Source organism: Argiope bruennichi, chromosome 3 (genome assembly GCF_947563725.1).
Source record: "Argiope bruennichi chromosome 3, qqArgBrue1.1, whole genome shotgun sequence".
Taxonomy (NCBI): Eukaryota; Metazoa; Arthropoda; class Arachnida; order Araneae; family Araneidae; genus Argiope; species Argiope bruennichi.
The window spans coordinates 140487181-140631359 of NC_079153.1; the positions used below are offsets into that span (position 1 = coordinate 140487181).

General features: G+C 27.9%; 2 protein-coding genes across 7 annotated transcripts; one reads left to right on the forward strand and one right to left on the reverse strand.

Moving 5' to 3' along the window:
- Nucleotides 1-3962: 3962 nt before the first annotated feature.
- LOC129962683 (kinase D-interacting substrate of 220 kDa-like) lies at nt 3963-75163 on the reverse strand. Of its 6 annotated transcripts, none has more exons than XM_056076594.1 (26): nt 75146-75163; nt 74061-74205; nt 67110-67208; nt 66188-66286; nt 65356-65553; nt 64255-64353; nt 61356-61454; nt 56533-56730; nt 56333-56431; nt 53598-53696; nt 49265-49442; nt 47762-47926; nt 46146-46328; nt 42892-43048; nt 36004-36149; nt 30761-31116; nt 28512-28691; nt 26881-27087; nt 26401-26635; nt 19717-19882; nt 17941-18119; nt 14554-14843; nt 12138-12599; nt 8165-8200; nt 6256-6524; nt 3963-5537 (listed from the first exon to the last, which is right to left on the reverse strand). In XM_056076594.1, exons 2-26 carry the CDS (start codon nt 74178-74180, stop codon nt 4682-4684), a joined length of 5175 nt encoding a protein of 1724 aa, XP_055932569.1. In that variant the 5' UTR covers nt 74181-74205; nt 75146-75163; the 3' UTR covers nt 3963-4681. The 6 variants fall into 6 exon arrangements, with proteins under 6 accessions (XP_055932569.1, XP_055932570.1, XP_055932568.1 ...); XM_056076595.1 differs by lacking the exon at nt 75146-75163 and adding an exon at nt 75103-75120; XM_056076593.1 differs by lacking the exon at nt 75146-75163 and adding an exon at nt 74630-75080.
- A 352-nt stretch (nt 75164-75515) lies between these two features.
- Nucleotides 75516-101295, forward strand: LOC129963175 (DENN domain-containing protein 11-like). The gene is made up of 9 exons (XM_056077322.1): nt 75516-75962; nt 78220-78319; nt 82027-82185; nt 83807-83945; nt 87019-87157; nt 95555-95680; nt 96028-96178; nt 97128-97196; nt 99036-101295. The coding sequence occupies exons 1-9, from the start codon at nt 75677-75679 to the stop codon at nt 99232-99234; spliced, it is 1368 nt and encodes a 455-aa protein (XP_055933297.1). The 5' UTR covers nt 75516-75676; the 3' UTR covers nt 99235-101295.
- Nucleotides 101296-144179: the final 42884 nt, after the last annotated feature.

Consider the following 144179-nt stretch of genomic DNA (forward strand, 5'->3'; position numbering starts at 1 on the left):
GCAAATTATATGTGAAACACTCGTTTATAATGTTCAAAATTTGACTTTCAAACTGAAAAACTTTAAAATTATAATATTAAAACATGTTTGTCTTATTTTTTATTATTTCATAAACTTTAAAAACAAACCAATGATAAAACATTTTTTAAGTAAAATATAAAAATTAGAAAATATATTCAAATATTGATTATAATATTAAAACATGTTTGTCTTATTGTTTTTTATTATTTCATAAATTTTAAAAACAAACCAATGATAAAACATATTTTAAGTAAAATATAAAAATTAGAAAATATATTTAAATATTGATTCTGCTAGCTTTAACAATTACAAACGCTCGTATTAATTCCTTTATATTTAATTTTTCCGAAACTTCGCTCTCTGTGGATATAATTGACTTGTCCGATAATCTCTCCTGCGCCATGCTAGATCACATGTAGTTTTTTTATAATTTTAAGTTTTGAAAAACTTTGTTCTCCAGTAGCCAAATTCTTTACAATGTTTTAAAATTTCATTGTCACTCCAGTTTTTTAAATTAGGTATATAGTGGTAGGGTATTAGGTATATACAATTATTACCTTGAAGTAATTGTAATGTTATTTTAATTGACTGAATCTTTCAGTAATTGAAGAAATAGCAGTGTCTAATATTATAGTGTAAAATTTAAACTTAAATTTTTCTCTTGGATTGTTGATTGGTTCGTCGGTTTGTTCATCTTGAAACAGTTTCTTTATCTTGAAACAGTTTCTTTTTAAACCTGTTTCGACTTTGTGTAAAATCAGTATCCACCCCCAAATTATCAGCAACGATACTTGCATTGGCAATTGCATGTTCATACGCTTCATCTGATCTACGATTATTTAAGGGGATATAGAGTGCCCTCGAATTATTTTCAATAATTTTTTGTTGCAATTCTTTGTGCTTTCCTCTCATATTAGCACCATTATCGTAAGATTGGCCTCGTAAATCTGATAAATTTAGTTCTAACGATTTTAAATGTCCTCGTTCTTATAAACAAATCGAATTACAACAGTCAACTGTTCAGTATGACTGGCATCAAATGTAGTATCCAGAATTAGTGAGTAATATTTTGACGATTTAATCATATGTGATAAATGCTTTTTAATTTCTTCTGAAATAATGCTTATATTTCATTCTGAATTTCATCCCCTAAGTAATGAGCAATATTCTTCTTTTGAGATATCGAATTTTGTGGAGATGTTCAGCGATTATTGGATCAAATATTGCTATAATTTCAACTAACTTCAAAAAATTTCCATTATTACTATGATACAACTCTTTCGACGAACCTCTAAATGCAAAGCATTGCCGGGATAAAAATTGAATTAAATAAATAAACCGTTCAAAAACAGATTGCCAGTAAACTTTTTCTGCATCATAAAGTCTTTGTTGAGCTCATCCATGATACAAAATTGCAAGCGTATAATTAACAAATTTTATTTAAGTAACATTAAATTAAAAAACTATAAGTACTCTAAATTTTGGTGCCCCCCTGGCCCAGGCGCCCTTGTGCGGTGAACAATTTTGTCACCCTCACGCGGCGGCCCTGTTTATATGTTATGTAAAATATTAAGTTTGTAGATATATTTGCAAAATATTTTCTCCAACTTTCCTAAGAAACAACATCATTGTATCTTTTCCGAATTCTATGCTTTCGTGTCCGAATTATAGCAAATTTTTATTGAGCTCGCGCACTTATAAGAAATATATCATACGGATTCAAAATACATTATCGTTGTTTCAAGCCTTATTTAAAAATTATTTTAAGTAGAAAACTGCAATAAAACGGTTTTTGGTGAAAACATCGAATTTTTATTTATTTATTATTTCAGCATACTAAAAAAGTTTCTTTTACAAAACTTTTTGAATTTAATTTCAACATTCATTTTATATAGCTTCTGATATAAAATTATAAGCATGCATTTGTTCATTTAGTATGACATATCATTCTGGCGCAATCCGTGTTTCTATCTATATACTACAATCTAAAATGAAATATAATTATGTTTTGTTTTTCAAATTAGATGCCAGAGAAATCAGATTTCAAGAGTCTCAATAAAAAAAATAGACTCAAATATTGACAAAATTTTGATGGTCAGGAAAAGAAACTAAAAACATTTTTTTTTTTTACAAATATCTTTGTAAATTTTTAACAATGAAAAAAAGGGCAATGTAAAATTAATTATTATGAGTTATTTTAAAGCCAAATAAGAGAAATTGCGCTTGTCCTCCTATCGGATTTGGCTTGAACCCCCGTCGGCAAATTTCTGGCACCACCTCTGATAATGAGATCCTCGGTAAAATGATATTGCAACAATTGTTGAACCACACGTGCTATATAAGGAGGAACACCATATTGTTGGAATATTGTTGTAGTGAGATATTCATGCTGCTGTAATTCTGGAATGACAAAAGTTTACAAAATATCCCGATAACGTGCTGCAGTTACGGAACAGGTTGTTTGACCCTGCGGAGTGATTGCTTCAAAGAAAAATGGTCCAATTAAAAAGCACAGTGAAGCCGATCCTAACAGCAACATGCGGTGAATGCAAGGGTATTTGTTGAACCTGGCGCGGATTCGTAGTGGACCAGATACGGCAGTTTTGGGCTTTCACTATTCCGCACATGTGAAAGTGAACTTGATCGGATCATAGGATGCTCCATCTCCATCCGCGCCAAGAAATGTAAACCGAACGCTTCACACACGCCGTTATCGGCTGGTTTTAATTCTTGCAAGCGATGGATCATATATGGATAGGCTTCGGGAGCTATCCGCATGCACTTCCAAACCGTAGTGTATGGCAGCTCCAGTTGCCTCGATACGGCGCGAGCATAAGACGTCCCTGCTGTGTTCGTATTGACTTGTTCATCGACAGAAGTTGCGATGTCTTCAATCACCCGCGGTATCCATGTTTTACATCTACGGCCTGCTCTAACAGCAAAGCTGCCTGTTTGCTCGAAATGTTTGACCATTCACCGCAAAGTGTTATTTGACCCGTACACAAAGATTTATAACCTCGGTGTAAACGAACCGCTTTGGGAACGTTATTGCTGTTTTGGCAAAATAACTTTGGTAGCAACACACGCTACGACAAAGAGAGAACTATCGTCGTGGTCTAAGAATGTTCAGAACCTATATACCCACCTTATCTGTTATGAACGACCTTTTGCTCCCCTATTACGTACATTTTGTTCTCCAGTGCAACTCGCAATGTTGAATATTTGAATTTCCATTTAGCTAATGAAATCTGCATTAGTAATGCAATAATGGAGTTTATTCATACTTTACTTCATATTATGTTCTTTATTGTTGGTGTCGTGTTTCATATTCACTACTTTAAACCGATCGCATCGACACATTTCACCTTGCGATCTTTTTTTTTAACTAATTTTTTCATTGCACTAATCAATTTCCCATGACCTAAAATGTATATCCTCCAAATATGAAGGCATTACGTCGACCATTCGTCCCAAACAGGAACACTTTAATTTGAATCACCCTGTATATAAAAATTGATATCAATGAAATGATTTGTTAAATTTTAAGAATGTGTAAAAATTACTTTATTGATGTAATATTTTCAAAAGGTAGCATGAAAAATTGAGTCATTTTTAATTAATTAAAATTATAAAAAATCGCTTCGAGGCGTGCATTCCCATTTTCCAGAAACTATGTAAGTCACATTTAGATGTTTCAGGTTAAATGGCCTGGCCCATAGAGCGCCAATACACACTCAGTCTTTATTATTAGCAGAAAAATCCAGTGACTGACTCTTTAGGTTACAAAAATTATATTCTTTAAAAAGTTTATTATATATATTACGGTTTTGTGATTATAAATCCGTCAAGGAAAAGTATTAGTAGGTAATATTTAGATTAATTGTAAAATACAATATAAGAAAATGAATTTGAAATCTTTATTTGCCAGATACTATACATACATAAATATTTAATGCTACAATTTTTATACATAAGTCAAAATATACCTGAGTGAAGTCCACCTATACATATCTAAAAAAAAATATTTAAAAAAAACAACAACTAACAACTGAAAAATAAAAGCTATAAAATAATATATTACTAGAATATAAAATTGTTCTCCAATCCTATAAATGCATTTAAGAAAAACCTTCTAAAGCCTGAAACATATATTCTTAATAAAAAAAAAAAAAATCAGCTGTATAAGAATGCTGGAAATTAAATATAAGTTAAATAAGTACATAATTGATATACGAAATGACATTCTTCCTCTACGAAAATATCTCGCCATTTCAGTTACTTTGTTTATTTCTGCTTAAAATGAATCATGCTTGTCTTATTCCATTTCAATATGTAGCATAAAGACAATATTTTATCAAATATTACATCGCTCAATGTTGCAATTAAATCGCTACCTTCATTGTCCTGAGGTCATAAAAATATATATATTTTTGGGGGAAAATTAATACAAAAGATTGAACTAAACAAAAAATATTACCTACCAGATTGTAATCAAAGGAACTGATATTTTTATTACAAATATAAAAGGTACTATCAAATCATTCTTATGGATTCAATTGCAAAATAAATTCTGAGTTTAGACATAAGTAAAATACAATCTTTCAAAAAAAAAAAAAAAAAAAAAAAATGCAGACAAATGCAAAATTTCTGTTTCGACTTTTTACAAAACTGTTTCATTATGGACTTGACTTTCAAGTGCTAATTCTGGAGATGACGAATCAGAAACATCTTGACCATAAGCAGGCAAAACCGGCACATACTGATTCATGCTGCTAGGAGTAGCTATTTCCACCATGGATGATGAGGATGGCGGAGGCCTCGAATGATCGCAGAGGTTACTATCAATCGAGTACTGCCTTTCCAGAGACTTCTTCATTTTGCGATGGGAGCCAGCCTCAGATTTCCCTTGCTTAGGAATCGATTTCTCGGGAGTACTCTCTTTCTCTGACTTAGATGACTGCAAATTGTAATGGCTGGACCGAGTCAAGTGGAAAGGAGAAACGAGTGGCGTGTGTTCATCGTCAGAATAAAAGCCATCTGCATCTGAACTTGGTGTTGGTATCGTTTTTTGTGATGAAAGTTTTGGTTTCACCTTTTCTTCTGTTTCTGTTGAACTATCAGAGGATTCGGATTTCGATGTCGATTTTTTCCTGATGTGTTTCAACTTATTGGTGACATGATTCAAAGCATTATTTTTCTCTTGGTTCTTACGGCTTAGTTTGTCAGGGTTGGGGTTATTTTTTGATTTATTTGAAGTTTCACATTTAAGATTAAGAGCTGTAGACACATAATTAGAATCATAAATCAAAGAGGATGGGCGCTGTGCTGTATAGTTTGATTTTGCTCGATTAGATTCCCGCTTTCGTCGAGGACTTGAAGACACCACTGCTGAATCATATTCTTCGCTTTTGGTTCTGGAGATAGTAGGCAGTGTTTCCACGTTGGCTGAAAAGTTCTGCAATCTTCCCAGAGAGGCAGTTTCTACATCTGTCATGGAATCACTCAGAGATATAGCACTGTAAATCAGAAGAAAAAAAAAAAGGCAATTAAATGATTTATATCTTTTTGCATAATTTTTTGATACTTCAAAAGCAGTAGTAATATATGTTTTAATTAATCTTGTGAAAACTAATTTTAAATTCAGTATTTTTAAAAATCTAAGAATTTTCTTTCTAAAATTTTATGTCAATAAAAAGTTTATTTGCAAAAAGTATTTTTTAATTAAATTTGCTTTAGGTATCCAATTCCCTGATCTAACTCTGTTATAAATTTAGTAAGATAGGATAACAATGAAGCAGAGCTCTTTTTAAAATCTTTTATATGACTTAATCAGTAGAATATGGTAACAAGGTGCATAAAGAAGGCTTCAAAATTACCTTCACTTTCTTAATTTCTCAATAGTTTTCATATATTCGATGAATGCGATATTATGTAAAGGATGTCTCTATATTAAATCAAAGTATAAATTTATATCATTTAAATTGTTTTATTAAATTAAAAATTGTTTTATAGGCATAAAATAAAGGGAAAAAAATTATAATACTTTTTCAAAATTTAATAAGTTGATTTGCAATTTTAGATATAGTAATAAAGATAAATGTTATTCATAACTACAGTAGTACAGCATTAACTGACATCTATATAAAATATGCTATTCACTGAATATTCATTTCGATGATGTGAGGCAATTAATTTGATTTTATGGCAAATTCTTTAATAGGAAAATCTTCTTACCTAATTCGCAACATTGGTGAACCTTGCAGGCTTCTCATATACAAAACATCAACATCTGATGGAGTATTAGCAAGGACAGGCATCTGTTCAGCCTCAAGTTTTTCTGATGCAGCATCCTCTGTGTCAGACAAAATTGGACTCAAAGGATTCGCAATAGGAGGATTGGAAGGCTTTCTATTGATATGACTTTTTTCCTCCATTGTGTCCTCTAAAGCTTCTTCATTGAGCGTTTCTAAAGCCCCAACAATCATTGATTCTTCCATAGTTACCTAAAACATGAATGGGAGATATATAAGAATAATAAGTAACAATTTCAAAAATAATTTCTTGTAACATTCAACCAGCATGCATTAATTTTTTGAAGAGATTTTAAGCAAAAGATGAAAATGAATGAAAAACATTCTATAAAGTTTATAATTCTAAAAATTATTCAATTAAAAACACAAAAATCCCTGCCAAATGCAAAGTTTATTACAGTGCAGCTGTGCTGGAATCATGCACTGGGAGTGTTTGACTAAGGCTAAAAACAAAAACTCAGCTTAATAATTTGTAAAAGATTAAGTTCCACGTTATATTCTAGCTAATCAAAAAGCAGAGTTATATTGTTGAAGTGTTTTTTTTTCTTTCAGAAATTGGATATTTCTTTCAATTTGTTTATGTGATAGAATATATATATATAGAACAATAAATCTGCAGCCAAAGCATGGGTTTTGTAACTTGCAAATAAATTTTAAATGAATTCTTCTGATCATACAATTTAAAACATTTCTTTCTTTTACTTTATCAGATGCAAGTATGTTTGGTTTACTGAATTTTTTAACTGTTATTTATATTACATTTTGGTAATATATGGGAAAAATAAATTAAAAATCTTGTTTTGGTACAGATTAAACTTGTGCAAACCATAATGATTAAAAATATTATTTAATACTACATTTAATACATTTAATGTTGCTCGTAAAAATATGTAATGAATTATAGGAATACATATTAGGAAATGTAATCTGAAGTTTGATGAAATAACTAAAATAAATTACATATATAATTTTAAGATACTTTTCCATTAGTACAAGAGTCAAACACAATAACTTTAAAATGCATTTTTTAATTTACTATTACCATTTTAATTTAAATGTTATTTCATAGCAGTTTATCTTGAAACTGGCTGGTATCAGACTACTGTTATGGTAGCAGAAAAGTACTTAATTTTACAACATGCTTCACATCCAACAACATTTTTAGAGTATATATATATACTTCTTGAAAAAAACAAAATACATAAAGAATCTAAAGCCAAAGGGGAGAAATAAGAACAAAGCAAGACTGCAGTGCTATGAACATTTCTAAAAGCATTCATCCCTATAAGCCAAAAATACAAAGAGGAATTATGTAATTTTTCTTATTTTGAATATGCAAATTAATATTAGATTAGTATTATAAGTGAAGTTAATTTTAAAGGCGTTTATCTTAGTGCAGTACAAATAACATGACTGATGTACATGACATAGAATTTTGATTTGATAGCAGTTACCAACTTATTCATTTGAATTATACATTTTCTTTATATGTTTGTTATGTATACTAAGAAATAAGAAAATAATTAAGTGTAATAGAGGATACAAATATTGGAATTCTGTTTGATCAAACAGATAAACTTTCCAATTCCTCTGGTTATATCACAAATGATAACTTTTAAAATATATAATCTCATCTTATTATTATTCAAGTACAAAAAATTGAAAACTACTATCAAACATTCATATAAAATGCATCCATTCAAAGATTTTGATATGCAATAATATGCAAGTCAACTGATATTACATAATTCCAAAAATAAGCATAAATTACAGGCGGGGACAAATAGCTTCTAAAAAGAGCAACATAAAATTAAATGTACATAAAATCCCACCTCATTTAAAACAAGTTGCCAATATGGACAAACAGGCTTGCATAGGAAAGAATATTTGAAATAAATATTATTTTGTAAAAAACATGTTTATATGCATGAAAAAGTCTATCACAAATATTTAAAATAAGTTATTACAAAAATAACTGACATGAATGATAAAATACTGTTATGTAGATTTCTGTAAAATAAATAATTACAACTGATTAAATTAGAAAATTTTGATTATAAATAGTAATGAACAAATTATTTTAAATACACACCAATGAAAGTAGCATACCTTTTATTAACCATATAATTTTCATTTCAAAATTTCAACAACAATTATTCATTATTATGTTCCTTAAATTAAATAGGAACATACTAAAATTGATACAAAAATAATATATGTATTTACTAAGGCTTCAATTGTTCTTTTTAATGATATCTGATAGAATTATGGCAGATTCTTTGTATACACACATGAGGCTTATGGATTTAAGACCCAATTCTACAAAAAAATAAGCTGTATGAGGGAGTGTGCTTCATATAAAATGTTTTGAGATCAAGCATCCTCTTGCTAGTATTGCAAAGAAGCTCAGAGAGGAGTATCATTCTTCTCACTTGAATCATAATTGAAAGTTAAGTGGCTTCAAAATGGGATTCTACGCTAACTACATGAAACTAAATAATTTTGTTAATCATATGATTTATTCCTTTGGATGCATATTAATTATTTTAAGCTCATTTTTTTATACAAATTGCTCATAATTTCATTTACAGTTGTTAGTTTAGAGTTAATTTCAACATAAGTTACAAAAACAAGTATTTTCTTTTTCTAAAGGCAAAAAGACCTGTCAAAGTCACAAACAGAAGTTTATGATGTTAACATTGCACTTACTAAGATTGATTTAGTCCTATTTTATTCTAATAACATTCCATCAGAAGATTACTAAAGTTCCAGTTAAATTAAAACCATAATTAATCTTCATCATCATGTGATATTAGTGAAAAATTAGAAAGTTAATATTTCAATCATGAATAGGCATATGCTAAAATGAACACTGAAAGAAAAACAATGAAAGAAATTCATTCTGCAAATACATCAACTTCAAGTATTAATGAAAATAGCTGCTAATGAAAAATGGATAAATTAATATAACTGATAAATATCCTACAAGAAATGTAATGACCAAGCAAACCAAATCAAAAAATGAATTGCATCAGTCAGAGATATGCTATCAATTTGGTGAGATTATAAACTTGTTACTTATTTTAATTTGCTTGTAAACAAATAAATGATTAAATTCAAATGTGTACTATCAAAAATTAGTTTTGCACAATTTTCTTTTTATTTAATATAAGCTTTGTTAGTTTCCTGATTCTTGTAGAGTAGTAATTAATAATTAAAAGAAGTTTAAAAAATAACAAATATTTTAAGAATTAACCATGAACAATCTATAACCAATTTTGCCTAACTTATTTTGAGAAATTTACAAAACAGTTTATTTAAATAAATTAAGAATTACTAAAAATTTGCTCCATACTTTTTTTACCCTATTAATCATGTTTTTTCTATCACATTCTTTTAAAACAACACTGAGATTTTGCGAAAATTATAAGAAATGAGTTAATAAAGTTCAACTTTAAAATTCTTTATCTATAAATACAAATAAAACGGTCACGTACAATTTAAAAACATGTTTGATAATATTTTTGAAATTTATGCATTAGAAATAGTGGAACGATTTTATTGATACTCCGATATTGAGCAGAATATTACAATACTTTGATATTAAACATAGTATTAATATAATATATTTTGTGCATATTAAGCAGCTAATAAGTTTGACTTGTTAGTCAAAGAAAGACATCTTTCAGTTTTGCAATCACGATACTACAAAAAGATATAATTATTGAATAAGATACCCATAAACTAAAAATATAAGAATTCAAATTTTTATAGTTTTCAAACTTTTCAGATATACAGTAAATTAAACAGTTGTAAGTATATTTATTCCTATTTCTATCTTCATGAATGAAAATGTTCTTTTCTAACAGATAAAAAGAAATATATATATATATATACTCAAGGTCTTACTTAACACAAGCTTACACAAAGCATTTTATTTCGGTACATTGTAATTTAATACATATTTCTAAGAAAAATTTGTTTATTCAGGTTTAAATCAATGCATTGGAGATCCTGATTTATTATTTACTTCAGATTTCTTTTTGTCATAATCTAACTAATTAATTGCATGACAGGAAATGTCTTATATATCAATTTGTCTTCAAGCATACATAAAATTTTCATTATCTTTAAAATTTTCATTATGCATTTATTCGTGAGATGGGCATTTCATTCAATTTGAATGCTTTTTATTTTTCTTATCAATGGAAAAATTATTAGAAAAGTATTCAAATTTTTTTTATCTATGAGAATATTTCAGATGGCACAGCTGCTAGCAGTTATTAAAATGCATTAATAATTTAAAATGAATCCTAGTATATTTATTACATTTAGCTACCAAAAATTTGTATATAAAATACTTAAAAAAATATATATTATAATACAGGGTGTCCAGAAAGTATGGTTACATTTCCAAAAATTAATAACAAAATAAGAATCAAAGGTATTCATTTATAGTTTTTTATGTTCCATAAAGAAAATATCAAAGGAATTTTTTTTCTGCAATTTTTTATTGCAGAATTTTAGTATGTGCACCATTAATCATGCACAATGCATCGTCTATATAAGATTTCGAGCCATATTTTATCAAGCAGTGCAGGACCAACATTTTGAATGACCGATGCAATTCAACTTTTTAGTTTATTAGTGTCACAAATTGGAGATTGGGAAACAATATTTTTTACATATCCCCATAAGAAATCCAAAAGTATTATGTCTGCATGGGTAGTAAATTTCATCTTTCCATCTTTGCCCAGGGAACTTTTCATTAAAAATCTTTCACACTTCCTAATTCCAGTGTGATGGTGCTCCATCCTGCTTGAAAATGATATTGGGTTGCAAGTCCACGAGGAAATTCCTTGATTTCCTCTATTTGAGGGAATGTGGAAATTTCAGGCCTATCAAGGTAATTGTTAGAGCTGACAGTTACTTTGGCTAAGAAAAAAAGCCCTAATAATTCAATCAGGCAGTAAATCACTCTACATGTTTAATTCTCTTGCTTCCCTCCAGTGAAGCATGGGGTTTTTTTAACACTCATACTCAAATATTATATTGGTTAACAATGCCTGATATGTGAAACATTGCCCCATGTTAAAATATTACATGTTGCAGAGAATTTTCATCATCCTCAATTTTTTTTGTAACATTTCTTTTGTAAATATTGGGTGCTAAGACTTTACATTTCATTAAAAAGAAACTTTAATCTTTTATTTATTGAACATAAAAAATTTGTTTATTTTTTAATTCACTTTTGAAAGTGTAGTCATAATTTTTGGGCATCCTATAAATTATTATTATATGACACAAATTAGTAGGGCATAGAATTAAAACATATTTGTATAATGATAGAGATTTCAGCTCAGAACATTTGCTACCTATTTAAATATAAAGAATCTTTAAAGCTGAATATTTTCCAACCTCAGTATATTCCAACATCAGTATATAATTAAGTCTGAAAAATGTGTCTACTATTTAATATTTTTTAAAGACATTTTACAGTCTAGAAATTTTAAATTGATTTCTCAAAATAATAAATAATTTTACCTTGTAAACACTTATGAACCTTTTTCAGAATTTCATATTACTCTAGAAACAAGCATAAAAACTAAGAGATGAAAACAAAAGAAGACTACTATTTCCAACACAAGCATTAAATGCTATAATCAGAAGAAAAAGATTCATACAGGAAATTTTATAGACATTTAAATGTATATGAGCTTTAAATAACTGGTGAAGCTAAGTACAAAAATCATTTAGTCAAAATTATAGAGAAATTAAAATTGAATTCATTTAACAAGAACATACCTGTTTCTCCAATATGCTGCTTCGTGGTTTTGTGACAGTACCATCAGAATTATCTGAGCTCACTCTTGCAGATTTTGCTAAAGATTCTGTTGATTTTTTTTCTGGAGATTTATTTAATGGAATTTTAAGAGCCCCTGCTTGCTTCATTTTGAAGGAAGCATTTCTTGAAAGAGATTTATCCTCGGAAATAAAATTAACATTTGAATTCACATTTTCCAATTCATGTTCTCGAAGAGTCAAAATCAATATTCGAAAAAGTTCCCAATCTCCAAAAGACATATTTAATGTTTCTTTTAGTTCTTTTAAATCGCAAGTCAATAAAACTTGACCATTTATATTATTTTCTTCAATAGCAGTAATATAACCATCAAGCTTCTTTTTATTCAATTTCTCTTGGGATCTTAGAAGGTCTGCTATACCACTAACTGATAATGAACTGAGCTTTTCTTGGTCTGGCAACACCTAATATATGAAATAGGAAAATCAGTATCAAATTGTATAATGATGTATAATAAAACAGCCAACAATGATATTCTTAAAGGTTGCTTTTCAAATATATGAAAAAGTTTCCAAATTTCTTATTATATTCATGTAATTTTTGGGCAGTTTAATACTATTTTCAAATGTAAGGTATTTTCAAATGTTTACACAAAATGAATGGTAATAGAATATTTGAAACACATGGATAAATTTTCATAACTGATTTATTAATAAAAATGAACTTTTAGCTCAAAATCATTGCCATCACATATTGCCTAGTATTTCATTGAACACAAACAAATGGAGTAGAACTTTTCTTATACTTAAGGATAGGTAATGAAAAGAGAATCTTCATACTAATGTCATACAAAACAAAGGCAATAGCTGAGCCCAAATCAGCCATTTCCCACAGTAAAATCAATACTGCAACAACAATTACAAAAGGAGGGGGGGGGTTCCTTTTGCATATCATGAAAAATATAGTCTCTTTCATGAAGTATTAAAAATAGCCAAACTATTACTGTAAAAGATGGATAATTTGGAAGAGATTTTAATCATTAAAGGACCTGCATTAATTTATGGGTAGGGAGTAATCATCCTTTATGATGAAATTTACCGCATACAGCATAATTGATTCAATAGAAACCTAATCATCATAGATGGAAATGTTTCCTTTTTTCACTATGGAGCCCAATATGATGCTTTTAAGTTATTATTTATTTAGAATATTATTAAATTTTCTTTACGTAGTTATTTTTATATGAAATAGGATATTAAAATTGCAAATAATAATAATTTGATTCTCAATTACAAAAGTGTTTTTAAATAAAGAAATAGTAAAGGTTATAAAAAATTAGGGATACTTTCTTGATGCATCAGCTGTATTTTTGTCAGCTAGTAATTACATATCTATTTCTAAAATACAGATTTAGAGGATTATATATAAAAATAAAAATGGAAATTCATAAATAGTTTGAGGTCTATAGAACAAGCTACTGGAGAGAAATTCTTCAAATTTCACTCAAAAATACTATAAAGCAACAGGTTGGTAACAATTAATCAAGAAATTAAGTTTCCCTGCACAGAAAAGATTATCCCATCTTCAGTATTGCCATTTTTGAAGAATGAAAAGATTTTGTTGATAGAATAATTTAGTAACAAAATCTATGTTTTTTTGTATAAAACATACAAAATTTTGCAATGAATAAATAAAATACTAGTTCAACTACAAGCATTATATTGCTTAAAACACCTCAATTTCAATAACATTAGCATGCAGCAACTTGCTCTCGTTTTCTCTTTCACACACACCACTAATCAAAAATTAACAGAGCAGCTAAGTTATAGAAACCGTTGTAGTTTCATTTATTTTCCAGCAAATCACAATTTTCAATGTTTAATTAAATTTTGTACCATTCTTCAAAATTTTAATAAAAAATGAGGTATTAGCAACTTTTAGAAATCATTTGCTAAGTCTGCTATTTTTTAAAATTAAGTTATGATATTTGAAAATTTGACAGTAAGAGGCTTTTGCATTTTGTAATATTTCATAATAATTGAATTTTACATTAAAGATGTCATGCATATTATAAAAAATGCATTAATTATATATAAAATGTATTTTTAAATGCTAGCTCTCTTAAGTGCTAGAAACATTTTTAGTTTCTTATATATAATCACTACACTATAACTATAAAGTCATGAAAAGTTAATTAGATATGTGATAATTACTATTTTTGTTGTTATAAGTATGTCAAATTTTACTAATTAAACAAACAGTTTTAGTGAGTTTTTCAGGGCTTTTAATTTTTACTGGTATTTTTTTATAGAAACACAATAGAACTTCAGCTATAGCTAAATAACACAGAAAAAGATTTGCTCATATTTTTTACAAAGAGTTATAAGAGATAAGTAGAACATAATTCATAAAATTTACTGTCATAGATGATGATTGTGATGATGGATAGTAAGTATTATGGGGAGTCATCTGTCCAGAAGGAAAGTTCCACCAAATGGGAGCAGCAGTGGCAAAATTATTTGCAGGAGACATCTGATTATGATGAAAAATATCTTTTCCAGTTATCTGAGGATAATAAGTCAGGGGAACGGTCTGTTCTGGATTTGGTACTGCAACAGGCATTTTCATACTCAGACCTTCAAATTTAGATGGCGGGCTGGAAGGCTTTAAGTCACTCTTCAAAAATTCAGAAACTTGCTGATTTGCTTCTAAAATTCAAGTGAAAAAAGAAGGGAAAAAAAAAAAAAAAAAAAAACAGGTCAATTTTACATTTTTTCATACACATTAAAATTATGCAATTTTTATGATTTATTTGTTAGATATAGTATACTTAGGTTGCTGTCATGTTTTGAAGCCCTAAAAGAATTATTTTGGGACAAATCTTTTAATTTTCGAATACCCCTATTAAAAGAAAAACCATTAGGCCATTCTTCTCTAAATTCCAATAAAATAGCAGCAGAAAGATGTTTGTTTCACAACAGACTTAATATCTACCCTATCAACATCTTGAAGCTACAAACTTCATATATCAAAGCCGAGACTCCTATCAGGAGTCTTTTTCTTTAAAGAACTGTTGATCTGGTAAGTTTCAAAATTCAATGCAATCAATGCTCCTTTCATGCCCTTGAGATTTCTCAATACATATAGCAAAAGCAATTGTACCCTTCTGGATCTTAGAATTCCATTCCATGTTGGACTGTGGATATCATGTTCATGGGCACTTATTGCTTTTATTGTAGTTTTTGTCCTATTTTTGTAATAAATATGTATTTGTTGGTCAATCCATCAGCCCTAATCTTTCCATTGCAATTCTGACTCGTTTTTTTAGCCTAATAAAAATAATTTTTAACTATTATCAGTTATTCATAAAAGTAAATTCTGAAGTGAAAACATATTTAAAAAATTATATCTGATGTATAGTTATACACAAAACCGCTATGACTCCAATAAAAAATCTACAAATATGGCTACTTTACAACTTAAGGAATACTCAGAATTTCATATCAAAATGAGAAATATAAATTTGTGTCGAATCTTAGAACTAACAAATAAAAATCACTGTGGAATTAGAAGGTAACTTTCAAATTGTCATGTTTTAACAGTTATTACAGCAGGTTACTTGGTGGGCAATAATGATTTTTAAATTAAAAATGATATATGCATAATAGAGGGAAAAAAAAATGAATGCATTTGCCAAGATAACCATTTTTGCAACTGTGAATTATGTGTAATATTCATATTGTAAAACTATCATTCATAGGTGTTGACATTCTTTTAACCTTTTAAATAAATTAATATTCAATGGAATGGCTTCTAAATTCATAGTGTTCTGAAGTGCCTGTACAAAATCAGGAGTGACAGTATTTTTTAAACTAAAATTTAATATTATTACACAACCTCACTTCAAAGTATTCATTGCTTCTGATTAAGACAATTTCAGTAATGTGTAAAAAAAATGGGAGGAAAAGAATGCCAATCACAGAAAGTTAATGACTGTCTGCATAGTAAAAGTATTTATTAGTAGCCCATGAAAATAGACAGATAAGCAAATTTGTATATCTGCCATAAAAGGTTGCATGGCAGGTTCAGCACAAGTGCTTAAATGGAATTAAAATAAATATTATAGTCTATAGGAGCCTCAAATCTTCAAATCATATTACTGTAATTGAAATTCAGACTCTTGTTGCATATATCAGAGAACATTCAAAAATAAATTGATACTTACCAAACAACAAAGAGACCATATGAAATTTATGTAAATGTATATAATTATTGGCAATTTTTGAATGATATTTTTAAAATACACAATAATTAGTTACATCATGACTTTTATTTGAAAGTATGGATATACTGAATAATTCATATATACCTTGTATTATGCATTTATCGTATATGCCAAGTTTTAAAATGTACAATAAATAATATTTAAAAGGAGGTTTTATGAATAAGACACATAAATAAACAGGTTAAATACAACTTATAGCAAAATTATTTGTAAATCTGGAAGAAAGTGATGATCAAAACAAAATGAGGTTAATTATTATGAAATATAAAATAAAAACTGAAATTACATTTTAAACTCATTTTATTAAACATGCTCAATTATTACATATATAAATGGAAATTAAATATATTCATTTATGCCATGTAAAAATAAAATAGATGATTAAAATAATTTCTATTTATATTTATTACTTACTAAGAAATTAAAAATTAAATTTGTAGATTAAGATCGCCAATTTAAAATAAATAAAAAACTATTTTTTTTGCACAGAAATCTGTACAATACTTTTGAACCAGATGGAGTATTGCAAACATCTTAAAAAGTAAAGACTTTTTTTAAAAAAAATATATAAAATGTTATGTATTTATTAAGATAAACAAATGATTTGAACAACTGATTCATGTCTTCATTGATCATAAATTTGTTTATCATATCTATGCAAAATAGTCAACATGATTTTTATTCCCTTATTATTTCTTGATTTCCTATGCAAGTTTTTTTTTTATTTTTTTTAAATAAAATGCAAAATATACATGTCTTAATAACATGGAAGAAATAATGTCTGATAATTAAGATTTTTTTTAATGAAAAATAATAAATCAGAACTACTCCTAGTAAAATAAAAATAAAAAATGTAAGGGCGAAACAATGCAATGCTTTGCAATTTCAAATTTTTGGCCTAATTTGTTATAAGTACAAAAAATAGAATGAATAGTATGGCACTGAAATTTTACAATTTTTCTTAATGATGTTTAATTATATCATTTTCAGGAAATCCTTTTAGAATATGGCTAAACATTTCAATTTTTCTTTCTTTCGTTTTTTCTCCCCTTTCCTTTCCTAAGATCCCAACACCAATTTTTAAATATACAAAAAGGGAAAATTCACTTTGCCTGCATACATATTTAATTATCTGCTTCAGGATAGACTGACAAAGGAAGATCTGCTAATGTCATGTATGCAATAATCTTTTAAGTCTAAATAGAATAAAAATACAATGATATTGGGATTGAAATGACAAAAAGAAAGAGAGATTCAAATATGAATGACCTACACTTATAGATAATAAATAAATAAAAAAAATATACATAACACTTTTATAATTCAATATTTCAAATGCACATTAATAATTACTTAAAATGATATATAGTTTCTAAAAGGAATTATTTTCTCATCTGAAAGAATTCTAAAGTAGTGACTGAAATATGTAGCAAGTGTAAATACCATATCACTCAACAATATTAAAATACAAAGATTGAATTATAAAAATATTTGATGCGAAGAAAGTGTTAATAACTTACCTTGTATAACTTTTCTTATGTAAGGGTCCAAGTTAATTGTGAAGGGCAAGAATACCTTTAAATCATTAATTGTTAAAGAGCTTGAATGCATAGATAAGAAGACTTCGAATTTTCTTTCATCATGGTCTAGATCAAGAGTTGGTTCTTGCTCCCTCGATGATGGCATATAGGATTTAATTCTACACAATAAAATAAAAATGAAAATTTTCAAAGAATGATTCAGTTTTATAAATACTACAATCAGCATTCCATCTGCATTTAATATCCATTATATAGTTATTTTTTTATTTTAATAACAAATTGAAAATTGAACTAGGGCAGCTTTCACAGCAACTTTTGAGATGCATTGTTATTAAAGAAAATATATTTGAAGAATTTGGAAATTTTTTCCATTGAATTGATAATTTATGGAAAGCTTAGCAACTGATGCCGCAGTTATTGAAAATATATATATAAAAAATGCAAGTAGAATGCTGATTATAAATAAGTTTTTATGCTAAATAATAAAGAAATTTTTTTAAATTCAAAAAGATTACTTAGAAATTAAATAAAGGCTGTAAATTAGAACAAAGCATTTTAAAAAATAAAATAAAAAACGAGTTCATGTAACTATAGAGGTTGCTTAATTAATTATTAAATGTCAAAAAATTTTCAACAATTAAATGATTATTGGCTTAAGAACTTAAACCGAACCCATTTGACAATTATAATTCCAGTGAAGAATTCATTTTCAAAATTAACAATGATATTATTAGTGGGAAAAAAAGTGTTGTTTATAGTTGTTTTCATTCGAAGATACAACAAAACAAATTCCTTTCAGTCTCAAAAAGTAGAAACATTCAATCAATAGCTCATTATTCTATGCATTCCATCAAAAAGTTTTTGTCTTTAGCTAGCATATAATATCTATGCTAAGCATTTTTATTATTAATGAAATTTACTACCGCTTGTTTTTCATTCAGTTTAGTTTAAATTTTAAATAATTTATTAACTATTCAACACTAATTTATTCCTCTTCGTTGAATGGAATGTGTGGTAATTAGAAATTTGATTTTTTCAACCCAAGTTAGATTTCACATTGAATCTAATTTTATCAAATATTATTTGCATGATTCTTTTATACTATGGTGATATATCGGCCTATGGTTATTATCCAAAATTTTAACATTTGGCACTGGATTAGCAGTATCAGATACAATGTTTATATATGATACTTGAATAATGATTTGAATTTAGAACTTCGATAACACAATATATCAAGATATAAAACTGAAAGGAAGGAACCTTCAGTTTTGCTTTTAAAAAGATTAATTTGAATTCATAGAATTTAAAAGTGAAATAAAAAAAAAACTTTTTTAAAATATAAAATAAAATTAGTTTATTTTACGACATTTAATCCAGCAACATTAAAAGCATCATTAAAAAGCATGCTATGACTTAACTGAAACAAAATATCAATTAAAAATTTGATTTTCCTCTATTCTTTCTGAAAACTATTTTGAAATAGAAAAGCAATATTTTTAAAACAAGGTGGTTTTTTTTTTCAATCTGCGGGGGGGGGGGATGTAAATTTTTTTTGCTTATTTTTTAAGGATTAAACAAAAAAAAGCAAATACTTTTCCAGGACCAAGAGTATGACAAAATAAAAAGCAAGGAGTTTTCAAGGACTGTCAGAACTCAGTATTTTAATAATGGCATAGCTACTTTAAACAAAATCAAAATCTGTAATTTAAATACAAAAGCAAAAATGTACAAAATATTTTACTCCAAATTTACTTTTCAAAGACAGTTTTCAAAGGCAACATTTCATCAAATTCTTTTTCATGCATTTCATAATACATAATTATCCATGATGTACGGTAAGGCCATTGTTCTGTAATGTTCACCCATGAAGCTAAGTGATACCAATTGAAGTCAATGTTAAATGCTTTCAGCAGTCGACCTACAAATAGAAAATAAGAATATGTAAAATTGTAATAGAACTGCCTTGTAACATCCAAAATATATTTTTTAATACTTCATGAATAGGGATTGCAATATCGGACCAAAAGTTCAATACCGGTATTCGGTATTTTTTAGATCTTAATAACTAGATAACGGTTTTAATACCGGTAGTACAAATTTTAGAAAAAGAAAGAAAATACATGTGTTTCTTTGTTTTATTTGTCAGTTTTATAAAAGAGTGTAAATATCACGAAAAATAATTTATAAATTACAACAAAGACAAGAATCACACACAACAAAAAAGTAAAGGAACATCTTAGTTATTTATATCACAAAAAAGTGTAAATATCTTAAAAACATAATCTATCAATTGTACTGTCATTATGCCTGGAACGTAATTTTGTGCAAAATTTACCAGCTTTCGAAAACGCTCTTTTGCCATCTACGCTAGTTGGTTAGCAATGCGCGATATTATTTCCAAGTATTTATCTCTAAATCCCTTTTTTCAAATAAATCGATTTCTCGTCGGATGGTTTTCGATATAGCTGATTTCTGTATTGTATTTTGGTTTGTTGATTTTTTTTTTTAAATTTATTGCTAATTCTGATTTTTGTTCAGGAGACAATTCCTTTTCAGTATCGACATTAGTTTCATCAAAATCTTCGACAACTGTACCGAATCCTACTGATTGTGGATAGGTTTGTGAGTAAAATATTTTAAGAAAATTTACTACAAACTTAATCAGATTTGAATTGGTTAGTCTATTTTCTTCTTTTTCATTTTCATTTTTAAAATCATTATAATTATGTAAATATCGTAAGACATTTTCTATTTTCGTATGCCTTTCTTCTGCGCGATTTTTCAATGTAATATATAATTCTTCAGATAGTGATGTGTGATGTTCTTTCCATGACTGCAACATGAAATTTATTGTTGCAGTAGCTGTTAATAAATTAGAATCTCTCCGGCATAATGCATCAATAGTCAATTTTATTGGTAGTAAGAGCTGACACAGTTCTGGATATTAAGTCGAATTCACTATCTGAAAAATTAATTTGCAGGTTTAAGTCGATTATTGCTTTTTGGATTGGATTTCTCAATTTCAAAAATCGTTCCATCACTAGGAGTAAACTGTTCCAACATGTTTTAGAATATAATATTAACATATATTCTGTTTTATTTTCTGTTAGTATATATTTTTGCAATATGATATTTTTTGTAGGCGAAACTTTATAAATTATAAAAAGCAATTCTTGATGGGTTAATATTTCATCCTCATTAGCAATATCTTCTTCAAAAATTACATTATCATTATCTTCATTGTCAATATCACTCTCACTCTTACTCTATTCAATGTCGGAATCCAAAGTTTCTATATCCACAGTATTTGGATTCTTCTGTGCTTTATTATTATTTTTTATTTTGGTATAATACATCTATTACTCCTAATTGAATTCCATGAGCATTGCACAATTGCTGATTTGCACCAATCAACTTTCCAACTTTTTCCATAACTCCATCAGTCATTATGAATACGATATCTTCTTTCAGGGATAATCCATGTTTCGTTAATTTGGATTTAAGTAGTTCCACACATTTTTCGGCTGATATACTTCCGAGACATGTGTAAGTTCTATATTCCAATTTGAATATTTATATTTAAATAGCGTTTATTTATTACAGTTATCTATTCATCCAATATAAGACTAAATTTTTCACCATTCACTTTTAATTGTATTAGCCCATGTTTCAAAGAATTACGAACACTGTTACTGTAGTTTATAACATTTCTTCTTATAGTGAAGACATTTTAAAATTAGGCAATTAGACAGTGGAGACAATTTAAAAAATTTCTAGAAAATACCGAAAAAACGGTATTTAAACTTGTGAATACCGGTATTACAAAATTGTACAAATGGCTCAAAATACCGATATTTGGTATACCGGTATTGCAATCCCTAATCATGAATATAGTGAGCAACAAAATTTATATTACTATAAGATTTAAATTAAAGCCCACTGCTATTTTAGTGTCCACAAATTGGTGCATAATAATTAGAGGTACATTTGAATGAATGGATTATTTTGTAAATCTAAATGCTGCATACAATTTGAGAGCTAGTGTAGATGCGAAATGTAGAATCGAAATCAATATGTTACTTATCTTAGCACTGAAAAACAAAACGAAACAATGTAATTCTTAAGGCATCTTCACTTACCAAAATAATAAATAAATAAATAAATAAAAAAAAAAACATCTTTTTTAGAAATGGAAAATTGGAATTTAAAGATAGGCTTAGTTTAGATGATCTACAGCAATTGATATGGACATGATAATAAATGCAGTAAATTCAAATATAAATATTACACAGTTAGAATAATGAGCACAATAATTCAAATAAATCTCCAGGCTAACATTTATGTCAATCATTTTAAATAGATTCCAGATAAGATGAACGATCACTTTTTTGCTCCTGTCTGTTAGTAACCAGCTTATTAAAAGATACAAGAAAAATATCTCAAAATTTGGTAAAAAAAAAAAAAAAAAAAAGATTCTCTATGACTATTTATTACAATGTGCATACCAGACACTGTAATAAATAAATTTAATAAAAACGTTTTTAAAAATATTTAAATAATGCACTAAAAAGTATTTATTAAAAGTATCTTCATTTTAATAATTTTCTATTTTTTAGCCTTCAAATAAAAAATCATTATTAGATATATTAAAGAATATAGAAATTCATTTTGTCTCAAATTTACTACTGGGTAACATTATTCAGTTCGAATGAAAATTTAATTAAATCAATCAAATTGCTGATAATTAAATACTGGAAATTGAGAAAACCTAAGTATAAAAAACGGCAAAAATTTAATCTATTAGGGTGTGCTTGAAAATTTGAGTTATGAAAAAACTATTATAAGAACAAAACAATTTAAAACTTAAAAATAAAATTTACGCTCCCCATATATTGTTAAGAGTTAGTCTCCACTTAAAGAATATCATTTTGAACATTTGATAAATATTGAGGATGCAATCTACAAAATGCAATCAATCACTTTATTGTGAATAACATTGATTCATTATTCAAAGAAAGAGTTGAAAGAGAACTAATTCCATATTATTCAGAGACAATGCAGATGATATATTTGAGAATAATCAACATCATTATTCAAACTTTGAATGAATTAAAGATTGCTATTGAAAAAGTATTATTTAAACCTTTGCTTACTAGTATATAAAGAATTTGTCATGAATGGACAATGACAGGAAAGATCAGAACAAATTATGGCAGAATTAGAAATGCAAAAATTATAATAGTATTAAATAAAAAGATTACTACATGTATTTCATTAAAACCAAACAGAAACAAACTAGAAAAAAATATTTTAAGGGAAATATGCAAATCAGCTTATTGGGAAAAATAATTCCAACTAGATTCATCAGCAAACAGTCCTTGTACACATTCCAAAGGGCATATTTACAATAAGTATGGAATCATTTTTCTATAAACCGTCATATATATATGTGTACGCCACAACAAGTAAGACATTCAGTGGTATAATTAGATAGTAGGGGTTCTTGCAAATATGCAGGATGGGACCAATTTTTCTGTTCTGTGAGAGTAAAACTGTAGAAATATATCCATACTTATTTAGAGTGCAGTATAGTTTGGCAGGAATAGAAAAGAATTTTACAGATAATTAAATATATTGTTACAGAAAATTCAAAATCCAAATTTGAAGAAAATTAACAGGACTGCTACCAGATGGTGAAAGTCCCACAGACTCAATAAAAACGAATGGTGCTTTATTCTACATGAAGACACAAATACACAGACAACAAAATACACTCAAAGCATACCAACAATGGCACATATGATAAAGAGCAGCATATAAACAGCAAACAACCATAGCAGCTCAAAGCCTTCAGAGAGAATTATGAAGAGAGATTTTGCAAAACTATTCAATGCTCTTGATTATTTGCTGTTGTACCATTGTATATTCACTTGAGCTGAATCCAACTGCCTATTCATTTTTGTCTCAATGCTTGACTTACTACTGATGTGAGTATACGACTGATTACACAGCATATGAAACGTTGATTAACTCAAAACAGATTGGCTACAGCGATGTATCTGATCTTATTATAGTTTCTGGAGACAGCAAAGAAGATTCTAATAGATCATCATAATTCAAAATCTAATGGACTTATTGATAAGATTCTTGTAGATTATGAAATCTATTATTTTGTCACCAAGATTGAGAGATCTTTGATTCCGGCATTTGATGCAGCATTCATTAGAACTCTACGAAAAATGCCATCCTTACCAGCAGATTTATTGAAACTGGGAAGGAATATCAATATAAGATGATTTTTTTTAATAATTTCATATGTTTTCCTCTTTTGGCATGATAAAGATGTACATGTTTTTGCATACTTTTTAAGATTATTACCTTCTTAAAAAGAAAGCAGTACACAGCAAACGGATTTTGCAAAACTTCTCTAACCCATTCAGCAATTAGTTCATAGTTTTACCCGTCCAATCTGTATTAAATACGGATTTTGAATAGGTCTTTGAAAAATACTCTACTTTATTTTGAATATGTTCACAATTTCTAAAATAATAAACAAAGTTGCTTCTCATTAGCTGCAATTACGGAATCTCATAGAAAGAAAATCAACTGTCGATGAAATCGAAATTAGACTGATCTATACAGAAAAAAAAGGGGGAACGATTAAAAAGGGGCGAGCTTCCCTCGATTGCACAACTGTTTCATTTTTGGTGCACGGCTATGATCGTTTATTCTTGCAATGTTCAAATGAGGAAATCGATATTGTTTAAATAGGGAAAAAAGGATCTCAGGAACTTAAATTCCCCTGCATTTTGCCTGTTTTTTTTAGTTGATTTTTAAATTCCCTGAATTTTTCCTGTCCTCTGGGTGCCATGGCAACCCTGTCAATCAATGCCTTTCCTTGATCGATTCTTGCCTACAATTTATCTTGCCCGCCATTTTAACTCAACTAATAAAGTAATTGAATCGGTGTTTTAGTAATCTTGCTGGAATCTTGTCAATAGTAGACATTAAAAACTCTCACAGCTGCCATTAAAAATCCAAATCACCTGATGATTGGGTGTCTGGTGAGTCCAACAACAAAAAACAGCGCTTTATTCAACATAAAAATACGAATGCTGAAACATAGCCTATCCTACACAACACTAGCACAGTAAACACCACCACAGAAGCAGCAAATCGGAAATAAACAACTGTAACAGTACAAATCACTCAGAGAATTCAATTACTCTCTCTCATCTCAGCTAACGACTCATAGACTAATTTAATGTAGATTAACCAATTCAACAGAGAATTCCATGGTGCCTCAATACTGAACTGACTGCAGTTTCCTTTCTCAGTATTTTATAGCTTCCATGAGGATGCAAAATAGGTTCTAGAAAGATCACTAATACTTGCGTCCTACTGAACTAAACACTAACATTTCTGTAGATACTGTTATCTTCTACGTTTTCGCCAAGACTGGGGGAAGGGGGGGCTCACTGATCCAACATCTGTTCAGGATACATCATAGTTATCTGTAAAAATAACTTTCTTATACTGAACTGCGCTAGAAAGTAGCATTGGAAATTCGTTAAAAATATGTTTCTCAAAGTTACTAATTCTTTCTGTCTTTATACATACTATTTTTTTTACAAAAGGGCACAATTAAAAAAAAAACGAATAATATCAATAGTATTAACGAATAATTAATTAACAGATTATTTGAATTTTATATTTCAAAAAAGCAGGGAATAGCAATCAACATACATAATATCACAGAAAAGTTGACACATTTCTTAGAGTAATAATATCAAGCTTTAATTGCCCGGCTGTAAACAAATTTTTGAAAAATTTTAAAAATTCAGGGCTGATACAATGAAGCTTCATAACAATGTTCAAATTCAGATGATACAATTGAATATTATTTGGAATGTTTTATAAGAATTTGCTATCTTTTATTAATAATCTACATGCAAATCTCTTGGTCTGAGACAGTCTTCATTTTAAGTATAATTATCTTTTTAATTACATTCCTTTCAGAGTATGCTCAATTATTTTGTTATATTCAGAAAATATGGGAAGGAATAGAATTGCTTATATTCACACATATCAACAACTCCTGCTCCCTAACCTATTTTTTTTATTTCATAATTAATTTTATACCTTTAAAAATGTGATTACTTTGGGACTATTGGTTAACGTTGCCAGTAATAAAAGATTAAAATGTCATAGTAATATGCAAGAGATAACACTTGCGTTTGTTAGTTTTGTCACCCTATAGTTATTATATTCAATGATATTATCATCAAAGATTATTTAAAGACAGAACATTTTTTATACATTCTCATATACATATATTGAAGAAGTGCAAGAAGAGTGTTTGATGAAATTCCTAATAACTCTTTGCTTAGAAAATAAATTACTTTCATAAATACAAAATAAGTATGTCTTACTTACCAGTTATATATAAAATGTTCATCAATCTTCTCATGGATCTAGGATTGATATCACTGAAATAATCATCAGTAAGCAAAACTTTGTTCAAATCATGAGCGCCTGTCACTACTCTGTTCAGGTTGCTGATGCTACTTGCTAAGCTCTCACTAGCTTTTAATTTTTGGTTGCTTTTCCCTCTTTTACGAAAAGCATCGGGAATGGAAACACTTGAATTTGATGCTTTACGATTTGAGGACTAAAAAAGAATTTTTTTTACTCATTTAATTTTATTAAGTCTAATATTTATTTATTAATTTTATCATTATTTTATTTACTCGATACACAGGATAAGAACGTTAAACATTTTTTATTCTTCAAAGTTTCAGACACAATTTTTTGCACTTCTGCTGCCTTAGTTAATAAATATTCTTGAAATACCTATTATAAACATTGCTTAAATTAATACTTAATTAAATAAATACATGCTTAACTTAAACTTACAACAGCACCAGAACGATCACATTCCCTGTCTTCATTCCAATAACTTCCTGATTTTTTATTCCACAGCAAAGCTGCTTGTTGTGCAGCTTTCACTCGTCGTAAACCACTACTTTGTAGATAAAATGGCAGATGGACCACATTCCGTAAATATTCATAACCACTAATATTAGATTTTTGTAAAGTTTTATGCATATTAGATTCAATAGCCTGAAAAAATAACAATTTATTAACAAGCAAGAGGAAATTGAGAGTGATCACAACATTACAAAAAAAATTTCTGTGTGATTCTTTTTAATTCTTCATTTATTATTTAAAAAGATTATTCAATATAAGGAAATTTATAAAGTAGACAGTTTCATCATTGATCTAAAATCTTTTAAATGAATAAATCACAGCAAGATTAAGCTTAGCAGATAATATGGGACTCATAGTAAATAAACAAGGTGTGATTCTAGAGAAATTAAACTCACCATTATAGCTGATTACGAAATTACTACAATTTGTGAAATATTTAACCCCATTTCTATAATTGTTGATTTTAATCTTTTAAATTAGAGGGAGGAAGGAAATATATATTAACATTCTTAATTGGCATAATATTTGTTAGCATTCCTCTTTTCTTCAACTTAAAAAACATAATATTAGTCAAATTTGGGTACATCACAGAACAGTTTGGTAGAAATTTAAATCCAGTTATTTAGCTGTCAACTCGATGGTAAGCAGAATGGGCACAAAATAAATGCAAAAACACCGCACATTAATCAAGTATCACCATTAATCAATTATGAAATAGGATTGATTCCCATGTGAAGGTAATGTATGGATGATTTGCCATTCCTTGATAAACATGTCATTTTTTTAACATTCTATTCTATTAATATGATTGCAAATTACATCATTTAATTTTAGCATTACTGGGTCAAGTTAAGTAAAATTAATTTTTTTGTTAATAGTAATTTCTATTGGCTGTCCTATTACAAATCCTTATTGGTACTATCTGAATTCTCTTAATAAAGATGAGTGATTTTCATTTTATTATTACTGTGCTTCGACTTTTCCTGCCAGGCCTGTTTATAATATGATGAAATGAGCTGTAAAATTTATAGGCTTAATTTTTAAGTTATATCCAATGAGATGGCTGCTGCATGATTTGCCTCTAACTCATATTCACCATTAAATTAGTTTTCACTTATTATTTAATTAGATTACCCTCTTCTCTACTATAGTCAAAAAGTTTAAAGAAATGATCATCTAATAGATAAAATATCTGAATCACACATATAAACCATAGTAGTTTGCATATTATATTATTTCAATCAGAAATATAGTTTTTTCAACAGAAGAAAAGTTAGAACAAAATTTCAGTCTCAACATTTGGCAATACACTAAAGGTAAAGACAAGGTTGCTCAAAGATGCTCTATTTACCAAGTCACATTTCTTGTACCATATATATGTACTTTATAGCATTTTGTCTTCTAACATCTTAAACTTTTATTCAAATTAATCTTTGCATCAATTTTACTTATTTTATAGAATTTAGTTAAACGTTTTTAACACTTTATTCATAACTTTTTGACAGCAATATATTGATAATCTCATAGTTTTTTTTTAAATTTTAATGCTAACTTACTTTAATAACAAAGTGCGGATCAATAGCCAATACAGTAACAAATGGTGCACTGGAATCTGAAAAAAGAGTATGAACAGCATCTAACAAATAAAGAACTTTATCTTGCTCACAACTATCAAGCCCATCAACAATGACTATCATCCGTGTCTGCTGACCGATGAATGCATCCAAACACTGAACCTACAATAAGTAAATAAATATTTAATAGATAAATATTGATAGCAGTTATTAAGTATAAAACAACTGCTATACTAAAATAACTCTACAAATTAACTTATAAATCTAACCCTTTTGTAAATAACACATGCACTTATCAAATTTCACTATCTAATGAAATAATTAACAGTAAACATGAAGCTCCCATTTATATTATCATATTAATAAAAGGAAGCAATGTGCTTTGATTTTAACTATTGTAAACTTTAAAATTTCAATTTTATCACAAAAATGTGAAGTATCAACACAATATATATTTAAATATTCTGTTAAGTTAAGAAGGGGATATCATCATCATATGACAAACAAATAAATAATAATCACTAAAAATATTTTTTTGGAATTTTAAGATGCATTTTTTTTGTTGCCATTACATGTTTAAAAATGCCAAAATTTCATTTAATTTTAATTGTATTAAAATTTTTTTCAAAAAATTATTCCACATGCACATTGAACCTTCAAAAGAATTTTTGCACTTTACCTAATTTGTAGAGTTTAACTACATGGCAAACAAGCATGATTTGCATTTATTTTTTAATATGGTAATTAGAAATAATTTGAATGAAAATATCTGTACAAGTCTTAAAGAAAATTATAATAATGTTACTGGGAAATTTCTGTAGAAATTTCAAATATAAGTTTACATAAAGATTGTTAAAACTTATGTTATGATTAAGAGTAAATATAGAAAATTCAGAAGATAAAAATACTTCATGACACAGATATCTCTAGAGGAAATTCTATTTTCTAAGATTTTGAATATAAAATAAATTGATTTTTCAGACTGAAATAAAACAGCCAAAAAAAATGTTAAATAATGGTGAAAAGAATCGACTTCATAAAATTATCTTATAATATATTTAGAAATCATAACAAAGAATTAAAATAGGGAACAAATAGCTAATTCAAAACTTTTGCCAAAGAATCATCTCAGCTGACCAGTTAAAGACAAGGGATTCAAGGTTTTATGATGAAAAATAAACTTTAACTATATAACTGGTATTTTAAAATAATAATAAGAAGAAAAAAAAACACAGGCCAAAACTTTATCATTTTGTTGTCCAAGTAAAAGCACTAAAGTTGCAACAATCATAAAAGCACTAAAAGTCAAGAAGGGAAGGAAAAAGGAGAAGGGATTCTATATCAATATATGAATTACTTTTAACAATAATAAAAATAATCATTATATGAGAATTATATAATGATACTTGTTATGATAAAGGTGGTTAATTAGTTATTGTTTATAACAAATGCAGTTAATATCAATATTAGCCAGTTAATGTGACGAATCTGCAAATCATCTTAATGGTTATTATTATTAATAATTGATCAATCACATAAACAAAAACATATATACAGGACAAAACATTTCTTTATCTATTATTTTCTAAAACACCAGTCAGAAATATATTTCCAAGCACAAAAACCTTTAATAAAAGGCAATCCTGAATAACATGTTATTTTTGAAAACAGAAAATCAATTTAATAAAAATTATAAAAACTAACATTTTATATACCTCTCCTCCATTCTTAGAAGTTATGTTGTGTCCTAATAAATGTAATACAAAAAATTTGACTTCAGAAGGACAAAAATTGTCAGTTAATTGTTTCATTTCAAAATTTGAGTTCACTCATTTCATATTTGGATGAAGTATAATTTTAATGTGAACAATTCAGATTTCCATTTTCATTATAGCACTATTGGTTATTCATATTCTTTTCCATTTTATCATGTCCTTCCTAGACATTTTTAATTTTCAAGGTATCAGTTCTACTTAATTTGGTTACTATATATCCTGGATTTTATATAAAATAATAATGAACGAAAAAGGTAGCATTTAAAAACAAGATGTAAACTGCACTAAATATATAGTGGCAAAGAAAAAAATTCAAAATTTATTTTATATTTTTGGATAAATAATAAACTATTTGTATATGCTTCAAAATATAAAATATATTGTTTCAATAATTCTAATATAACATAGGAATAATAATAAAAAATTATAATAAGCGATTTTCTTTTAAAATCATACCATTTGTACTATGGTGTCAACTTCCTTCTTCAGAGAACTAATGCAATTTTCATTCTTTGGTGAAGCTATTCGTAGAAAGGATCCAGCAATTCTTCTTTGGTGTGAGAAGACCAATGTTTTTATGATACGCAAGAAAGTGTAAAGATTCAATGAAATGACAAGACCGCAAATGCATAACATTCCAATGAAAAGTGATCGAAAAACTGTCGTATATTCATTTGGTTCAGAATAGAAGTTGGTGGCATCCGTTTCTAAAAACAAAATTATCATACCTCCAAGGCAAAGAAGTAAAAAAATTGCAATGAGGAAATTAGGAATACAGCATATAGTTCTGAATTTCCACCACTGAGAAGCCACTGTAAACAGAGAAAGAAATTAAAAGGTCATATATGTAAAGCAAATTCATAGCTTTCACCTTTTTAATGATTGTAAAAATCTCTCCTCTCCCCTTCCAGCAACAAAGATTAACAAAAACAAATCTATCATTTTTAATAAAAAGAAACTATAAAAAATAAATAGCTGAAAAAAAACATCATAAAAATTGTAATCAGTGACAAGAAAAATATTTCTCCTCTCAAATATTTTTCATCCATTTTATGGGTTATATCTCATATTCTATTAATGGTTATATATCATTAATGAAAGCTTGATATTTTAAATAAAATTTCAAAAACTCTTCAGATTAAATAAACTTAGATCATTATAGATTTAAAAATAAATTAAAAAGGAGGTCAATAAATAGAAAATGCAAATGGATGAATGAAAATCTGTTGACCGCTCAGATAATATGGAAATATGGTTTACCCACATAGCAACAAAATCCTTCAGAATTCAGTAACAGTCACCAATTTTGGGAAAGCAGCAATACATATAGTCAACACTTCATAAAGTTCCAAAAATATGGAGCAAACATTGATTTCCCTAAATTGCAAGCACTTGCAAGCAATGAGTTAAAAAATTGAGTTTGGGTTGAGATTTAGTATAACAATAATAACTTTAGGATATTCATCCATTAAATTATTAAAATGGGATAACCAGTCAATTCTGAGAAAATAGCCTTCACTTTTTTTTTGGATAATTTATATATTAGCAACTTGTCTAGCAAAACCAACAGCATGTTTTGTTAAGATAATCAATTTGTAAATGGGAGGTCAGAGTTCATTCTTTGGTGATCTTTCTTTTTTCTCTTCTTTTAATTTTTAAAAAAATATTCAAATTAAATTAACAATTTACAAACAGGTTTCATTAATATATTTCCTTATAATTGAATTATTTAATTTTAAAAGATTTCACTTTTATTTTTAGAAACCTTGAAACATTCAGTGCATTTCACTTATGGAAATCCACAATGAATAAAATACATAATTTTTGATATATTGTTAAAAAGTTCTAAACTTTTGCACAAAAATTAATTGAAATAAAAATACTTAAACAATTCATTAATGTAAAGTCACTAAATGCTGCTAACTCACAAATGCTCTAGAATCAAAGCGACAAACACTTTTCACAAGTAGAAAGACAATGATGAATTAAAGTTAACAGTTAAAAAGCAACACTTGTGGTTTTACATAAATACATAGAATTATCTTTAAAAAGAAAGGATTTTTTAAATAATGTTTTTATATAAACAAGCATAAGGAGGTGAAATAAGAATACATAAATTAAAGGCTATTTTCTGCATTCTACCAGCATTTCCCTAAACTGGGATAAAACCTTTTCCTCTGACCTCCTGATTTATTAAATCGATGAAGCATTAAAAATCGGATATTGCAAAGAAAATATAACTTACATTCGGACATTTCAAGCATGGTAAAGTAATCCTCCCCTCCCCCCATAAGCAGAAAATATATAAAAATCTGGATATTAAAAATAAGCATTATTAAGGCATTAAAAATAGGCAGTTTTTAAGGACTTTTAATGATGCTATGCACCTTGCCAAAGTATTAAAAATCCAAAAGAAATAACATAACACCATTTCTGTGTCCCTGGTGCCTATAACATTGAGTTATCTAACCAGTTGAATGAGCACAAGATGGGAGGGGAGAAAAAAATGAGGATGAAAGAAAGAGACGACAAATAATCCAGGGATCTCCAGAGAGAATCCCATTGATGTCAAATCCTATACAACTGTATTTAATGTTTTAGCAAAGTAATAACTAAATGGAGGGAACAAGAATACCTAAAAACAAGTGGTGACAATGGGTTGAACTCCAAAAGAAATAGTAGGAAGAAGTTTTAAGTTACTGAATGCAGAGACAGATGTTTCAAAATTTTTTATTAAAATGATACAGTATAATTGGTACACTGCCCACTTTTTGATGGAAGACAAATATTTTTGAATGTAAATGAAGTTTTCCTCTAATAGATCTTTTAACGAAATGTTTCTCTTGTGAGCAATCACGATTTATTATTTATGCAAAATGTATTTTGTTTTTAATGTTGTATAATAATTACCAATCTTATTTTTGTGTAAATGAAAATTAATGAATATAGAAAAAATTTTTCCAGAAACATTGAGTAAAATGTTTTATGATGCTAGTACTTTTTAAGTTAGGTTTATAATTATTTTTTGCTAAAAATTGAAATCTTAATTCAAGTATTCGGTGAATAAACATTTCTTTTTGGATTAAAAAAAGGAGTAACATATGAAATTAAAATTACATGCAGATTATTAATTTAAGTAATTCTGAATTTTTTAAAAAAGCCCATTTATATTTACAATTATTAATTTATCTTTTAAAAATAAAATTTTAACTCAAGAATTAGACAAATAAATACTTATTTTTGCATAAAAATGAGTAATATACGAGTATTGCAATTGCTCATAAAAATGCATTTATATTTACAATTTTTTTTCTTTTAAAGATTTATAATTTCCATATTAGCAGAATAAATATTTATTTTTGCATAAAAATTTTAAAAAAATTAATTAAAACTATTTGCAAATTGTTCATTTAATTTGAATACTTTTGAAAAATTTCAAAGGGGAAAAAAAACATTGAGGAACAAACTCTGACCTCCGATTAACAAAGTGATTGTCTTGATAAAACCATGCCGCTGAAAACAGAGACAAGTTATATAAGTTATGCAAAAAGTTGGAATGCCATTTTCTTATAATGACTTATTGTAATATGTTTATTATATCAACAACATACAAACAACAACAAAACAAACTTGTTCAAACACCAAATAATAGTATTCAAAAGTGATATAATTCAAGAAATTTATCTCTCAATATCTTGGCAAATTTTACAGATAAAAGCATAAAACTGTCTACGTGCATAGATGAATGTAAGAAAATATTTTAACTGCCATTTTGACAGAATGTGATTAATATAAAAAAATTTTTTTAAATATTTTACTGCTAAAGTTTACAGAATAATGCGTACCTTATTTAATGAAACTTTTCAACTGAAAATATATGTCTAAAACGCAATATGTAAGGGAATAAATGCCTGCTCTGCTTTTTTGGAATACTCTACATGGTATTATGTTGAAAAATACATATTTACATAGCTTGTAAATACAGTACATTCCTGAATATCCGGTTCCCAATTATTCGGCCTAGTTTTCTTTTACTGTAATTAAATGAAGAAGGCAAGGCATTGCATTGGCAACATGGCCAAACAAACTAGAAATTGCCAAGTTTTAGTTTGTTACTCTTATCTTAAGGTTACCTTTTCATATTTGATTTCATATTTCATTTACCAGTGAATATTAAAATCAGTTTGAGACAATTTTCTAAAGAACTAGGCCTATGATTTACATAAATATTTTGTTTATTTCCTTTATTTAAGTCAGGCGTTGCAAAATTTATTTTAGGCAAAAAAGGTTGAACAGCTTATACCCTTTAACTTACTTTTTCTCAAATAAATTCTTGAGAAAAGTGCGTACCAGTGCAGTATATAAACTATCATTACAGAGCTTTCTATTTTAATTAGACATATTATAGGCAACTGCTTCTATAATTTACCAGGCTGCGGTCGTGCCTGTATCCACATTCTACATGGCTTGAGGTAAATGAGGGTTTAGTACTCAATAAGAAGTGAGAAAATACATATTATAATAGGGATTTTTAATACAAAAATTTTGTCTTCTAATACTGGTGGGCAAAGAAATGTGTTCATAGAACTCCAGCCTATCCAGCTTCTTTGATAACAGCTTGTCCTTCCATCACACTAGGCCAGATACTTGAGAGTATATTATATGTATATATTGTAAATATGCAATTTACTATAAACAATCACGGGATGGCACTACACTACTACAGATGATCACGGGGATGACAATCAATAAGAAAGTTTGGTATAGTAATTTGAGGTTAAATGACAATTAAAATCATTTATGATTAAGTCCCATGTCATATTATAATCCTAAATAATTTATCACTAAGTTTTATTAACTGACTGGAGATTCTTATGATGTCCATTTGCTCAAATTCATCATTATTAACTTTTGCTTCTTACCCATTTGAGTATAAATTACTTCACTATACTATTAACAGAATATTATGGAGAACAACTGTTATTACATAATACCATTACCAAAACATACAAGAATAGTGATAAACACATCTTCTTATAAGAAGTATCTGAATGAAACAGGAATTAGAGTTTTAATCACATTATTCCACATGCAAGAACTTTGAGATTCTTCCAGCACACATTCAGACTATGTATGTCAGAAGAAATGATATGACAGCTAGCAATGAGTGAAACAGATGCGATTAAATCACATAATGTTTCTTTAAACAGATTCATAGAGTAGAAATCCAATTTTATGAAAAATTGAAGTGCAATTTTTTTTAATGGTACAATAATGTTTACACAAATGACTAAATGTTCCTAATAAGGCTGAATGACCTGATCCTATCCCTGATTGAAAATACTATCATAGATATTACAAAATTTCGTCTCCTGCAAAAATGTTGCAATCCATGGTCTTTCGCATGGGTACCAATTACAGTTACTTGTGCAAAGTACAAATTCAATCTCTAGAGAATAGAATATAAAGTTTTCTAGTTTTAACTAGATAAAGATATTTCATCCCAGCAGATTCTTTGTAAAATAAGTTAATCAAAAGATAAATATATTAATTTTTAAAATGGTATTAAATTACTTACAGAGAACTTTGTAATGCTTATATTAAGTTCAATAAACCTGGAAAATCAATCACAATATTTTCTCAATATTTTAAATTGCATTTTATTGAATGCATTTGTTTAAATTATAAATATCACATACCAAGTTTTGGTTTTAATACCCTGTATAAACGACAAGTAAAAAGACCAAATTCTTTTTCAATAGCAATATTCAGTGATGTAATAATATGCAAAACGGATGTCTGAGTACCAGAACTCGTTACTTTGGTTTTTTCTGTAAAAATAAATCTGAAATGAAAAATAAATAAATTAATTAACAAGTCACAAAACTTCATGCATTTAAGCAAAAAAGAATAAGAAGTAACTCATAAAGAATCACTAATAAATTTCAGAAGAAGTGAACTAAACCAGAGTCTTGAAGTATTTAAAAAACAAAATTTGAAAAGAAGTTACAAAATTAGAAATGAATTAGGCTCATCAATATTTGGGAATGTAAATATATGAAAATGATTAGGGATGACTTAATGAAGGCATTTTTTACAAAATATAATCACAGGTGTTTTTTTTTAAGGAAAAGCAACTGCTTTTCACAAATACATAATAATAACAAGATAATCTTATGCTACATTTCTAGATGTATTAAATACATTTTAGAAAGCTTAAGAAAATATATAATAATTTTATTTTAGTAATGATCATCTATACTTATAATAAAGCTCAATGTGTGTGTGTGTGTGTGTGTGTTGGCGCTCTACAGGCCAGACCGTTTGACCTACAGCTACCAAATTTGGTACATGTATACCTTGGAGGTTGGGAATGTGCACCTGGGGTTTCTTTTTTCGAATTTTTAACTAGAATTTTAATTATTAATTAAAAACTAACTTTCCCGCCAAAAAAATCTTCCATTTTCCCCACCGCCAACTTTTCCGCCAAAAAAATCTTCCATTATCCCCAGCGCCAAACGAGAAAGGCTTCAGTTTTTTTTTCTCCCAACAGTAATGAGGCTAGGGTTAAAATTTTTCGGCGGATTATTTCAATCGGTTCTGTTTATTTTCTTAATGTTTGATGCATTTAAAATTAAACATTGTTAATGAATCAATCTTTCAGATTCATTCTGAAGTACTTTTGAATTAAAATAAAACAGAATAAAGGAAATTAAAAATTTCTAATCCGCATAGCGTTACCCCAACTGGCGTAGAAAAAATCACGTATTTGCGTTACGTAACCGGAGAAGAAAATTCACGCATGCGCATTCTGTTCTGATTGTTGCCATGACAACGTTATCAATGGATGATTTAAATTATTTTTGGGTTAGTTGCATGCTTTTGTAAGTAAATTGTATTTATGTTAGTTATATATTTTTTGTATATGCTTATAGTTTTAAGTACATCGTTTTTTAAGTAGTTTTTTAAAAACCTGTTTTCAACCGTTTATTTTAAACGATTCGTTTTATTTTCTTAGTGTTTGATGCATTTAAATTTAAACATTGTTAATGAATCGATCTGCTCATAATGAATCTAAGAAAATTTTGTTGACAAACTCTTGAGATATTACATAAATTTAAAAAGATATTCTTTAGTGCCCATAAAGTTTAAACGCTGAGTGACTCTATTTTCAGTAATCAGATTATAAAAAAATGCTTTGTTTCAGTAAAAAATATTATTATATTAATTGAAGATAAATTCTTTCCACTTTAATTTAAAGCATAAATTCTACATGTGCTAACAGAAAATGAGAGAGATACATATTACGTTATGACTGAAGGCCTTTATAATATTATGAATGAATTATATGATAATCAAAATTTGAAGTTTTAAAATATTTTGATAAAGAAGCTATTAAAGTAGAAATTGCATAAAATATTTAATTATTAAAATTTTAACGAACATTAAGATTGGCGAACCGGCTGGTCGCCAAAGGCGGCTAGTGTTATATCAGTTGATATACTATTTTAGAGGAATAAAAGAGACTGCTTCCATTGTTGGATTAAAAATTTACAAATTCATAAATTCTAAAAAAAAAAATTTAGATGCTTTCCAATTATATAAAATTTCTTAATTTTATGAGAAAAATTTAAGAATTTATAGAGAATAGTCAACTGATGTAACCAACTCCCAACCACAAAATTATGTTCTTACTCCAGATGCTAAAACTGAAGGAATACAACTGTCAAAAATCATGGTATTTTTACACTGCAAGAGAATTTTCCTGTTGTACACAGTTTCATGGACAAAGATAACTGTATCTGTTTGAAAAATTTTCCCATTAAAAAAATAGTAGGAGTTTTTTTTATAAGTGTATTTTTTATGTTGAAAAATTGTGATTTTTGTGATGTAAAAAAAAAAAAAATGAAAATTGTTAAAAATTCATCATTTAATTACTAGAAAAGAACATACAAAATGGAAATCAATATAAATCAATTGATCATTGTTCCCAAAAGAAATGCTAAAGACTGGATTCTTAATAAATAACAAATTTTTTAAAACCTGTACACATTGCAGCAAATAATTTTAAGACACAACAAGGTTTCAAAACAATTGTATATTATTTTATCAGCTATCCAAATGACCTCTGCATTGAAAAATTAAATTTTATGATGATCAAGAAATTCAGTTGGATAAAGATTTCAATTTATCTTGTTAAGATGAAATAAGGAACATCAGAAGATATTAACATTGTATAATAGATAAATTAATTATCTTTTCCCCCAAAACTTACCATTAACCATATTTAAAATTAATTAAGGACAAACAGTTACAAACTTGCATATATTCATATTGAACATAAACTATTCAAAAAGTCTGCTATTAAGAAAATAATGTTGCAATATTGTAATTAAATATGTATGGAATGAGACATTAAAGATATTTTAAATTTTTGCTTCATGTGTATCCTATGTCACCTTTTGTATTGTAAAATCATGACCAAGTTGGTTATGATTTGTGGCCAAGCAATTTTAAACAAATTGGACAAAATCTTCTCATTCTGATTTCTTTTTTATTTGATAGTTAATCATATTTTAGTAAAAAACATTGTGAGAATAATTTATATCTTGGCCATTGACTTATTTACAAAATATTTTGTTCCAAAAGAAACATTTCCAAAGAGACTGCAGATTTATAAAAACTTGTTTGAATTATTTTTGTTAGAGGACCAGATGATGAATTCCAAACTTTGCCAAATTATGTTTTATTTATTTATTTCCTTTTTTCAACCTACATCAAAGAGTATTTCAAAATGTCGATGATCAATAACTGATCTTTCTCTAGTGAGAATAATTTTAAAAATTCTAGAAGAGACAGAAACAACTTTTAAAGGTCATTGATTGGTCTTACTTCTCAAAGACAAATAACAGTGTACTTTCATACAGATAAATTTTTGACATATTCAGAAGAAAAAACAAACAAATTCTTATGTTATAAATTCTTATTGTTTCTTATGTTATAATTGCAATAATCCCACAAATTTATATGACACAATAACTTTATATGGTAGAAGAAATAGCAATAAAATTTTTTAATGTAAAGTTACTTTTTAGTAACTTAGTAATGTAAAGTTTTTTTTATGCTTGTTTTCTAAGAGCTATGAAACAAGAAATTAGTTAACTTAAAAAAAAGTGATAAAATTAATTTTCAAGAGAAGAATTTTATGCTTTTTATATACATACATGAAAACAAGATTTTGATTAAGTACTGGTTTATCGTTAAGTAGTATAAAATAAAAAAAATATGTATATAACGAATGCCAATGGTGTTTCTAATTTCCTTTTACAGACTGATTTTCACTAATACCTGAAAGCTTATTTTTGAAGTTACAAATAAAATTTCTGTAGGAAAATGTTTGAAAAAATCATATTCTTCCTTTTATAATTCTATGTATGTATAATCTACAAATGGAAAGTATTGTAATCATCAAACAATTTCCATTAAAGATTTTGATGAATCTCCAATTTTAAACCTTCTCAAGTGCGATTTTTTTTTTTTTTAAATTTTGCTTACAAACTTATTTTGAAAATCCTCGGAGCATTTTCATGTCCATAAATTAAGGATAATGCAAGTTCAAGAAAAGAAAGAGTCAGAAGCAAAACAAACGTGACTTATTTGTAAACCCTATTTATTAAACGAAAGGTAAAGAGCAAAAAAGATGCTAAATGTTTGATATCATTAATAAAAATTGCGAAAAATTACAAATATATATATATATATATATATATATATATATATATATATATATTTACAAAAACCAATATTACATGGTTGGTATGATTATTCATACATAGTATGTCTCTCAGACGATGCAATACAGTTCATACAAAACCTAGGCATGCTGAGTATCAAATTATCGATCTGATCTTGGGGAATATTACACCATTCATCAAGCAATGCTCTCCGAAGTTCCCGTAGACATGTAGGAGGTGGTTAACGGGCTACAACTCGTCGGCTAAGCATGTCCCACACATACGTTACTGGATTCAAGTGCGGTGAGAACGCTGGCCAGTCCATACGGATGATATACTCCGATCGAAGGCATTCGTTTACGATGCTTGCACGGTGAGGACGGACCCACCAATTCTGCGCCCATATCACCCCGAAACAAACGTACATTTGTTCCAGAATGACGTCCCGATAGATTTGGCCTGTCATGGTTCCAATTTGAACATGCAGGTCAGTTCTGGAACCCAGAATAATTCCTCCCCAAACGAGCAATCCTGCACCATCGTAAAGGTGTCGTCCAATGATGTTCTCTTGTGATAACGGGTACCTGCGCTCTCCATATGAAAGTCCGGTGAGAATGAGACTGCAAGCTAAACCTGAATTTGTGGGAAAATATCACACAAGCCCACTGTTGCGGCGTCCACAATGCATGTCCCAGGCTAACCGCAGGCGACAGTGAGTTGCAGTAAGTGGAACACATCTGACAATTCTACGAACATATAGACCAATCTGCCCTAAGCGTCTGTACGCGGTCTTACTTGAAACTGTCGTAGCAGTGGCTGAAGAGAACTGACGAGACAGTTCTGATGCTGTGCTCCGTCTGTTTCTTTTGGCAGTAACTACCAAATACCGGTCCTCATTCGGCATTTTTACTCGGGGGCGACCTGTGCTGTAACGTTTACTCACATTACCATCATCTTGGAATCGTTGCCAAAGCCTGGAGATGACACTCTGGACGATTCCAAGTTCCGCAGATACTTCCAGGTGGGTACGCCAAATTTCCAGTCGGCCGATAATTCTATCACGTAAAAAAATCATCCAAATGCGTCCTTTGTGTCATAACTATGCGGTTATTGCACAGAAAGGCTTGCTTATAAAGCGCTTGCGAACAATTCTACTTCTTTGCCTGTATTCCCTATACATCACTCTCTTACACTCTTGTCATCGTGACGCACTATCGGAGTGATCTGGTCGCTTCCTGCAATTTGCACATGATTTCTGAAGATGTGTGTAGCCATTTTACAGGTGATATATGTATTTTAGAGTTCGATTTCCACGTGACTCTGAATTATCCTTAATTTATAGAGTTTTAATTTATGAGTGTAGATGGATAAAATTTGATATATAATTTTTATATAATAATTTATTTCAAACAAATTTTGTGAGAAATTAATTCAGATGAAAACTGTCTGAAAGGCTGTCCAATTACAAAATATCAAGCAAGCTACCAAAGGTAAAGAATTAGATGCCTAAATTTCATGCAAAAATTTAGCATCTAACATATAGTCCATATCAAATTTGAAACCAAATCCATTAAGAGATTGACTCTCTGTAAGTCTGAACTTTAGTATGCATGTAAATATAATAATTCAAAGACATAAATTTGAAATTAAATGGAATTTGATTTGTAATTTTAGCATCTGAAATGCAGATTCTCAACAAATTTTGAACCAAATTTGTAAAAGAGTAGACCATCTATTGGTCTGAATTTTCGTATGCTTGTAAATATAGGTATTAACTCAAAAACGTAATGATTTAAATAATTGAATTTTGATATGTGATCTTGTGAATACATTAGAAGTTTTATTTTGGTTTCAATAGGTCAGAAAAAACGGCATCTAAAATGCATATTCAATTATTTATTTCACATCACTTCAGCAATTAATCATGGGGGTGGGGAGTAAATTGCCAAAGATTGATACTTTGTAACTGTATTCAGCAATCCAATGAAATCGATACACAAATACCAATTTTCTTTACTGTCCATGAAGCACATAACTTTCATGTATGGAACTGAAAATAAAAATCTGAGCACAAGGGATTCATAACCTTGCCCAAGGTCCACAATTTGAATGTGGGGGGGGGAAATAATGCTTTTATTAGAGAGTACATGTGAAAGTCTTTGGGAGACCACTCCTGCTGATTTCCCGAAAGATAATTCAATAATAAACAGTATCTGCAGAGTTTTTTCATTAGATGTTTTGCAAATTACAAGTTAACTCAGCACCTGGCATTCAAAAGAAAATTAGACAGGTTAAAAACATGGAGAATCATTGAAATCCCCACGCTGTAGTCCTCAGATTTAAATTTTTTAATGATTAGAATACTTCCTCATATACTTCATATGATAAAATATAAAAAGCCAAATTGACAAATTTAATCGAACTTATTGAGACAATGAATAAAAAGCTTATAGTTTCGTCGATAAGTTGAAGATGTAATTCAAAATCTTAGTTAGAAATATGTGAAGAATTCAGATGAATGTCTTAAATCAAAACAATAATTTATGAATGACTTAATGATACAAACTCTACTATAGTAAAGATATCATTTACAATTCTGATTTGAAGAATGGAATATATTTACTTTAATTGAAAGGAAAAAAACATTGTTTTATGATTGGATCAGTCCCACCTTTGAAAGACATAATTAACAATTTTAATTCATAAAACCAAATGAATTTTTATTAAAAGAAAGGGATTAAAATAACAGTTTGTGATAATATCAAGAATACAAACAAAACTACTGCATTAACTTAAAATATAATTTATCACACATATGCATATTTACTCATAAAATCTAAAATAATATCTTACCTTACTGGATCAGCATCACTTTCTGATTTATTGGCTGGGGGATTACAAAATATAACAAATAAAAGAGTTCTCAAAGAATTAAGTTGATTTGCCAGGTACAAGCTCAGCTTATAAACCCAGGAAAGATCATAATGTTTATTGAAATAAATAACGCCACCTGAAATCAAAATTTTTTTTTAGGAAATAGCAGTTTCACAACAAAAAATAAATGAACATTAATTTCAGTTTTTGAAATCACATGGTTTATGTTTGCCAAAAATATATTAATAATATTAATTTATCTTTCAATTTTGATTTATATAATTATATTTCTCATGCATTAGTATATAACATGCATGAGATATTCATGTTTACACACTTTACTTTTATACACACTATTATATTAATTTTCATTCTAAACAATATGCTTTAAATAGGATAAAATACATAAATTTAAAAAAAAACATAAAAAAACTTTCAAGCATTTGGTTTTTCTCACTTTAAAAAACAATAAAGTTTGACTCAGTGATTCTTGGAAAGACTACTAAAGTTACATGATGTACACAGATTAACTCTGTAAAAAAAAAAAAAAAAAAAAAAGCTGGCGAGAGAGTTGTAGGTGCTACACATTAGTGATATAAATAATACTTATAAAAATGGCAATAGGAAATTTTTTCATCGAATCCAGTAAATTTTATTATTATTTATTGATACTCATTTTCAAAATATCATAAGCAGAAATAATAAGAGCGAAAATCAATTTACATAAATGAAATACTCATCACAGTCTCATACTCACATTACAATGGACAATTAAAAGGCACCGAGTAAACACACCTTGGTAAAGTGTGCTGGAATGTTTATTGTTTTAATTTTTATGCAAATAATGTTTTTGACATTCTCCTTTATAATATTCTAAAATCTTTGGTCCAATGGGAAGATTCGGATAAAAAAAATAATATGTTTTAATATACACTAAAAATGCTATGTCAATAGTCAATAAAAAATTATTTTTATTGATACTTTAATCGCCAAATTACAAATGGATGCGACAGAATAAATCAATATTCTGGGACTTGTTTATGCAAAATGAAATCAGCAAAAGAAATTATTTCAGTTTAACTGATTCTATAAAATTAAAAAAATTACAGTTAGAATATGACATCATAACTAGTCGTAGCTATTACTGCTATTAATACAATGCAAAATCATAGAAACTTAATAGTTTATAATTTAACATTTAACAGATTATATATTTTCATTTGACGTATTTTCTAGTTAAAGCAATACTAAATAAAAAAGTTTTTAAACTATGGCAGAAAATAAAAAGAAAGGACAAGCTCCACCCTTCCTTAACTATTGTTGACTAATTTATACATAAAAGCAAGTATTACTGTCACTACTTGCATATAAAAAAAAGAATTCAAATTTCAAAAATCATTCATAGTCTGATGTATATTTGTGCAATAGACCTCGAATACAATTTTCTTGTACACACACACACACACAAAAAAAAAAAAAATCTGCAGAAGTAAAAATTAGCAACACAATTAACAACAACAACTAAATTAATAAAGTTGTTTGGCAATGGTAGTTAGCAAGAAATATAAATAACTCTCAAAACATATTGTAAGTATAAGTAAAACTCTTTAATTATGAAACAAGTTCAGTTGCCCAAGGTGCAATAGCTGTTTAATAATTAAGTTTTTGATGAATTTCAAACAATTACAAAATGGCTAACCAAGAATTTTTATGTTGTTTAGAAAAACTCTGTATTCCTTATGAAGTTTTCTCATTGTGACATTACCCAATCAGTGTTTTAAACCTTTTTTTAACCTCTTATATCAGCAATTCTACACCATTTTTTTTTCTTTTTTAACACAATCAATGTTATACATATCTCAGCACCATCCCATTATGCACAACTACTAACATGTGCATATAGGTACATTAATAAAATTTTAATACACTTTTTTTCCACCTATACAAAAATAGCCATATAACCACATTTAATGAGAATCTAGAGGTTGTTTATTAACACTCAATAATTTAAAACTCATAATAAAATACTCATTGTTACAATACAATTCCATCTTTTTATTTATGCTCAATCTATTTAATAATGTCCAGCATTGCATCTTTTTCCACACAAATCTCTGACACTATCTCATGTATCCTTTAAATTATGCATTCCACATGATGGATATTTTTGAAACATTACATTCTAGTACAGAATGTCTAATCTATGCGAATGCTAGCTTACTTTACAGCAACAATTCAAATCTATCAGCTCTTTTAAATAATAGTTAATTTTCTTTCTTTAAGGAAAGAGGGGGGAACGTAACGATGCAATGCAATATACAGAAGATAAAAGTTCAAATCTTTCATATATAAGTATACTGTAACAAGAAACCATACATTTTTAAATTTAAAGCAAATAATGTGGAAGCATATAAATGACTAACAGATACTTTGGAAAAATAAAAACCTTTTTTTTTCTCCTTTCAAACAAATTTATAAGTAATATTTTACATCCAATCAAATACCGGCCTTTAAATATGCACAAGGATATATTTCTATATAAGGGATGGAAGGCAAAGTTGGAAGTTTTTAGCAGGAAGTCAAGGACATCGAATTTTATATTTTAAAAAAATGTTATTAATTTGGGTTATTACTTATCTAAAGTTTAAATTAAAATGTTTTAGTATCTAAAAGAGTGAAAATGAGTTCATAGTAATTCAATAAAATCAGGAATAATTTTTTTTAAAGTGCAAAATTAGATTAATTTTTTTTTTTTTTTTTTAATTTGAGAGAAATCTTTGGAATTTCACATAAGTATGTGTTACATAAAAGGAAATACCTAAAAAAAATTCTCTGAATTATTTTTTTTACAAAATTCAGCTTATATATACACATAACAGCAGAAAAAAAAATAATAAAGATTTTTATTCTAAAAACATTATTCTGCAATTTCAAATGGTTTCATAAATGCTTGATTTTCTAAAAAGGGAGATGAAATTAAATTTGAAAAAGGAAAAAGATACACTTTCAGGCAACTGAATCTTGAAATACATTAAAAAATAGCATTTATGAGTATAATAGTCATTGGAAAATGATATCAGGTGTATGTATTGAGATAAAACATTTTCAAATTTAATTTAAACCTCCCTCTTCTTTTTATTCATTCCATTCATTCAAACATCAAGCTTTTACATCCTAAACTGGATTTCCATGAATGTCTGATTCAATATTAAAAATTAAATAATGTGTCTTACCAAGAAAAATTATCACAGAAAGGAATGTGCCAACACTCAGATAAGCTCCAGAAAGCCAGTTTTTGGTACTCAATACAAGTATGAAGCCAACCATAAGAGACAACAACAATATTATTAAATATACCAATTTAGTAAATTCAAACATTGGTTCTATCCATTGAATAGCAAAACTTCTCATTTCATCTAAAGGAGAAAAAAAGTACTATGTAAAATACATATTCATAATCGTCTGCAATATTAGAAAAGATTGAGAATGCATTTAAAGAATCAACAAAACAATATTTCGCAACAAGAGCAAGTATTATAGGCATTATTCAAACATTTTTCAATACATGTAGTTATCTGTCTGAAAAAGCAAGTTTCTCATTATCAACAGAAACCAAAGAGTATCTCAGATGTTGAGCAATACATAGTTAGTATTGGTTTTCAGAAATTTGCAACAAAAATATTAAAGTTTTTCATTAAAAAAATAACAAAAACATTTAATGTAGAGTATAGAGGAAACCAACTTCACCAAAATCAATATATCTTTCTATTTCAAACTATAAATTTAGGATAATTTTTTTAAAAACTAAGGTATATGGATGCTCTTGCTAATGTGAAAACAGATATTTATGTTAAGCAAAAGACAGCACTGCGGCAATCACCGTTTAAAAAAATTCTTGAATGACACAAGAGGTGCAAATAAATGCATGCTGAAACTTCAAAATCAGAGCATGATAAGGTATAAATGAATTTCATCATTACTATTGATGTAGCTAATGGAAACAGAAAAATAAAACTTAAAATCACCAAATTAAAAAAAAAAAAAAGTGCAAAAAATAATAACTTTTTTTTTTCTTTCTTTTCCTTTTTCATTACCATTGAATGCTTATCAATATACAACAACTGAACACAAATTAACACAGCATGATAGTTACTAAACTTATCCAGCAATCAGTAGGAGTATCCTCTCAATCTTCTATACAATATGGCACATATTCTAAAATGCTTCATGGTACAGAACAGGTATTATGACTTTTTTTTGCAAATGGACCTCATTTTTGACACAATTCGACAGTTTTAATATTCAAGAACATATATTAAATTTTATTTATCTAACTTGTAGTGTTTTGAGATATAGCTTTCAAATATCTTCAGACAGACAAGATAATCAACAATTGATGGATTTGGTTCAGAAAATGATGTCTATAATTCTGATGATAAAACTATATTAGTAAATTCATTCATTTGCTCACTAAACTTTCTCCCTTATTAGTTGGTTTCTGAAATTCAATAAAAGATTCAATGCAACTGATATAATTCCAAATATGTGTTCTTCCAACACAGATGAGTTCAAAATGAAAATGATTACAGATTTTAAATATCAGATGTGCTTCTAAACGAGCAAATATTGTTAACATTTCTGAAAACCAACACATTGAGAACTTATGAATTTATGATGTTTACAACTTTGTAAATTTATTTTTAATGTGATGAATCAACTAAGTTTGCAACTTTTTAAAATTATCTCATAACAGTTTTTAAATCAAAATAAACAAAAACATATTTTATATTTTTTATAAAAACTTAATATAAACATTTTTTTACAGTTAAATTTTAATAAACTTACTTACTTTCCAATTTCTTAAGTAAAAATGACTTTCCACTTCCCCATTTAGCATAAAGACCAACTGATATAGGCATGTTTAAACTAGGTTCACTCAGTATGTCAGCAAGGGCACTACTATAAAGATCATAACCCAAGCGATTTTCACTGTCTTCATTGGTATTAAGCCGTCCTATAAGAAACAAATAACTTATTAGTAATCACAATTCTGCAACTTTAATTGATGAATAAAACCATTGCACATTTTTCAAAAATCCATTTATTTATGAGCTGAAAATACTAGATTTGTTAAACAGGTTTATATACTGATTAAACAGATTCACAGACTGCAGTTTGGGAAAATTCACAAATCGCAACATGCCAATATAAATTCATTGTCTTTCCAGCAAATAATTACTACTAATTTAACTTTTCCTAAAATGAAGGTTAATGATATTCTTTTGATAGATAAAAATTAGGTACATTTTCTCATGCTTTTGTAAAAAATAAATGGCTTTAAAAAAGGCTACAGAATAGAATGATATTTTCTTCACAGAAAATACAGTCACAAAGATTAATAATTGAAATATTTGACAGTACTGTCTATGGTCTTTTACCCTACATGTTGAATGCTGAATGCATGATGAAAGCCTAGGTAGATGATGAATACCTTCAAGATAGAAGCTTTTCTGGTTTCAATGCAAAGCAAACATTGCGCCAGTTTCACACACTTTCAACTTTCATGACTATTGGCTTTCAAATATGATGACATCACCCTAAATAAGTAGTAATAAGAAGGAGCCATGCCTGGAGAATACACAGCACACTGGACTTCTCAGTCTAAGGTATAAATAAATTCTTGGACTTCTTTTTTGCAGTATATGGATGAGCAATGACATACTACTACATTATTTCCCTCCTTCTTTGGTCCATCGTTTCATCAGAACATCACTTAATTTGATTGTTGGCTGTAACAATTTCATCAGGTTCTAGAAGCTTGTAATAAATTACTCCTAATAATTAATAAACTCCTCTTAATAATTTCAATCCCACCATAGTAACATAATCAAATACACATAGTAACAACTTTCTTGACATGAATATTCATTTTTGCAACTTATGTCGATGGTTGGTCTGGATTAATCTATGCGCTTTGGTATTTATAATTTTATTACAAAATCCACTTTTCATTACTCATAATAATTCTTTTGTAAAAAAAAATCTCTCTTTTGTTTTAAGAAAACAAATTCATGCAGATGTCAAGTCTTCATTGTTTTCTTCCATCTAAATAAAGGCAATCTATTCATTCTAATTCCCATATAGAGTTGATTAACTTCACCTATTAATTTACAATGGTAAGGCATTGTATTTCATAAAACTAAGCATTTAAAATTTTAGACACATAAAAATATCTTTTTAAAGCACATAAATGCAAACAAGAAGATGAAAAATAAGGAACTTACTAGAAATATGATTGATTATCAAATGTATGCATATAATTATGAGATATAGAAAATGAAATTTTACTTACTGGCTCCAAATATTTGCGCTAATATACTCTTTTGATGATTAGAATCAATGTTGTATGGAGTTTCTCCTGCACGATTTGGTCGATAAAGAAGCTGACTATTTTTAGGATTACGAAGTAAAATTTCCACTATAGCTTTACTTCTAGCTCTCATAGCAATATGTAATGCCGTGTCACCTTTCTGTAAAGAATTTTTAATATGCTGAAATGCTAGATTAAGTAATAAGTAATTCAGGCAAAATGAAAATTTATTTATATTATTTGCATTATTGTTATTTATATATATTACGAAAATAGCATATATTTAATACAGATGGAACGAAAATAAATATATAATACTATCACAAATAGAAAAATATTAGAACTAATTATAATTTACATCTCTTATTAGCATTTTATGTAAATAATTCACAATGTTTCTTTACAATTTTGAAAAAATTACTGAAAAGGCAATTTAACCAAATTTGTCACAAGTAACTCATATATAGCAAAAAATTTTAGTGCCCTATTTAGGCGGCCTATTGATAAAAGGCCACTGAAGAAAAAAGAAAGCCGACTACTCCTTAAGAACAGTAGACAGTGTGGCCATAAGTTCTGCTGTTTGAATTTCTCTGACTTCTCACTGACATTTCCAAGTTCTTTTAAGAAAATTCCCTAAATTTTTTCAGATATATATAATATCCTCAAAGTTATGTTGCCTTCCTTTCTTTTATTTATTTATTATCAAATGTATTCTTAACTGCAAGAGAAAAATCGTTCTACACTTTTAATTAAAATCGATGTAAAATAAAAATGTAATGCTGAGAAAAGAAAAAAAAAAAAACAGTTTTTCTTAATGAATTTCCGATAACAAATGTGTAAACATTTCCCCTTTTCTTGCAAATATATTAACCAACACTAAAAAATGTATGCAATTTTAGACTGACAGTTCGCCAATCAGTTATATCTCAGAACTTTTTGCCAGATTTACTCATGAAAGATGTAATACTAAAATAATGCACAATGGCAGTGTGCTTAAGAATGAAATAAATTGTTTCTTCCAGTGGGTTCTCTCTTAACCATACTATTCACCAATACAGGAATGACAACTAAACAATGATTTATAAATACAAAATAAAATCTCTGCATCAAAATGAGAAAAATTCTTCAATGATATTAAAAATTGCATTGACTTTTAGCACACCAATTATAATAATAAAAAAAAATTACCTAAATGCTTTTCCCCATAAACTAGCAACACAGGAATGACGACTAAACAATGATTTATAAATACAAAATAAAATCTCTGCATCAAAATGAGAAAAATTCTTCAATGATATTAAAAATTGCATTGACTTTTAGCACACCAATTATAATAATAAAAAAAAATTACCTAAATGCTTTCCCCCATAAACTAGAGAAAAAATAATAATAGAAATCAGTGATTATCAATATTTTTTTTAGATAAAAAGATGTTTTAGAAAAGTAATAAAAAAAAAGATAGCATGTTGTAAACTTTTGTGGTCAGCTGTTTTACATAAGTTAAAATATATTTATGAAAAATGCTGCCTTTGCCTTTTGAAAAAATTTTGGAGAAAATTACAAGAGAAAAGTGTACCTATAAAGTAACAAACAAATTAATTTCTAGTGTTTAATATTATTTGAAAATTAAAGAGCATTTTGTTGAATGTGTGAGGAATTTCAAACAACACATAATTGTTTTACAAAATCCCAAAAAGAAAATATTAACAATAACGTCCAATCCATGTCTCCATAATGTCCGCCCATATGTAAAATTTACTAAGGGATTGTATTCATAATGATTAAAAATAATAATAATAAAAAAATGTTTTAAGAAAATATTAGCAGTAATATCCAGTACTTCATAATTCAACAAAAATCTCCAAGAAGTGGAAAAAAATTAATTATTGTAAAATACTGATTTGATTACAATAATTTGTTTTGAAATTATAATAATGGGACAATGTTTTACATCTACTTTAAAATAGTTTTGAATATTAGTATTCAAATTTCATGCTTTCATAACATATGGTAGAATTGACTTGATTTCAAAGGAAGAAAAAAAGGGTAAAACCTATATACATATTACATATATACTTTTAAACAAAAGAGGTCACTTAAAGTTTAAAATCATAACAATGATAGGAGTTGGGGGTCTTTGTTAGGCTGCCTTTTTTCATATAAAGCAAAAGAAAAAACATTTTCATTAATTATGTCGATAACTTGATTTCCTGCAACCCTCCCCCCCTCGAAAAAAAAAAAGGCAGGGTAAAATTATATATATATATATATATATATGAATAAAGTAAAGTAGATATGGTGGTTAATCTTTTCCATTCTTACACCAAACCAATTTATTGTACCTAAACTGTTTTAACAAATGCTCAATCTAAATAATTTTATCTAAATGAATGATTAATAATGAATAATTTTCATTAGTTGCCAATCGAGCTTCATTTTACTTAAAAAATAAATTACCAGAGAATTTTCACTTTCAATAAGAATTACAAATTTATAAAAAAATTCCAGTTTTAAAATAAATTTCCCTGATTTTTCCCAATCTCACTGAATTCCCTGACAATTCCCAGTTTTCCCGCTTAGTTGGCCACCCTGATACAAAACCTATTATAAGATGTGTATCTTTCAGATGAGATTGTGGTAAGACATGTACTGAATGAAAATAAATGACTATATTAAAAAAAAAACACTTAAAATTTTCATTTAATTTACTGCTTATAATAATGCTATTTTATCATATGCATGGCAAGGAAAAAAAAAGTCTTAAAATGCATTGTGTAACTGTTGGTGTCCATGCAGAAGTGTATTAAATGAAGCAAAATTTTCAATATCTACTACTCATATTATAATGATTTTTACAAATTTTTTCATGATTCAACAGTACTAAAATCTTGAAATTCTAAAGAGACTTTGTGAACTACCTGTGTGTGCAATATTCAGATTCCTATATTTTTATTTTAATATTATGAAGCAATACATAAGAAATCATTACTCATGCACCCTACTAGGCAAAAATTACATAAGACATTTTTATTGGAAAAATTAGTATAATTAGTTTTTCAGAGAATAAAACAATGCATCACACAGATGCCTGAAAAGCATTGCACACCATGAACAAACAGCACAAATTCCATGCAATGGAAATTACAGAGAAATGAAAAAGAAATTAATTTAGCTAAACTTGATTATCTTTGAAATTTCATGCAATTAAATCTTCTTAGAAAAAAATGAATATTTCGAAGCTAATTAAAATATTTTGGAATCAAACAACTAAGAAATCTAGCAACTATTTAAAGGCATTTTTCATGTCTTTCATAGCCAGGAAATAGATATTTCCATGTCTCAATAAAAGGTATCAAATACAGTCTTTATGACTTAAATCAAGGAAATTAATAGATCACATTACATGTTAAGAATTTATTACCAATATCTCGCTAATAAACAAGTTCACAGCTTTTCAATTTTTTTGGTTGTATTCACAAAATTTATTATTACATTATCTTTTCTAGATTATAGATAATAGTTTATGATATTATCCAGAATTTGTCATATCTAATCCATAAAAAATAGCAGTACTACTTAGATTGGATCCAGAATTTAGGCAACAGTTTAGGTTTATGCATCAGATAAAGTTTTGATACATTTTGATTTATAATAGTCTTGTTAAATTCTTAAAAGAAATGAATATGGCACTTGTTGATTCAGATATTTCACTTTAAATTTATTTAATCCTATTACTATTTTTAACTATAACATTTCATTTAAGTTAAAACATTTTTCTAGTATGGTATTTCAACAAAATTTTAACTTTCAGAAGTAATTTCAAATTTTAGAATAAACAGCATAGAAAAATTTCATTTTTAAATTCTGAGAGAAAATTTTCTGAACTCCCCATGGAAAAACATTGAGTTCTGAATCAAAGATCACCATAAATAATATTAAAGCAATGTGTGGATTATACTTAATGATTCTGACAAATATCATAATGCAGTATCAAAAAATTGTCTTTTGGGCAGGAAAGTTTTATTTAAACATAATGGTGTAAGCATATTTTATAGGTTTTAGTCAAGACAAATTTTAATGTCATTAATTTAAATCTAAAATAATATAAATTGATCAACATACTCCAACATTATTATTTTACATTTACTGAAAATCAAGTCACAAATCGGTAATGAAATTAGATCTAGAGCATCAAGAATGGAAATGATTATATAGTACAAACCCGCTGTTCACATCATCTGTATTTTTCTTAAAACTTCAATTTTGTATATTTAAAATGATTTAAAGCTAAATAAAATAAAATAAATTACATTACTTTGTCAGCAGCGGACACCTTGCATTTCTTCTCTACAAGCATCTGTACAATCTCTGCATTTCTGTTTCGTGTAGCCTTTAATAAAGCTGTATCACCATCCTGAAAATTAGATAAAGCAAAAAAAAAAAAAACTCAAAAATTTCTGATATGGATTAATGGTAATTCTTTTTAAATGAAATAGTCAAACATTAGCAGATATATTAAAATAAATGAAAGAAAGTAAAATTTTTGAGAAATAATTGGTTAAAAATAGTTCTAATAATATTCAAAATTAATATTCTGCAACAGAAATTCAAGAAACGATTATGATGTTACACATTAAATGCAAGTATAGAAGAATAAAGCAGCATGATATAAAATTTTGTAAGTTTTGATCATGATATAGAAGGTTTAACATGAATTTATTTCAACAGAATAATTATAATCATTCATATACCATCAATTATAATATTAACACTATTTTTTTTTATTTTCTGAACTATAAATCATATATATATTATGGAACATGTCTAAAATAATAAATTATGGAATTGTTTCTCTAACACTAGTAATATACTTGTACTATAGTATTTTTCTTTTCCTTTTGAATAGCACAAAGAAAAAAATATAGTATACATTCTACTTCCTGAATAGCATATATGAGAATTATATAGCTTTTTCTAGTCCATCAATTCATGCCCATGCTGCTGTTATCTATATAAAATGCTTTACCAAATTAGAACAGTTTCAAATTAGGCTGCTATGCAGCAAGAGCTTAGCGGCTCCTTTGAAAAAATTTACCATACACAGATTGGAATTATGTGCGGCTTTAAGATTAGCTAAAATGATTATTCTAATTCTACAATTACCCATTCATAAAATTTGGTTAACAATCATTTTAACATGGATTAAGACTGAACTCCAAAAACAATACTGCAGATTTAATTTCTAGAGATTGCAATGTAGATGAATTTTTAAAAAATGACATGTGGTTCTAAGCTTATAATGATGAACTGAAACTGCCGTGACTCTTTCAGTTAATGACTATACTTCAAATTTTTCTGATGAACTCTTTCTTCTTAAAAATTATTTCATCATCAACTCTTTCTTTTTACAACTTTCAATTTCATTTCATAAAATAATTTTATAAGCAAATAAAAATATTTAGCTTTATTTTTAAGTTTATTAATAACATCAAAGCTACTGAATTTTGTAAAAAAGTGAGTACTTATTTAACTGCAGGGGAGTTCAAAAAGATGTACTGAATTTTTAGCTTGAGTAACTCAAATGAACGAGTTTAAAGAAGAAACTGGTGCTTTTAAAAAAGGCAAAGGCATTTCAAAAACAAGTAAGTTAAAAGCTTCAGATCCATTTTTAATAAAAATTCATTACTCAGAGTTGGTGGAAGTTTAAATAATGCTCACTTGTCATTTGAAGTAAAGCATCAAATAATTTTGCTGAATAAACATAAATTTACAAGATTACTTTTTAAACATGTGGATAAGAAGTATCTGCATATTGGTGCTCAGGGATTAGTACATCAAATTAGAATGAATGCAATATTGGCCCATCAGTGGTAAAAATATTGCAGGGAAAACAATAAATGATTGTATTGAATGCTTTAAACAAAGACCTACTGGAGTTAACTTGGTAGCAATATAACTAAGTGTATACAAAGCATCTGGAAAATCGTTTGAAAATGATTGTTTTAATCATTTACAATTTTAGGAAATAAATTTGGCAATAAATGGCAATTTCAAAAAGATAATGGATAAAAAGGCAAAAGTAAGATGTTTAGTGCTATTAAAAGAAAATGACTTGCACTCCTGCAAATTTCAACAGCAAGAATTTTAGAAGTAATATGTGAGAATGATGGTAAGATAAGAGTAGTTAAATTGAAAACTGACAAGGGGGTTTTCACACATTCCATTTCAAAAATATGTATCTTACAAATAATGGACACTATGCAAATTAAATTGTAATGTTATATATTTGTTTAGAATATTGTTTTCATTTGTAAATCATTCATTTTTTAAAATTTTAATATATTTAAGTATAAATTAATTAAGTTAAATTTTAATATATTTAAAATACTTCATATTTCAATGCTGGGCAGAATGTAACATCATGTATAGCAAAAATGCACTAAAGAGCGATTTGTAAAAACACTTGTAAAAAAAGAGTCAGTCAAAGGCTGTACCCCAACATGAGCCCACAAAATGACAAATAAAAAGGCTTAACATTGCAGATGAATTGTTTGTTATCCAAAAATACAATCCACATAACATGACAAGACACCTCATTCTTCCCTTCCAGTTTAAAACAGAAAAATAGTTCATATTAGGAGAAGGAACACTTGAACATAAAGGGCCAACATTCTTTTAATATTTGCACAAGATACCCTGCACACCTTGTTGGAAAATGCTCTTTAATTGCATTCTCTTTTACCCTTTGTTACCCTCATAGTTCCAATTATTATGAAATTAGAAGAGCAAATGGAAAATCTCCTGTATTTCTCAACTAAAGAAATCTACTTTTACTTTCTGATTTTCGGTTTGGAAAATAAAAATGTAATTAAGTTCTAGATCTTTCCATATTTTGTTTAAAACATCTCTAATTATAAACACAGTAATAAAATGCATTTTTTCTTAAAGAAATGATAAGAAAGAGTTAATTTACACATAACTAGCCAATACAATGTATGATGCGAAAAGAAATATCACATAAAATAATTTTAAGAGGAAGAAAATTCTTACTTTAGTAGCTATTTCAGTATTTGCATTTGCACTTAGTAGTAAGCGCACAATATCAACATATCCTTTCTCAATTGCCCAATATAGTGCTGTCTTCCCATCCTGAAAGAAACGTTTTTATTCAATTCATAACAGATTAAAGACAAATTCCAAATAAAATTGTCATATTCTTTTCAAAATATGATAAATTTCTGCCAACTTACTCCTCCAGCTAAGTCTATATCAGCATATTTTCGAATTAATGCATCCACAATTGAAAAGTGCCCAGATTTAGAAGCGTGAATTAAATTAGTATCGCCATTTCTGTCTTGTAAATTTATGTATGCACCAGTATTCATCAGAGCTTTTGCAATCTCTGTATACCCTTCTTTGCATGCAATGGATAAGGCAGTACAACCATCCTAGAGAGTGACAAAAACAAACAAAAAAAATCTTAGTTATGCTTAATATTTATGTAAATAAGACATTTGGGGCAAATCTTGTAAGAAGAGTCATAGAAATTTTTCATAAAGGAAATTAAACAATATATCAAGACAAGTTCAGCTTTTTAAAAGGATAAAAAAAAAATTGAACTGATATGAAGAAGTAATACAGGATACATAGAGAAAAAGCATTTTTAAGACCTTAGCTAAAAAAAATTAAGCACCTTTGTACTTGCATGAATACATAGACCAAATATTTTCTAAGCCTAGGATAACTTCTGTTTTGTAATAATGCATAGTTTTTATTAAGAAATTTCATAAATCATCTCTTAAAAATTTTAAATATTGTTTTTTAATTTTAATTTTTGACGAAAAACAATTTTTAATATTTTAATCATAATATTCTAATATGATATGGTGAATTCTAAAAATGGTTATAAACTTATATAGAGGCTGAATCAAGCTTCATCACTTGCTGAGAATATCAAATTTCATTATTCAGTAATAAATGATATAAAAATTGAAAATTAAAAAAATTGAGTTATTAGTAAAAAAATTAGTTATTAGTTTAAAAATTAGTTATTAGATTAGAATTAATTAATTTTAATACTACTGCAAATTTATATAACTGTTAAATTGAATATATCTTTGGAAAAAAATGGGTTTAAAAAATACACTAGATTTTGGGTGTCAGTCATGCCCATTTCCAATTTGCAGGCAATTATGTAAATTATATAACAACTAATCAGTTGTTAATATCTTCCTCGTCCATAATGTGTCTAGCGCATTCAAGTGAAGCTTCAGCAGGGCGGCCGTAATGCACTTCAAGCGTTCTTCTGCATTTTAAAGCTTTTAATGTTTAAAATGTTTTGTAAATGTTTACTTGTTTGAGGGGTTTTTTTTCCCTAATGAGACGAAAAACCAAAACTTTTTGCGGAATGGAGAGGACATTGAAAGGGTGAATGCCATATTAGCTCAGAAAAATTTATCAATGCCAGATAAAGCACACAGATTATCACTAATTTTTTAAAAAAATTCATGTTTAAAATTACAGTTGACATTAACTTGACAATTTCTTAAATTTCTCAATAATAATTTCAGATTCTACATCTGATTAAAAGGTTATTTTTCTCTTGAGTACTGTTGCATTTAACAAAAAGTGAAAAATTATTTGTACAATTAGTTTTCTATGATAATTTATCATGTCAGAATTTTTTTTTTCCTAAATACCCTTTAAAAATTTTTTAAAGTATACGATTTCTTTTCATTTATAAATTAATAAAATAAAATTATTCATAAAAAAAGTTTGTTTAAAAAAAAATACAGATGTATTTGTAAAAAATGTCTCACACTTGAATTTATTTTCTGAGCAACTGCTAAAAAATTATATTCCTATTCTTTGTCTATTCACTATGTTGCTAGTTTTAAGTTATATATATATATATATATATATATATATATATATATATATATATATATATATATATATATATATATATATATATATTTAAAAAAAAAAAACCGCTACATTTTTTATTTTTTTTTGAAAAATCCAAATATATTTTTCAGTTTACAATTTATTGATGCTGTTGAAAATATATCCCATATTTCCCACAACATACTCTAATATGTGTAGAATATGAGGCTTGCTGAATACATTCAAGGAAAAATCTGTAAGATTGCTTTTTTTGCAGGATAATTTACAACTGAGAAGAGTGGGAACTATTTCATGTTATGCTCTTTTCTCCAAACTTCATATCCAGTAACAAGCTTTTAAATCTTTTCGTGTGTGTGTGTCAGATCTGAATAATAACAAACAAACATTATTTATTGACAATATATTTGTTTCTTCCCTTGGACAGTTTTATCTTGAAGCTTTCAAAGAGGAGATAATGAGAAAAATTTTCTGTTGCTATGGCAGTTAATACAAACTTTCCTTACATTTAAAGAAAATATGAGAGGAAGCAAATTTTATGCTTCCAAAGGGAATGAGAAACAACAAGCAGTGATATGAATCATGTACAGATTTTGGAGAATATATTACAAAATCCATTCTTAGTGAACTTCTAATTCTGAAGAAGTAAGTTTTTGTAAAATTTTACTCTCCTAACTTCACTGGTATAGGCTGTACATTATTCTATCATCCACCAGGACAAACTATTATATACAGAGAAAGGAAAAGATTTTAATAGGAAACAAAAAACCGTAAAATTCGCACACATATAAAAAATGCTAAAAGATTTTTTTAGCTTTTATTGTTGATGCATGTTTGAAACATGAAGAATAAAGGCATCATAAAAAATTTCTTTTCATTACTATTAAATTTTAAGAACTCGAGTATCGTAATTTATTTTTAAGTTCACACACACGCACACATATAGTGATAGGGGTGGGGAAAACACCCAGAAAAATTTGTAATGTTAATGAATTATTTCATTCCTATTAAATTATTTCAGTTGCTGCAAAGCAAGAAACATTACAATTCATATTCCTATTGCATCATATAGCCCTTCCTAAGAATCAGGCCATTCCATTTCTAAAAATATAACAGCAAATGGAAAAAATTGTCATTTATCTCATTCTTTAAGCGATGGAAGGATGGCTCAATATGCTAATTGGTGCAACTGAAACATGTGTGATACTTGTTTTAAGGATATTTGAAGGATCAAACTGTTAATGTTGATACAATATCCAGATCAGGTTGAAAGAGGGTAACTACAAAATCTGATGATCAATATCTGAAATAAAGGTCTCTCAGAATCTTAATATGTCATTTTAAAGAGCCTGTGGAGTTAATCTAAATACATGAACCGTCCAAAGATGCCTTCTTGACTGTGGTCTACAAATGTATCACCCTAAGAAAAAGCCTTTACCCTTTACATTTAAAAAGGTTTTACCTTTTAAAGTTCAGCCCTTTTATTAAAAAAATGATGCAGAAATGATTTTACCAGGCTCATGGACAGGGGTTCAGTGGGACACAGTAATTATTTTGGACAAATATAAGTTCATGGACGAAATGGTAAGTAGTATTTCAGAGATATAAACATAAAGCTTATGATCTACATACGCTACATATCACCCACTATAAAATTTCTAGCCAGCTAAATGATCTGAGGATGTATATTCAACCATGCCTCAAATTTTTAACTGGTACTGTGAATGAATGCATCTGCTTATACTAAGATCTTGTAGGAGTGTTTAGATCCAGTTAGTCAGGATCATTTCAAAGATGAAAGAAATTACATTTTTCGATGGGGCTCTGCACCCTGTCGAAATTGGCAAGCACAATCCTACTTATTCATGAATGACAATATTACTGATATTTGAAAAGTAATTTTCCCTCACTTTCCTTCCTATAGATGCAGGCCAATATTAAAAAACCTGGCCTAAATTAAAGTTTTAGACTGACGTGGGAATAGTTCGGATCTGAATCCCATGAATATTGTTGGCATATAATGAATGCAAAAATTGTTGCAAAGAAATCTGCTCTGCTACTAAGATAAAACTGAAAGAAAGATTAGAATCTAGTTAAATGAAATTAGTCAGGATTATTTTTATGTTGGTCAGAGCCAATCTGTATATTTTTCTTTATCCTATAAAGGGTTAAACATACACCTAGAAGGCATAACTAAAATAAATTCGTCATCATCTGTAATACTAAAAATAAAAGTAGTTCATGTACTTTTCGAATTGCAACAATTTGGCACATTTCATATTTATAGTAATTTCACTACCTTTAATATATTGTGTGTTCAACATCAACATTTATTTAACAACAGTTCACGATAAATCTCACCAGTGTTCTCTTTTATCTCTCGTGTATTCTCTCCACATTGTGCAATCAATTGATCAATTTGAATTGCTTTAGTCATGTAATTTTGGATTTTCATTTGCAGGTTCCAATATCTTTCAGACTGAGTACAAGTGTACAAGCACTGGCATTCAAGAAATTTAAAATCATTTGCCTCCTTCAGGATAACTATTCCAGTATATGAGGAGCCCATTGTTGATGAAAGAAGAAGTGGAAAAGAATGTCATTAAGTGTAATCTTAATATGTGCTAAAAGCCCTAGATCCTTTCACTGAAGATTCATGGCTATGTTTTTTTATTTATCCTATTCAATGTTTTTTTTTTGGGGGGGGGGAAATGTTCTCATTGCAATTTTTATGAAAATTAAATGCTTTAAATTTTTTTTAAAACTAAGCACATTTAAGATGCTTAAAATAGCTTTCAAATTTAAGCACTTTTATCATACATTTTTATACTATATCTATCATGTCCAGTAATAAAAGTAAATATTAACTTTTTAAGCTCTGCACTTACTTTCCATACATACAAAAAAATAATTTAATACTTTACTTAAGCATAAAACACTTAATACAAAGAAAAAAAAATGCAGACAAAATTTTCCCATTTTTAAAAAACACAAGCTTTTTTTTTTTCCACTTAGAAACACATTCAAGTACCATTCAATATTTGGACATTTCTATTGAAAATACCAATTTATGAGCGAAAAAATGAAAACTTGGACGGAATTACTAATGCACTTTAAAAATAATTCATTAGATGTATATTATAGAAATAATTTATATAAAGAATTATACCATATCAACAGCATTGACATTTGGTTTATGTTCCAAAAGCATATTCACAATGCTGGGATAGTTGCCTTTTGTTGCAACAAGAAGTGGAGTCCACGAAAACTAAAAGAATAAAATCAAATCAGAAATCAGAGCAAAATGCACACGAAAGAGAAACATCAATAAAATGTAGTAACCTCACACAGTGGAGTTAATTTCCTAGTTTTGTTTTCCTGCAAAATTAAATCACATTGAAACTAAAAATGTCATAACTGTAAAATTCGTACAATTTAAATGAGATGGCATTTAATTCATGCAATGAAATATGCTAGCTTTCATTTGAATATATTTTTTTAAAATCTCTTTTGTTCTCTGTGGAGGCAACTATTGCAATTTACGTAAAAATGGATAATAGTTCAATAAAACCATATTTCTAAGCTATACTTTCAGATATACATACCTTGTAAAACTATAGTGGTTGTTTTTTAAAAATTAAGATAATTTCTATCTAAAATTTTAAGAACCAGAAAGAAATAGTAAAAATAAAAACAGCTTTTAGAGACATTTATTAACATATAATAAAAGAAATATTTTTTAATTACTTTCAACTTTTAAAACTAATTTAGAATTAATTACAAAAATTATGAAATCTTAAAAATATTTTTTTTTTTCAAATTCATTACCCGATAGATCAAACAGAGATTGAAATTAACTGATTATGAAAAAATTAAAATAGTGTCCGTAAGAACATACAAAAGTATAAATTTAAAAATTCCATTTTTTGCAAGCATCAAACAAGTTAAAAGAAATAAAAATACGTAAAACATTTCCTCAGTTCAACACTGCATTACTTTGAAACAAAAAAGTAAAAATTTCCTTATTTACAAAATATAAATATAGAATTTCCGTATTTTATGAGCTACTAATATCAGAATGAAAAATAGCACCTTATACCCATAATTTATTAATTTCTTAAAATTTATAACAAATTTTAAAATCATCGACATTCCAACAAAAAATGTAAAGAAGGTACACTTTCCTCTTATTTATTACATGAAATACTGCATTAAGACAAAAAGAAAAAGAAAATAGTTTCATAAAATTCACCCAGCCCAGAATTAATAGATTTCTTTCATTATTTAACTTTCGAATTCTACGCTCACTTACAGCACAGTGATAACATACAGTTGAAGTTGCACAAGCAATACAGCCAGGGAAACCATATACACTCATGTCTATACATTAAGGATAATGCATGTTCTGGAAAAGAAAGAGCCACAAGCAAAACAAATGTGACTTATTTGTAAACCCTATTTATTAAACAAAAGGTAAAGAGCAAAAAAGATGCTAAATGTTTGATATCATTAATAAAAATGGCGATTTTTTGCTCCCTAAAACAAATTACAAAAAAAAAAAAAAAAAAAAAAAAACCCCGATTTACAAAAACCAATATTACATGGTTGGTATGATAATTAATACATAGTATGTCTCCCAGACGATGCAATACAGTTCGTACAAAGCTTAGGCATGCTGAGTATCAAATTATAAATCTGATCTTGGGGAATATTACACCACTCATTAAGCAATGCTCTCCGAAGTTCTGGTAGACAAGTAGGAAGGTGGTTGACGGGTTGCAACTGTCGGCCATGCATGTCCTACACATGTTTTACTGAATTCAAGTCCGATGAGAATGCTGGCCAGTCCATACGGGTGATATCCTCAGACCGAAGGCATTCGTTTACGATGCTTGCACGGTGAGGACGGACCCACGAATTCTGCGCCCATATCGCCCCGAAACAAACGTACATGTTGTTCCAGAATGACGTCCCGATAGATTTGGCCTGTCATGGTTCCAATTTGAACATGCAGGTCGGTTCTGGAACCCTGAATAATTCCTCACCAAACGAGCAATCCTGCACCACCGTAACGGTGTCGTTCATGTCGGTGATGTTCTCTTGTGATAACAGGTACCTGCGCTCTCCGTATGAAAGTTCGGCGAGAATCAGACTGCAAGCTAAACCTGGACTCGTGGGAAAACATCACACAAGCCCACTGTTGCGGTGTCCACAATGCATGCTATCTACTCCAGACAAACCGCAGGCGACAGTGAATTACAGTAAGTGGAACACATCTGACAGGCCTACGAGCATATAGACCAATCTGCCCAAAGCGTCTGTACACGGTCTGCCTTGAAACTGTCGTACCAGTGCTGAAGAGAGCTGACGAGACAGGTCTGACGCTGTGTTCCGTCTGTTTCTTTTGGCAGTAACTGTCAAATACCGGTCCTCATTCGGCGTTTAACTCAGGGGCGACCTGTGCTGTAATGTTTACTCACATTACCATCATCTTGGAATCGTTGCCAAAGCCTGGAGATGACACTCTGGGCGATTCCAAGTTCCTCAGATACTTCCAGCTGGGTACGCCAAATTTCCAGTCGGCCGATAATTCTACCACGTAAAAAAATCATCCAAATGCGTCCTTTGTGTCATAATTATGCGGTTATTGCACTGAAAGGCTTATAAAGTGCTTGCGAACAATTTTACTTCTTTGCCTGTATTCCTTATACACCACTCTCTTACACTCTCGCCATTGTGATGTACTATCAGTGTCATCTGGTGGCTTTCTGCAATTTGCATATGATTTTTGAAGATGTGTGTAGTGATTTTAGAGTTCGATTTCTGCATGACTCCAAATTATTCTTAATTTATGGACATGGGTGTAATCTAATCTTGGTATAAATATGCATGAGTGAGACAAAAATGACTAAAATTTATATTTGTAAGCATTTCCTTTTTTATTTCATTAATAATTTAATGATCTTTCTAAGTTAATATAATATAAAAGAATTTAACTACAAAATAAAGGGGAGATACAATTAAAAAGAAACTGAGAAGTCGGGGGGGGGCATCTAAATAATGCTCACCATTCCTGCTGTATCAACATTGGCTCCAGCTTCCAAAAGCAAATGAACAATTTCAGTATAGCCTTTACGACAAGCCCAGACAAGAGGTGTAGTTCCATACTACAATGAGTGGGAAAAAAGATTTCATTAAAATAATATTAAAATATTGTATATAAATTCAAATGCCCCTAAACGTTTGCATAAACTAAAAAACAAAATTTCTATACTAGCCACTAAACTATTTTACCCATATACTGTGTACAAACTATTTCATGTAGCCCACATGACATTTGGGTAAGAATAATTTGTAACCTTACTACTGTTTTGTGCATTTTTTTATGATTTTGACTTTTAATGATTCTGTTATTATTGTTACATTTATTAGTCACCCCCCCCCACACACACACATTTATTTTGAATTGTGTAAAATAGATTATGTTTCCATCAATTACCAGATCATGTAGAACACACTGAAGGGATATCAACTTTGTCAGTGATAATATTTCCTTTCAGGCCAATGTGTAGAGATGTTGACAATTACATAGCGAAGGTCAGTGGTACTGAGACATGTCACTGTTTTTAATTTTCTTAATTATATTTCTTAAAAAAAAAAAAAATTGTCGCATATGTACTAATGTTTTGTACCCTTGACACTCAAAGTATCTATATCCCCACCCTTGCAGTGCCTCCCACTAGATCGATACATACTAGCTGCTGATAAACATTTCAGATAACTGCAATTTCTCTGAGACAGGGTCTGCCTTGTAATATACATTACACAAAATAAATCTTCTAACAAGCAAGAAAAATTTCAAATAAATCCTTAATTTTATAAATTTAAAAATTTCTCTTTAATTGTAAGGTTTGTTTTTTTATACAATGCATGATTAAGATAAAATGCAATCTTAAATTAAAAGTATGTTTTATTTTCCAGTAAAAATTACAATAGATATACTAATTTCACAATTGGAGTATTTAAGTTGAAGATAATGCCATCTAAAGTTAAACTACATTGATAACTGTGTAAAAAAATTTTGAACTTCATTGGTTGAAAAAAAAAAAAAAAAGGAACATATTAAAAATTTTAATGAAAGTCATTCCCTTCTTAAAAATATCACTTACTTTGTCACCTGAATAAACCTTAGCTCCTCTTTCCAATAAAGCTTCAACAATTTCCAAAAATCCCCTTCCTGACGCCCAGATAAGTGGAGTGCATTGATTCTTATCCACCACATTCACCATTGCACTATGCTCTAACAGAATTTTAACAACATAATAGTGACCTTTATAACTAGCCCACATCAAAGGTGTCCACTGACCCTAAAAATTAGAAATACATGTTATTAAACAAATAAAGAAGAAAAATACTACTACAAAATAGAATTTTAACCATTTAACTGTACTGACAAAAAAAAAATGAAACCAAAATTATTTCTGTTTTAATATGTTTTCGGTATGAAGGTTTAATGTCTGAGGTAATTTAATTTTTCATGAATTAAAATAAAAAAATGATGAAAAATTTCATGAAGTAAAATAATAAAAATTGCTATTTATTATAAAAATTTTAAAAGCTAAATAAAAATTATGGAGTGGTAAGTTTCTACTGCTAATAAAGAAAATCTGAGATGCATTATTTATAAATGCTATTTTTCTTGCTTATGAATTTTATTACATTGCAGCAATATTTATTAAAAAAAATTTTAACAAATTGTTAAATTTCCCACTAATAATTCCATTTAGAAGCATTTGCAACATACTCATCTCATGATTTTATTTATGCATCTTGTAAAAGAGTATTGGAAATAAAATCTGTGGGTAATTAGGCCACAGAAACTGCATATACAAATTTTCATTTCAAACAATCAAATTATGAAATATATAGGTTACAAATAATTCATGACATAATATAAATTACTTTGCATGCAAATTATGTATAATACTTCATCAATATTACCATATCTCTATGCTCGATGTCAGCTCCATGATCCAACAATTTTATTACCACCTCTTTAAAGCCAGATTTGGCAGCATTTGTCAAAGCAGACCAATTATCCTAAAGGACAGGAAGAAGGAATTTTTTATTATACACTATTTTATATATATATATTTTTAAGTTAGTAAACAACAGAAAAATATAGAACAATAACTAAAGAATACTTCATCTTGAAAAGTTTTTATTTCAGCAACCAAATAATTTTAAATAGCACTAAACAAACAGAAAAAAAAAAAAAAAAAAATTCTGAAATTCGATTTGGCTGGCCATAAACATCCCTTGGAATTTATGTCATATATACTTGAAAAAAGAGCTACAAGGATGAACAAAGATCAGGACAAGGCTCTTCATCACTAGGTTTTTGAAATAAACCATTTTTTTAAGTCATTGAAAAAAAAAATACTGGGTACAATTTGGTTTTAATGGAAACCAAAAAGCACCAAGAAAAAATTTCGCCAAATTATAAAAATATACTTAAGTACTTTATTATTTATTATGAAAAATTTTGAATGTGTGAATCACATGCTATATAGTTTGACGATTAAAATCTCCAAATTGGCGAAATTTTTTATTGGTGCTTTTTGATCATTATTATAATTAACAAGTACCAAATCTTGGTTGTATTATGTACTAGTATCATTTAACAAAGATAAACTGAAAAGGAGAGCATATGCAACAATCAAACATTGGAATGTTGCTAATATTTGGTAACTCAGCAGATAATGTTCATGTTTTTTCATAGAAATCACATAGAATATTTATTATCTTATAAAGATATTTTTGGAAAGGTTACTCAACCAAAACTGTAAATATAACTTTCAAGATCTGGGGTTTTCCATTATAATCATCTAATATCAGCATTATAGTGAGAATCATTACTTACCACATCTTCTGCATTTACATCAGCTCCATGAGCTAACAGTTCATTTACAACAGCTACCTGCCCTTGTTGAGCAGCTATCATTAAAAGTGTCTGTCCATTCTACAGAAAAAATCAAAACCAATAAATAATTGGATAATTCTCATAGAATAAATAGAATAATTTTGAATAATTCTCATGTCATATATTTTTGGTATGACACAAGTTTATTGTTTTAATGTTCAATAAATAGCTAAGGAATAATCATTTATATTACACACGCACACGTACGCACGCACGCACGCATGCACACACACACATACACACACACAAGTCAATAATTTGTTAGTCGTGTTTGTTGTTTGTATCAGGGATACCTCAATCTACTATTTGGTCTGCATTGGGGGGAGGGGGGTGAATTACATTGTAAGTTTTGTAAATTGCAAGACATTCAAACACTGAAACCTAGTAACAAATTGTAACATCTAACAACTGCCAGCGACATCATAGATGAGCATTTTTGTATTTAACTCATTTTAGTGATGAAGCCACCTTCCATTTAAATCGCAAAATAAACCGACATAATGTGCAAATTTTGGGATTGGAAAATCCCCATGCTTACATTCAACAAGTAAGAGATTCCCCAATAGTAAAAAACTTTTGTGTAGTATCTTCATCAAAGGTTTATGGATTGTTCTTTTTTGCCAAACAATCAGTGAGTGGTATTACCTACCTTAATATGCTGGAAATTTGGCTTCTCTCTCAGTTGAAGATATGCAAAATTTCATTTTTCAACAAGATGGTTGAAAATTAAATTTGGAGGTTTTGCCAATTGGAATTTGGAATTTTGTAAATTTCTACACCATTAGATTGCTTCAGTGCAACCGATGATATGGTCCCACACAGCTACCCTTCTAGGTCACCTGACTTAACCCCATATAACTAATTCCTTTGGGAATATGTCAAAGATCATGTGTTTATACCACACTTGCCTACAAGTTTGCATGCCTTAAACAATGTATTTGTGGTACTTTATAAACTTTTAATAGTGAAACATTACAAAGTGTTTAGCAAGAACTTGTACATGTACTAATTTCCTCATGATTAGATGAAGCCGTTTTAGTCTGTTTTCCTTCACTGTCCGAACAGCAATAGCACTTGTATCTGGTTTTCCACATTTTTTTTTGTTTTGTTTCAATAAAACCTCAAATCATTTCCAAGTCAATTTTTATCTCTCTCCCTACATTATTCCATTAATTATTGAATTTTCAAACGTTAACAGACTTTTGAACCACCTAATATTATATATGTTACAGTGGAAACTTGAAATCGGTCAAATTAACTAGATAAAACATGCTCTAACTGACAGTGCCAAGGAGAATCTGTTTAATTTGTGTTTTGATCGATTTGTTAATCAATATTATTTGTATTTAAACAAAATTTTTGTACTAAACTATACTTAGTAAAACAGTGTTTGAGGGAAGAACCTATCATTGAAGAAAAACTACTTTATTTGAATACTGTGTTGCAACATAAATTATAAATATTTCATTTAATAGTAACTCACAAGTAGTTTAATAATTATAATTATTTTTTTTAACTGTTTAAATATTTAATTTGGAGAAAACTAAACAAAGAGCAAACAAAGAATTTTTATTTAAACATTTAATCACTGTTTATAACTTACTAAATTTAGAATGCTTCCATTAATTTAGAAAAAAAAAAGTAGTAAATATTATTCTCAATTTAATTGGTCTGACATTATTGAAAATGGAAACACTTGGCTTGAACAACAATGACACTTTTGAGAGGGAAAAAAATCCTCTCATTACTGGCAACTGGATTCAAGCAGAAAAGAAAAATCACACTACAGCATCAGAATTTGATGATCCATCCAAATTTAAAATTAATCTTTTTCACATGATAAACAAAAGACTGATTTTCTTAATGCTTTAGCTTAAAGGATACTAACTGCTTTTGGGATCAGTTATTCACCTTTCATATTAAAAATAAAAACTCAGCCATTTCAATTGCCTTTTACTAAAACAAATGAAATAATATTTTAAAGCATTTTTGCACAATAAATATAGAATATACTGACTGATTAGCCATGCAAGCAAAGAGACAAAATTAGTCGACAAACAAAACTGATGTAATCTGTCTAGTTGTTAAGAACAAGGGTTGCAATATAGTTTAATTTTGCGGTAAATCTCAAAATGGGGTCATAGGGTGTACAGATGATTATTGATGATTTATATAGAGATCATGAGTTTTTTGTGAAGCAGAAATTGCCAAAATCTAAATGGTGGTTGAGAATGGGTGACTGGTAATTTTTATTTCCTTATTATTTTAACTATAGATTGTTGATTTAATAATTTTGTTTTTTATTTTTGTCATATATATATCTTAAAAGCTCCCTGAATATCCCAGCTTTTGAAATTATTTGGTAATCAGCTTTTTTTGTTTTTTTTGTTTCCCAATTCCGTATTCCCATAAGTTTTTATTCTCTCCAATATTTCGTTTGGCTTTTCTTATATGTTAATTTTTTTTAAAGAAAAATAATGGGAGAGTAAACCAAACTGAAGGGAAGAATATGGACAAAACATTTTGCAACTGCTTAGCACTATGATATATGTTGAAGTAGATTTTGAAGCACTCAGTAGATCTTGAGGGAGAAGCTGATTGCCTCCACCACCTGTGCAGAAAACCACCACTGTATTTGGGGATACACCTTACAATTTTGAACAATAGTAAGATGATGAGGATAATCTACACTGATATTTCACTCTTCAAACTTCAACACCAAAATAATAAAGATTTTTACAATTTTACTGTAGATTTCAAAAGTAAAAAAGTTCAGATAACAACAAATCTGTTTAATCAAGTCTGCCTTGAGGCCTTAGTTCATAAATTTTAAACCTTATCACAATGTCAATACAACCTCACGAAACTTAGGAATAAGTATCGAAATTATTCAGAAAAAATTTTGAAGTTTGAGACATTTACAACTGTTAGATAAATGGTATATTTATAGAAAATGAAAACTTCCAATACTATAAAATCCATACAAGAACATGAAAAACTGGTGGGGGGCAGAAATAAAAGCCAACTACTGTCCATAAAATAAAACTGAGGACAACCAATTTTTATAACACACTTAGGTTAGAAAACTTTATTTAATGTTATTATATATAGTACTCTTAATTGTTTATTTTATATGAAAATATTACAATAAAATAAGAATGGCCATTCCAGTGAAAGCAATAAATCTTAGCTGATTGAAATAATTTTTCTTAGCAAATTGCTTATAATTAATAAAAATATCACTTTTAATTGCAAATAAATACTCTGGTAAAACAGAAATCAAGTATGCACATTCATAATTGGATAGTGTTTTGTAATAATAAGTTTCTAGGATTTTTAAGAAAAGTAACTTTGGGAAATTGTACTTCAGCTTGCTACTCAATAAAATGAAATTAACAAAGCTTTAATTTATACTTAAACATTTCATTTAAAAAACCATAACAAATAATTAATATCAAAATCTTAACATTAGAATACAATATTATTAGAATACAATAATTATAAAAATAATCATTACACATAACTTTAACTTAAAAATCATATACATTCACTTGATTTTTTTTAGTTTATATTTCAAACTTGTATAGAATTCAAATCCTAAAAGTTTAAATACTATTTAATTTATTAAGTTCCCGATTGCTGCCAAATTTGAATGCTGCTGCTACTCTGTCTATCAGCAACAAAAAACTACAAAGAAATTGAATGCTGATAATAAGATTTAACAGATCATAAAAAGAACTGTACTAAATCTTCAAAATATAATGATTATTTATTATATCAATTTAAAAAAATTACAAACCTGATACTTTCATTAGTAAAAGTGATTTACACAAAAGACATTATAATTTATTTAATTGACTTATCAATCATGTTTTTTCATCAAATTATCATTAACATATATATCTGCTAAAAGCACCAAGTAGCAAAGTTTTACATCATAAGATTTCAAACCAACAACAACAAGTATTTTGCTTTCTTGATTACTTTTCATATGTATTTATATATCAAAACTGTTGCATTTAAAAAAAAATTTAAAAAACACTGATTTTGAGATTTTTATTCCGCTATCCCAAGCCAGAGAAAGAAGAAAAAGGGAAGATTTTTAGAAATATGGTTACTTATCTATGAAAAAATTAACTCAAAAAGTGGAACTAACTAACAAGATTACATTTACTTAAAATATTGATACCGAAACTATTAATTTCTATCCAACTTTGAAAGAAATCCATTTAATGAGAAGTCTATCTATTCATGTGCACAATAACACAATGAACCAAATAGAAGAAATTCAACAAGTATATTTTGGCATCTGAATATCAAACCTTAGACCAAATTCCTTTATCTAAAAAACGAAGACTGCAGATTTTAAAAGACTAGGCAGTATCTAATCTTTAAAGGTTTGAATTCTATATAAGCTTAAAACAGAAAGTGAAAAATGATCTGGATTAAAATGCCTGTCAAACTGTATATTTGTATGCATATAAACACAATTACTCATAAATACAATGATGCATATTAATAAGATTTGGTTTGTAGCAATGCTACCAAAATTGTAAATGTGTATCAAATTTTATCTCACAATTGTTAAAATAAAAGGCATCCAATCTACATACTAGGTTTTTTATGTTAGCATAAAATGAGCTTCTTTATACTAGTGTATGAGAAAGTTAAAGGGAGAACATTTCCCAAAATTTTACATGGAATTAAATTTATATAACTTAAAATTTGTTCCAGATAATTTTCAAGAAAAATATGAGAATAAATATGATCTTGCTGATTCAAATCTAAAAAATCTAGGTATACAGAAGATTAAAAATTACAAAAATACATAAAAATGCAGTAAAAGTTAAACTAATTTTGACATTTTACTGCTATTCAAATATTGTTATAACCAATATATTATTGTTACTTCCAGTATATATTTTGATTAGGGATTGCAATACCGGACCAAAATTTCAATACTGGTATTCGGTATTTTTTAAATCTTAAAAACGGGATACCGGTTAAAATACCGGTATTAGAAATTTTAGAAAAAGAAAGAAAACACAGGTGTTTCTTTGTTTTATTTGCCAATTTTGTTAGAGAGTGTAAATATCACAAAAAATAATTTGTAACTTATAAATTATAACAGTATATAATCACAAAAAAGTAAAGGAACATCTTATTTATTTAAATCACAAAAAACTGTAAATATCACTATTCAGTCTGTGGTACTATTACAAAATTTGAAATGTGATCTTAAAAAAACATAATGCATCAATTGTACTGTTATTAAGCCTGAAAAGTAATTTTGTGTAAAAATTACCAGCTGTCGAAAATGCTCTTTCGGCATCTGCGCTAGCTGGTGGTACTGTTAGCAATGCGCTATATATTTTTTTCAAGTATTTACCACTAAATCCCTCATCTTTAAATAAATCGATTTATAGTCGGATGGTTTTGGATATAGCTGATTTCTGTATTGTATTTTGGTTCGTTGAATTTTTAAAAATTTATCCTTAAATCTAATTTTTGTTCAAGAGACAATTCCTGTTTACTATCGACAGTAGTGACATCATAATCTTCGATAATTGAACCGAATACTTCTGAATGTGGATAGGTTTGTGGGTAAAAATTTTAAGAAAATTTACTCTAAACTTCATCAGATTTGAATTGGTAATTTTCTTTTCTTCTTTTTCATTTTTAAAATCATTATAATTATGTAAATACCATAAGACATTTTCTATTTCGGTGTGCCTTTCTTTTGTGCGATTTTTCAATGTAATATATAATTCTTCAGATAGTAATGTGTGCTGTTCTTTCAGTGACTGCAACACGAAATTTATTGTTGCATTAGCTGTTAATAAATTAGAATCTCTCAGACATAATGCCTCAATAGTCAGTTTTATTGGAAGTAGAGCTGATATAGTTCTGGATATTAAGTCGAATTCACAATCTGAAAAAATAATTTACACGTTAATTCTTTTTGGATTGGATTTCTCAGTTTCAAAAATCGTTCCAAAATTAGGAGTAAACTGTTCCAACGTGTTTTAGAATCTAATATTAACATATATTCTGTTTTATTTTCAGTTAGTATATATTTTAGTAATATATCCTTTTTTATAGGAGAACGTTTAAATATCTTAACAATTTTTTGAACTTTAAAAATTATAGGAAGCAATTCTTGAGAGGTTAATATTTTATCCTCATTAGCAATATCTTCTTTAACAATTACATTGTCATTCTTCTGTTCTTTATTTTTTTTGGTATAATACATCTATTGCTCCATATTGAATTCCATGTGCATAGCACAACTGCCGATTTGCACCAATCAACGTTCCAACTTTTTTCATAATTGTTGCTCCATCAGTCGTTATGGATACAATATTTTCTTTTAGGGATAATCCATGTTTTGCTAATTTAAATTTAAGCTATTAATTAGCTAATTAATTTTGCCCATTAGGGAGACATAAAAACAAAAATGTATACTATTTTGCTATGTTCGCAATCCCTGATCATATAGTGGAGACAATGTTAAAAATTTCTAGTAAATACCGAAAAACTGGTATTTAAACTTGTGAATACCGGTATTGCAAAATTGTACAAATGGCTCAAAATACCGGTATTCGGTATTACAATCCCTAATTTTGATATAAAGCATGAATCTTATGAAGCATAGTTGCATCTAAACATACTTAATTAAAGTAACATAATGTTGCTTTAATTTTTAAAAAATTACATATAAAGGAGTATATTTATTACTATTGAATTCATACATAAAATATCTTGCCATATTACTTTAAGAATTTGGATCATGGTTAATAATTTAAAATGTTTTCACCTACAGATATGCACTAATCAGCTTAAAATGATTAATATATATATAAAAAGAATACACAATAAAATTACGCTTACTTCATCAGATTCATTTGCAGTACAGTGCTTGTTTAACAAACAATTTCGCAAAGTAGCTACATCACCTTCAGCTATTTTTGAAGTCAGAATAGAAAAGGCAATACCAGATTTGTTCATCATTGAAAGAGTTCCAAAATATTCATGCCTGTTTAAAGTAAACAAAACAAACCCAACATCAATGAAACAATTAAAAACAGCATGATTTTTGAACAGATAATACTTTTAACTTTGTAGATATACAACAATTACATGTTAAGAAATAAGTTTCTATAATGCACTTCTGGCTAATATTTTTTCTTGCTCCTTATAATTAACTAAAAGATGTATTCAATACAAGCAGACATTTTAACACAATGTTGAACTAAGATTCACAACTGTCATTAATTACTTAAAAGTTTGACAAACACTTTGATAGCTTCTAGAATCATATCCTAAGGCAAAATAAAATTGGTTATTTTTATCAATATAGTAATATTTTTAAACAATACCTTTACAGTAGTATACCTTTATAATAGTTTTCTAATATCCAAATGTCATATTTTTGAATACAACTTTTAAAATGTACTTGCCTTATATGTATTTTATAAAAAAGTTTAAGCTTAAAAAATATTTTTAGTCAGCTTTGAAATTTAAATAAAATATATTTACAATTTAAAAAAAAAAAAAAAAATATTTTCCTTCGTTTTTCGGAGAAAAGTTTTGAAAATATCCCGACTTCTATACAGATTTTGAGAGCTTCGTTATTGCGAGAAACTTTGTCCGGCTTAAAGTAATACGGATTAAAAGGTGGCGTGACAAAGAACTTCTCAGTTGTCGCCTGTGAGAACTATGTTTTTGCTAACTAAGGCAAATTAGGCATTTAACTTTCCATATAAAGTATAGATTGTTGTAGCGTTCTTATGGACAAAATGCTAGAATTAAATAAGACAATATTATTAAAAATTGAGAAAATATTGCCTAAAATGAAAGATCAAATTAGAATATTTGTTGCCGAGTTCTTTGAAAATTGCCAATATTGGCCATAAATGGCCAATATTACAACCCTATATTTTGTGGACATAGCACAGAGGATGTTCAACCACGACCTTCAACGCAACTGCTTCAGATGACGACATGGCAATACCGGATAAAGAAAGATTTCTGATATTAACGTTGGTCAATCTAGGAGGAACACTGTATACAAACAAAACAGCCTTTCTTCTTTAATACTCTATTGCCAGATACTGTTAAATTTTACTGAAAATAAAACATATTGCTCTTATTTTTAGATAAATTATTATCACTTCAAAACTATATAAACAGCTTGATTTTAATATTTATCACATATATTCTACGATATAAATTGAAAACTTTTGATACTTATCACAAAATGAATTTTTTTTCCTGTTAATCTAATAACAGATTCAATGAACAATATAAAAAAATACTTTAACTGAAAGGATACAGAAGATCGCTTACAGTTTCGTTGTTTACATATATTGCATGGTACCGATTGTAGTAGTTTTCTTCGTTGTAATATAATCTTTTGGCGTCATTTTGCACTATTAGTCATTATGTTTCGGGAACGGATGTTTTTATCGTTGTATTATTGATTTAGTGATTAATACTCTCTATCAATGGCAGATTCGGAAATAGTAAATGATCGAACTCCATTGTTAGAACGGAAAAGCAGCATTAATAGCATTGATTCTTTTAATAATGTAGGTTTTCGATCTTTAGAAAATGATGATATGAAAATTAAAGCTGTCATAGATACTGAAAATGCGAAATATGGTATTACTAATGTCATTGATGTAATAGGAGATTCAGACCACATGCCGCCTAACATAGGAAACGGCTTGGATAATCCGGATTTTGCTGACATTGTTTGCATATTTTCGGTTGCTTTCGATACTCGAGCTGGTAATTTAAGATTTTTATCAGTTTTATTTATTATCGTAAAATATGTTTAAATGAAAATCTGGGCTGTTGTCTTTATTTCAAAATCAGTTTCTATTAAAAAATATAAAGTTGATGAATTTTTCATGTTTATATTAATTACACTTTTTATTTAACTTCACGAAATGATGTCCTTATTTAAAAAATGTAAAAATATAAATTATCACATGATCTTGTTGAATTATATCTATGAAGCAATAGATAGTTAAAAAAAAATAAGTTTGCAAAAAAAAAAAAAAAATTATATTTATTATCATTGTAAGATAGTACAATGAGTCTTAAGAACTTCAACAGTAATTTATTAATTCTCTTTACTATAAGTTTATATTCTGTTGTTTTTCTAACATTATTTTCTAATAAAATGCATCTTTTTGTAGCTTTTAATTAATTTTTATTTCAAAGTCTAGTAAATTTCTTCTTTTCATTTTAAGAATGAAGAACATTTTATGTAGATTAGTTTTTATGCTGACTATTGACTTCTTTATAAGTGATTTTGCATATGATATATGAATAAGGTTTCTACTTTCTTGTTACATTAGTATAGCACTTTCTTTTAACATATAATTTCCTTAAAAAAATCACTTCTAGTTTTTTTGAATAAATGCATCAATTCATACATGTTGTAATGGGTAATGGACTAAATGTTATTGATTAACAGACAAAGTCATCATTTTTATGTTCCCTTTGGCAATGATCTGACTTTTCTAATCTTTTGAAAGATCTCCTATTTATATTGTATACATCTCATAGTCTATCTTTCTATGCTTCTTAAAATCGGTTTTTTCATTTAGGAAGATTTTCAGTGTTTTTTTCACAATTAACGGTTTTCTTTCTCACTAATTAAGGTATGAAACTTAATGCAACAATTATTTCATGATCTGAGTTCCCTATATCTCAGATAGCAAAATATTACCCGTACAAATTAAAGAAATTTAGCAACATAGAAGTATTTAAATATGTAGGTCACAACTGCAAAAACACTTTCATTTATCGAATGCATGCATTATCTTGCATGAAAGGAATTTCAAAACCCCTACTTTTTTATTTGCAAGTCTCCAAACAAAAATCTGCCAAATCCTAATAAGAATTCTCATCTCTAAATCTTGGTGATGGATATTAATTGAACAGAATGTCAAACATTGAAGCTTGACAAAGTTCAACAGTACAATATATTAAACCATGAGTTTAAAAAAATCAATTAGACGAATAGTATCCAGCCACCAAAAGAAAAAAAAATATATATGTTTGGCTTGTCAACAAAAATTAAAAGTATTTCAAAATGAAATAAAATAATTTAAGCAAGTATACAAATCAAAGTTTATTGAAAAAAAATGCTGAAACAAACATAGTATGAAATAAGATAAATTAATTATTTTCTGAATATCAATTTCACATAAGAATTGTATACAAATATCTAAATATATATGCATTTCAGAAACTAAATGTAACATATAAATAGGAAATCAAAAGATTTATCTTATTTGTATATAAAACAATGTTTGTATTTATGATGGCTCCACTATTACTTTCAAATGGCTAAAATGACTTTGGTATACATGTTTCTTATTAGGTAGCTAAAGTAATGTTAAGAATAGATTTACTTTTACTCATTTTTTGGGAGGTTGGGTACAAAAAGTACATATCACAAATACCAATTTCCCAAATTTTAACATGCTATATATATATATATATATGAATAATAAGGTTATTTTAAATATATATGATGAATGTGTTTATTGAGATGAAATTTGATTCCCATATTAATTTTAAAAATATGGTGAAACTAAATTTTTTAGCTCATTTGGGATGGCACATTTTTTGCTTTATTTTCCTATTCGAAATGGGTTGCACACATGTTGTGTAATTTTTGGATGAGTGAATAAAATGTTTAAGATGATACTATTCTTATAGCATTAAGAGAAGTTTGTTCAGGATATTTGGAGCAGTTTTTCTAAAGCTTAGCTTCTCATTATTCATCTAAAAATATTGAATTAGCAGAATTTTATAGGAGATGATAATATTATATTTGATCAAATCAGGTTGTGTTTGTGGTCCTCAAATTTTATTGTTGTTAAAAGTGTGCAACTTTTTCGGATACTAATTATCTATATTTCTAAAACCTGGAAGTAATTCAAATGGAGTATTTAATTTTTGAGTTAATTATTGTGCTTGTGAGTTCTATTACATTATTTCAGGAAATTAAATGTAATTTATTTTATAGGTAACATCATTGAATGGTATCTTCCTAATGATTGCAATGTTGATGGCATTGAATTTCGAGCTATGGCAAGTGGATCGCATAGAGTTCAAACTGATTTTATGTAAGTTTTCAAAAAAAAAAAAAAAAAATCAATAAAATATCCTTAATATGTATTATTTACAACAATTTTAGAAGTTCCAGTGACTTGGTACTAATGTCTCCTTCAAGATGTTACTCTACTCCTTGATAGGTGTTGATTAAAGGCTGGACGTATAACAGCAACCCTGAAATGAAGCTTTTAAAAAATAATTTCACTAAAGATTTGTGTTTTTGCTTTTTTTGTATTCACATATTTAACTGTATCTGGCAAGCTAATCCATTTACTAATAGCATTGAAAAAATCTAAAAAAGGAAAAATAAAAAAAGGAAAAATCTTTCTGCAAACATCTGAAATCGATGATTGGTGTAAGTCATTTTACTCCCTTTTAGAGGCAATTCTTTTTAATTTTTATGTAGCTTGAAAAATATTATTCATTTAAAAATATAATTTTTATTAATACATAGTATATAGCATAGTACAATTTTATTTATACATAGTATAAAATGAAGTCTTTTGAAAGCGTCTGTATGTTTAAACTCAAGAAATACTTAACTAATTTTGGAGATATTTGTACCATTTTGTTGAGCATTTATTAGTGAAGGTTTTAATACATTGAAGTCATATCAAAATAAAAAAGGAGTGCTATAATTACAATTTTAATTATTTTTCTGCTACACTTTGCACATGCGTAAAATAGCAGTATCTGTGCTTTGCACTTATTCGTGCATGTGCAGGAACCTCAAACTGCACATGCACAAATAGCAAGAATTGTGGTAAGCATAAGCGATACATTTCTTAGTTTACGTCTAATTTTAAACAGTGATTTAAAGCTCATTATGCCCCAAAAAAGGAAGTCTGACCATGGCCAGAGCATATAAAATACAAAAATGCCTCGTTTGTGGTGCGATGATGAAAATATAGAGGAAAGAAATGTTAGGTTAGCGAATATCAGAGAAAGAATTCCACACTTTCTTCAAAGGAGAGTCTTCTGCTGAGCGAAGTAACTGTTTCTCTTTAAATTGCACTGCAATTGAATTACAGTGACAGAATGAATCTCGCCTATCTGCTGACAGAGAAAGACATTTAAATTTGAGACACAGGAGGAGAAGTGAAAGAACAAACGTTCCTGATATTTGGTCCGAAAAGGAGTACACCATTCTGAATTGCGATCCGTGTGTGGATTACAGAAATGATGCCTCGGTTTCAATAGGAACAATGTTTATAGTCTGTCTATATTGTTCAGCTTTATGAATTGCTTTGATATACAGTCGTTTTCATCAAAAAATAATTTATCATCAATTTTTTGCGAAATGGCTGAATATGGCTCGAATGGCAGCTATAGCATTTTCAATTGTGCGGTTCCAAGGAACGCTGCAGCAAATTAACGGAAATATAGAAAAAAGTTAATAAATGCAGTAAAATAAAATGCATGCAAAAAAATTTAATCGAAAATAATGAAAGTAAGCAGAAGAAGTATGTGGAGCAGGAAAAAAAGAATCGAAAAATTGCCAACCTCGCAAGGCGCTAAATGACTGTATATCAAAGCTTAGCCCTAAATGATTCTTAATATATGTTTAAAAAAATTGTTTTGTAATTATTTTTGATGATTTCTAAATATCTTTTTGATCCCGCATGACATTCCCATGCCATATCAGGTGAAGGCTAGACTTAAGTTTAAAGCTAATTTTTCCTCTTAGATGTTATGCCCTGGGCAACGCTGTGCGGATACTGCTAATGTTTAATAAAGATTTTTTTTTTATTTATGAAATTATTTATTAATTTGATTATTTCTCTCGGTCTTTTTATTCATGGGAACACATTTTTACTGTGTATCGTTTGGCTTTTTTTAATTATTCATTTCATTTTTTTAAATAAAAAGAATGAATAAATTATGATGTCATCTCAGTCTCATTCATTTGAAGTCTAAATTCATAATTGTGGTGTATTTTACATAATTGTTTGAAAACAAATTTTTCTTCCATTACAGAATAAAAGTAATAATATATATTTAATATATCATTATAGATTTAAATAATATTTGACCAGAAATATGTCATGAAATTCTTTTTCTATTTTTGCACAATTTTCATAGCTCCAGAAAAGAAAATTGAACAAATTTCATAAAAATTCAATCTGTATTCATATATAGAAATTTGGCATCATTTTCACCATTTTATTAAATAGACTGCGAAATAATCTATTTAATAAATTGCTACTTTCATTTAAATTCAAAGTAAAATTTCTTTATTATTTAGGGTACAGAGAAACACACAGTGTTTGATTTTTCATTTTTTTTCTCTTGTCATTAATTGTGATATCAGATGATGGAATAAATTCCATAGATTTATTGTGGCTAAGTTGATAATTCTAATGAAAATGAAGTACTAAATCCCTGAAGTATATTTACTATTCAAGAGACATCACATTTGGACATAAAATATTACAATTTTGAAAAGAAATAGAGCTAGGCATTAAAATTGGTAGAGAATGTAATTATGTAATGTAAACCAAACATGCACCAAACCAAACATAGCAAAGCAATACTCGGGAGATTATGTATGAGTTAGAAAATTCAGCTCGGATTCAATTTTATTTAATATATTTTTCTTTTTTTCCCCCCATATACATGGTATTTTTATATAAAAAAAATATAATTAGTAATTATTTTTAATTTAGAGTGACAAAAGCTATAATAGATAATTTCCTGTAATAATAATAACAGCTGTAATAATAAAACTGTAATAAGTAATCATATTACTTTCTTATATTTATTGTAGAATTTCTCTTAATTTTGAGAAATTAAATGGTAAATCTTGATTTTAGGTAGAAGTACCTAAATACCTTTTTATTTAAGATCCAAGAACTTTAATGCTAGAAGTCCCTAACATCTGCCCCTACTCCTTGACTTGACTTCATTGAAAATCAACTGTTTGTTGTATGTTAAATGTTTTTCATTGCTGTAATGGAAAAGAGAAATTTGGGCAAATGAAATAGCACAATGATAATATATTGTGTTTATTTTGTGTATTTTAAAGACTGAAATTGAGTGAACTTTCAAAAAAATGAATGCTATGCTTGAAGCAATATATACCTCAGTGTGTTACTGAATCCATCCCAAAATAACCTTTGTATTCCTTCAAAGCAGGATATTGATCTAAGTAAACTCCATTAATCATGTGAATTTCTCTATTTATTTTGTTAATTATTTACCAGGAAAGAAACTGCAATGAACTTCATGAATTTTATTTCAATAAAATATGAATTGTGACAGCCTTAAAATTGCATTTTTATTCTCTTTTATGTAATTTGATCTGTTTCACATTATAAAAGTGGAATTTTGTTTTCAGATTTTCTTTCATATCCTGATATTTTTAATTTTATATTTTCTTGATGACATTACATGATGTTAATATTTTAAGAATTTAATAAACTGTTTATTTATTACTTTAATTTAATTTATGTTCCATATAAGGTATAACAACTGGTTAAATTTTTGAAAAATTGATCTTGTGTATTCATAATATTCACCATTATGAATTATTAATTGAAGCCCAAATATTAGAGAATAATTTAAGTTAAGGTAATTTCTACTTTCTGTTTCTTAAGTATGTTTATAAAAATTAGTTTATTGCATTATTTTTTTTTTAAAAAAAATGTTTTTATTTACACATATTATGATTGATTATATTTTTAATTTATCTGGCATCATAAAACTTTTGTATTTGTAGTTATTTCAAGCGTGGGCAGTTATACGGCTTAGCTTGTTTTGAAAACATGCCTGTTGATAATGCATTTGAAAGAGGTGCAAGAATGAAGTCAGTTGGAGTATTAGCTGTCTCATATACTTCTCTTCATTATCACATGAACTTTTTGAAGAAACAAGTCAGGTAGAAAAATAACTCTGTTTTTTAAAAAAATGTTTTTGCTTATTTTAACTTAAAATAAATTTAAAACAGTTTAATTTTTTTTAATTATGCTCAGATTTAATCTTTTGCAAGATCACACTCTGAAATCACCAAGATATTGTAGGTTTAAAAAATATCAAAATATTTAATGGGGTGGGGGAGCAGAATTTTTAAGATTTTAAAGTATTTTGTCCTTTGTAAAATCCATTTATATAACTAATAATTTTTTTTAAATTTCTGTAATTTTCATTTTGTTAAATGACTATTTGTTTGGTAGGACATCTATGTCAGCTACACACATGAAGATGTATAAATGTTGCTTGAGACTTTAATGTTAAATGTTATAGTGAGTAACAGTTTTCATCTTTTATGTGTTTTTCAATAATTGAATGAGTCAGCTGTTATTGTATTTTTCTAAACGATTGAAAAAACATTTAGACTATCTATAATCTTTCTTTTATTTAAAGTTTTATAGTTGGCACCATTAATATTATTATTGTAGAATTTTATCGAATGGTCAAATCTTAACTTCATTGAATGTATATATGTAAATATCAAGTCGTAACATTATAAATGTGCATACTAAATGCATTATAAATAGATGTTTATAAAGTTCTGGCCATTCACCCACTCAAAGTATGTGGGTTGCTGACTGATGAAGAGAGAGCAGCATTATCCAAACCTTTCAACACATCAAGGGACATGTGAAAATGAACAGACTGAGTTTTGCAATTACAATTGCCCCACTTGAGTTTAAATGGGTAATTGATCAAATTCTGAATGGTTTACCAAGTATTATAGCTTATTTCAATGGCATTGTCGTTTATTGTTAAACTAAAGATGAATACCCAATGAACTTATTTACTTGTCTAGAAAGGTTAAGTGATTATGACATCTAGATATCAAAAAATGTGCACTTTTTCAAATAAAAATTGATCATGTGATAGAAAGCAATAAGATAGCATGATACCCACCAAAAGTTGAAGCTATAATACAAATGCAGTGATCAAGAAATATTCAAGAACTTCAACAGTTTTTAAGTATGATTATTTACTATTCTAGATTCATACCAGATGTTTCTACTAATACCTCTCCTTTATGTAAATAAATATCAGAGATTACCTTCATAAATATCAGAAATTTTGCTTGAATAAGGAATGTGAAAAAGCATTTTTTGAACTTAAGGAAAATATATCCAATAGCAGAGTACTAGTACTTTTCGGTCCTGAATTATCTGTTACTTTAGCAACAGATGGTAGCTAGAAGTACCTGCAAAGCACTATATAAGTACTTGCAAAGCATTGTATATATTAATTTTTTTTTGCTATTTGTCCACAAATGTGGTTACTCATGTTTTAGGATTGATTATTTTGTTTCTTTAACACTAATTATTGCTTCATCTACTGAAAATGCTTGTTACTTTTATTTACTTCTATTATAAAAAATTTTTCCTCTCAAGAAAATTAAGATATTAGTAGTTTTCATGTGAATTTACTTTTCTTATTTTTAAATCAAATTTTTGTATTGTTGATATATTTTTTGCCAATTACTGCTTCTGATTGATATTCCTCTTAATTGTTAACCAAATTTTTTCTTGCAATAGGCAACTTCTTGAAAATCCTGGTTCATATGCTGAAATGGAGGCATATTATGAAACCCATAAAGGCTCTTTTCCAACTTTCAGTGCTTTTTCTGATGCAGACAATATTAAATTATGGAACAATATTATGCCTTTAATGAAGGTGAAATTTTTGTTTCAATAAGCTAGATTTTCACCAAAAATGGATAATATTTATTTTATTTAAGTTTTTAGATTACTTTATTATTATATCATACTTACTTCCATTTTTTAAATATTATTTTTGTAGTTTTTATAAAATTAAAATGAAAAAAATGTGAAGCAAATATAATAAATATTTGTATTTGAAATTAAAACTATTAATATTATTAATATTCAGACTATTAATATTATTATGTAAAATAATTTGATATATAAGAAAAAGGTATGATATGAAGGGTGGAAAAGAAATTTATTATTGTTATTTGCTTTTATTTAACTGGTTTAGTATAATGAAGACAGAATTATATAATAGATTTTTGAAGTCACTTCTTCATATACTAGAATTCTGAAATTTTCCATAGTTGTGTGTTTCCACTAATATTTTAAAATTTTAAAACTTAGTTATCAGTTTGGCAGTTAATTAAATTAAATTTTGATTTCATATGAAAGATTCTATCTGATAATAAAGTATGAAATATGAATAGATTGATCAAAAAGTAATTTGCATTCCACTCTCGCTTAGTAAGCACAATTAGGGTGAAGTTTTAGAAGATAGATTGAAGCTTTTTTTTTTATATGTCATTTAATATATGATCTATTTTTTTCAACCTACTGCAGCAATTATGTTCGTTTCTATGATAGAATGGTAAAACTATTCAATTTAAATCTTACACCATTTGTCAATAGATACATTGAGTTTGTTTTCATCTCAAAACTGTTTCCAATACAAATAAACTTTCAATTGTCTAAACAAACCTGATGAGCAGAGTGCATGAGAGTGAAGATATTAATTTTCATCTCAGTGGGTCAATTTTCTTCACACTGTCATATGTGCAGCATGCAGTCATAAGTACCATAATGTGCCTTTATATCTACTGTATGCAACCTTAACATACAAGCTGCAGTTTTTAATATAAACAGCTTGTCTAAGAATGGGCATTATTCTATTATGGTAATGGTAATTTTACTTGCAGAAAAGTACATGGAAATCACTTGTCGATGATCCAAAAAGAATATTGACATTAATAATTATTAAATTAAATGACTACTATTATGGATGGCTTGTTACTTAACTAGCTTGTCACAACTTTTTTCCACTTAAGTACTCTGAATGCCTCTCATTGCTGATGCCTATGGCATATGATTTTCATATTGTCATAATAGGCTCTCACTAGCAACAACAGGTTGTGTAATAGTAGAAAAGTAGATATGTGGGGTAATAATGGATCAATGTTTCTATTTTCAAAATTTCAATTCTCTAGTGCTTTTTGACTAGTGTAGATACGTTACTAAAATTTCAAATAAAATAAAATAAAACTTTTAAAAGCATATATTTATTTGTGTACTGAAAGATAGAAAACAATATTTCTTATTATTTATTAATTTGAACATAAAAATAAAAGTGTGAGAGCAGTACTGTAGAGAAATTAAGACTATAAGAAATATTGTAATAGAAAGTTCTAAAAGAATATTTTTTTTAATGATGTATGTTTTTGACCTTTAGTTTGAAAAAAAGAAAAAAAGACAATCTGTCTTTTTAGTATGCCAATGGAGTATTTTCAGTAACCTTTTTATTTGATTGCAGATTAAATTTTAAAATATAAAATTATGTCTTGTTACATTGTATATTTTTGTTATCTCTATTATTTGAAATAAAAAGGAAATTATGTAATAGCACATTAGAGTGCAAAATTTAAGCAACTGGGAAACTGATAAGTTCCTCATACTATTGATCTCCAGTCACTGAATTTCTGTTCATACTATTGATCTCCAGTCACTGAATTTCTGTTAAAATATGGAATTTCATTCTTTCATTCATTATTATACCTTCCCACACAAACATTCCAGAGCTGCTGAATGGCATATTTTCATAATATTAATAAAATAAAAAAGAATCCTTATCTCTCTTCAAATTGGGTGACATTGAGATCATATTTGAAGTTGAAATGACTATTATTGGAAGCAAAGACATAATTCCATTGTAGAGATAATTAGTTTATGTGTTCATTACACCATTGTAAATAGTGCCAGTGATGGTCTGCTGTGAATGGTATGCAATGTTCTGTATACAGGATAATTGGAACACTTTTATGCAGTCGTACAATTAGGATAAACAGAGGCACATGTCATCCATTTGCTGTATGCAGGTGCTGAACAATGTTGCCCACCGATTGGTTTTGGTATTTTTTCACTAGCACTGCAATATAGCAGACATCGGTTGCCATTTCTTCTTATCACTATACTTGTACTTTGGAATGCTTTCCATGTGTGTGAAAAAGCACAATCTCTTCAGCAACATATATCAAACTAAGGAACACAAAGCCTTTCATCCACTTTTCTGATTATACTTCCTTATGTAAAGGTACCCTAATGGTTTCTTATTACCATTTTGAACTTATAACATATATGGTCTGAAATTAGAATTTCATTCTTTTTTTTAAAATTCATCTGACACTGTGTATGTTGGTTGTATACACTTTACATGCCCTTATGTCACTTGTAACATGGTGAACTAATATTTGCATCACCTTTCTGTAGAGTTAACTTTTTTTTTTTTTGTAATTATTGTAAACAGTTTTTTACAATTTCATAGTTTTGTGATAAAAAAACTGTTTTGTTACTTTTCATACTGGTATATACTGACGAGCAAAGGGCAGAAATTAAAAACATATTATCGATTATGATGTTCATATCAACTGTCCCATGTATGAAGTTTCAGTATTTTGAAATTAATAAACTATAAATCAAAATATACAGGTAAACTAAAAAAAAATGTAATTTAGAGTTCATTAAATTATTTACAATTAAAAATCATTACAAATTTATGTAACATACATCATCTCAAAATCCTGCAACCATTCAAATTTATCTTTTACAAAGCATAACAGAAAATTAAAATTTTATATTTATAAAATTTATTAATATTTTATATTAATAAAAATTATGCAATTTGTAAGTAAACAAATAATTTTATTTTCTATGTAATTTTATGTTATGAATAGAGTCTCAACAAATTTTATGTTGTGTTATTTTAGATCACTCATCCAGCTGGTTGTTTTTCACAATTTTTGAATTTCTTCAGTGAGAGAATTTTTGTTTTGTGGAAATTAGCATTATTGAAAAAGCGTATTATTTTCTTTTCCCCTCCTCCAATTGGTGTTGTTTGCTATAGGGGTAAGTATTCTAAAAAAGTATTTGACTATAATTTATTAAATAATTCTTGTGCATAAAAAATATTATAAATGATTGAAAAGATGCAAATGATAAAGAAGATAGTAACATGATGCAAGTATTTATAGTACCAATATTCAATATTTCTAAAAAATATGATCATTTGCCATCTTTTACTTATTCTAATTGTTGAATACGCAACTGACATTTCATCCACTACATGTATAAAATGTTGTGATCTCTGGTAAGAAATCAAAGATTTTCCGTGATATATCAATTGCACTTGATTCTCCCGTGGATATATCAAATGCACTGTTAAAATGCATTATTAAAGAACAACATATTTATTTTTCTTCAGTACATAAGAAACAAATGTCATGTTTTTTCTTAGAATCCAAATAATAATAAATATTTTTTTTCCCTTTTCAGATAGGAATTCCTTTGGAAACTATTTATTATTTTTTCTGACAATTCCTACAAGTAAAATTATTTTCTTTAAATGATCCTTAACCGATTTTTTAAATCGCATGCACTAAATTTTACGTTGCATACCTATTGTTAACTGTTAAGTTGTACCCTGAATTCAAAATAGGTTCTACCAATCTCTTTACAATTTTGTCAGGAACATTTTCTACATTATGTGGGTTGAGTTCCTGCATAAATTTCAATGTCCCATATATAAAATGCTCTTGCAACTATGAAGGCAAAAATTTTAATTCCATACTTTGCTAGTTTATTTGGTATGTACTGTCGAAACGAACTTCTCCTAAACGATTCTAATTTTTCATTGATTGTTACATATTTATCTAGAGTCTGCAATCTTTGACAAACTTTTGAAAAATATTTCTGAAGGGAACCAGTTTATCCATTTCTCTTCTAGAAGAATTATCTCTTACATCATCAAATCTGCTACACCTAATCAGAAAATGTCAATTCCTATGCCATCAGTAGCCCAAAGATCTCTTGTATTTACATGGGAAGATTTGTGTAGTTCGCCAAAGTAAAGAAGTTCTATAAATGCCTTTACTTCAGAATTTTTTGTAGAATTTTTCTCTTTCTCATCCAAATTTGCATGCATTCGATTGAAATGTAAAATGTTCATACGCTCAACAGTGTTTCATATTATGGTCTCATCAATCACCAATATTCAGCAGTTTAGGAATAACTTTTGCTTCACCAATATTTCCAGGTAGTTTTGTAATAATATAAAAGCAAGATTTCACACCTTTTTTTTTTTTGCTCCTTTTTACTTTATTTTGTAAATTTCCACATACTATTTTCAGTTTCTGAAACCAACTCCTCTTCCAGATTCGACTCATGGTCACTAATTACTTTTTCATCTACAATTTCTTCAACTTCCTCATTAATAGATTCTTCATCAGTTGAAACTTCAGATAGGAATTTTTGCAATCTTTCACATTCTTCTTTATAATTCAAATAATGAAACATCTTATCTGCCTTTACTTCTGCTATCAAAAATAGATATGCAAGCACTCTCATTGAACTTCCGAGGCCTGAGGAGCTCTTTCAGAGAGCAAATGTTCTGTTGGGATAGTGGAACTTGTGCTCAGTCACATTTCGCTTCCTCATTTACTAGTGTTATTTGTACTCACTTTGTAGGTTTACTGGAGCTTAATTACCTCTGGATATTACAGAGAATGCTTATTTCTCATTCTGGTATGAGATGACCTTATAAGGGTATATTCAATGTATTATTTTGTAATTATAAACCTTATAAAGGTATATTCAGTGAGAAACAACCTTCAACAATCAATAATGATGATTTCTCATTGAATAATTATCTTTTTCTCATTGTAAAACTGATTAAGTCTTCTAAAGAATGGAAGAAAAATCTTTGAAATTTTTACCCCTTGATTTAATGTTTGGTATGTCTGCTTTTTTTCCCATCGTTTCTCTGACATGATTTTACATATGAATAATACTTTTGGAATTTTTGAAACACCAAAGGAAAGCCCATAATGTGTGCATAATAAATATCAGTATCGTAATAGCCTTAGTGTAAAGAAGTTTGAAAGCAAGATACAACAGTATTCTCTCCAGATTCACTCATTTTTGTAAGTTGTATTAAGTTAAAATCAATATCAAGAAACATATAGAAAAATTTCACAAATTTCTCGTCTTTTTCAAAGTGAATATGAATTTTTGACTGATATTAATTATTTGGTGCAAATTAAAAATTTAAACACCATTCTTGTTTTTAAAAGTATCAATTTTAAGATAGTCAATAAATATTTTGATTGCAGAAAATTCTCCAGCATAGAAAGTATGATGTGAATTGAATAATTGTATATCATTTTATACAATTTTTCATAATTTGGAAACTACTATCTTCAATGGAAAGTGGTGCAACTTTTTTTTATATTTCTAAATGTAAGACATGCAGTGTTAAATAATCATCAATATTTGGAATTTTTAACAATCAAAATAAAATAGTTCTTTATAGTTCAGACTAAAAACACCAGATGTATTATAGTGGAAGAATAAAATCTGATTTCATCTTGCATATGTATAATTCAAAATGAGATATTTTATGCAAAATTGAAATTTATATACATAATTAAAAATTTACAAACAAAGAAAAATACTAATAGATGGCTATCTGTTTAAAAAAAATAACAAATAAACTTGTTTAATTCTCCTATCGGTTTGTGAATATCTATTTTAAATAAGTGCTTTTTTTTAAATAAGTTATTTTTTATAAATAAAAATTGCTTTTTTTTTACTCTTAACAACCAATTATTATAGATATATGATAAATAACATTTCAAAAAGATGTTAAATGCAAAATTTTAACTATAATGCTTCGAATGTCTTATTTATAAATGTATTACACTTTCTTTAATAAGTTATTAGATTTTTATTTTGGAGTGTATACTCTTATATACCAAAATTTTTATCAATATATTTTCATTGACAGAAATATAACCTTGCTTTCAGTATAACTTCAGTCTGTTATTATACTTGGATATTATATCATGCAAGGTTATAGTTTACACTAAATATTGAAACAAAATCAATTAATTACTTCATTGATTGACTACAGATCAAAAAGAATTTAAAATAACCTTCCAAAGTTAGACACTAAAAGCTGTAGATATGTCAAATTTTAGAATAATAAATATTTATAATAATCTCAAAAACTTTCAATATATCATTTTAGTTGCCTTATATTGCTTTAATATTTATCTAAATAAGAATGATAATGAAAATTGAATTGAATTAAGAAAATATGCACAATTGAAAAAATGGGATTCCGTTGAGCATTACTTTTAATTTATAAAAAATTAAATATTTTTCATTACTTCAAAAAGAGAGAGTGAGAGAGAGAGCATTAAGGCGTCAGTTATAGAGGAAGTTAAACATTTTGATAGTTAAATAAATAATAGTAATAAAAGTAAGAAGCAAAATAAACTCGATTATTATGGAAAATCAATTGTCCATGAAGAATATTTATTAAACAATTTAATCACATAATCAATAGTGCTTTTACGATCTCAGACTGGGCAAAATCAACTCAGCCTTTCATCCCTTCAGTGGGTCGATAAACTGGGGACCAAGCATGCTTGAGAACTAAACACTGGGGGTTCCACATTAGGCTAACCACCTAACCGGGACATATGCTTGCACCCCAGGGCCCTCAGTGAAGAAAGCATTGGGCACTGTAGGCTTTGGCTCACATGGGTTGTCATGCCACTGAGTTTAATTTAACAACAATCCAAATTATTCACCTACTTTAAAGCATATGAATAAAATTATTACAACCAACTGAAATTTTAAAAAAATATCATTATCGCAATATAGCATATTATGCAACTTGCTTTTGATAGGAAGGTAACTATTTGGGATGGCAGCTTAAAGGCTCTTTCGTAACATATATGACTAATGATATCGAAATATAAACAGTTGCACCTAAATACAATTGCGTTCCACTTTACGGGAAAAATTATTCCAGAAGCTGTGAAATAAATAATAAATCTTATTTTATGGCTTAATTATTTAATGGAATTGAATTACCATAACGTTCCAATCTATACAATAGTCCAAATGTGACTCTTTGGCTAGAAATTCAAGAAAAAAAAAATTATGAAATTGTATGCTATTTGCTATTTTGCATGTACATAAAAAATTGAAAATTAGCATGAAAGCACTGGTAATGCTTTAAACTAAGTGGTAATATGCATTTTTTTATCTGAGAATTAAATTTTAACTCCTCATAATATATTTGAGAATCAAGCATTTAAAAATTGTATGTATATACAGTGGTGGCCAAAAGTGTGGACATTTTTTGAAAGTTTCGTGTTTTTCAACTTTGCGTGCTTGTAGAATATATTAATTTTCACTTAAATACAAATGTTTATATATCAAATTGAAGGTAATTTATTGTAGAATTTAATAACAAAAACAGTATTATAATATCTGTATTACAAAAATTTACAAACAAACACATAACACATATAACAAACAAACACAAATCATTTTGAATAATGACGTGTTTTGCAATAAAAGCGTACTAGCCAATCACAAACACTGTTCTGAGGACCCCATCAAATGTCTGTAACTATAGTTTAGGTTATTTGGTATGTAAAATAGTTATTGTTGTGGAAATATTTTGCGGAATGATGCATATAAGTACAATTAAATAGAGTATTGCTGTTTTTGAATATTTTAAGTCCTTTTTTCTAATTAAACTAATTTTAAACAATGTCACCAACAAGAAGAACTGATTGGACATCTATAAAAAGAAGCCGAATTGTCATATTGAGAGAAATTGTCCTCTCTTATGCTGAAATTGCAAGACAAGTTGGTGGTTCAGTGACTTGCTCTGGTGTACGAAAGTTCTGTTTACGTTATGAAAAAACGAAATCAGTGGAAAATAAGGCCAAATCAGGCCGAAAAAAGTGCACAAGTGCTACTGCCGATAGAAAAATTAAACGGCTATGCCTTCAAGATAGAAAAATTTCATCAGATGCCATTAGATGTTAAATGAATGCAGCGGGTATTGCAGTAAGTTCAAGAACAATAAGAAGAAGGTTATCAGGATTAGACTACAAGCTAGAATTCCAAGGAAAAAACCATATTTAAATCAAAAGCAACGCGAAAAACGAGTTAAGTGAAAAGAACACATTAAATGGTCAGAAAATCAATGAAAGCAAGTAATCTGGAGCGATGAGACTAAAATATCGCTCTTTGGTAGTGATGGTAGAAAATATGTGAGACAGAGAGTAGGTGAAGGACTTCATCCTGATTGCATTGAAGCAACTATAAAAACTACAACAAATGCCATGATTTGGGCATGTATTTCTGCAGATAGTGTGGGCCGAATTCAAGTGATTGATGGCATCCTGAATGCCAAAAAATACATCCAAACTGTCCTGGAACCAAAATTGATACTTTCCATCAGGGATTTCTTCTCCAACAAATCACCATTTATTTTTCAGCAGAATTCAGCTCCATGCCACACAGCAAAAGTATGCAAGGCATGGTTTCAAAATAAAGGCATAGATGTATTACCATGGCCAGGAAACAGTCCTAATCTCAATCCAATTGAAAATTTGCGGCAATGTTTGAAAATTCTTGTATGAAAAAAACGTCCCTCCAATAAAAGACAACTTATTGAATCTATAATTGATTCTTGACACCATGTGATTACGAAAGATGAACTCCAAACACTCGTTCACTCGATGAAAAGACGCTGTGAAGCTGTCTTAAAAAATAAGGGTTATCCTACTAAGTATTGATTGTGTATCACTTTAAAAAAATGCAAATCTAAGATAGATCTTACTAAAATGAGCGTAACTTTTTTTTGTAATACAGATATTGTAATACTGTTTTTGTTATTACATTTTACATTAAATTACCTTCAATTTGATATATAAACATTTGTATTTAAATGAAAATTAATATATTCTACAAGCACGCAAAGTTGAAAAACATGAAACTTTCAAAAAATGTCCACACTTTTGGCCACCACTGTATGTATATACTCGTATATTGCAATTACGTATTGATTGCTTGTAAACAAATAAGAAAAAAAACATATGTTTAATAAATTTTTCTGCTTAGAATGAAATAACATAATGTATTTCAGATTTAAACGAATTTCAGCGATTTTTAATTTTTTTTTAATTAGAAATATGTTTTTTTGAGTATTAAATAGCTTTCTTATTTTTAATAGTATTCTGTCTCATTTTAACAATAATGCTTATTATTTCGCAGAAAAACAATTTAGTGCAACTTGTTTGAATAGCTTCAATGTAAAAAATACATTTATTAGCATATTTTCAGTATTTATTTCTGAAAAAAATAAAAATATATCCAATGAGCCATTAAATCTAAAAATTTCTTAAAATCTTTCAATAAAATGCAATTATGACAACTGAATAATTTTGATGAGTGCATTCGATAAAACTATGTTTCAAGGAAAGTGTACGTGGAGGATCTTAAGCATAGTAAACAATGAATGGCATAGTATATACTTTGATAACATAATCACAGCTTTCGTTTTTGGTTAATCAAGAAAGAAAATATTTTAAGCTGAAATTTAAAAAAAAATTCTTTAGTTTAATTTTTGTTTCTTAGCAAATGCTTAATTAATTATTATCCTGATGAATTAAAAGAAAATGAAATATATTTTTAAATAATTAAAAGGCATGCATATTATCAAAAGTTTTGGGATTATTTGCAGCAATTTAAATGAAAACATTTGAGGCAAAACTTGAAAAGAATTCCTAGCTTATATAAAATGAATGATACTGACTATTATTTCACATGAATTTGCTTGATTTAATTATTTTTCACTAGTTATAATGAATCAAATTTTTATTTGTTTATAATTTTTTAAATATCTATAACTGTAAAATTAATGATTTTGTAGAAATTTTCAACACAACTTAGATAATGATAAATTAGCACTTTCAATCTTTTGATTCATTAAAGGGATTGAAAGAGAAGTAAGAAATATATGTATATTTTGTCTTATAAAAATTAATCTCATTAAAATTATTTCATTAAACAATTGCAAAATATAGAGATTAAATTTCAAAATTAGATTAAATTAGTATTATGCACATCATTATTATAATTTTTATAAATGTGTTTGAAATGGCAAAGTTATGGATTTATTCCTTTTTAATAAACTTTTAGATGCAAATTTTCTCATTTTATTTATTTTCAACACTTATCTAACTAGATGTTAGTCGTTCGTTTAAAAATAGCAATCATTAGAGGCATTGGCATTTTTCTGTGGAAACTCCATTCCATTATCGGAGTGTCATTCTCACATTGACATAGATTGATTATCTTGTACCATTCAGATCAAGGTGTCGAACCTTATATACAAATGCAAAACTTTATAATATGGCAGCCATTTTAATGCTTGTGCCCATATAACACTTAATAAGTGAGCGCCAATGCAATTAAATGCATCTAATGCACAACCGTTGAGTTTTCATAGAAAAGAAAGGGGCGAAAATTCTTTGAATGACTGTGGTCATCTGACCTTGACCTTGACTTTGGACACAGCTACAGTGAAACTTCAGTTTGTCTTCTAAAAATCAAATTTTCTGCAATATATATATATTTACACATATATAGACATTCGGGCCTCTGAGGTCTGATGTATGCGTTTGAGAAGTTAAGAATAAATTTCTTCAGTGATTGTAATCAAATTATATTTAGTTACTCGCAGAATACATGGCACACAGAACATATAGATAAAGGCAATGCTTTGCCTTTTATCTAGATGATTAAAGACAAAGCATGGGGAATAATATTCTGTAAATAATGTATTGTTTATTAATATCATTTTATTAATCGAATGTTATTCATTAATGAGACCCTTCAGAAATGAATGAGACTAAAGCCTACATGCACAAATGAAGACACTGAAAACCACTTTACTTATTTTGGATGCATATTTATCCTTATTTCATTAAGAATAACAGTTATATGGGATTATATGAGAATGAAATTTTTTATTTTACTTTTTTTTACATATTTTACTATTTTGAAAGGAAAAAAAAATCAAGAATTCCCAATATTTCTCTGCTTAGTGCATGATTCACCTGGCAAAAGAATGTCTTGTTATAAAATCTGCCATGTTTTTTCTTGCAAGTTTAAAATTATTTACATTTCTTTAAGTTACTGTGTAACAATTTTAGCTTCAGTATTAATCTCTCGAGGAAGTAGTTTTGCAATGGAAAATGAATAAACCTCAGACGCCTTTCCAATTCTTTGTTTTGAAACAATTTTCTTCCTGGTAAATCATTTTTTTTTAATGCCTACACCCTTATGATTCTCAAACTATATATAGTGTATATAGTTATTGTTGTTAAACTGGCTAAATGATGTCAACTTTGTTCCTTTTTTCCTTCATTTCAGTTTACTGTACTATATCTCTTACTGCACACCATATGTCAGAATTAGGCTACTGGTGTGCCCAACCATTCTTCTATGTCAACATAGCTGATATGGATAACTTAGATTCTGAGAAAGTATTTGTGGCTTGTAAGTAAATATTTTTAAACATTCATTTTTAGTTCTTAGGTCATGTTTTAAAACTAATTGCTCATTAGCATTTGTTCCTGCTTAAATAAATTTGCAGATCCATAGCTACAAATTTCTTTGAAATGCATTGAAGTGCACTATTGTTTCTTTTATATATTATTCCGTAAATTGTATGCAAACAAATTATATATTGCATGCTTGTTTTTATGTTAATTGTTGATATTAATAATTAAAATTGTTACAGTTGTAAATGTTGAATATTTTTTTATGTAAAAAAAAAAAGCATTTCAAAATATTATTATTATATGAAGCTGTTGCTAGTTTTCTAAGTGCAAATTATATTCTAGGTACTACAGAAAAAATATTTCAATCAAAAACAAACCTCTACGATTTATATGTAGATAATCAAAATTTTATTAGTGATATTCCTATGATCCAAAAACTCATGTGTACTAGTTATGCTGATAAGAAGAAATATGAAGAATTATGTAAACTGCAGTAAGTATTATTTTAATATTTTTTGATGAAAATGTAATGGAAAATAACATACACGATAAAACAGGCTCTTTCTTAAACTCGGATATTGGGATTTTTAATAACATTTATTGATCTGTACTTTTCTCATTGAGATTTCTTGAATGTTAAGTAAATAAATACTGTAAAATATCAGTTTAAAGGACAAAATATGAATAATGTTCTTGAGCTTGTTTTCAAAAGTTCACATCGCCAATAATGTTTACATTACATAATGGCTAAGAGTACCCAACTACCCCTTCATTGATAGATATAACTGTCAAATATTTTACTATTTACACCAAAATTGCAATTTATTGTATTTTAAAATTGTATTTTAAATATTGTTTCTAGTATAGTTCATGATTTTTAGTTTGAAACATTTGATATGGCAGTAAATCCAAACAAGTGTCCAAATTAGCTGAAAAAAGCAGATAAACAAGTCTCCAAATGAGTAGTTTGAAATCGTGGAAAGAAGAACTTAGCAGCATCACCTAAAAGTTTTCTCAAAATAAAAACATTTAACTAAAAATGTAACACTAAATATTTTTTTAAAATTTAATTTTTTATAATCTTTGTTCGAATAACAATCTGTATTTGAGATTCAAGTTTTTTTTTTTTTTTTTTTTTTTTTTTACAGATGGCATACAAAATGAAGGATTTGGTTCTTGAGCATTCTGTATGTCAGATAATAATTTATAATTATAGATAAGATAGAATGTTGTTAATTAAAAAGGTAATCCTAATTAGAAATCTTTAACAAGTGAGAATTTTTTCAAAAAATTAAGTGAAAATTGTTTTAACCAATGGAGTGCATTCATTTTTAATGCTGGATTTATAATTATTCAGATGGGGGGGGGCTTATTATTTTATTTCTAAAATTGTTTTATGTGAGAATATTACATCCTTAGTATAAGAATATCATTTATTTCAGATCTGAAATGACCACTTGTCAGAATGGGGGAATAAGTTCTCATGAAGAAAATGAAACATGGTTCATGAGGTAAGGCTCATACTTTTTTTATTAAAAAAGCAAGGAGGGGGGGGAGTTGATGTTATATTTAAAATTATTTCAGGTACTGAAATGAATATTAATGATGATAAGTAAATAAATTCAAAAATTCAAATTTAGTATTATTAAAAGAAATATATTCAAATTTGTAACTATTTTCCTCTTAAAAATATCGTAATTTTTGTGTGTACTTGATTCCTGTATATTTCAAATGGGGCTAGAAACCTATTAAGTTACTTGCTATTATATAGTAGTACTGAAAATATATAAAATAAAAAATATTAGTTCTAAAAAAAGGAAGCTAATAAAATTTAAGAACATATAAACAGTGTATGATTTAGAGTCAAATTTCGTAACCTTATTTAACCACATCAGATATGATAACAGATTTATGTCTATTAGTTGGTGTTAGCAAACATTTGCCCTTTGCCTGATTATAACAAGTTTTGAGGGGGTAAATGCATCCCTGTCAGGTGGATGCATAATTGTTACAATAGAGAAGGGTCTAGATAACCACCTCGGGTTTTTTTTTTTGTGTTAATTTATTTATAGGAATAGTTATATGTTTATCAAAGAGTAACATATTGTTTTTTTTCACATCTTAGTTGAATATGATTGATGAAGCTTAAATAATTGAGGAAAAGTAGTTTTGTAAATTATCTGAAAATTGAAAAGTAATGTAAAAGAAAAGATATCTCATATCGTGGAAAGAATCGTTGGTTAAAAGTAATCTAAAAATTAAACGAATTATTAAAAAATTGAAATCTGTTATCGCAATGTCCGAGTTATCATGTGGGAACATATTTTTTTTAAAGTCATGTAGTATCAATCCGACAGAAAAATATAATTTTTCACATGACTCATGTTTTGCATTCACCAACATTTAGAACAGCAATAATTTCTGCCCATCTCCAACATTTCTAAACTGAAATGGACTAAGCTACAGGAGCCAAAATCTCATCTAAAAAAATTCTAGTTTAAAAAAGCAGCAACTAAAAAGAGAATCGATTTAAGAAAGGTTTGCATGTTTAGAAATTATAAATTGTATTATGATTAATTATAAATTTAAATTTGAAAAAGCTTATTATTTGCTATTCTTTTTTAGAATGTGTGCAATCTACTCTCTACATAATCTACTCTCAATCAATCTACTCTCTACTCTCCATAAAACTCTGGTAGATTGAAAATCATTTAAAAAGTGTTATATAAGTACAAATTATATTTTTAGACTATCAGATTACTTATCTGAGTAATGTTTATATTTCCATTTAATTTGATTACTCTTAGAATTTTGTTTAATATGTTATAAATTTGATTAGAGAAAATCCAAATAGAGAGATTAAACTGAAGCAATCCTGAATGAGCTATGGCTGATCATCTTTTTCATAATAAAGTCATAGAAATGATAATTTGTAAAATTCAGAAAAAAAAAAAAAATTAATGAGGATGTTTTCTAAAATTAACTTTTTATTTTAAAATGTTAAAAAAAATTTCATGATAATTTATTGTCATTAATAACTAACTAAGTAATATATAATTTTGTTTAACTCTTCAACCGGCAGGAAGTAGAAAATCATTCTTTGCTCATTGAAGCATCGCAATTTTAGGGAGATTTAGGTTTGGTACAGTCGCCAATCAATAGGTTTATTGTTAAAGCATGAGTATTAAAAAAAAAAAGAAAAAACAGTTTTTGACAGACATTGATATTTAAGAAGAATATGAGTATCTCATGACACATTTTCTTAAATTTTTTTAAAGCCTAGTTCATTTTTATTCGATCATGTCTTGAATACAATTTAACTAAGAAAGAGTTTAATCTGCTTATTGCAGGTATTTCATGAATTTGAATGACAGGTTGTTTCGCACACTTCTGGATGTTTCCAAGTCTGAAGACAAGCAATGGACGATAGAACATATGCATACTGTTGGTCTTGATCCTGTCAATGATCGGACTTTTATTATGGAATTAGTTGATACTTATGGCATCGATATTGTGGCTGCTCCTGACACTTTGTGTTGCTCGCCTTAAATTGTGATTAACCATGTATTAAGAAGATATTTCAATTTCTTCTGTATTCATATTGAATTGAATGCAGTAGAATTATTCCTTGTGTAAAATGTACATTTTTATGTATCTGTATGGAGTTTAAAAAAAATGCGTGTTAACATTCCATGTTCATAAAATATATTTAAAAAGCTATATTATGTTGTAAAATGGAAATGCAGTGAGTATTTATTGTTAGAAATATGTAAATGTTTACTCTTTTACCCTTGTTATATTATTAAATATTTTTTTATGTGACAATTTTTTGTAAAATTTTTAAAATCTTTATTGTGTTATGTTTTATAGATTACAAATATTCACTCTTTTGAATTCATTTTTACTGTAAATAATTTCAGAAGTATATAAACATTTTTGTTTGTTTGTTTGTTTGTTTGCATTTAACAATATTCAACCCAGATTTTGTTTTTGGATTTTTGGTGGTTGATCTGATGGGGAATCTTTTTTTTTTCTTCTATGTATTGTATAGCTAGAAATATTAGTTGCGCCCAAATTAAAAAGAGATATAGTTAAAATTAGCGAATATTTTAATTGCAGTTCACATGTAACCTAATATCTACACATAATGACTAGTTATATTGGTGATTGATCAAAGAGCATCTCCAGTGCAGAAACTGTTGCTTGCTGATTGATCCAATTTTCCTTATTCCTTGTTTCTAGTGAATCATTGACATTTTAATGTTATTGATTTTTAAGGTGCCAAAAATGTAGTAATCACATAAATAGATCCAAAGGCCATACAGATATTTCACTGCTTCCTATCAAAATTTCTGTGTCAGGTCTTTTTCAATAAATGTGACCTAGCATTGCCCAGAAATAGGGCTGTCTCTTTTGTACACTTGTGTTCAGTGGCTTGTTTAAGCCTCAGCAGTGTGTTGTAACACCATTAAAAATTCATTTTTCCAATTTGTTCCAGTTAATTAATAAGTAGAAGTCTTTCTCTTTCAAAAAAGGAATAGCATTTTTTGTTGGTTTACATAGCAGTAGAACATGAGAAATCAGTCTATTGCTTTATGGACAAATTCGTTAACTCCTTGCAAACAAACAGAATGTCATTTCAGCAAAGTAACCCTTTTATTTGGATATACCTTATGACTTGATCTGTTTTAAGACAAGGTCAAATTTAAGAATCTGTTTAAAAAATATCATTAATGTTACTAGATTTAAAATAACATATGCAGTGATTGAATTAATAGAATATTGAAATGGATCTCTGTTTGCCAGAACCATTTAATTTTTTTTAAAATTGAACCATTAAATGTTGTGCTATTGAATCAACATATTAATAATTTTAAAAAATTAAAGTAAGTTAATAGGCTTCGTCAAGAAAAGGCAAGAATAAAAACTAATCAATTGGCTCTGTTTTAAATATGATTTTTTTTAATTAAATAGAATTTTGTTTGCTATTATCAAAATTTCCCCTCTCTTATAAGGCAAATTTATGCTGTTGAATTATTGATAAAGAAATGTTTATTTACATGTAGAAAGTGAACAGCACATAATTTCTGAATAGTCCAAATATGATATCTTAATATAGCTTTTTTTTTTTTTTTTTTTTGAGAGAGAGAGAGAGTCTAAATATTATGTCATTAATAAGATGATTAAACTTTATAAGTGAATTGAAAATGAAGAAATTGTAAGTTATGAATTATTCCTAAAAGAATACCTTTTTGAACATTTCCTCCCCCCTCCCTTTCTCTTTGTTATTTCTGAGGATGTTCTCTGCCTCCATGTTATGTTACTTAATGTTCGTTTATGGTTGTTTTTTATGTGAGTTTTAAAGCATAATAAATGCTCTGCAAGAATGTTGCAACTACATTAGGACATTCAAATTGAATGATGCAAATGTTATTTTAAAGGTATTTCTTTTATCTGGTCTTCTAAATGTATTATTATTTGTTTTAAACTTCTGATATTTTGTTATGTAATTTAATTTTGAAATCTATAAAAAATTTTCTTGAAAATATTTCAATATCATTTCTACCTTACTATTTTATGAAGCGAAAATTCATAATTTTTATTTCTGTGTTTGCCTTTCAAGTACTCTGATTTTGCATTTGTAAATCACAGTGTTGAAATATAGATATTGCATTATGATTAATTTTAATTCTTATTATATTTGCAATTACTTATAAAAGTGTATCCTTAAAATAGCTTTGAAATTATAACCAATCATGTCAATATAATTTTTGATATGGATTTATAAATTTATATACATGTTTTGATTGAAATTGAAATAAGGTTTTTAAAAATTCATGATTTTTCTATTTTTAAGATTCAGTTTCAGTTTTACATTTCATTAAATGTTTTAGGTGGTCTGTTCTAAAAATATCAAAATGTACTATAAAAATGTGGATATTTTAAAAGAAAAAATTAGTATTCGCTAATGGAGATATTTAAAACCCAACATCAGTTTAGTTAATATGGATTTTTTTATAAGTGTTATTTAGTATTCCTCATAGACTGTAGCAAGGCTGAATGGTTTAAAATGGAAATATCTATACCAATTATCAGCCAAGAAAAAGATCACTTTCAAAAAAAAAAAAAATCTTTAAGTGATATGATGGTAAAATTTTTGCATTATGATTATGCTTTTAGTCCTTAACTTCCCCAAGAATGTACTACTTACATGGGGCTTGTATTTTTAAAATCATTTATAATTACTATTTTTTAATGGCCAGGTCTGAAAGCAGAATTTCAGCTTTAATGTTATTCTGAAAATACAGTATCAAAATACTAGTATCATTAACCAATATCAATTTTCCATAGCCATACAGCAAAATAGAATATTATTTTAAGGAATTGAACTACTGAGATTTGTAAATAAAATTGTAATTAAAAAAATATTTGAATGTCTCTGTGAAACTTTTCATTTTGCAAACCATTAAGCTTTATTTTTAAAATATAATTTTGTGTGAATTATAACACAAAGTAAGGAACAGAGTAAGGAAAGGTTTAAGCCTTCAATATATTATAGTTACACTGGTACTCTATACACAGAGCTAAAAATATTTTTTTACCTTATGCTTTTGCATAATAATTTTAATTTGCATTTTCACTTTAATTAATCAATTATTAAAAAGAATTCTCACAAAAATGCAACAGTTTGCAAAATATGTATAATAATATAGTACAACCATAAAATTTGTGTTACATACCAGATTGTATTAAGTTTGGAGAAATCTTTCAGCAATGCACATTTCAGAGCTTTCATCCCCTTTTCCCTTAATGTGCAGAGGCAAATAATTTTTTAAATTTTTATTTAATCTCCTTGTAGATTGTTTTTAAGTAACAAATATGACAAACTGAAGAAACAAAAAGTTAAACTATAGGTTCCCTTGAAGAGAGGTTCTTTCAATATCTTACATATGTAAAAAAATAATAATTAAATAAGAAATCTTGAAATTGAAAATTATTTTTTGACAGATTGGCAGAACTTTTTAATACAGTCATGACTCTAGTACAAAGTTTATCAGAGCTGTTGGGTTGTGAAATTTGAAAACACTGTCTCATAGAGAAAGTAACTGGCACTTGAGGCCTAATATTTTTTTTTTTTTCCCCACCTTACTATAGTTCTTATATATCCACCTTTCATGATATTTGTCTGTAAAAAATGTGATAAATACACTAATATATCTTCATGACTCCCCCAAGATTGGAATCTGCAGCATATATGCCCCCCCCCAATTACTACACCACTGGATTACTTGACACTTGTAATTCAGATGAAAGCATGGAATTAAATTTTTCTGAAAATACCATATTAGAAACTTAACTAAAATTCAAAATTTAAACTGAATATGACATTTTAATTTTGAATTTTTTTTTTTCCTGATTTTTTAGCTTTTGAAATTGGTTTAAATAATATTAGATGATTTTGCAATTAATGTGCTATCAGGCTTATATATAATAGATTTTCATAAGGGAAAGAATAGCATAGAAGCAATCGAAAAAAATCTGTTATTACATTCAGTTGATCCATGCAGAAAAAGGATAAATATTACTTTGCCATAGAAATATTTTTTAATTGTGAAGTGATATTATTAACCATTCCTTTCAAAACTCTTTATTCAAATATCTTGGCATAATTAAACAAAATTTTAATGTGAATTTATAGAAATTATAATATAGAATTTAACATTCTTTATATTAATGCTGTAAGTGACTCATAATTTATAATTAATTTCAAATGATGCTGTGCTTACTACTTTTTTTAATGTAAAACTAATTTTTTTTTAATCAGAACTAATTTTGTAAGTGTCATAATGACTACGGAGAAATATGTTCCTTTATCCCAGCATTAACTATAATTTTTGTGAAGACAAAGCAATGGTGCAATTATTTTTCTTCTTAACTTCTAGAGTGATGTTTATTTTTAGTGTTTCACCCTTTATGTAGATAAGGTCAACATGGGTGATAAATAAATGTGATGATGAGGAAAATAAAACATTTTTCACAGGAAATGCTTGCTGGAGAACTGCCACTGAATTCTATTTGTCAATCATTGTATTCATCTATTGTGAGTTTAGATTTTTTTTTAATATAATTTTTGCATTTATCTTTACTGACTCTTCAATTAATTTCCAATACATGATTGTAGATTATTTGTGACATTTATAAATAATATGTACTGCTACTGCTGGCTGTAGATTTGTAAATGATTTGCCAATAGCTCAATTTTTTTAAAAATTATAGAAAGTTAAAAGGAAAAAAAAAAAAAACTTTATATTTAATTGTAAAATTGGGAGAATGATATTTTCTAAATTGAGGGAAGACTTTTTTATTATCTGATTTTGATTGGATTATCTCATTTTTCTTATGAACTTTTTTTGGCTATATATTCTTAGACTTGCAGAACTTTAATGAACTGAAATTATATACTTTATTAAATTTGGTTGATTTTCAATGATGTAAAAAAAAAACTTCATGGCTAAAAAGCATTTTGAATTCGATTTTTTTATTTTATTTTTTTATGGTGGAGAATAAAAGATGTGCCCAAATGAAAAGGAGATGATAATTATCAGTATATATAATTGCCCAGTGCTGGCGGAATTTTAAAATATTCCCTCCGATGCAAAATCCCAACTTCTGTTTTAATGTTTAAAAACTCAGACATGTTTATTATCATTGTATGCAAGAAGAGTAAATCTAGTTCTAAAAACTTCACATTTTATTTACATTTCTTTTATGCTGGATTATAGAAAATTATATTTGAAGTCTGCAATTTTCATGTTTATGTGATTCATTGTATTCTCACTTCAATGTCAGTTGGAATTTATTTCCATTATTTTCGTTCGGAATTTTTTAAAAATAATTTTATATTTGACATTACATTTTTTTTTTCCTGTTAGTAAATTATTACTTTGTTTCGATCTGTTTTTAATAATTAATTTTCGCCCGAGTTTCCATGAAGATTTATTAGTTATAGAATTATAGGCCTTTATTTTTTTACTTTTAATGTTACTACATTTCTACTTCTAAAGTGTGTAGCAAATTATAATTTTCTTTTTATTTCTTGAGCTTTGTGCCAATGCGCATGAAATTTGCTACAGCCATTTTCACTATTTTATCTCTGAAAATCAGATCTAAGATATTATTAACAGATTAACAAATCTAGATGTGTATACTTTCTAATACATAAAAAAATATACATTTTAACTACAGTTCACATGTAATATGATACTGGCACTGATACTCTCTGATCCTTGACTTCTCTTCCCCATTCTTAGATTGGTTTAATACTGCTGCTAGATCCCATTTTCCATGATATCTTGCACTTTCTTGTCACCAGTGAACCATTATTCTTTCGTCGATTTAAGGGGCCAAAAATAGGAGGAGATATTGGGCTGTGCATAAGATATATGAGAACTTCTTTTCTAGATTTTGTTAACATATTAAGGATCTTTTTGGCCTCATGTAGCTTAATTTTATCTTATTTGAGAACTTACTTTTGATAGCTTCTGCTATATGTTGGACTTCATTGGGCGTTAACTAGTTTTAGCCATCCAATGAGTTGAGCAGAATTTTTTTCAACTAAAAAAAAAACTCCCCCCCCCCCCAGTAGAGTGGGATGTTTTGACGTCTTGAGCTGAGATGCTGTCGCTACTGCTAAATCTCCTTTTCATTTTGGGTCTTTTACAGGGTGGCCATAAGATATTACGTTTTGAAATTAATGGAATGGGATCATATTTTATATACACACCAGCATACCATATGCTTTTATGTGTCTACAAAATGTGTAAACTATTTTATTTTATGTATAGGTGTTTAAATCATTTGACTACATTCCGGATTTTTTTTCTTTTGACTACATTCCGCTTTTTGAGAATGTACCTGTTCATTTAATAACGAAAAAAAAAAAAAAAAATCAGCAGTCAGAGAATTCTGGATCTGTCGGAACAAAAATGGAAGAGTAATTAAATGAATACACAGAAAAATGGGTTAGGGAAATTTCATTAATGTTTGAGTGAAAAAAAATGCATAAACAGAAATGAATGTCACATTGTATGACGCTGACAGAAAATAAACTTTTATTAAATTTTAATAAAATCCCCTGGGTTACGTGCAAGATCTTCAGTCTACTAGCTTTCCCTATTTACTAGATAACAACAACAACTTCTAGTACTTTTTTTTTCTTTCAGAATTCATCTCATTATGCCTTTCGCAATCTGTACATGCAATTTATTTCCATTCTGTTCCTTAGTTTAAGCTGCAGATGCTTCCAAAAAGGGAGGGTTATTTTATGGTTCACTTTGTACTTACAAAAACCCTCTAAAAAGGGCACGTTAGCTGTAACTTTGTTGCTTTGTACAATTATTAAAATTTACATTTTTTTTATGAGTATATATAAGAACTTGATAATTCTACTGATATAATGATCATGTTCAAATATTTTACCTTAATGTTATAATATATTGTATTATTTTATTTCTTATCAATATATTATGTACTATGTGTATTGCATTCTTATTTAGAAAATATAGAAATGTTTGGCGTTTAGAAAAAAATGTTCAGTATTTTTTTGTTATTCTAGTCATATGAACCATTTACATACTTTTTACAATTACAATTTTATGAATGTTTAATTAAAATTTTAAATCTTATATTTAAGTATAATTGAATAAGCAGGTGTTGAATGGAAATTCTTCTGCAGCTAATTTATTTTGCAAAATAAGAAATGCAAATTATGTATTCCTTTATATGTAAAAATGTAATCTCAATATTTTATGCCAAAGTAACCAGCATACCATATGCTTTTATGTGTATACATTATGTATATGTAAACTATTTTATTTTATGTATAGGTGTTTAAATCATTTGACTGCATTCCGCTTTTTTTTAAATTTGTGTCAGTGACAATTATTTTACCCATGCCTTTATTTTAGAGTATGTTTAGTATGTTAGAGATTAATTTTAAAGGTTATGTTTTGAACTAATTGCTTTTTCATATAATTTTAAAAATTTCTTTAAAAAATATGTCAACTGCTAAAAATTTTTCTAAACATTTTTATTCACAGGGAATAAATTGTCTTCATGAGCTTACCTTTATCCTGATAAAGAACTCTTTTGTTCTAATTTTTTCCCACCTTATATTTTTGTGAAAGTATATATTTTTTAAAATAGTCAATTAAAAACTTTTGTTCAAAAATACCTTTGTATTCAATGCTGTAAGAAAACGGGAAAAAATGACTTTTCAAATGATTTGCAATAAAATAGCTTATATCTCTTATGTATTTTTGTTTTTATTATAAGTGGTGATATGCTAAAACACAGTTATGTTTTTATTCTCTCAAAATGGTGCAGATTTTCCATATTCCTAGCTATTAGCATTTTTATTGCAATTATTAATTTACATTATTTGTAAGAATATTCTTAGTAATCAATTCAGTTTATTATTTTTACTTAGATATTCAATCGATTTGTTTGTAATCGGGAGCACTAATAAATAGATTATTTACAAGATCAATATTCAATAGAAATCAAAATTTCTCTTGCAAATCTTATATATTGTTGTTTGCAAAATATAATTTTATGTATAACTTTTTTGCTCTTATGTTGAGCAAATAATAATAAATGAGCAAAGCGAAATTAAAATAAAACTGAATATTCACTAAATGAGATCTCCTTTTACAAATACTTCAAAACATACTTTTTTTTTTTATGAATTTTGATAAAATGTACTGTGGGCTTTCCTCGAATTGCATATCCTTTTTGACATTGTACAATTAGAATAACACACATTTAGTTAAAATATATTAAAACTCACTAACCACTATATTACTCACAGAAAGTTTGAATACAATATATTACGTAAATTGGTCTCTTAATTGTTTCTAAGGCAAAATATTTTTAAAATTCAAATTTTGATAGTCATATAACTCATACTGTTATAGAAACCTTTGGTCGTTCTTTTCATTGTATTATGTATCTTTAATTTTTTGTCAACAAAATTTGAGCTTTAGATTGAAGTGGAAGTGATTAAACCTCATTAAAAAAAAGTTTTTGCTGGATCCAAACAAGTTTTAAAAAAATATTATTACAGTAAAAAAAATCGATCAGGGTTGTTGTCTTATATGCAGTCCAGAATATTTTTTATAATTTATACAGTATCTCAAAGAATTAATCAATGAAAATTTCCCTGGTTCATCATAAAATTCTATTTTTAGTTTCACTCTCAAAAGAATTTAATAACGTATATAATATTTTTTTCAGTCGATGAATGTATTTCTGAAACAATTATAAAATATAATTTTCGTGAAAGTCGTAAGGAATTATATTCAGTGAAATATTTATAACACTCAAACATTTAAATAAATAAATATGTATATATATATTTCTTTCTTTTGCAACTGAATCTGACAGAGTAATGAAGCTTAGAATATCATTATTTTAAGACAGTCAACTATTTCATAATTTTACGCCAATCAACCTTCGTGAAACTGCGGGCGCTGACTGGCGTATTTTCTTTGTTGAGACGGTCAATAGAGTTCTCTAATTAGTAATATTCGAATAATAGCATTTTTATAAGATAGTAATATTTAAATTTTCATTACTCAATAATTTTTAGTCGCAATGGAGTGGAACATTTTTTTTTTCTTTTAAAATGTTAGTGTCTCAAGATTATTTAACTAAGTATGACTCATAGAACCGAGGGTCTGTTTAAAAAAAGTCTAAAATTCGTTATTCATTAGAGCATTTCTTGATTGAAACTACGTAAATCATAATTATTTACTTTATTTAGATATTTTTTCTTATTAGAGGTATTCTATCACTCACAGTTCAGAAATTAACTATTGAGCCGATTAATTTAGATGTTCCATATATATTAAACCATGTTAGCTTTAAATAACATAGAATTCATGAATTATTTTAAGAATCACAGCAACCTCTTTATTGCATTTGTTATTCTTGAAAATATCATGTTCCATTTCATTTCATACAGACACATGCTAAAAATCCCATTTTTCTAGGTTTGGTTTCAGAGAGAATTAATTTAATTTTTTAATTTGAACTTCCATCAACATGATGACAATACATTGAGAAAAGCTAATTTTTTTTCTATACAAACTCGTGCTGTTTAAATTTTTAACGAAATATATTGTTGGAAATTATGCTTAAAATATTCTTTAAAAAAACTGATTAAAAGTAAAAAATTTATGTGTTAAAAAAATCATACTGAAAGAAATAATATTTATGAATCAAGTTTTCGTCAAGAAACGCCACATTTCGCTTAACTTTTAATTAATTGAAATTCTAATTCAAATTTCAAAAAATCTCTCTGAGTTGTGCATTTTTACGCTCCAAAGTATATATAGAACAAATTTTCGCTTTAGATCAAACGGTTTGGATTCTAGAGCGCCAGCACACACACACATTTATCTTTATTATAAATAGAAATATTGTCTAAGAGGAGGGGAGCATGAGATTGAAAATGCGATTTATTATAATGCATTTAGATTGTTATTAAAGCGCAATGGCTATTCAATTTCGAAATAATGGCCCTCAAACTTCCTGCATAACTTATCTACTAATAATGTGTCGCCGTTGCCGAGCCGCGAATGGCGTAGTGGATAAAGCGGTGCCGTAGCATTCACGATAATTTCCCCCCTTTTTTTCTGATATATTTCAAATTAATTTAACAATTTACAAACAATTTTAATTAGTATGTTTTTCCTTTTTTTATGCAAAAATAAATATTTATTCTCCTAATTCTTGGATTATAATTTAAGTTTTAGAAGAAAAATAATTTTAAGTATGAAAGCCTTTTTTATATATAATCAGAATTACTTAAATTAAATTTACGAAGTTACGATTAGTATATTAACATGATACTAATCTTTATATGGACAAATAAATATATTTTCCTTTAATACCTGAAATATATATTTTTTTTAAATTAAAGATACGAACACGCTTTTCTTTAAAAAAAATTATTTAATTAAAATTACAGACAGTTTTAATTAATAGGTAACTAACTATTTTATGAATAAAAAATAAACGTTTTAAAAATAAATATCCCACAAAAATAAATATTCATTCACTTGATACTTGAATTATAATTTTTTAAGCAGGAAAAGTAGATACATATACAACTTAAATGATGATAAATGTTAATTAGATTACTGGTATCATGAAAATAGTCGATTAATTTTTATTACATACAGGAGACAAAATGATAATTATCGTGAAACATTTCAAACAAGATAGATATATTTTGACGTCTTACAAAATTCATAAATAATGGTTATATACAAGATAAATATTACAGGAATCGATAAAAAAAATTTCATTAGCTTCAAAAAATAGTTTGTTTTTCTTCAGAAAATCAGACAGCGCACAAAGCGTATCGTTTGTTTCTAAAAATTTTAAACCATCTGCCTATGGATTCCACAACTTAACACCTGCTTTCTACTTTTTCTTTTCGATTATTAACATTCAAAATGTTTGCCGATATAACTTTGTTTATGTCAGCTGCTCTCTTTAATTCCCGTTATAAATACAGATTCGTTTAAAACTCTTAATGGTTTTAAGATAAAAATAGTTATTTTAAAATATTTTTATATTTAAAATTATATTTATAATTATTTTAAAGCATAAAAATTAAATTATTGTTATAATTCAATTTTTATGAATTATAACTATAATTTATAAAATAATAAAATATGAATTGTATATGAACAAATGTGTTTATGTATATGAAAGTTTTTTTTTTAAATAACATATCAGTTGAAATTAGATAAAAGAGCATCATACTAATTGAAGGTATCTTTAAATTGCAAATTTAATTTAAGTAATTCTAAATATTAAAAAAAAATACTTTCATACTTCTTTTAAATATTAAATTATAATCCAAGAATTAAGAGAATAAATATTTATTTTTGCATAAAAAAAGAAAAAACATACTAATTAAAATTGTTTGTAAATTGTTAAATTAATTTTTATTAGAAAAAAAAAATGTTACTCCAAGATGGAACTCTAGTCTCGTGAATGCCACGCCACCGCTTTATTCACTATTCGTGGCTCGGCAACGGCGACACATTATTAGTATATAAACTCTGCAGAAAGTTTGAGGGCCATTTTCTCGAAATCGGCTGGCTATTGCGCTTTAATATTTTCGTGAGTGAACATTCTAACTGTATTCTACCATCATAATAAATCTCAGCCCGAACTCAATTTTCAACCTCGTGCCCTCCCCATTGTAAGCGCAGTGCTTTGCACTAAAGAAGACTACCTTTAAAATTTCTTGAAAAAGTTATCGATGCTATGGAAATTCTTGTCTTCGATGTAATATTCAATCTTAACAAAAATATAGTTATTCACTGCTAATTTCCCTATATTTTTGTTAGAATAGTAATTATAGGAATAAAAAGTGGAATTCTAGAAACTGAGATATAGAAAAAAATCATTGTATATCAGTGAATTTTAAGTTTTGTCTTTTCATCTATCTTTCTTGAGTTTATTAAGTCTGCAACCTTAATAATAATAATAGTCCAAGATTATGTTATTGCTTCTGTTAATCAGATTTTGTTGCTCCCCTGCTTCTAATTTCCTTAAGTAACTTTTCGAATTGTTGAGTGCATTAAGAAGTGGGCTATTTTCAGCACAATGCATGATCTTGAAATTACTTTGTATATATTTTCAATAAATCATGCTATTGTATACTATTCATATATTGATGTTTCCTTTCTTGGAGAATGACAGAGGTTATATTTTGGGTTCAAATATTTCATTTATTTGATTTTGGGATATTTGTATTTATGCGAATCACGAAGATTCTGTCTTCATTGTAGGAACTCATAACCAGGGGCAGACTGAATTAATTTAGTCAAATGCAAAATACAACTAGTATAAGTTTCTAAATTATACTATATCTGAATTCTAAAGGCTAAATAAATTTTTGCTCAGAACGAAGAGCATTTTGATGCAAGTTGTATCTGCAAATACGGCTTAATAATATACTATGGTAAAAAGTTTTAAAATTCAGGTATGTTTAAGCAGATATATTGGTCTGATTGAAACTAAAACAATATGATAAAAAAATTTATCTTAAAAACATATGATTTTTATTTTAGCGCTGTATTATAAATACTGGTAAAGAAAACTCGATTTTCATACCTGCAAACTTTTTCATTGTCTGATCAGCTTTAATATTCTACAAAAGCTTCTCCTCATTTGGCATTGTTGCAAAATGAACTAATAGTTCCTAGGAGATGATGCCGTCATTAAACTCCTCAACGGTACTGAAAGTGTTTTCAGAAGAAAGTTTCTCACGCCAATTAAATCGTTTATTTTTTCCATCGCACTCACATTTTCGCCTCATAACCAGTTTTTTGGAGCCCTGGTCGCTTTCTGTCCATATTTTATGTTTCAGGTAATGGCGAAGCAGTCAGAATGCATATCTTCTATGACTTCGTTCTTCTATAATAGAAATCAAAATTGCGGAGACCTCTTGGAATGAGAGAGAGTGACTTTCTTGTATATTTCTTTAATATGAAACATTTCAATTTCGTGGTATATTGAAGGAAATCGAGTCTGCATTTGAGCTGCTTCCCTCTGCAAAAATTTCGACTCAGATCTGCAAATGTGATGCCTAAACAACATGCCAATTTTCGCATTCCAGCCTTATTACATTTTTGTATTACTTTTATTCAACAGACAAACAAGACAGAAACCCTTAAACGAATTCTATCTAGATTTGAAATTCTAATTATAATACCAACGTTCATTTCATTTATATTGCAGCAACGTTTTTGAGTTTGGATATTTAAGTACATAAGTGCAGACAAACTGTCTGTTTGGTGAATTTTGTCAAAAATTAAATAGAAATCTCCCATTTTGGTAAAAAAATAGCATAACAAATTTCATTCGCCCAACTTCTTGCACTTCTAGAATTTTATTTATAATCATAATTCTAGAAACAAAATTTTTGAATTCGAAGTGATCTATGAGTTTCTTAAAATCTCTAATGGAATTTTTATAGGTTTTCGATATTTTCTATTCATATATGAGAAAGTAAAATAGGTACATGTAGGATTTGATGGCGAATCACAACTAATTTTCTGAATGATAATGTAGAATTTGTATAAATGAATTGATAATTCAATCAAAAATTTTAAAGCAATGATTTTTACGAAGAGCTTTGATTAAAATAGACAATTATAAAGGGAAGTGAAGCGCATAATAAAAAAGGTTCCTCGTCAATCAATTGATGGCCTAGTAGATTTTAAGATGAATTATAGCACTAGAACACCATTTCATGGATTAATCAAGTATTTTTTTTTTTTAATTCTACAAATCAAGGTGGCTTATAAAGGGTAGCCTAGCTAAATATTTATAAATTTCTAAGAGGGATAGAGTGCTTCTCGATGAGTCAGAACCGCTTAATAATGCTGAGAAGAAAATGGCATTTGCATGCGGTAGCGTATCCAGAAAACTATAGGAATGAAAAGACATACATCTCATAAAACTAGTGCTATTTGATGCATTTTAGATTTATTGCAAAGTAATCTTTAGAGTAATTAAGTAAACCATTATGACCTTTTTGTCATAAGACTGAATAAAATGACAAAAATGAAGCACCTATCATCCAAAAGCGCATTATTCTTTGATAGTGAATGAAGAAAAAGAAAATAAGCAGACACGAGATGTTTGAGTATATTATATAAATAATGGACAGAAGGGAAAATGTAATTGCTTGTTCAAGCATTTATTAAGTTAAAATTTTATAGAGGCCTCTTAAAAATTCATTATTATTGCACTCTCCATGAAAATTCAAACAACTTTCTTTCAAAACATTATTTTAATTTGTGAAGAAAAAGATTCTGTTTATGACTGCAACATTTATTACAGAAAAAAAATGTATTGAAACTATTTCTTCAGGGAAAAATTGAAGACAAATGCATTTGAAGTAGTAAATTCTAAGTAATTGGACCGTCAGAACGTTTAAATACATTAAGAAAAAAAATTTAATGAGATTTATAGTGTACTTTCTCATTATTGCGCGAAATATATATGTATAACATAATTTTGCAAATATCGAAAAGAAGATAAATTTAGAATTTAATTTTAATTCATTTTTCTACGAAAGGATACGTTTTGTGCACAGGGAACCGTAGGTCTGTTCGTACCAGAACTTAAGAGCGAAAGTGCTTGAAATTTTTCCCATCGGGGCAATTTTCCCTGAGAGATTTTGATAGGAATCTTTTTGATATGTGCCAATTTAGGAAAGAGAAATCTTAATCATCTTTGAAGTTATATCGCAAGCGCTTGAGATTTTTATTTCTTCGCTCGGAGCGTGAGAAACTAAAGCGTGAGAAAATAAAGAAATAATTGAATGAAAAAAGGGAGATTTGAATCAGGAAATAAGCGAGCATTTTAGAATAAAAAATATGCGCTAATTTAAAATAAAAATTTGGAAATTAATTAGGATTTAAATTAAATTAAGAGATGTCCTCACACATTTAAAGCAAACTTTTCCTATTTTAAAGATCATAATATGCATCTTAAGTAAAAACTTCATATTCTGTGACTTTTGCTTTAATTCTTATTCATACCGACGACTTGAATTTATTGATTGTTTATCTTATATTTCTTATCTAAAAAGTTATAAAGGAATCAGCTCAAAACATTCTGAACATCTGGCTGAACTTCCATTCATTTATATTATGGTACGTTCTAGAATAAAGGCGAGTGTGTATGTCTATCTGTGCGTTGGCGCTTTACAGGAGAAATCAATTTGTCCAGAGCTTCCAAACTTGGCACAAAAAGATTTTGACAAATGGAGATTTGCCCGTAGGAACGGTTTTTTTTAATTTTAATTAATTAAAAGTTAATCGAGCTTCTGATATTTTTCCGCAATTATTTCCGGAAATATTATTGAAAAAAATTATTTTCACATCATTTTAAAACACCAAAAATTATCTTCCTAATGATACCCATTTAATTGTCGTGTACTTAACGCTGATAATCTTTTTAATTTTTTGCATAATTTTCAGCAATATATTTCATTGTGCAAAAAAAATTAAATTATTTTCAATATTTCATCAATGTTTTATCCCGTGATTTTTTTCCATTGCTGAAAACTTAGGAAGAAAAATTTTATTCTTTCGTGTAATTTACTTGTGAAATAGGAAAGTGAAGATCTCTGAAGGTTAGATGAATTGGAACAGTCACATTCGCAAGACAAATATGATGTAATAGGACATGATTCCATTAGATGGTTTATATAATCAATGAACAGAATTGTATAAGATCATTACGAAAACAAGATTTTGACTTTGTGGCAATTTAATGCTTAAAAATACCTGTTGACGCAATCATGAGCAAGATATTATGCAAAAGAAATTTAAATGAAATTAAATACAACCAATATTAGGCTGAATCATCTGATTGTCAAAGACGAGAAGTATAATGCTAAATATTAATCTAAAGATTCATGTTTCAGCTAGAGTAATTTCATTCCTAGGGATAAATTTATTTCCTTTGAAATTATATTCTTTTTTATTAATGAAGCATTAAATATTTAAATAATTGTGAAAAAACTTAATTACAGTTGTTTTTATATATCAATTTTTGTGAGCAATATCTGAAGTGCTTAAAAAAGTTTAAAAAAATTACTATAACAAAAGTTAAAGAATTGCATATCAAATCACTGCTGAAGTTATGTTTAGCAATTTTTAATGTAAACTACTTTTTATGTAAATTGTTGTTACAAAAAAGCATTCCTATAATCTGCATCTTTATTTTAAGTTAAAATGAATGAATCAGTAGCATCAAAGAATTATATGAACTTGTAACACTCGAAACGTTACAAAGTCCTAACAATTTTTAAAGCTAATTTGTTTCATACTTTATTTCCTAGGTTATCGCAGAAAGCTAATTTTATTTTTCATACGTTACTAATAATTTTTAAAGAAAAATGCGAAATTTAATCATAATCAGCTATTTTGAATAGTGAATTTAAATTTTCATCGTCCATTAAAAGCAAGTTGCCAACTTTAGAAGCAATTTTTAAGTAACAGGAAATCTGAAAACAGTTTTGAAACCAAAAAGACATTTTTCGACATCAAAAGGGTCATAAATAAATAACTTTTCCAAATATTTCTCTTCTCTATGTTTTGGTCATTTTTAATTCAGTTTAATAAACAAATGTTGTTCCTGTTATATTATTTACTTGCGTTAAACATACTGTTTAATTAATGAAAAAATAAAGTTAGTTCTTAATTAATTTTATCACAAAATTTTCTTTATGCTTTATAGTGTTTCTGAACAAAATTTGACGAAAATCTATTCAGTAATTTAGATTTCTATCGGAAACAAAGATTTAATTATTTTATTTATAAGTATTTTCTTAATTTGGTGACTTTTGAACCAATTTTAATTCACATTAACGTGAGACATAAATAAAATGAGAAATAAATGATGATTCAGTGAAAAAAAAAAGAAAAAAAGAGGATTTTTTTTACATAAGTTTGACACACACAGACGCATATATTGTTCCTTATTGTTCTGGGTAACATGAGCATTATTACATAAATCAAAATTTTTGTTATTTGTTTCTTTTTCATTTCCGTTCAGCAGCTGTTGAAAAAAATAAATAATTATTTAAAAAAAAAACGAACAATACTATGCGGATTATTTGAAAACGATTCCTTCAGTTGTTTTGAAAATGAATTTGTGCGTTTAAAAGTGTTCGCTTATTCTAAAATAATCGTTTTCTATTATAAAGTTGTTCTGATTATAATGGATAGAACACAGAGGGAAGATAGAAAACCGTTTTCAGAATATGCTGGTTAAAGCCATTCTCAAAGTAAGTGATTTATTTTCTTTCTGCAAGAAATAAATGATTGTATGGAACTATTGTTTAAGAGAATTTTTTAATGCATGAAAGCTCAGTTCTACTGGATGGAGAACTATTATAATTTTGACTTGTTTTCATCGCGGTTTAGTTAAAACCAAATTAAATAATAGAGTAGTTTTTGACTCAAACAATTTGTGAAATCGTTTGTTTCTAGTTAGTGTATATTTACATGATTGTTAAAAATATTTTTTCTCGATAATATTAGTGATTGGATGTCAATTTATTGTTGTAATATTATCTCTAGTGTGGCAGAAAAACAATTCGTTAATACTTTTCTACTTTGTATCATGTTTTAATATTTCCAGACACATTCCGGTACGAATATTATTTTTATTCTATTATTCAAAATCTTTACAATTTTACATCTTCTGAATGGATTTCTTCTACAACATTTGATTCGTTAAGTTACTCGAATAAAATAAATTTAGTTATAATCGAAACAATCTCACTCATTTTGATTACAGATTTTATCTTTACATAAGTAGACAGAATGCTTAGAATTATTATTAGCTCTTTGAAAGGAAATGAAAACGAAATTTGTTGCTTTTCCAGAATTTTTAAATTTATCAAATACTTTTATTAAACATTAGTTATTAAGATACTAAATAAATTGTAAGCTAGTAACTTGATAAAATGGAATAAAGTTACAAAAGAGCAGGGATAAAATTCATACAAAAAATTGTCAGATATTTTATATTTCTGAGTTATTTATTTAACATTTTATAATGTTTTAATTATTTAATTAAAAAAACCCAAAGTATATAAACTCTTTTGTTAAATTTAAAATAAAGAAATTTAAATTCCGTAAATAACATGGGTCTATGAAAGAAAACTTCTTTCCTTCTGTATAAATTATATTTTTATGCATATTTCAAAAAGAATACTTATTTTTCTGAATTTCTTAAGGATTTTTTTACAATTATGAAATTAAAATTTCGAATTTGAGATGTTAATAAAATATTTAATTACATAATTTCCAAAGCATTCCCAAATACCTAAGTTTAAAATGAATGCCCGCTTATTTATTTGAACCTTACACCTTGACGGATGCAAACGAAATTTGACACTCATATTTCTTATACATAGAAGGATAAACTGCACTATTAAAAGATTGCTAAAAGGGGAGAAATGATGGAAGAATAATTTGTGTTTTTTTCTACTTCAGAGCATAAAATAGCACACAAATAACTTTTACACCATTTTAAAAATTAAAAGATTTTTTTTACTAGATTCATAAATTTCATTTACAAACGACTATTTTTCTTATTTTAATCATAATTTCAAAATTAGTTAAAAGATTATAATGACATCTTCCCCCCCGTTTAAATACTAAGCCTATTTTACTGTTTAATTGCTAGTATATCCCGCCTCTTTGCCATTGTTAAAGTTATATTTTTTTCTACGGACTTCTATTTTTATTTCTCAAAATATGCTTCTTTTAATATGTGAGCACTAAAACTTTTTTTGAATTCCGCCTATCAAAATTATTATTGTTTTTTGTCAAAATTGTTAACTGTATAATTCACTGCCTCTCGAAATCATGCATTTTTTTTTTCCCGCCTGTGAATCAAGATTATCATATATATAATTTAAGGTTTAAAATTCAAATACTGAATTGTAGATATTGATTAAACATTAAAGGTATGAACCATAGTTGTAATGGTTATGTTCCAAAATTTACAGAAAACCAAGAATATTTCAACAAAATAAATAAATAAATGCAATCAAATATGTTTAAAAAAAATATGGTTATTTTTATGAGTGCACTTGCATTTTACTCCATGAAAAGTATCTGAAATGTTCAATTATTATAATTCTATTTTCAACAGCAGTTGATGCAAAGACATTTACTTGTCATTGCATCAGAAATTAATAAAAGTGTTAAATATCTATGAACAATAAAATTTTAACTGTTTTCTTTTAAAATTGTTTAGATTTTAAGTTAAAATTTTATCTCTTAAGCTGCCAATATCAACTGAAAAAATTTATATTTCTTCTACTTTCAATATATGTTAACTAGATTTAGAGCAGGATATTCAAACAGTGTTTAAATATATGCGCCAAACGGTAAAATTAAAAGTACTGTGTATCCAAAACTGTTAATTATTAATTAATTACTATTCTAATTGGAGTTGAGGAAGCAAAAATATCTTAAAGAAGTCACTATAAGAAACTGGAAACTTTTATGTATTTTGCTTTTTCTTATATGTTACAAAACAAATAAATGCTAGTGAAGTTTTAAATACAGAGGCTATTTTCCCATTCCCTCTCTCTGTTTATATATATATATATATATATATATATATATATATATATATATATATATATATATATATATATATATATATATATATATATATATATATATATATATATATATATATATATATATATATATATATATATATATATATATATATATATATATATATATATATTTCTTTTCTTGGTACTTGCTATTTTGTTGAATTTGGCGTATATTTTGAAGTTAGATTTTCAGGCAATAAGTTATTGTATCTAATAGCAATCCATTCAACATTTGGGTTCAACCCTGTAACTATTTCTGCGAGATAACCCGATCTTCTTTCCTAGTATTATATGAATTCTCTGGAGTCCAAACCAACGTGATTTTCTAAATGAGATTTTTTTTTAATGATGATTTTTTAAGCTATTCTATAAATAAATCACAGAGATTTGATAGTTAAACTTTTCAAGGCTTAAAAGATAAGAAAACTAACTATCAAGAAAGTTTTTTTTTTCTGGAATTGTGAACTTATCAATGGCTTGAAAGATTGTAAGCTGTAAGGATGGATTACTTTAGTTGTAAAAATGGACGTAATAAGATGAATTCAATAACCAAAGTATTGTGTGTTTGATAGGCATGTGATAGCTGTGTTATTTAGATGTATGTTTGGAAAAATAATTTTGAATTTTTTTGTTGAGAGTTTCTCGAAAGAGATCTTTGTTGATAGAAGTAGATTGTGCCTTGTTTGGAAAATTGTACTTGAAAAGGAATATTTTGCAAATTTTTTTTCTAACAAATGGATAGATCGGGGTTGTAATTTGGATTAAAGAAATATCTAGTCCTTGAAGCATGCTGACAGCAGTAATTTTATCTGTTTTAGTCAATCAAGTGCAAAGATTATACTTAACATTTAATTGACTTAGATTCATAGATAGGCACAATGACCGAGCACAATTTGCGATTCTTTTGATAAATAACTATGAAGTCACTCACAGATTTCAACCAAGATAATTTTCATTAAGAAATTGTTTGGAGTCCATTTGGGAAGACCAATAGGGATTCTGAGGGCCATCGTTTATAGGTATTACAAGATTTGAACTGGGTTTTTCAGAAGATTTATTAGCATATTGCACAACTGTAAAGAAATACAGTTCCAGATACAAATACAATACAAAACAGATACAGTTAAATGTATTATCTGTTGATTTTTCTAAAAGCTTTGGTTCGGAGGTTTGTGCTGACGCTTTATAAGCCAGATAACAGCTACGAGACATGAGAAATTTCTTTTGTCTTGTGGTCATGTTACTCGGCTACGAACCATAAGGTTGCGAGTTCGATCCTCGCTTATCGCCAATTGGTGACCCGGTGACGAAAATACGCAAACTTCATACAACTGTTGTGGCGCCCTCTACCAGAAATAAATTAGTGAAAAAAAAAGCTGATAAAAAATCAGCCAATAAATAAAAAAAAAAAAAAAAAAGCTGATAAATAATCAACCAACAACAAAAAATGAAGCTGATAAATAATGAGCCAATAAATAAATGAAGCTGATAAATAATGAGCCAATAAATAAATGAAGCTGATAAATAATCAGCCAATAAATAAATGAAGCTGATAAATAATCAGCCAATAAAAAAAATGAAGTTGATAAATAGTCAGCCAATAAAAAATGCAGCTGATAAAAAATCAGCCAATAAATAAAGGAAGCTGATAAATAATCAGCCAATAAAAAAAAATGGATAAGGCGCAACAGCCAATATATCACCAGGTTCTTTAAGTTACTCTTATTTTGGTTTGTTTTGAAAAATTTAATTTTAAATATTTAATAGTTTGTTTCTAAGGCAGTTTAAAAACTGCATATGTGATCTAAAGCAACGGATGTAACTTTCATTCTGAGAGACCGGCTTTAGAACATTTTTTTAGACAAATTTTGAGTTTTCAATAAGTTGAGCCATCTGAAGTCGTTTTCCATAGTATTTTGGAGGGGTTTTTTAAAGAAAAAGCTCAGATATAAAATTTACTTGAAAAATCAAATCTTAAAAGATGGATCAGTGAGTGTGTGTGTGTTTGGGATATTTAGACTCTCCACACGCCAAACCGTTTGACTTGGAGCTACCAAACTTGCACATGTATATTTTGGAGGGTGAAACTGCATCTCAGAACTTTTTTGGAAATTTTATTTAGAGCTTTGATTCATTATAAATTAAGTGAAATTTTTTGATTTTTTCTCTCTGTAAGTTGCAAAAATATTACAACTCAAAAATAATTTTTAAATCAACTTAAAATTCAAAAAATTATTTTTCCAGTAATATCAAATTTTTAACATATGACAATATTTTATTATTTATTTTATCTCTATATTTTATTATGTGTTATTATGTTTTAATACTTCCATTTTTAAATATTTTAAGCATATTTTTCAACAATATACTCCACAAAAAATAAAATAATTTGCACGAGCTTATATGGAAAAAAAAAAAAAAAAAATCTGCTTTTATCAAAGCAGTTTTTATCAACCATTACACTGACAAAAGCTGAGATAAAAAAAATGAGTTATTTCTCTCTGAAACTAAACCTGAGAGAAGTAATATTTAGCGTGTACGAAATAAAAATGATATTTTCTAGAATAACAAAGAAGTTTCTATGACTCTTAAAGTATCTGCATTATTAAAATTCGATACTTCTATGCTATTTAAAGCAAACATGGTTTAATATACACAATATATCTAAATAAATCGGGTTCATAGTTAATTTCTGAACCGTGAAGAATAGATGTACACATCTAATACGGGAAAGGATCTGAATAAAGTCAATAATTATATTTTATGTATTAGTTCGAATCATAAATGCTCTAATGAATAACGAATTTTAGATTTTTTTTTATACACATTCTCGGTTCTATGAATCGTATTAAGTGAAACAGTCTTGAGACACTGACATTTTAATTAAAAAGAATGATCCACTCTACTGCGTTATTATAAGATAATTTAAAAATTATTATCTGATAAAAACGCTTGATTTTTAGAGTACTCTACTGGTTGTTTCAAAGAAAATGCGCTAATCAGCGTCGGGAGTTTATCAGATGTTTATTATGAAAATTATGAATTATTACAGCCAAATATTCATATGAAAATTATGAAATATTTGACTGTCTTAAAATAGCGATTTCAAAATTTCATAATTCAATCAGACTTGTCGCAGAAGAAAGAAACTTTTTTTTTTTTTAATTTAAAAGTTTGTGTGTCAAGAATATTTCATTGAATTAAATTTTATAATTTCTTCAAAAATTCATTTATTGACTGAAACAAAATAATAATATTATATACGACATTTAATCCTTTTGAAAGTGAAACAAAAAACTGAATCGAATTTAATCGAATAATTTTTTGCAATATTATCCAAATTGTGAAAAAAATATGTTATAGTTCGCATATGATGCAAATACTGAATGATTTTGTTTTCGGCACTGATATATATATATTTTTTAAATATGTTTGGTTGTTGCAAAAAAAAAAAAAAAAAAAAATGTTTTTGTTAATTTCCAAGTTTAGATTTGATTGGAGCTGACAAGAAATTGGAAATACACACAGTACAGTGAACAGAACAACATAAAGCTTCTATAATAGTATGAGTAGTGTGACTATAAAAATTTGAATTTAAAATAATTTTTTAAAGAAGCTTTTAAGAGATCATAATATTATTGGATTGGAAATTTTAGGGAACATTTATCCTGCTAAACTAGCACGTCGCCGAAGGCGGCTGATAAATAAAAATAAAATCAAGTATAAATGAACAAGATTATAAAATTAGACATCTTTATTTTATTTTTCCTTCAAAGGAATTTCAAAATTTAAAACTAATCCAATGTCTGTTTTTAAAACACCAGTAATAATCTATCATCACATTGAATTCCATTATTCTTGATGGTATTTTTTCATGCATTTTATGTCTTTCACTGTGTTCCAAACTAGATGAACCAGGAGTTTCGAAAAATACTGAAATTTTCTAAAGAAAAAAAAAAGGTAAAATTTGCGCAATTTTTATTTTTAAAATGTGATATGTGAGATCATGTTCTTCAGATTCATATTATTATCACTCCAAGTTGAAAAAAAGATCATTAAAAAATTCTGCTTGAGAGAGTGAGCGTTTGAAAAATAAGTTTTTTTCCATAGATTTTATATTTCCAAAATTTTTTTATAATTTTAACTACATTTTAGTAGAAGTCGGTGAAAATTCCTATTCATTCATACCTTGATAATAGAAATAATGTATAAGATTTATTCAGTTTTCAATAACACATCTTTCTCATTTAAAGCTACTATTAAAAATAATTGTAAATTTAGATTTACAATTTTGAATTTTAATAAAAATTTAATTTTAATGGAAAGATGTTTGATTGTAAAAACATTTAAGATAATAAATGCCGAGCTGGCAACAGACATAAAGTGTTCTTTAGGACTATTCAAGATGTATAATCTTTATTAATTTACAAAAAACACATTTGCACATTTTATGCTGTCGTTGAAAACATAAAACATTGTGAATATGGTATGGTTATTTGTTTCTTTTATAAATGATATCTTATATGTTTTAATTTCTATTCAGTTTACTAGGTTAATATATAGTCTGTCTTTTTTTTTTTGAAAGTCTCAGAATTATTGCAAGTTCATTTATAATTTATCTTTGATCAAAATCTACTTTATCCGTCCCTTCACACCGCCAAACATGCCAACGATGTCAAGTTGCCAAAGTAGCAGGTGTACAACTCAACAAGACAAACAATTAGTAAACAAGTTAGCAATAGGATTCTAGAAAATTACTCCATTTGCTTGTTTGCATTATTATATTGGCGAGAAACTAAAAGAGTACATTAAAATATATTTCAGCATTATCTTTACAATAAATATCTTTTATATCAGGATTAAATTTTTGTATCAAATGTTGAAATTCTAACTTTGGCTTCATTTGCGTGCCATCTACAATTTGAATGGTGACAGATCTATTTCCTGTTTCAATCCGTAATTTTTGTAACTCAAATTCCATTTCACTCTTTCAGTGTTGTTCCAATAATTCTCCGTTTCGCCTACCTTCTTTGCACCTACTTTTGTTTCTTTTGGTTTATTTATTATCGTGTTTAACTTTTCTTTGGCAACTTTCTTTGTTGTACTTTTTGCTTGCCAAAATCATCTTTTTCAAACCGCTCATTGTATAAATGTCATTAACATCTTTTGCTTTATAGAAAGAAAAAGACATTTTCATACTTATTGAAATATATATTTATCTGTTTCTAAATAGGTTTTAATAAGTTCTAATCTCTTAAGTTCTAAATAGGTAATTTAATATAAAAATTATAAAGCTGACGATTTTAAATAACTGTTGTTGTTTTGATAAATTTAACTGATATCTTCAATTTATTTGAACTTTAAATCAAATAATTAGTTTATCTTATAATAGAACTGTATGTCATCACTCATTCATTAACTTCCTCTTGTTCCCGTCACACAATATGGAAGCTTCAAGCGAATCTAAATTTCTTTGTTGTTTACTTTCACTTTTAAAATCCTCCCAAATGCAATAGCCTAAAAGATTAGATCTCGTGAAAAAGGTGTTTTTCTTCCAAATTTATTTAATAAAATATGGACATTTACCTCCAACCAAACCACCCTTTCTGTCTTGTTCTAATCGATGATGCAAAATCATGCATAAATATCTAATTCATTTTCCGATCCATTACATCAGCATAAATGTGTAATCACTATGTTCTGTCTCCAGTGATAATATTCTCCAGTGATTTGTAGCCCTTTATCGTTGAATTGTCAAAGACAATTTTCATTGTTTGATACTGTAAGTTTAACTAAAACAAATTTTTGAACTGAAAACTTTTCAAATACATTTTGAAGCTTTTTAAATATACATCTTTTTGTTATGATGATGTTCAATGAAAAAAACCTGTTATTAAAAAATATTTTTTAGTCAATACTCTTACTACTCAGCTTGTTTAGCAATTTCTTGAATATTTGTAACCTTTATAGAGTCAACCTTTATGAAATATTTTACAGAATCACATTTTGAACTTTTCCTTTGAAATAAAGTCCAAAATTTTACGTTTTTATTTTACGATAATATGCGTAATTCTACGGCTCACGTTCTCTTCTGCGGCGATTTTATTTGCAGAATTTTCTAAATTTCTTCGTATTCTTTCACGAATTATTTTGATGCCGTCTTTTGTACTAGCCTGAAGGTGGACGATCAGGTCTTGATTTATTTTTACAATCATTAATATCCACTTACTGATTTATATAATCTAAAAATAATGTCCTTATTAAGGCCAAGATATATTAAATTGCTTTAAGGTTTTTCTTCAGACAATTCACGATCAAAAAGCCCTTTCTGATTTCTGAAGGTAATCAAAACGTAATAAAAACTGCCGGGCTAGTATTATAATTTTGGTTACTATATTAAAATTAAATAGAAAAATAAAAAAAATTATGCAAAAAAAATTGTCTGCACTAATAGAAGGATGAAAATTACAGAAATAGAAAAATTGGTTGTATGCAGGTATTAAATTATTTCTTATTTCTTGAAGAGCTATAATATTTAATACTTATCTTGTAGGGAAGGGCCTCAGAGAAACTTGTACAGCTCCTTTATAGTTAATATTCACCATTCAGAAGGCGTTCTTGTGACAGGAAGCTGTATTTATTTTTTATTTTATGTCAGAATTTTTTAAGTTTTTGATTAACTGATTCCTTTATCTGAAATAAAAAGTAAAATCAAATAATTTTTTCAAAAGAAGAGTGATTGACACCTCAAATTAATTTAAAACTGTATATTTACTTTCCCGTATATGTATTATAGAGAGAGTATAGTAATTGTTAATCTGGTGATCTGATATTGATGGCGTATCGAGGGATCATGAGTTTCCATACTAAATAGAAATTTCAGAAATCTGAATATTAGATATTTTATTTAATGATTGTGATTGGGAATTCTATCAAGGTAACCACAGAAAATGTGCAGAGAAATGTGTTTTTGAAATTTCTCTCGAAAATAAACGATGGGTGCGAGACGGGCATTATTAATTCATACGATCTTTACTAGACTATTAGTGCCATTAATTTCATATGAAATAATAACTGACAAAATAGGTACAGTGGTTATAGCTGGAGGACTAATTTTTTACCAAATATTTTAAATATATAAATGATGAGCAAACAGCTGTCGCAGAAAACAGCTAGTTATATTTTATATCTTAATATATTGTTCCAACTAGAAAATTTAGAGTCAAACGCTCATCTGAATCTTTGCCAAATTTAATTATATGGATAAATTCTCAACAAATAATTTTTATACGTTATTCAACATGCTTTTTTAATGCTCAACATTTTTTGAAATGCCCTTTGTTGTATTTAAAATTGAATGTTAACAACTTTTAAATTCCTACTTTGTTTTTTTAATATTTTTAAAATTAATTATTTATTCGGGTTTTGAATTTCTGATGACTTTTTAATATTTCTGAGATTGAATATATTTAACTCTATATATAATATATTTTTTAATGCCTTTTAAGATTTAAATTCGTGATTTTAGAGTTCTTAACATGTTTTTCCATGATTTTAAATTAGTTCTACATATACATTAAATTCCGTATACTTTTTAAGAATATTTTTAATGCAAATAAGTTTTATTTATATTACAACTAAAAACGGAACTCTTAATTTCAGAGAGTTTGTTCTTTTGAGTTAGTTTCTATCGAGATATTTAGAAATTTTAAACATTTATTTAATGCGAAAGATGTGTTGATTTTCATCAAATTTTCAGTTTTTAATTCATAATATAAAAAAGCGGTTTATTTTACTGGTAATAAAACTTTCTAGAAAAATAGTTATAAATTCTGATGTTTAATTTGTTCAATATTGCTTGTAAATAACAAATGTGATTATAAACGGACCTAATCAATCGATTATCTTTTTTTTTTTTTTTTTTTTTTTTGAATTTCGAATTCATGGTTTGAAATTGTAGATAAGAAAGTATATTTTTTTCCCGTAAAATGAAATAACTTCAAAACATATGTAACAGACTATTTCAATGCAACAATTTTTTGAAAAAAAAAATTGAATTACTTTTGAAAAAAAAAATGACATTAGAGATTAATGAGATCCTCTGCTGAATAGCAATAGCTTAAAAAACTTACGGTGTAATTTATATTAGCTGTAGAATATCCAAATTCGCGAAGTGTTTATATTATACTTTATGGATTTTTGTTCTGCAAAAACTAGGCATCTAATTTTTATATTCATGGAAAGTATTGGCATAACTTCCTGAATTCAATGAACTCAATCCATCTAAACTGTAAAATATGATAAATTAGAGATTAGGTTAACATTCGTTTTAAGTTCTATTTTGTCTATCTTAGCACTGCAAGATGGCATTTAAGCACTTGGATATTTTCATTAAATATAAATTTAAAATTGCAATGATGAAACATTCTTTATATTTAACATGAATTCATAAGACATTTTTCTCCCATAAATTTAGAGATGTGAAAGGAATTCCATATTAAATATTATAACAAATTAAATAGAAAGAATTTTCGAAAAATTTGTATACTAGTAAAGAAGTTATTTTAATTAGGTTCTATAATTTAGTTCTTAATTTATAATCAATTCTTTATTCATATTAATTGCTATATTCTAGACTATCAAGCCTGAAATTAATATCTTATCACATTCATTAAAAAGTGGTGCCACTCTTTTGGGATAAAAATTTAGATTTATTGATTAATTGCTAAATAAAATCTGAAAATATTAAAACTGTAAGAAATATTAAAATAATGAATTATTTCCGAGAAAACGCAAGTATACAATATTTCAAAATTGTAATATATCAGAAAATGAGTGAAAGGTCAATTAAAAAAGATAGATCTTTCATCTGTAATCAAAAGACTAAAAATCTTTTTGCCTTAAAAATTTTAGTAAATTTATACATAATAAATGTTTTATAGTGAAAGAAACCTACGAGAAAGTTCCAATGTAACTAACATTTGAAACTCTTATTGCAGGCCATTGATGAATTCGAAATAAAACAAGTTCACAAAAACAGAAATCTCGACGAAGGAAACTCTTCTAGATCGTTGGTATTTAAAATATCAAAACGAATTAATAAAACTTCAAAGCAGCAAGATATTGCAACCGATCATAAAATAACTTCGAATAATTGCAATTTAAGAGAGGAGCTGAAGGTTTCAGGTCTCCTTAATTCAGAAATTTCTTCTAAATCAAACCTTGAAGATAATATTAGCATTAAGCATCTGATAGAAACAGGAACACACGGAGACGCAGAGCATCCTGTGACTCGCGATGCGCCGAAATCTGCTGTACAAGATATTAAGAATCTTGGCCCTGTTCTGCGTCGTACTTCTAAGCGTATAATTTTGAGAGTCACGAAACCAAGTAAGTTACATCACAGATAATTCAACGGAGAGTAAAAATATTTCATTGTATCATTAGTTACTTTTAAATTCTCTTCGATAATAATTTCACTTTTAGATGATAAAAATAAGCTTCTATTTAAATAAATACTTTAAATGACAGAATAATGCTTTGTATTGTTCGTGTCGAGAATTTAATGCTCAAAAAATTAAAAAATCTTTTTTTACAGGCCAAACTCCCATCTATTAACCATATTTTGTAAAAAAATTTTTGGCAAACTAGCATTGTAAAAAAGCAAACAAACAACAACAGAAAACAGTTCTTCTACGACGAAACCTTATAGAGTTAAGAAGCTTTGAATATCAATATTTTAGATGATATCGACTGTTTTAATAGCTACATCAAGGAATATTAAACAATCAGCAGGGGCTCTTCCTTGATGTCCCCACTGAATCATTTAACCCACTGAATCAATCCCGAGTTATGAAGTTTCATAACTCGGTCAGTTTAAATTCTGAAAGAGTGTAGCATTTTTGCTTAAAATATTAGTTTCAAGAATATTTTCGGAAGTATGACATCGTCGGGAACGGTATCATAATTCTGATTTTGTAATTTTTCAGCAGTAAATATTATTGACTCAAATACGTTTTTAAAGCATTTTCCTACTTGAAAGTTAGCAATAAGTTATTGGAACACGATTAAAATGTTATAAGAATGTTATTGTTATAATGATCTGTTATAAGAAATTATACATTCTTATAACAGAATTCTTTCAAAAAAATTTTTCTTCCTTGCACAAATTTTCAAAATTTATTGCAAATATGTGTACGAAATCAAAAAAGAAGCTATGAAAATATAGTAAAACAGTCACAAAGAGTCTTACATGAGCAGAACATAAATATAGAATGTAATTCCAGAATTTTTATGGAATATAGTTCTAGAGAATTTAGTTCGTATCCACATTTGGCAAGAAGTGCCTGAAATATTTTTTTAAAACCAAATATCCCTTCTCTCAGAAAATCGGGATTTAATCACACGCATGAATATTTTTGTACTTTTCATAGTATATTGGGAGTATTCACAGTGCAAACAGTAGCGGATTCTAATGCAATTTCTGTTTTAAATCTTGCAATAATAAGGTCGTCAATAATTTTATATTCCAGATTATATAATTTCTGCCTTTAGGTTTCGAAGTGAATGATAAAGAACTAGCAGGTCAAAAAATAAAGGTTCCTTTCTGTGACACAGCAAAACAAGGTATGTATCAAAAATGCTCAAATTTTACATGAAGTAAGAAAGACAGTTTCAGTTTAAAGATTTTTTTTCTAATAAAATATATTTAACTAGCCGCCTTTGGCGACCAGCCGGTTCGCCAATCTTAGTGTTCGTTAAAATTTTAATAATTAAATATTTTATGCAATTCCAACTTCTTCAGCAAAATAGTTTATTCTTCAGCAAAATATTTTAAAACTTCAAATTTTGATAGTCATATAATTCACTCATAATATTATAAAGGCCTTCAGTCATAACGTGATATGTATCTCTCTAATTTTCTGTTGCCCCTCGTAGAATTTATGCTTTAAATTAAAGTGTAAAGGATTAATCTGCAATTAATATAATAATATTTTTTTACTGAAACAAAGCATTTTTTTAATAATATGATTACTGATAATAGAGTCACTGAGCGTTTAAACTTTATGGGCACTAAAGAATATCTTTCTTAATTTATGTAATATCTCAAGAATTTGACAACAAAATTTTCTCAGATTCATCATGAATGGATCGATTCATTAACAATGTTTCATTTTAAATGCATCAAACACTCAGAAAATAAAATGAATCGTTTAAAATAATCTGTCGAAAACAGGTTTAAAAAAACTACTTAAAGAACGATGTACTTAAAACTATAAGCATATATAAAAAATATATATAATTAACATAAATACAATTTAATTACAAAAGCATGCAACTAACCTAAAAATAATTTAAATCATTGTAAACAGGTTAAAAAAAACTACTTAAAAAACGATGTACTTAAAACTATAAGCATATACAAAAAATATATAACTAACATAAATACAATTTACTTACAAAAGCATACAACTAACCTAAAAGTAATTTAAATCGTCCGTTGATAATGGTTGCCATGCCAACGATCAGTACACAGTGCGCATGCGTGAATTTTCTTCGCCTTTTACGTAACGCAAATGCGTGAATTTTTCTACGCCAGTTGGGGTAACGCTATGAAGATTAGACATTTTTAATTTCCTTTATTCTGTGCTATTTTAATTCAAAAGTACTTCAGAATGAATCTGAAACATGGATTCATTAACAATGTTTAATTTTAAATGCATAAAACATTAAGAAAATAAACAGAATCGTTTGAAATAATCCGCCGAAAAATCTTAACCCTAGCCTCATTACTGTTGGGAGAAAAAAAGAACTAAAGCCTAAATCATTTTGCGTTGGGGAAAATCGAAGATTTTTTTGGCGGAAAAGTTGGCGGTGGGGAAAAATGGAAGATTTTTTTGGCGGGAAAGTTAGTTTTTAATTAATAATTGACTACCCCTAACATTTAGGGGGATGAAAAATATATGTTGGCCGATTCTCATAGATACCGGATAAGCACAAAAAATTTCATCAAAATCGGTCAAGCCGTTTCGGAGGAGTATGGCAACGAAAACTGTGACACGAGAATTTTATATATTAGATTTTGTTGATACTTTTCAGCCTTTAAATAAAGACATTTTTCCAAGATTTATAGTATTAAATACTCCCATGCACAATAAAATCATATTATGATTTGTTTGTCCAAAATTCTCCTTCGCCAATCTTTGATATCAACTATTGTATACAGGGTATTATTTAGAAGCTTTTGTTAATTTTTTAGAAGTTACATATTAAAATTATTGCGATGAATTATAAAATATTTTGAAGATTGATCAATTTTATAGTCCTAAACTGAAAGTATAAATAAGTTGTGCATAATTTTAATTAAGTTTGTGATTAAGTAATTATCCATTTAAAAAATTTTATTTTTTGGTGAATTCCATCATATTCAAATTTCTTGTTTTTTTTTTAATATGAAAAAAGAATGAATTTATTTTTTAGAAAATTCAGTTTACTGTCACATCTAATTTCGAAGAAATTGCATTCTTCATACGATATGAAATATTATTTCCAATAATAAATGCATACGCTATCTTTGTAAGCTGGCAGAAATTTTGAAGGGTGAATTCGGAGGATTATTATATTAAAGATAATTTTATAGTTTATAGTAATAATGGTAATAAAGTTGGATAATTGATAGTAATTTTAAATTTTTTCGACTTTCATGTTTTGAAACTTTTTTTATATTTTATAGTATAATTTTAGATTGTAATTCAGGTTTTCAAATCTAACTTTTTTTTCAGTTCCTTTCAACACACGATAAACTTCTGGGAAAAAATTTTTTTAAAACTGTTAGAATATTTTGGAGATTCGTGTGAATTTTAGATTTTGTTAATACTTCTCCAGATTGCTTCTCCGAATTCTTCTTTTTAAAACAATTTATAGCTGATTTAATTTGAGGATTTTTAAAAAAAAACTTACAGTTAAAAAAATATTTATATTTAGAAATTTATTAGAGAAATATTTTTCCCAAAATACTTTTTTATTGAAAATTTTAGAATTAAATTCTTTAATTTTATTGAGAAAGAGTAATTTTATTTTAAATAGGAATTAATTTCACCAAAAATAACTATAGTTACTATAATTGATATTTTGTGAATAGTTCAAGTTGCATTTTGAAAAGTTCTTCACATTTGGATTGATTTCACTTCATATAGTGACCAATTTACTTACCATATGCTTAATTCTTAACGTATATCTCGTTCAATAGTCAAGCTGAAAAATGTTAATAATTATTTTCATTTATTTCAGCTATTATTTTATTTTGTTATAAAATTTAAATAGTGTGAATTTTTTTTTTACAATGTTCGTGTGGTACATTTCATTTGAGATGATGCTCTGATTCTTCATTTTAAGTTAATGCTATCGTAATGTCGTAGAATTCTTAATTTCCAACACCATACAAATAGTTAATTCTTGCAAATAATTGCTTCTTATAAGTAAATATTTAATTAATATGATATAAATATGAAATTCATTATTGTGTTATTCTGAAGCAAGATTAGAGGAATTTTGTCTGCCTCTCCCCCTTCGGAGATGTCTTGCTCCTTTATAGAATATTTCTGCCCTGCCTCTATCCGGAATATAAATGCCTCTTTCTTATCCTTCATCCGTGAAAAGCATGAGTTTCGTATATAAACGTCTTACATAAAACGTCTTGCTATTTTGAAACTGATTTCAGAGAATGGGACGGATAATAGAGTAAGCAGTCCTCTCGCCAATTTTCCGCCTACACATACGAGACGACATTAGAGTCCTATAAATTCAGAATTCATGGAATTTCTTTGATTGATTCGGATTTTGAACCTAGTACTCTCCTGTGCTGAAACCGAGACCTTACTATTAAATCACACAGCGAACCGTCGAAGGCCTGAAACAAACTTTATGAAAAACAAAAGATGGCATCCGTCGTTTGGCATTTTGCATATAAATAAAATTTGATGCACTTGTCGACAAGATTCAATTTAGTTGAACAATGTTCTGTGTCTGTAATGAAAATTTGGGATTTTTGACCCATAAGGATTTTTCTCAAATTATGAGACAGCTTATCGGCTATTAGGGATTTTATATGCAGTACTTAAGTGATGTCTGAGACAAAAGTTTGACTTAACTCCAGTATATAGAGGGCTGTTTATCTTCTTGGAGGAATTTTAAGGAAAAGGTTTGTCTTGGAGAAACACTCTCAACAACCAGTCTGTCCATTGAGAATAATTCTTGCTAAAAACACTTTGGTCGATTATTTTTAAATAAGAATGCAGCTTGTGGATAGAGCCCATAAACCATAAATCCGATCGATATTTCTCAACCAAGAGATGTTTTGATCCACTAGGCCACTCAAAGAATCGTTTGAATCTTTAACCCTTCGTGGCGCAGGGTTCCACTACATGTAATACTTAAAATTCGTTCGCTTCCAAAATCATTAAATTCAATTGTAATTGAAAAAAAAAAGGTTTAGAATGCATTTTTAACTTTCTTTTTTAATAAATGGCAGTTTAATTCACGCTGATTCATAATTTTCTTTTAGAGTAAAAACTATGTATTCTTTCTATGTAAAAACCTATTTCTTATTTTTAAAAAAATGTTAATATTTTTTCCTTATAAAAAATAATTGTTGAAAAAAATTTCAACGTTATTTTGTTGGTTGAAACTATTTATTTATATATTTTTAAATTTTTAATAAAGAAAGCATATATAAATTAGGTAAAATTAGATAAAATTAGGTATCCCATCAACTGGAACACTGCACTAATCGTGTTACTCGGCGCTTCAAAGAGAACACCTGCGTCTTCATTTCCTGTTCTTCCTCTTTCGTGGAAAATGAACTCAATTCAAGGAATATTGCTTGGAAGGGTTAGAATTTTTGGAAATGACCGACCCTCACTTTGTGTATCTGAGGGTTTGCATGTGTGTGTATGTGTGTATGTTTTAATCAGTAGTTTTGGTCGTCATTACTTAGAACTGCACGGAGTTTCACCTTTTTATTTTGAATTTTCTAACATTCGTTTTATATAATAGAGAACTTATTTGTATTTATATATTGTAGCTTATTTTTTATTTTAAATATAACTGCAATTAACACTTTATTGTAAATTAATTGCATTGAAAATGTCGCGGAAAGAAAAACTTAGTCTTTTCGAAACACCAAAAATGCTTCAAACATTGCTCTCCAATAGCGAATCTGAGTATGCTTCCTTGAAGTGTACCTTCGATCATACTAAATCTGCTACACAGATATAAAGTAATTTTTTAAAATTCAAATATAAGAGGTTTTGCTAAATTTCGCGTTTCACTGCAATGCTCGCCTAGTCGCATTTTTTCAGAGTTCTATCGGCATAATATTCCAGCTGATAGAACAGTCCCAGAATCAAAATAGTATGTATTGGAACGAAATATATTGTTTTGTAAATATATTGTGTGGAACGAAAATAGCCGGAATTTTTTTTTTTAGATTTTAGTTTGGTAATAGTGGGAAAAAGTTGCCTTTTAGATTAAAAAGAATTTTTAAAAATTGGTTGCAATACAACATCTTGAGGTGCTACAAAGATCTTAAAGTTTGTAAAAAAATTGACAAATTTTAAAATGGGTCTTTAAAATATTTTTTTAGTTTTTAGTTTGGTAATAGTGGGGAAAAGTTGCCTTTTAGGTGCAAAAAGAATTTTAAAAAATTTGGTTGCAATACTACAGCATCTTAAGATTGCCGCAAAAAGCTTAAAGTTTATAAAAAAAAATGTTTTTTCTTACTTCTGTGTCCTTAATGATTACAAATGTTACAACCGCAAAATGTTTGTTTCTACTTCATTACCACATTTAACTGTCTTCATTTGCATTAACTTTTGGCATACTCACACGTGAATCAATTTTTCTCTTATGTATCATTTTCTTGTGATTAAACCATAAACATTTTGAGCAGATTCGGTCTCCAGTTTCACAGCTCTTTCCACTTCTTGCGTGTGTGTGACAAGGAAACGGGTGAAAGTCGATAACCGGGTCTACTATACTATTTGGCTCACCTTCAAATTCTTTGCTTATAAATATAATATTATCAGTTAAATATAACATCAATATAATCTAAATGGTTATAGGTAATATTGATACCTAGTTAGCTAGCTACCACAAGTGCTTTGAAGAAGAAAGAAGCAAGAAAATAAATAACTACAAAAAATAGTAAAGTTTAATCAATAGCAGATAAAACGACTAGTGTTTCAGAAACGGTTACAGGGGACAATGACAACGCTGAAGATCAACAGTGTGCTTAACAACCAACTAGATTCTTAAGACTTTGGCTACGTGCATTGTGAAAGTGTGCTTTAATATTAAGTTAAAACCATATACTTATTGTTCCAAATATCTGTTTAACCTTATCTTATACTCAAGATATCTCTATGAAAATCTCCAGAACGTTATAGAGCCAATTATTCAAAGAAATGGGTTCTTTGCTGCTCCTGTCCATAATAAACCATAAACGTAAAATTCAACGAGAACTTGGTTTACGACTTGGAACGACGCAAGAACAAAAAGTAGAGGCGGAGTCAGAAGGTTTAAAGTTCGAAAAATAAACTTCAATGCAAAGTCTTACATCCACATCATCTAATGGCTTAAAAATGACGTAAATGAGCCTTTGATAAAACAAGTTTCCAGAAACATATTTCACTGGAGCAATTTTGTGGTTATGTCTAATATAACAGTAGCATTTCATAAAAAGATTCATAAGTAGGCAGTAAACTAAGTAAAAGCTGAACAGCTTTAAGCAAATCACTAAATTTTCCCAAATAGGACATTTCGACATTTGTCTTGTCTTCACTAATTTATTCTGAGCCGTTTTTATTTACAACAAAGCACACGAGCGCACAAACTAGCAAATCACTTACGTTAATCAGTTACACAATAGACATTGCTTAGGAGAACACAAATGAACTCGGCAAAGTTGCTGACCTGACACCAGGTCTGAGCTTCTCACCATACGCAGACAAATTTCTGCCTCCTCTCAATAATATCCGCTCCGACTATGTCCTGGATACCATACCAATACAATAGTAAAATTGTTTTTATTTCCTATTCATATTATAATGCCTATTTAAAACTTTTTAATTCATAATCGAGGCATGCAAAAATCTTTGAAAAAGTTCCAAAAAATGTATTTTTATGAAACTTTATATCTTTGCGGCAACTCAAGATATACTTCAATATTTTTCATATTTTTAATTTATCTTATGTACAACAAAAGACAAATTTTTGGCTCTATTACTCTCTCTCTAAATTAAAAATCAAAAGGTGATTATTTCTTAAAAACTTTAAAATGTAACAAAAATTTCAATTTTATGAAATTTTAACGTCCTTGCAGCACCTCAAAACGTACTTTAACATTTTTCATATTTTTAATTTGTCTTATCTACACCAAAAGGCAACTTTTCCGTGCTATTACAAATTAAAAATCAAAAGTTGATTTTTTCGTTCCTGTCTAATGTACAATTTTCACGAAATTTAACCTGTGCACTTCTTTAGACCTGAATAGCTTACTTACAAATTTTTTTTAGTTTAAAATTTAAAGGGTAATGTGCCACAAAGGGTTAAATAAAGAAAATGTGGGCTCCTTTTGAAAAGGGTTGTTAAATTCAACTGAATAAGCGAAATACGACCGTTTCTTTTCTTTTCCCATTGAAAGATTTTTATAAAATCTTCCTAGGTCTCAATTACGGTAGAATGGGGAGACGGAAGGGAGGACGGAAGACTCTTTCAGAAGGTACAGAAATTTTTGTTTTTATTTCAAATGAATTCGTATATATAAAACCTTTCGGTTTGCCACATTTTAAGAAACTTCTGCTAATAAATATTTGTTAATAGCTTTCATTACCTCTATTTTAAAATCTAGAATTAGGAAAACACATGATTATTAGCATTATGATACATTTAAAACACAATTTTATAAATGTATCTAAAAGTACATTTTTTTATTTTAATTATTCACTACTTTTTAGCTTTAGTTTATAATCCATTATCTATGTTTATAAAAATAAGTGCATATGTGTGTGCGATGTCCAGATATATTTATCACGCCTACAACACGAAATTTGGTGCACAAGTAGTCGTATTGGTGATTCAATGCACCTCGAATTCCAGATTTTAAAATGTTATGTAGAAAAAAAATTTATTTAATGTTTTGTATTGTTTTGGATGATTTTCTGAGCACATTTTCTCCTAATATTGTTACAAACCTGTAATTTTGCTTCTCAGAACGAATAGTGTCACCGTAAGAAAGACCGTGTTACGATCAGCCCTGTGGGTGCTGATCGGGTGTTGCATCTGTGATCTCAGAGCTTGGCGACGAATTCGGCAACTTTGGTGTCAAAATAGATATTACTGGAAAATTCGAGAATTTTAACAATCCAGCCAATAAGAACGGAGATACGTCCAGAACATTCTCGGCCCGCCTCCCGGGAACTATAAAAGGCAGGCAGTCTCAAGCTACATTGAATCGTGACCGGAATCGCAGTTGGAGTTGTAATCAAGTATCGCGTCTCCGAGAGGTTAGAGAAGCAATGGCGGAATGCCAGCGTTGTGTGGATCCCAAGCTATTGCTGAACTGAGTTGTGTGCCGAGTCCTTTTGTCTATTGTGGAAGCAGCGCCGTGTCGTGTGTGTAGTAGCCAGTCGTGTGGTAGGAAGTCGGCAATTGAATACAGCTAAAGCGAGGAGACGGTGGAGAATTTCTGCCATTTAGAAAGACCGTAGAGCGAAACTCTGAGAATCCCCTCTCCTGCTGAATTCTGTCTGGCCGCTTTATTATTATTACCGTTTACGACTTGTAAGCTACTGTTTGTCGTAGTCTGCTGCTGTGTGTTCGTCTCATCTGTGTGCATGTCGTCTTTGTGTATTTGTCTCTTCATGTGTTGATAAAAGTCTTCGTCTGTCGCAAAAGGACTGTTTATTTCTGCATCGACCATCAAATCTTGAAAGAACCCCAAACTGAAATGGTAGAATCCGTAACAATATTGTTATGAGTGAATCGTTTGCTCGTAATATTGTTGTCGAAATATCTATTCTCCACTGTCTATCGAATATCGAAAAAACAACAATTATCATTCTAAGGAATTGTTTTTTTTTACCTATGACCTAATTTATTGAATTTTGATGAAAATTTTTAAAATCAGCCACCTTTTCCAGAAATTTTTAAAAATGAATTTTTGAATTTAACAATAATTAATAACCTTTTTCAAATTTTTCAGATGACTGCTGGAATATTTCTCTTTAATTTAAAATAAATGCAATCAAAGTTTCTTTTATCATTGTTTTTTAATTAATTGTTTTCTTCACGAGTTGAAAGATTTCATTTGCTGATATGCAGCAATTATTAATACTTCGTTGATTTGGCAGAGCCGAATTGGGAACTCAAGAATGATGAAAATTATTTTTTGTATAAATTCTAATAACATCACTTCTCCCAAACTTTATATTTTCTTTTCCTCTTTCTTTTTTAGAGTATCTTTAGTTTTAGATATTTATTACAGTTTTAATCATCTATAGATTACCTGGCACAAACAGAGAAACAAAAATGCACACAATATATATTTGTACACATACATATACACATACACATCGTTTTAATATCGTTATTTTATGTTATTATGATTTTGATTTCACTTACATTCATCATGTCATGGGAAAACTATATGGGTTCTGCTAGCTTTCTTTTTTTCTTTTTCATTACCAAGTAGCGACAAGCGCAATAAAAATTTCCTTAATAATGAAACACTGAATTTATTAAAATATTGAATTGCCATCGAGTTTCCGCAAGACTATGATAGATATATAGTTTAATTACAAAACAATAATTTAATTTTAATTATATTTTAAAAAATAGCACATTCATTTTCTCGCCTCAAATAGTTACAAAGTTAAATATCAGTATGCAATCCTTTCTTTCCTTATCGTTTTTTATGCAACCCGTATCTCTGTAGTAGACTGGTCCTTATTAGAATCGCTGAAGTATGTCATTATCTATGCATGAAAAAACATTGATCATGTTCACTCATGTCCAAAATTATGATCATAAACATAAAATTGGTGAAAAATGATGAACTATTCACAGTGTTGAGAGGAAATTTGGTGCAGAGATATATATGGCAGAAGGAATATAGCAACATAACAATATGAAACATATTTTAATTGTGAATTAAGAAACAGGGTATATCAAATAGGATTATATCTTAAATAAGAGATAAAATCTATCTCAGAAAAAGTCTGTCTAACAGGGAGTGATCACCGTGCACTGCTATACAATCCACACAATGACCTTTCATACTATGTATGAAGATGTCCATAAATGTTTGTGTTACAAGACCATTCTTCCAATAGGACTTCAATCCGGAGACCTCGAGAGCAAATCCATACGGAGAATATAAACCTTTAATCAAGAAAATTATTAAAAAAATTTGAGTTCTATGTGGCTGCACATTATCGTCCATAGAAATAAAGTCCGAGCCTTGTAATAACCTCACATAGACTTCAAGCACATCATGTCTCACACGATATAAGGTGACATTACCCGCATCAAAGTCGTGCAGTGTTGTACCACTGCCCAACATTATACCGCCCCAGACATGAGTGTAGTTTATTTAACGTAGTTGGTATACAGAGTTCTTTAATGTTATACAAAAGAAGATATTACAAAGCATAATATTTGAAGGTTTTAGAATTCTAAGAGGAACCAAACTGCCGACACCGTGTTGAGTTTTTCGATAGCATAAACTTTTTGTTTACTGCCTAAGAGAATAAGCGTTTACTTTGTTCAAGAGGAAAAATCAAGATATGGATATAAAAATTGATTTGTATCGAAGAACGTTATTAATATTTTAAAAGTTATATCATTTCGTATTCCTTTTATTACTGTGCAGTTGCCTTGTTTTTTCCATCACGTTTAAAAAGTTAAGAGCAGTGTTTAAGAAAACAAAACGTGGGCAAAATTTTACAATAGCTTTATTTGTAACCTAAAGTTTCATGCAAAATCTACTCTTCAATGTAATAATTTCTGTTATTTAAACATTTGTCGAGACATGACAGATATTTTTCAATATCTTCCAATGTCATTAAGAATTTGTGGCAGTTGATAGTTTTCTCTCTCGCTCAGCGTTAATACCTGTATGCCCATTCTCAAACATGATGCGCCTTTTCGCGATAGCTTGCGTAACATTGCATTTTCATCATATACTTCATATAACTGCCGATACATTTTAGTACAATTACATCATTACGTCCAGTATTGAGACATGTTTACCACTGATTATCAGAAAACTAAAATAGCCGTGTGAAAGGCATACGATGTATAAGGTGGTCAAAATTAAAACACCCCTATTCTGAGCTCTCTATATAGTGAACTACTCAGTGTAAAGACTCCAAAATTATTGAACATACTATTCAAGACATGGGGAGACGTATTACACGAAAAGAATTAGTTCCAGAAATACCGATAGAGGCTGCTGTACAACAGAAAATATACAGAAAAGATATAAATAATCACAAAAAAACATGTATTATGAAATTTTTTCTTTCTAATTTTTCTTTCAAATAGGGGGGAAAAAAGCTGATAAAAAAAGTGTGTAGAAACTTCAATTGTCATTGAAACTGCATTTCACACTGTAAGCACAAAAATTTGCATAAACCCTGTTTTGCTGCTATTATTCCGGGTAAAAGCTGAGAAAATGTCATTCTTATCAGCGACAGCTTCGCGCTTTGCTTGTGAAGTTGTTTTATGAAAGCAAAGGAAATGCTACAGCTGCACTTCGAGAGTTTTGTCGTCTTGAGAATTTACGCAAAGGACTAGGAGGTACCAAAATATGCTCGAAAATTTTGTTGTACCCTAAGTGCAAGAACGCTATTGTCTTGATTCAATTATCTTTATGTAAGAGTGAGCCCCCCCCCCCACTAGGGATTGCAATACTGGGATACCGAATACCAGTATTTTGAGCCATTTGTACAATTTTGTAATACCGGTATTCACAAGTTTAAATACCGGTTTTTCGGTATTTACTAGAAATTTTTTTAAATTGTCTCCACTATATGCTCAGGGATCGCTAACATAGCAAAATAGTATACGTTTTTGTTTTTATGTCTCCCTAACGGGCGAAATTAATTAGCTAATTAATGGCTTAATTAATTGCTTAAATCTAAATTAGCGAAACAACGATTATCCCTGAAAGAAGATATTGTATCCATAACGACTAATGGAGCAACAGTTATGAAAAAAGTTGGAAAGTTGATTGGTGCAAATCAGCAATTGTGCTATGCTCATGGAATTCAATTAGGAGTAATAGATGTATTATACCAAAAAAAAAAAAGAAAGAAAGAACAGAAGAATCCAAATACTGTGGATATAGAAACTTTGGATTCCGACATTGAAGAGAGTAAGAGTGAGAGTGATGTTGATAATGAAGATAATGATAATGTAATTGTTGAAGAAGATATTGCTAATGAGGATGAAATTATAACCGATCAAGAATTGCTTCCTATAATTTATAAAGTTCGATAAATTATTAAGATATTTAAACGTTCCCCCATAAAAAATGACATATTACTAAAATATATACTAACTGAAAATAAAATAGAATATATGTTAATAATAGATACTAAAACACGTTAGAACATTTTACTCCTAATGATGGAACGGTTTTTGAAACTAAGAAATCGAATCCAACCAATAATCGACTTAAACCTGTAAATTAATTTTTCAGATAGTGAATTCGACTTAATATCCAGAACTATATCAGCTCTACTTTCAATAAAACTGACTATAGAGGCATTATGTCGGAGAGATTTTAATTTATTAACAGCTAATGCAACAATAAATTTCATGTTGCAGTCATGAAAGAACAGCACACATCACTATCTGAAGAATTACATATTACATTGAAAAATCGCACAGAAGAAAGGCATACCGAAATAGAAAAAGTCTTATGGTATTTACATAATTATAATGATTTTAAAAATGAAAATGAAAAAGAAGAAAAGAAAATAATCAATTCAGATCTGATTAAGTTTATAATAAATTTTCTTAAAATTTTTTACCCGCAAACCTATCCACATGCAGAAGAATTCGGTTCAGTTATCGAAGATTATGATGACACTTAATGTCGATGGTGAAAAGGAATTGTCTCTTGAACAAAAATTAGAAGTAGTGATAAATAAAAAAATTTCAACTATCCAAAATACAATACAGAAATCAGCTATATCCAAAACCCTCCGACGAGAAATTGATTTATTTGAAGATGAGAGATTTAGAAGTAAATACTTGGAAAAAGTATATCGCACATTGCTAACAGTATCACCAACTAGCGCAGATGCCGAAAGAGCGTTTTCGACAGCTCGTAATTTTTACACAAAATTACTTTTCAGGCTTAATGACAGTACAATTAATGCATTATGTTTTTTAAGATCACATTTCAAAAATTTGTAATAGTACCACAGACTGAATAGTGATATTTACATTTTTCTTGTGATTTAAATAAATAAGTTGTTCCTTTACTTTTTAGCGATTCTTTATATACTGTTATAATTTATAAGTTACATATTATTTTTTGTGATATTTACACTCTCTTATAAAACTGGCAACTAAAACAAAGAAACACCTGTGTTTTCTTTCTTTTTCTAAAATTTCTAATACCGGTATTGCAATCCCTAGCCCCCACACACTAGGACTCTGTGTACAGCAGTTTTTTCGGCAACATTTTACTAATGATAGAATAATTAACCACGCGTGTCCGGCAACCTAACCGTCTCGTTCTATACATTCTTAATCCCTGTGAGTTTTGGCTTTGAGGATACATCAAAAAATCTTGTTTATCGAGGACGTCTGATAACCTTGGTAGATTAGAAAGACAGTATCACTCTCCATGTGATCATCAACGAAGCATCTCATTCGACTAATTACGATCCATAGAAGAGAAAGCTGTCTACAGAATGCAAAGTTTACATCTTGAAGAAGGAAACCATATTGAGCAGTTTCCGCTGCATCGATAAAGGCCTTGTGATTGAATGATATGTTCGAATAAAATGTGTTACAAATGTGTATTTTTTGTCTTTTCAGCATATTTTCTGTAGTACAACGCCATCTGTCGGTGTTTCTTGAACTTGTTTTTTTCGTGTAATCCTTTTTCCATGTCTTGAATAGCATGTTCAACAATTTTGGAGTCTTTACACTGAGTAGTTCGTTGTATAGAGAGCTCAGAGTAGGGGTGTTTTAATTTTGACTACTTTGTAAATAAACGTAGAAAAGTGTTGCCATAAAGTTTCTGCAAAGTAACTTTTCACCGAAAATTGTTATGAAGGTATATGTAAGCTACATATCTATCTACCTTGACCTACATATGTTTAGTGTGAAAAGAGAGGCTTATTTCTTTTTCTTAGAAAGAGCTATGTGTGGGTAGCTGTTAATACTAAATTGAAGAAATAAGCTATTTAATGCGTTTGTAGAGTATGATATTTTATAGGAAATCTTTTTATTTAAGCAATTAGTCCTAAACCTGAGCCCGTTCGAAGAGGTCGAGGAAGACCAAGGACAGTAAACCGTGACGTGTCAGTGCAAAAGACAGAAAAAATTGTTTCTGTAAAAGGTAAGTCATGGAGCTATTTTATTTCTTATATCATACTGTATTCTTTCGTCTGCTCTGTGACGTCATGTCTTTTTCTTCGCCAAAATGAGAAGCAGATTTCAAAATTAGTATCGAGGGCCATATAGCAAGCACATCTAACTACGGTTTGTTAGCTTAAATATTTTTATTGCTGTCGAAAATCTTAACAAGAACTTTGATTTCTATTCGGGAGCAAGAATTGGTTAGAATCAAGAACAAATAAGAATACCATTACAAGAATCAGAATCTAATTAGAATCTTGATTTTTGATCTCTTTTCGGTATCCAATTCTTTTTTGCTGTGTTGTGATTTATGTCACTTTACAAGCCTGCTGGCACCATTTTTTAAAAATTCTAATTGAGCTTTAGCTAGCTTAGAACGCATGTAACAATGCATTTAATCAAAATGTACAATGTAGGTCAACTGAATGCTTTTAAATCTTGTTAGCTGTTGTGGTGATTCTTCCACCTTCTTTATGCCTGCTACCCTCTTATTTGTCACATATCGAATGGATATAAGATTTCTTTATTTTAGCCTCCCAGTTTGTAGACGCTGTAATAAGGAAATTGGAGAATAAATTTCTACAAC

Excerpts from the sequence above, each read along its gene's own strand:
- LOC129963175 (XM_056077322.1), top strand. The coding sequence starts at position 75,677 with ATGGCAGATTCGGAAATAGTAAATGATCGAACTCCATTGTTAGAACGG. Across the intron at positions 82,186-83,806 it reads TTTTTGAAGAAACAAGTCAG|GCAACTTCTTGAAAATCCTG; the intron begins GTAGAAAAATAA and ends TTCTTGCAATAG. Across the intron at positions 83,946-87,018 it reads ATATTATGCCTTTAATGAAG|ATCACTCATCCAGCTGGTTG; the intron begins GTGAAATTTTTG and ends GTGTTATTTTAG.
- LOC129962683 (XM_056076594.1), bottom strand. The coding sequence starts at position 74,180 with ATGATGAACAAATCTGGTATTGCCTTTTCTATTCTGACTTCAAAAATA. Across the intron at positions 46,329-47,761 it reads TTTACTTAAGAAATTGGAAA|ATGAAATGAGAAGTTTTGCT; the intron begins GTAAGTAAGTTT and ends TTTCTCCTTTAG. Across the intron at positions 31,117-36,003 it reads GGTATTAAAACCAAAACTTG|TGGCTTCTCAGTGGTGGAAA; the intron begins GTATGTGATATT and ends CTCTGTTTACAG.